Source organism: Actinia tenebrosa, unplaced genomic scaffold (assembly GCF_029948245.1).
Source record: "Actinia tenebrosa isolate PJP-AT-01 unplaced genomic scaffold, QUT_ActTen_1.0 PGA_scaffold5__44_contigs__length_20552954, whole genome shotgun sequence".
NCBI classification, from domain to species: Eukaryota; Metazoa; Cnidaria; class Anthozoa; order Actiniaria; family Actiniidae; genus Actinia; species Actinia tenebrosa.
The window spans coordinates 6,752,694-6,882,040 of NW_028292582.1; the positions used below are offsets into that span (position 1 = coordinate 6,752,694).

Genomic DNA, 129,347 nt, shown 5'->3' on the forward strand with positions numbered 1-129,347 from the left:
GATGGTTGATATTCCTGAAATCTTTGGTAGGTTGTTCTTATTGATGTTTTTATTGGACGGCCTTTTCTTTTGTTGTTGTTTTGTTGTGATTATTATTATTATTATTATTATTAATATTATCATTATTATTATCATAAATATCATTAATGTTATTTTTATTATAATTTAATAAATCATTATTATCATTATCATTATCATTGTCATTGTCATTGTCATCATCATTATCATTATCATCATCTTCATTACAAAAGCAAATTCTTTGGTTATCTACATGAATTCGGAACTAACATTATTTTCAAGGCGATTTTAAAACAGTCAATCAGTACAGGTTGTTTTGACGTGCTCCTCCAAGTCCTCCAATGGATAATGTTCAGCTTCCGCCGCCCCTGTCGCGTACTCACTGAACTAAGATTAAATGCTTACAATGATCTTATGAATTTATATATAGCGCCTTTTCTATATGAATATAATCAAAGGCGCTTTACATTGAGTTGTTAATGACAGATTGCTTTTTGTGCAATTTACAAGCATGAGAGATGGTTAGTATGAAGTGTAGGCACTGAGGGTGGTCACTGCCAGGGTTTCTTTACGTCCTCAGTGGTTCTTTTACGTCCCTCCGATGTTGGTTAGTAATGATGATTGTGAAGGGACGAGACCGCCATTTAAAGTGGTCATCCGAGCCACTTGAAAGCCATTTGCAGATGTAATTACAGAGGCAGCACTTTCTTCTCAGTTATTTTAAGTCCCTGAGTGTTGGTCCGGCTGGGACTCGAGGCACGACCTCCCTCACGAAAGTCCCGATGTTCAACCAACTAGCTGAGCCAACGGGTTTGCGGTATAGCTAGCTAGCACTACTGATTCTACTGCGGAGAACACTTGCATTCCTTAATGACCTCGCCAACCAAACGCACGAGCTCTGCCTTAAGGCCTTTAGATCTAAACTGTACTTTAAAGTGATTAAGTATTTTTTTCAGCATTGCAACATTGAAGGCTGAGATCTTGTTTCTTTGATATAGTAGGCGCAAAGATCGTACGTGACATAATGGGGTGTTGCAGGCCAATATGCTATGCTCATGATCAATTTCTCGTAACAGCAGGGGGGGGGGGGGGGGGAGTGTAATTGAGTTTCTTCCGTCAACACAACGGAAAACATTATAAAAAAGCATCGTTTTTTTCTGCTGAAGGGGGGGCTTCAGCCCCCCTTTGCCCCCCCCCCCCCCCCCCCCGTCCTGGATCCGCCCTTGAACAGATTCATACGTTCTGACTCTGGTATTACATCCTGAATGTCTTCCTCTTCTACCAAAGATCGTACATTTTCCTGAGGACTGGTCACGGTAATATCTCGTACTGTGGATTTTTTTCACGAAGTGGAAGGACGTGAAAAGAATCCTGCAATCTGGGTCTTCGATAGCCATTCTTCTCTTTCAAAGCGCCTTTCATCGTTCTCATTTCTCGCGCACCGCATTTCCGCGGCAACTTGTTCAGGGTCTGCTTTTCTACCAGTCCTCTCACCCAGGTTAAACTTTGCTGTCAAATACGACCGCACATTTTCAGTAAAACGAGCAGCTCGATCCGGTTCTTGGTTTTAGAGCCCAGCTCATGCTAAGTGTTGAAGATGTCTCTTGAACAAGTGATATATAAGAAGCTTCGTCTGGTTGTCGGCGGAGCCCATCGTATATAGTTTCATTTCTCTCTGACTGAATTTCGCTCTTAGATATATATTTTTATTTGTAATAATGGTTATTTGTATTATATTTAAAAGATGTATAAAAAAAAATTATTATGCATTGTTATTTTGTTTTCTTTTTTCTTTTTTTTTTTTTTTTTTTTTTTTTTTTTTTTTTTTTTTGCAAGAGTCTTCAATTTAGACGTCCTAGTCTAACTCACTGGTATTTAGTACAAAGACATAGATTCAGTATTCCAAGTACTACTAATATAAGTATAGAGTTGATCAATAACACAGTGAATAACGCTACTAACGCGGGCAAGTACATCCTTTACTTACAATGATATGAATGATATGTTACCTTCAACTAAAAAAACTAGAAATATTCAGCTCTACAAACAAGAACAGTTCTCAGTTTTGGATCTCTTTAGTATGTTTCGAGATAAAGCGAGAATTTCTTTACTACAATTAAAAAAACAAATAGCGATTGACCTCCCGACCTCGAGATATGCAAATTAAAACAATTACTGTGCGATGAAATTTCAAAACAGCTTATTGAAACACTATTAAATGAAGCCGTAGATCATTGAAATCTTTTATAATGGAACAAATATTGTAAAGTTAAGGTTTTTAATTCATCATATTATATTTTAGGTATTGGTATTGAGGATAATGAGCAAAGAAGTAGCCATCACAGACCCAACGGCCTGTCGTGTCACGCAAGGAAATAACTGAAAATAGAACAATTTGAAACTTAGCTTATTTCGTAGAAACGCAAAGTGCCGCAAATTTTATTGCACACATCTATAAAAGAGCTTCTTATCTCAAGGTTGAATGATATTTTAGGGCTGGATTAGGTGCCACAAATGAGAAATATGCAATATTCGAGGTCTCATAATCTTAGCTTTCCATGTCACGCTTTCAGTAGTCTCGATCAGTTAGGATTATTTTTCAGAATTCGCGCATTCCAAAAAAAACTATTACTGTTTTTATGCAGAAGTTACACTAGACTAAAGTTCTGGATAGAAAAATTAGCTTTTATGTGCAGAGAAACCCGAGAAAACAGACTTTGAAAATAGCCCTCGGCCGACCTCGAAAATCGGCGTCTTTCATTGATTTGGGGTCGATGGACAAAAATTCGCATAGCGGGTGGAAAAAAGAATTTAGAACAATTCTAACTGCAATTTTGTAGTGAGGATAGATAGTACTTTCGATGATAGGAACATAAAAGAAATCTATTTTTCGAGCCTAGATCGAGTGGCACGCTGTTACAGAGACGCCCTCTTAAAGGCTTCATCTGGCTGAAGTTGTTCAGCAATGAATTTGTCAAGACATTCTGGTGGTAGTTCTCTAAAGTCATCTGTAAAAAGAATATGTCGTTTATGATGCATGATGATTATGACCATGATAATCACTATGATAATGATGATGATGATGGTTACAGGCTATGATGATGATTATAGAATCATCAAAAGAAAGCCGTCAATTACCAGCCAAAATATCTGTAATCAATGTATGTACTAAAACTCATCTGTAAACTGATTATTATTATCATCATTATTATCACCATCTTCATGATTATTCAATCATTAAACGAATCAGACACTCATCTACCAATATGTGATCTCTCACTATGTTTACCGTATGTATTTAGAGGAGGAGTGAGTCGGGTATCAAGTGTCATTTTCCCCCCTACCACTAATAATTTATTCATTAGTAGTAAACTGTTTTTTCTTACCATCCGGTGAAGATATGTATCTCGAAGCCTCAACTAAAAAAGAAAATATTTGATTAGAGCTATTCAAAAATAAATCTTAAAAAAGCGATGACACACGTAACTCTGTGTTTTGTCAAAGTTGTTGCTATTTTATGGAAGTTTTATATAATGACTTCAATCGTACGGAAAAACGACTTCTGGGTCCAAAACAAAAATAAGTTATAGTAAAGTTTTAACAATGCTTATTACTTTTTCGTGGTCACAGAATTTGTTGTCTAGAGTTCTACTATATTATTGTTTCAAATGCAAGTCAAATCATTCGCGAGTAAACCATTTATCGCTTTATTTTAGCGGATTTTTTGGTGAGCATTTGGAAGCGGAAATACATCACAACTTAAAAGCTTATTTTATTTTCATTTATTCCAATTTTTTACGGAGTATTTAACTAAATTATTAAAGGATTCTTGTGAAAAAGGTTAGAACATCGTCGACCTCTATATATGAAACGTGATCGTAAAGTTTGTATATGAGCATGTGTAGAGAGGCGTGACTTCCAAGAAAAACTACATGGTTTTCAAGAAACGAGTCCTTTTATCATCCACGAAGAAACTTGGCTAATATTCAAAGTCTTTGGATTTTCTAACAGTAAATTATCGATACGCTTTAGCGAAGTGATATGCAGCTAATTTAAATCAATTTTTAAAGTTTTGTCAGGTCATTTTTAGTTTGGTTCTGTGTTGATACTGACTTGCAACTGTCTACAGAATCAGATACGAAAAACAATTGCAACTGCAAAGGCATCTAAGAAGTTGGCCTGAAATTTAAACTTATAGCTTATCATAGTGTGATTACAAAACACCTCGCTTTCCTTATAGCGGTAGATTCCGCCGTTCAATAGTTTATATATATTTTCACTATATCGTGAATGAAAAATATATCGTATATAGACTTACGTTGTATGGAAGCGTTGGCTGATTGCCCTGTAAAACAAGTACAGAACACAACATTTCGTAAGCTTACAAAATTAATCCATATGAGCCATGCATACAGTATACGAGCAGTGCTCTTCAGTAATCATTATCAGTTAGTATAATTGTCGGTTAGCTAAAATCAATTAATAATAATAATGTATTTATATAGCGCGTGTTTAATCTGGATATGTACATAAGCGCTTTACAAAATCAACTTGATTTTCAATTGAATTTGAATTACCCATTGCAATTTGGCAAGAAATAGACTATGTATCGACCATGGAATACTCTGGCTATTTCACCTACCTAATCCCATTTTTTGAAGGGAAAGAATACACTTTGTCGATCTCGAAAACTTGATTCCAACAATGGGTCCTTGTTCGTTCCTGTTAACATTAGTTTGGCCACAGGGTACCCACCATAAATTTCGTTGGTTCCAACCTCGTCCCCAGGGTCCTGTCGGCCGCCTCCAAATCGTCGACGAGAACTGAGAACTTCAACCACGAATATTTAACAACTTGTCCGTTTAGGAATGGTCCGCGGATTTGCATAACATCCACTCTTTTTCAATCTCACTTCGTTCATCAACACTATCCCTAGCTAGCTAGGAGCCTATTATATACGTACAGTGTTTTGGTTGAGGGCTAACGATACAGACTAACCTTTGCTCAGGATTTCTCTCAGAATTGCTTGATTCTTCATAATTCCCTTGGTTAATCTATGTTTTTAAAGTAATAAACAGTTTCTAAAAGAAAATGTTCATTTACGAGTGAGTTAGAAATTGAAATACGATCAATCTCAAGTGAATGTCAAAAATGCACTTGTTTTAAAAATTTATTTTCATCATTTTATTAGTCTTAATAACAAAATCAAAACTCAAATAAACTTAGGTTGCGTTCATAATGTATGGCAGAGGGTGGGGCAGGTGAAATTGGGGGGGGGGGGGGGGGGGGATTTTGGTATGGAAAAGAGGGGGAATGGGCAAATTTTTATCAGAACAATGGGGGAGATGCACAATGTTTGGAAGAAGCTACAAGCCTTGCTTAGGGGGTTCGTATTTTTTTGTATGACTTTAAGGAGGAGGGGGTGGGGTGGGGTTGTTGAGAATTATTCTGGACATTTCAAATTTTCACCTGCCCCCCCTCCCCCCCACCACCCCCACCCCCTCTCCCTGCCATACATTATTAACGCAGCCTTATATGTAACTGGTATTTGTTTGAAGTAGCTTTCAGAGCCAAAATACCTTAATAACAAAATACCGAAAAATATATCATCAAGTGATCTGAATCGGAACAGCTTGCAAAATAATTTAAAAGCCGAAGCCATTGATCAGGCGCGTAGTTCTTTAACACGACTATAGTTTCTCTCTTAGAACTGATCTTCGATTACAGAAATTGATACTGCTTTCAATGGTCTAGACAGGCGATCATATTCCAGAACACACGCTTCATATTCCTGACTCCTCAAGAGCCATTATGGGAACATGAGCACTTTTGTGTTTTCTTTAGTGGCTTCAACGTACGACCACATAGGTCCAAGGTGAAGAGCTGCCCATGACTGGCCAAACTTGGCATACATTGTTTCCATTCAGCTTTTGTAATCATCCCGGGACTGAAGTGTTCCAGCATTATCCAAACTGCTAAACTTCAAGTTATGTGATATAAGCCCAAATGGCATTTTGTCCACAGGCATCCTGCTGGTTAGGCCATTTTCATCAGTGCTTCCAAAGCACTTTCCCATATGTAGAAACAAGTTTTCCCTGTTGTTTTAATATAGTAAATTAATGCCTTTTCTCATATACATTAATAATTCATGAGGAAACCAGGCAATCAATGAGCTATTTTCGGGTCACATGATGTTACTTGAAACCTGGTAAAGTCATGTGAAAGGACTGAATTCAGTCTGTAGTAACTGGAACAAAATTAATTCAGTAGGACTTAATTAATTTTGTTCCAGTTACTCCAAGTCAAATAAATAATGAGCATGAGAAGTCATTTCAAAGCCAGTCCAATACCGGACTGGACGGGACTCGACTGCGCCGAGGACTGGAACTAATTGCTTCGGACTTGAAATCCCGTCCAGTTCTCATTGTCGGCTTTGAAATATTACTTCCAATCAAAGATGTTAAATCCTTTGAAATGTATTCCATGGGGATCTTTTTATGCCATCTCATCAACCCACTTTTTTAATGTCTTCATATCGAGTGTAGTCGAGTGCACGAAATTCCAAATAACTTGCGAACCGTATGGGGGATCGCCGGGGATCGCAGTTATTTTTGGCTTAAAATGAGTTGATGAATTTGAATATGTAAGAATGATGTAATTTCCATGTTTTTTTAAATATATATTTTATACATATGTATGTGACGTAACTTTTGTATTAACTTTTGATATTATTTGTATTTATTTATTTTTGTAAATATTTGCCAGGGCTCCCATGGATAGCAGAGTTTTAATTAGCTCTGAAGGGACTAACCTGGCTTTATTTACTTAGTTTAATTTTAAATAAAGGCTTCATTCATTCATATCACATACAGTGATAAATTACTCGATGCTGATTGGCTAATGAATGAGGGCTTTTTTCCATAATTCAAAAGATCGAAATACTAGAGTATGATTGGTAGTTCAGATGCCTAGCAACGCTTGCAAATTGTAAGCTTTTCTTTTTTACAAGCCAAATTATGGCTTCATGTTTTGCATTGGCAGACGAAAAAAACTCAAGAAAGCTAAAAAGTTCTTGGTCTGGTAGTGTTGGGAGGGTGTTGTAACTTAGATAACTAGTATTATTCTTTAGAATGATTACACTGTCGGGCTGCTAGGATTATAACTTACCTAGAGATATGAGCTCAGTAGATGTTTCAAAACATGCTAACTGGTTTACCATATTTCACAAATATGAAATAGCTTTAATCAAGTTTTTACATAGGGGACATAATGATATATTACGAAAGACCTCTTTCGATGTTGTACAGAAGCGTGAATCTAATAATTCTCTTCGAGCTTCGAATAATCTAGTTGTGCCACAAGATTCATGAAGAACTCAATTAAATATAGAGGCACTGTATTGTGGAATGCTAGCGGCCCAAGACAAAACACTTGCAGCTTGTAGTTATAAGTCGCTGAGAAGTAAATTAGTGAGGGTTGTCCAAAATAGACGATCTGATACCGACGGCAAAAGTATTTTACCTACGGTACAGATGGTGAAAGTAATTTATATGCAAGAAATGCGCATATAATTAACAAAGTTGGTTGTTACGTAACGTTTATAAATGAATTACGTAGTATTTGAAGTTTTTAAACTTAAAAGTACTTCAAAAAAAACTTAGCAGACTTGGCATGGGGCCCCTTACGAAATGTAATACCGATGGTACCGTTGGTACATTTGGTGAAACATAGATTTGGTCTTCCTGTGGTACGGACTTGGTAAAGGTCCCCTCACCAAATGTAATACCGATGGTACCGTTCGGTGAAATGTAGAATTGGTCTTAACGTGGTTAACTACAAATTCATTATCACCAAGTGTACCATCGGTATGCTTTTGGTGGGGGGACCTTTTCAAGACATGTAACAAACAGAATTGGTCTTCCTGTGGTACGGACTTGGTATAGGTCCCCTCACCAAATGTAATACCGATGGTACCGATGGTACACTTGGTGAAATATAGATTTGGTATTCCTGTGGCATGGACTTGGCAAAGGTCTCCTCACCAAATGTAATAACAGGTGCGGTATTTGTAGATTATCGAAAGGCGTTTGACACTATTGAGCATGCTACCTTACTAGAAAAACTGAAGCTACTTGGTATCTGTGATAAAGAGCAACGTTGGATGGCCGAATATCTTAAAAATCGTACCCAGTCAGTATTTCTTGGTGGTTCATTGTCAGATCCTCAAGTTATGGTTTCTGGAGTACCACAAGGATCCGTATTAGGCCCTTTGTTGTTTTCTCTTTATGTTTCAGATCTTCCGAATTGTTTACAAAACACTAAAATACTGATGTATGCTGATGATACCGTTATTTACTGCTCTGCCCCAAACATGGCTCAGTTAACTCAAAAGCTAAACAACGAGCTTAAAAACCTTGCTGATTGGTCAAAGTTAAATGATCTCTACATCCACCCCAAGAAAACCAAATATGTGGTATTTGGAACTCATATGAAACTTAATCAAATTGACTCTAATTTAAACTTTGATGTTTATTTAGATAACGATATTCTTGAACGTAAGAGCTTTTATAAGTATTTAGGAGTATACCTAGACCAATCGCTATCCTTTAAAGAACATGTCCACAGACTTATAAAGAAAGTTTCAAGTCAGCTTGGCTTACTGAGTAGATTGAGAAATAGTCTCACTACGTATGCAGCTAACAAAATCTATACCACTATGGTTTTACCAAAATTAGATTATTGTGATTTTACATGGAATATCAATTTGGCTGCTTCTATTAATGTCTCTTTAGATCATTTACAAACGAAAGCTGGCCGAATAATTTTAAAGGATTGTAGCTTAGACCATGATAAGGTGATAGATAAATTGGGCTGGAAGAGTCTTCGAAATAGATGTTCAATTCATAAGCTTATTTTTATTTTTAAGTGCTTAAATGGCATTGCACCTGAGATTTTTAATGGTTACTTTAATTATGTCTCACATGGCTATAATACTAGACAAAATGGTTTAAATATTATCATACCAAAAGTTAGGACTGAATCAGCCAAGAAAACGTTTTATTATTCTGGAGCTATCATTTACAATAGTCTACCTAGCTCTCTTAAAGAGATTAATTCTTTATTATTATTTAAGTCTAATCTCAAAGATATTTTTTAAATGTTTTAATGAATTGTATTGATTTTTACTAACATTTTAGTATTTTACAGTATATATATATTTAATTATCTTATTATTTTGTTGATAATTTTTGTTGCCCCCAGGGCGCTCCTTGATAACAGCTGTTTGCTGACGAGCTTACCCTGGTAAAACATGTAATTATTATTATTATTATTATTATTATTATTATTATTATTATTATACCGACGGTACCGTTGGTGCATTTGGTGAAATAAAGAATTGGTTTTCCTGTGTTACGGACTTGGAAAAAGTCCCCTTAGCTTCACCAAATGTAATACCGACGGTACCGATAGTACATTTGCTGAAATATAGATTTGGTATTCCTGTGGCATGTACTTGGTAAAGGTCTCCTCACCAAATGTAATACCGACGGTACCGATAGTACATTTGCTGAAATATAGATTTGGTATTCCTGTGGCATGTACTTGTTAAAGGTCTCCTCACCAAATGTAATACCGACGGTACCGATAGTACATTTGCTGAAATATAGATTTGGTATTCCTGTGGCATGTACTTGTTAAAGGTCTCCTCACCAAATGTAATACCGATGGTACCGATGGTACATTTGGTGAAATATAGATTTGGTATTCCTGTGGCATGGACTTGGCAAAGGTCTCCTCACCAAATGTAATACCGACGGTACCGTTGGTGCATTTGGTGAAATAAAGAATTGGTTTTCCTGTGCTACGGACTTGGAAAAGGTCCCCTTAGCTTCACCAAATGTAATACCGATGGTGCCGTTGGTACATTTGGTGAAATATAGAATTGGTTTTCCTGTGGTAAAGCAAAGCGCGTAAATTTTGGAAAAGAAAATGGCGGATGCTTTAGATATTGGAGCCCTGCCCTAGTCTTGCTGAAATATTTAAGTTTTTACGGATGTGTATGCCGACCACTGCGTGTTTTAACCGTAATTTTTTCATGTGGGTAAAGAAATGAATGTCAAATCTATTTAACTGGTCAAGTTATGGAAAAAGAATTTGATTTTGTTATCGAGTCTTTTCGAAAATATGAGGTGAGAACATCCCAGACAACACACGATATACAACACTCATAAAGTATTACAATGTCATATATAATAATTGCTTATAATTTTTTGCTAGCAAACAAAATATCGAATGAGATTTTATCCTAAGTGTGAGTACTTAGACTCAAGTAATGTTTGTTTCATTTCGTAAGCTGAGTAATGTTTGAAGGGAATTTGAATTACAACGGAACTATAAGGATAAAAGGTGTAACGAAATAGTGTTAAAATTTACTACCTACTTTTACTCTGGGAATGATTTTTATGATTTTGTGAAAGGTTTATAAGTAATATTTTAAGGTTTATTGTTTAACAGATTAAGCAATTTACCAGATAACTTGGGCAGATAATAAAGACATTGGAAAGTTGCCTGATGTCCTTTGTGTTTTAGTTTAAATGCTCGGCACTAATAATAACAATAATAATAATAATAATAATAATAATAATAACTTTATTTATGTGTCTAAATTGTGAACTAATAGAGCTAATAGAGGACACCTATCTTCCTATCTACCTATCTATACATTATAAAACTCCCTCCCATCCCATCTACAATGTACCCTTCATATGTAATTTAAAAATAAGTAAGTAAAAAAAAAAAAAAAAAACCCGCAAAATAAATATCAGATAAAATATAATGTAATAAGAATGTTATCAAAAAAGACAAAACTAAAATATAAATAAATACATCAACTAAAAAAATCACTAAGTATTGCATAAATAACAATTTTTACATCTCTCTGAGATGAGATTATCAATATCTACTTTCCTTACTTTTCTTTTAAATGAGTTAATAAAAGTTACTAATAAAAGTCTTGGAATTTTTGATCAATCATGAAAAAAACCAGACTTATAGAGAGTGACAGTAAATCATATAACAAAAAAGTAAACTATCAATTTATATGACATCTTGATAGCCATTGTACTTTTGATCAATATATAGACCCTTACTAATTAATTACACTATTAAATTGGTATCACAGATTGTCTTTTTGGCCGTCAACAACGGGTTATTTCAAATGGGAATATAGCTGACTGGAAGTGGGTTAATAGGGCTACCACCCAAGGAAGTGTTAGTGGGCCTTACCTGTTCAACTTATTTATTAATGATTTGCATATTAGTGATAACGAACACATGCATCAAAAAATCATAAGACGTGCTGAAGACACAACTATTGTATCACCTGTAAGGCATCACTTGTAATGGCAATATTTTTGACAACTCTGATGTTTACGTCAAAGAGTATCTTAACTGGACAAGTTTAATACATCAAATTGTAAAGAGATTATAATGATAATAATGATGATTACAACTCTATTGAACAGATACCACAATGTAAGGAGCTTAAGTTGCTGGGAATAACATTTCAGTCAAATAACAGATATGACAAGCATGTTAAAGAAATACTATGTGATATTAAATAAGGGCCTGTTTGTGATAAGGAGTCTTAGGAAAGAATAAATTAAAAGAAATAATTTAGTCTTATTAAAAAATTCTGTTTTGCTCAAACACATAACAGATGTTCATTGTTTTTCAATCGCATTCCCTTATCTTTTATTGTGAATTTATATTCTTTTTGTTGTTTGTTTTATCATTACTGTACAATTACTGATCATTTAACTTTCTTATGTCTTTTGGAAGGGAATTAAATGTCTTGGATGCACTATCTTGAAGAGATGATCCTGAAATGTACCTGATATCAATGGCACCTTAAGCTTAAGTTCACTAGATGAGCGGAGAAGCTGGTATTCCAGCACTCTTATCAAGCGAGCTTGGTCGGTCTGTACGGGATAATCTTGACCTCAGTCAAGATTTTCCCGTACAGACCTCCCGCTCGGTTAATAAGATCTAATCCCAGCACTTGTCCATTTACAAATGTCATATGGCATAGCATAGGTGTCATAAGCGTAGGTATATATCACAACGTATAGATATTCATAATGTTCTGCAAACAACATGGGCTCTTTAAGAGAATCAAAGTTTTACCTGAACATCCACTATATATGAATTAAGTTCCTAGATTTAATTGCTGTTATAACATTCTTAGGAATTCCAGAACAAAAAAGTGTGTTATAAACACTGAACGCTATAAGAATTGTTTACCTTTTGAGTATGAATTAGGTTTGTAGATAGTTAATTTGATTTTAGAATTCTAGTTATATATTAAATTATATTTATATGTAGTTTAGGTTTTATTGTAAGTTAAGGGTAAATATGTATTTTATTTATGCAATAAAGGCAGTATTATTATTATTGTTATTATTATTATTATTATTATTATTATTATTATTATCATCGTTATTACACACTTTTTTCAACTTTTACATGGACTATTTAGCAAAAATCCATTGATAATGCTGGAAAAAGCACCTCAAAATTAGTACTTTTATAAAGTTTGGGGATATATTGAAAACAGGGGAAAATATAGACATTCAGCAAGTCACGAAATTTTACAGACGTTTGTATGGTGGGAGCAAAAACTTGTCCCCCACTGTACAAATTGTCTATAAAATTTAAACTTCACAGAGCTATATCATGCCATTTTCTAACCTATCACCCTCAAACTTGGCAAATGTGCTAAATTTGAGGTGCTTTTTCCAGCATTGTAATAGAATTTTGCTATCTCACTCGACATATAAAAAGTTGAAAAAATGTGGAAGGTACTATTATCCAACCCACTATCTATTTACCTTCTGTAATATGTCCTGAAATATAGTCATTCCACATGGGCCTTACTAATCGATGAAATGATAACAGATTATGCGAGTGAAAATCAACATGTGAGTTGAGCGTTGTGTGCATAGAATATTAAATGTAGTGGTAGTGCGTATGAGTGAAAAGTGTCCCCAATTAGTGCGAAAGCGCTAGAACGACTAGACACTTAAATAAAAGTGATTTATTTATTAAGTTATGCTTCCTTTTTCTTTACATACATGTATGATCAGTGTTGTGAGACAATAGGTTGCTATCAATAGACGTCACTTCCTGTAATAGCTCTTTTTTGATGGCTTGTAGAATCCTGGAGGTTGTTTTGATCTCTTGTTTTCTGGTTTGATATCAAATACAATAGTTTGAGGACTTATTTTGACATGTTTTGACTTAACATCCACTAGTTGCCCCTCAGTCAACCACTTGTTTGCTCCCCAGTCAACTCCAAAAAGTCACATGATTGATAGTAAGCAATTTGCTAAGTTATAAATTGCACATTGAACTACAGGGCCATAATCATAATCATAATCATTTTATTACTGTATTATTTTAGTTGTCACTATATTAATTATTATCAAGATTTGGGTGTCTGGGGCTTCAACAAGTTAACTAGCAACAAGAAGGTGCTGGAATAAACAACTTGTGATAATAGACTTCTAGTTATCGTCAGGAGGGGGGGGGTGGTTTTTAGATAAGGGGGTAAGTTTTTCAAAAGAGACTAGAAAGGGGGGGTCATTTTTATATTTTGTAAAATAGTTGGAGGTACAATCCTTGTATTACAAAAAATAATTTAGATGCTGTAAATAGTTATAAAACGTGTGGGGCAAAGTCGTAAGGGATTTTTTATATCATTTATGAGGAGAATGACTACCTATGCATTTGCAATTTATTGTTATATTATGATAGATTATGTTATGATATTATGATTGATTATGATTTATTTTCTCCTATATTTAATATTATTATTCCTAAACTGTAGAATCTTGTACTCCGACCTACTAGTGTAGTATACCTATAGTAATCTGACTTCTGTTTTTTTTTAGCTTGTATAATAGTTATTGCCAGAAGTCAGTGCCCTGTCATTATTTCTCTATTCGAATATTTATTTATTATCATTATCTGTAAATATTGGGTACATTAAACATTAATCATTGATTGTAAGGGACTGCATTCATTAGATTGTCAGGAGGGGGGGGGGGGGGGGGGGGGGGGGGGGTGGAGGAGAAAATGGGAGGCCCTGAAATTTTTTAAGCAAATGCGAGGGGGGTCTTGAAATTTGAAAATGATAGATAGGGGGATCTTGAGAAAAGCTATGAATATTAATTCAAGTTATTTTAAAATTTGCAATAAAAATAAATTGTTTGTTACACCTCATCATGGGTAATATAATTTATAAACCACCATATTGTATGGTATTTTTGACAACGACCTGTTTTAATGCACTTTATGATTTATATACTATTGTTCATGCTAAGTATCATATCTCACTATATAAGAAGAATACATGTATATATTGAATATGAACAAATCTTTTCAGATTTAATTTCATTATATCTTTCAACTTCATCATTGCTACTAGTTTGTTATAGAATGAATGGAATTAATTCTGTAGGATTTTTATCGATCTACAGTTATATCCTGTCTTATTATATCTAAAGTAGTACCTACATTGCAGAAAACATCAACACTCTTTACATTCAAAAGGTTTTTGTGAAACTGTTCGATCAATTTGTACATGGAATGTCTCATTAAAGTAACCCGTAAGTGGAGTGTTTTGACAACTACTGAAACCCCTTCCCTTCATTGGGGCAGAACAAAACATTTTTTAACAAACAGTACTAGAGTCAATGCTCATCACTCTCAGGATCACTGTCTGAATCACTCTTTGAATCATTTCTTGATTCACTATCAGACCTTTCACCAGTTTCTGCTGGTTGTGTATTTGTTGCACCTTTAGAAAGAAAGGCAGACAATGTCATCTGTTTACCCTTTGCTGCTTTTAAAGTATTTGACACTGCAGTCATAAGAGGTACTTCCAAGTTCTTTATTGCTTCTTTAACTTCAGGAAGAACACACTCACTAACATATCCTTGTTGGACTAGGTCTTTGGCAGTGATAGTGATTGAGTGAGGTAATAGTTTTTGTGACATGCCATACAAGCCGTAGTGTAAAATAATAATTTTCGACAGTAGTATAGGGAATGGGGGTTCCAGCGCAATCTCAACACGGGCAAGACCCGTGTCAAAAATCCACCTACGGAAACAACCCACTCCAAGTGTGGTTGGGGGCAACAGCGCAAATATGTTAGTCTATATATGGAGTGCGAAGATTGTAAAGAGTTTGTTTATGATTTCTGTGTAAAGTGCTTGAAACCCAAGTTTGTACCTACTAAACCAAATAAGTATATTTGTTGTGGTAAGAAAATGCAAATAGAAGACGACACGTCAGCACAGTGTTACGAGTGCGGTAAAAATATTCGTAATGCCGTGCCTTGTGCTACCAGGGAACAATATTATTCCAACGGAGGTCGTAAGAAGACGCCATACAAAAGAATAAAATACTTTAGGGACTGGATGAGTCATATCCAAGGTTATCGACCGGTATATTTAGACAACGAAGTAAAGAAGAAAATCATAGGCCATTTAGAAGAGCCAACCCCACAAAGTCTACGGAAAACGTTGAAAAAATTAAAGCTAGGGAAATATTACAAAGCTATTCCCTATCTTTTGTCTGAAATTACCGGTAAGTCTATTCCTGAGGTTTCTGATATGACAAAAGCCGAGTGGATGTTTTGTCGGCTGGATAAGGATATTCCTTATTATCCTGACGTAATTTACGAAATATTTTACAAAATAGACCCCAACCACCCCCTGTTAGGATGGATTCCGAGGCGACAATAACATATTACGCGTAATTCATACGATGAATTTATATTACGCGTAATAATTTGCCAAATAAGGTTATGCAAATAATTCATATTACGCGTAATAATTCGCCAAATAATTCGTATTACGCGTAATAATTCGCCAAATAATTCATATTACGCGTAATAATTCACTGAATTTATATTACGCGTAATTTCTAGACTGACGTTCGATATGTAAATAGAATCCCGTCACGCTCTTTTCAAAGCAGATGTTTACTGAGCAAGCTTTCTTTGAAGCTCTTCTTTCGCTTCTTGGTAGATCTTTTTGCGAGATTCCTCGGAAAGATCTTTTACGACTGTTTTTTTGTTCCTTATGTCCGACTTTAATTTCTCGTATTTGTCTTCTTCGGTCAGAATAAGCGAGAATTCTACGTCGTCTATCTTTCTGTCACGCAAAGCCTTTGAGACAAGGTCGGTAATAGTATTTACTTTAGCCCTAGACAGAGCTATTGTCGTGTCATGCTTGGATATTTTCGTGGATAGCTTTTTCATAATACCCGTAGCAACAGCCGAAATAATACCACAGGCTGCCCCAACGCTGGCCAAAGGAACGCCAACGACTATTCCGGGTCCAGTAAGCGAAGTAGCAACGCCGGAGCCCGTTAACACAACAGATATGGACCCTGAAGTTATCGAAATCTTATGTAGCGTACTCCGGGCTCTGACGTACTTTTTTCTAACTTTTTCATAGTGTTTTGTCTGCCCTTCCAAGTAAGCCAGGATTAAGTTCGCTTTATTCAGACGAAAGTTTTCAGCGTTTAATTCGTTAGGTTCCTTAGGAAGTTCAGGATAAAGTGGAGGCGCTGATGGTATAACATCCATTATATATACTAATGTACGACGCTTTTGGGAATGATATTGAGGAGCAGCCACATCACGACAACCGGGATTACTGGAATTGGAGAGCATTTAGGAAGATGTTTCCACATGCAGACCCCAGTAAGTTCGAAAGAAGACCCGATGGTATTTACTATAACGGCTCTAGGATGTACAGCAACGAGGATTTGAAGCCTACGCTGGTTAATCAAATAGACGATCAACTGAAGCATTTGCCAATGCATAAGCCAACGCCAGCGCCAACGCATGTTGAACCCAGTTGGTCAAAGGAATTATTGCTTGGTACCAGTACTTATCCGATACCCGCAGTTTCATTTGATAAACACCCAAGCTTGGACCTAACGCTGAACATGCGGATTTTTAACAAGCATTCCTTTCCGTTAAAGGTGCGGGATATCTTCAAAGACGTACCCATTATTCATACCACCGCTAAGGAATCTCATGAATGGTTAAGTGGTCCTAACATGCGTTATTGGCCGCAGCAACTAAACTTTGCGGTTTGGTGTGCCACTAGCGGCTGCGGTGTAAGTGCAAACTTGATGAAGAATTCAATATTCATGTTTCACTTCCACTTCACGGTTAGAAGAATACTGCATGAGATGGGCGTTACTGCATTACCGGGGGATGCTGCGTTCTATCCAAGGGATAATAAATACAGCGTGCCGGCTTATGATAGACTTTGTAAGGAGTTTGACGTTGTAGGGAAGGATTTCCGATGCACTGCCGGCGCTAACAATGGTCTGGGACATATTTGGGCTTATTGGGGGATTGGCGGACACGAGCTAAGTGATAAGGAAGTTCATGCGTTGAATCTACGATGGAACACTGGGTATCACAAAGAAACTCACGACAGTAGCACCTTCTTTGAACCAAACGCTAAGACCACTAAGGAAGTTAGAGACGGACCTTTGTTCAAAGACGAGGGCGGTAAGTATGCAGGGGCTAATCCACTGATTATCAAAATTACCAACGACGAGCAAACAAAGCAATATCTTAATTTCATACCCCCAGAAGGTAAAGGACTAACCAAAGCCGGCCTTGCCCGTTTAAACCGCAGCATAGAAGCTTACGTGTATTCTATCCTTGGAGCTCAGGTAAACACCCGATCCAGCATAATCGGAAATACTGGCGCCGCAGAAGAAACGCGAGCCGAAGCCTTGATCTTATTTGAAAGTTCAATCTTGGAGGGCGACATTAGCAAGGGCGTACAGCGTTACCAACTAGCCATACAAAATTCTAAGGCGAGGTTGGACTACGCAGTAGCCCCGGGTTGTTGGTTAATGCCTAGTAATTTATCTATAAATACTGGTTCTGTAGTAGGATACAACAACAAACTGCAGCGAGCTACTAAGGATATGAAGTTTGGGGTGAACGACGTGAACTCTGACACTCTTAGGAACATTCCTCACTTCGTAGAGAAGCCAAAAAAGTCACACGAAACGAAGCTACCCGTAGTTAAGAAACCATCAAAGAAGGTCCTGCCTGCGATACCTGAGGAATATGACCATAACTTACTAAAGGCCGGCCTAGCAGCTGCAAGCATTGGTCTGAGTTATTATATATGGCGATGAACAACCCCTACGTAACTGGAGTAGATTGCGTTTATACGACTTACACAGGCGAGAAAAAATACACCCAAGCATCTTGGGTTGATGTCACGGGGATGTCCGTGGATTTGAACTACTCCGGAAAGAAGTTGATATTATGCAGCATTTCTTTGGGGGCCGTTAGCAGTGCGAATATAGGATTTCGTTTCTGTGACGACAATGGAGTATTACAGCCCATGCGCGCGAAGACGAACAACAGAGAGCCCACGCATTTCTCAGTAGAGCCGCCAACGAATAGCTCTGAGAATCTTTCCGTTTGGACTTTCCACATGGTTGCTGATTGCCACGGGAAGGTAAAGCTACAGATAAGAGTAGATGACACCGGGAGTGTTTGCATAAATAGCATAGAAAATCAAAGGAATACTGTCTATAACCACATGACCATCAGCACTTTGACGGTAATGAGCCTCTAGAAGGGAACTTGTTCCCTGTAATATATGAATCCATACGTGAGGGAAACGCGTTATACCCACCGCTTAGATGAAGAGGGATATGACAACGGCGCTTGGCATGACGTCGGACTGTGGGTTGAGGTTGGGGGCACTGCATTGGTCATTTGCACTATTAGCATTAATGCAAATACGCATGCGAATGTGGGGTTTAGGCTTATCGATGAGAATAATAAGCCCCTGCTTCCTTATCGAACTTCAACGAACACCAGGAAAGTTACCCATTTTTCGATGGAGCCCTACACTGGATCCACTGAAGACCTAACGCCAGTGACTTTTCATATGCTAGCCAATTGTAAATATGCTAAGTTGCAAGTCACTTCTGATGACGGCAAGTTTGGGATAAATCGCATAGGTCGCAGGCCCGCTAATGCAGCCTGGAGTCATAAGCCCATTTCTACCATGAGTGTGTTGCCGTTGGCTCCAAATTACCAGGGCGGTGCTAATACCGTCTTTCATTATCCTCAAAGCAGGACACCGTCCGATGAGAAGGATAAGATCAAGCCTTCATCTTCTTCAGGAGGACCACCCCAATAGCGACGACTAATATCCAAATGTTATTCCCCACGAACTTTAACAATTCTCCGCCGGTCCTAAGTGCCAAGGAAACAACCGAACCCAGCAGCCCAGGCAAGCCGGCTGCCATCTTTTTTCCCAAGTCCGTCAGCCCATTGCCTAATTTCTTTACGCCCGCGCCCGTAGCCTTAAGCGCGGATAGGATAACTCCTACTACGGTGCTAATAGCGACTGCAAATGCCAGCGGAACGCCATACTTCAAAAGGGCTCTTTTTACCTTTTCCTTGGTAGTAAGCCCCAGCTCCTTTTCCAGGTTGTCCTTTTGCGCCTGTAATTCCGCGACTCTTTCCTGAAGGGTTTCTACTTCCTTTTGAGCTGCCTCCCTTTCCTCTTCAGTACGAGTTTGGTCATTGATTATTTCCTGCTTTTCGGATGTTTTTTTCCAGGTCTTCGATGGCCTGATCTCTTTGCTGGATTTGCTCTTCTTTAATGTTGATTTCAGCAACTAACTGCCGCCGCTCCACCAAAGAACCCTCTATGGTGGTACGTAAGTCCTTGGCTTCTTCCTTGCTTATATCCAGGCCTTGCAGGGCGAGATTGAATGCCCTTTGGGCGCTGTCTTTTTCGCGAAGAGAAATGTCTCTTTGTTCTCTAAGTTCTAATATGCGTTGATTCTTGTCGTCAAGTTCTCTCTTTTGAGCATCAAGGAGTAGTCGGTTTTGCCGTATGTAATCTGCTTCCCTTTCCTCCATCGCTTGCTTTAGCTCTTCTACTTCCCTTATCGCCTCGAGACCTTTTTGTTGCCGCTGCATTATGGTCTTAACTCTTTCGACGGCTTCGTCAATATTCTCACTATTTTCTCTCATTCTTTCGGGTAAGTTGGGTTCTCCTAATGTCTTTCTAAGGGTTGGAGGAATATTTTTATCTGCGTAGTATTTACCATTTATGTCCCTGATGACATATGGATGAGCATTAGACCTATTTAACCTTGCTACTATGACTTCCCTACCCCATTCGTTATCCGCGTCGAACATTACTTGGACTTTGTTTGGTTCCCAGTTTGGGAATTCTTCCTTGATCCTATCAAAGTCGTCCGGGGTTTCTTCCATGGATTCATCCATTTGTTCCTGAACCTTACTAAGCCATGCAGCGCTGGGGGCTTCGGGGACAGGCCCCAGATTTGTCATTTCAAAGCGCTGTGGAATGGGTTTGCCTGGATTTTTGGTCTTAAACATACCCCTGAGGGTCCTCATAACGCTACTTGCTCTGCTAACGCCGTAATTCCTTTTGACCCTTTCGCCGGTGGTTAGACCGTCTCTTTCGCTGTCGGCGGTTAGGTAATCATATTGGTCATCGTTAATGTCGACTTGACCTTCTTCGGTAAGGGGATCAAAATCCGTTCCTTCTACTTCCATTATATATGATAAGCTCAAAGTTAAACCCCAACATATTACCTAAGCAGGTCGGCGGACTGAAAGCAGAACGCACCTTTCACCGGGTTACATTCACACCTTCTAGCGCAAAGCCGGGGGAGACGCTGTACGTAGGCGTACCCCGCCTAACGGATAACCTAGTCCTAGTACCCGGTACCTTGGCTTTGAGGTTTGACCTAGCAATACAGCCAGATACCGCAGACGCGCGTCACGTCGTCAATAATGCGGGTAGAAACCTCGTTTCCAAAATGCGTGTAAAGTTCGCCGGGGAATCCTTGCTGGACTTAAACAGGTATGATTTGTATACCACGTACAAAGACTTATGGTTGACTGCATTTGACCGTGCACAAAGGATAGAGCAGGGAATAGCAAGCGTAGCCATACGCAAGGTAAGAAGCGCAACCTCTGGCGCCTCAGGAGAAGACGAAATAAAGACGGCTTATGGTACTAAATATGTTGTTCCATTAGATTTCGAAATTATCACGAACCACGGTGCATACTACCCAAGGCAGCTAAGCGAACTGCAGTTCGAAGTGACCCTAGCAGACACTACGAACATCCTGCAAGGAAAAGATGTAAGTTCATCAGCCGTGGATCCTTATTTCATCAAGAACTTGGAGCTGCAGTACGAAACGGTATACAGCGAAGAGCTGGCTCGTAGCGCTGGCATGGAATACAGCGCCGGGAAGGCTTTCCTTTACGATCACGTCGTGATGTACAAGACGTTCAGCTTTACGAACAACGTCGAAGAGGTCATCAACCAAAGCATTAACCTTCCCAGGCGCAGCCTTACAGGGATAATGTTGCTGTTCGCAAAGACATACACGGCAGGATTGCGTGACTCTGAGGCATTCTTTAATCCTAACATCACTAACGTAGGCGTTAGCATTAACGGAGTGCCTAATAAGGTTTACTCACAAGGGATAAAGCCCGAGGACATGTACCGGGAAGTCGCGCGTAAGTTTGGCGACCAAATTAGCCCAAAGGAATTCTTTAAGGATAAGTATGCGCTGTGGATCGACATGCGCACGACGAACGACGAAGACCTACATGGACAGGGATTACGCCTGGTAAATACCCAGGACGGCATTACGTTGGAGATCAAGCGCACCAAAGACGCCAGCGACACTACTAAGATAAATGCATACATTTTCGTAGTCTCAGACGCGCAGCTAAGCGTGGAAATGAATCAGCTAAAAAGCGTTGCGTACTAGGATGACTGAGGATAAAAATATCCCTTACGTATAATATGCTCCGCGTATTCGAAAACAACGAAACTAAACTGCAATGCCTAGTGCAAAGCGACAAGCTGTACTTTAAGGCGAAAGAGGTAGCAAAGGCATTAGGTTACGCAGACACCAAAGATGCTATTAAAGTCCACGTGCGGGATAAGCATAAGAAGAGGCTTAGTGAATTTAGAATAGAGGTGAATCGCCTCCCTTCTGGTTCACACCCGCAATCCCTGTACGTGACGGAGTCTGGTTTGTATCAGTTAATATTTAGCTCCAAGCTACCGACAGCAGAGGCATTTCAAGATTGGGTCTTCGAGGATGTCCTACCTACGTTAAGGAAGACGGGAAAGTACTCGTTGGATGGCCCAAATAAGTTGGTCTTCAAGATCGAGAATGAGTTTGACTTACATAAGAAGGTCATCGATTACATACGCCGGTTTCACCCTACGCTGTTATTAGCACCTGGACTCGGGGAATTGCAAGATACCACCAGTAAAAGGATAACGTGCTGGCAAAAGGGCTACCAGGCAGGTCAACCCGACATCCTAATTCTTAACTCCCATAAAAAATACAATGGGTTATGTCTGGAACTGAAGACGCCAAAGGGTAACGGCGTATTGTCCGACAAACAAAAAGCGGTATTGACGCAATATGAAATGAATGGTTATCTTACGATGGTTTGCAACGATTACGATCTGATCTGCAGGGAAATCGACCGTTACGTCGACGGCATTCGCATACCTTGTCCTGGCTGCGTTAAGGCTTTCAAGTCACAGGAGACGCTACAAACGCACCGAAAGATATTTCATAAATATAATGATAGTTGAACAAACTCACTGGCGCGAATTAATACAAGGCATTTCATACAAAATAAAAAATTACGTCGTCTTCGAGGACATTAACCGTTTAAGGTTGGTCCTCTTAGACGGCAGCCAAGAGTACAGTTTATGGGCTCCTGACTGCGTACGGTACGTACTGCAAGGCGAAGAGTACACTCACATACGTAGCTATGGTAAAGTCAACGGTCGATGGAAGTTCGACGTTGAAAGAAAGGCGGAGGCTAATCCATTGTGTGATTAGTCGTCCTCATGGGCTTCTAGGTATTGGTCTGCTACGTCGGACCTCATTTTTTCCGACATGAAATCGATCGATATCGTAATCAAGGCTCCTCCTGCGAACGCTGCGACGTAAGGTAACATCATATATTAGACCATTCTTTTCGTATTGCAAGGTAATGGTCTAAAGGCTTGGGACCTTCGTACAGGCAACACCAAATATGTTGACCGCTGCGTTGACAACCACATTTATCGCAGATGCCGTCCCAGTGTTCTCGGTTCTCCCATCTTACTCCTTCGTAGTCGTCAAAGCATACGAAATCTTGGTCTATTTCTTTTTTACGCAGCACTAAAGCCCGGCTGGTTTCAAGGGGGCAACATCGCTCTGCTAAATCGCCGTGGGTTTCACAGACGACTTCTTCGAGGTGGTAACGTCGGCAGCGGTATTTATGCCAGTTCTCTTCAAAGAGGGGTTCATCGCATCGGTGGCAATGGCCTTTAAGGCAGACTCTATGCTCGCGGTGATATCGTAGGGCCTGTACGGTGGACAATTCCTTACCGCAGTCGCCACAAACAGTGCTGATGGTCTTTTGACAGACTTTCTTGGAAAGGTGGTATTGCAGTCGCTGCTTGCTACTAAAGGCTCTATCGCATTGCATGCACTTCATTATATATACCTCATTTTTTATTGTTAAATTGTTAAATGTCAGCAAGAGACAATTACGTAGATCTTATTTTTTTATTGTTAAATTGTTAAAATACGGTAAGAGACGAATGTAGATTTCATTCTTTGTAGGAACTTAACGATGAAAGATATAGACCATTCTTTGACATCATCTGTGCAGCATTTAACAATTTAACAATAAAAAAATAGACTATCCTTCAATGTCATCTTTGCAGCATTTAACAAAATAACAATAAAAAATGAGGTCTATGCTAATTCCTTTGGTGGAAATCAGTAAGACCTTCTTTACGACCTTTTCATCGAGCATCTTCTAAAGTCCTTTGTGCTTTAGTATCCGCAGGACACCAATGTCCAACGAAGTCTCCTTCAGAGAATACCTCATTACAGTGACGGCAGCTGTGTTTCTTACGAGGCTTTGGCGTTGGAGGGGTAGCGACTATGCAGTCATCGGATGGTTCAGTAGGTACTTTAGGCGTAATGCAGTCAGCGGCTAATTCAGATGTAATGCAGTCCATATATATAATCACAGAGGGTATCGCATGAAATCCTTAAGGGAATCCCTAGTCCAGCCTATCATCGTCCAGAGTGCAGCAAGCCTTTCTGTGCGCTTCAGACTACACATTTCGTCGTACAATTCCTGCACGCGCTCTTTTAACCGATTTATTTCCTCTCTTTGCAGATCTATGGTGTCTTTTTTATCTTTTGCGTCGGCTATGATTTTTTGCATTGCTTCCACTGGTTCCATCTATATATGAACCCAGATCACATACCTTGTAACGCTCTGATAGTAGGACCCACCAGCTGTGGAAAGACACAATTTGTCGTGGAGCAGCTATTAGGACCCTTTAGATACCGCTTCGACTACATCGTGCTATTATGTCCCACCTACAGGAATAATGTTACCTGGGAAGGCATAGGAGTGAAAGACGACGACTTCTTTGTGGACATCTTAGACCCCAACGAGTTATCCAGCCATCTTAAGTTCTGGCACAAGCAATTCCCTAAAGATACACAGACTTTATTCATATTGGATGACATTGCCTGTGGGGATGACGTAAAAAAGCGCACCTCCGAATTGGTGAAGCTTGCTTTCAGCGGTAGGCATGACAATATCAGCGTTTGGTTACTCTCGCAGCAGCTTACCAGCGTCTCTAAGCCCTTCAGGGAAAACATAGGCTCCCTGGTCGTATTTTATACTCCGAGCAAGTCAGACCTGGAAACCATCTTAAGCGACTACGGCGGTGAGATAAGCAAGGAACAGTTGCATGAATACATGCGGCATTTAAAGACGCATCAACATTCCAAGATGATCTTTTCTTTGAGGTTTCCTTATGACGTTAATGTATATGGAGATTGAGCAGCTCTTAGATGAAGTCCCCACACAGTTAGACGAAAGTAACCTCAAGGAACAACTCAACATCCTTGTGTCTTCGGGGAAGTGTAAAGAAATGATAGGCAAGGAACTTACCCATGAGCAAGTTAACAAGTTGTCAGAAGAGGAGGTTAAGAAGTTCCATAAGAGGTACGAGGCCGCCCTTGCAAGTAAGACCACGGACGCCGTCGCAGACTCCGCTATCCGACTTGCGACTAAATTGCTTGGACTTGCGCTGCCCATAGACGACGTGGAGCAACTGCGGAAGGACATAAGCGAGGACTATGTCATCGCCCAAGAACTTAAGATAACCTGCGGGTGGTTGTCTTTGAAGTGCGGTAAGTTAATGGCAGTCGCCTCTGCGGCACTTCACGTAGCTCAGCACGTCGACTTGAAGGAGGTACTAGGTTCCTTTGGAACATCTTGGAAGGACTTCAAGAAGGACAGAGAAGTCGAAAAGGTCTTCCAGGCAGCACTTGCTGAGGTACCTGATCAAGTCGCCTCAAGTACTTAGTCAAGTCGTTGTCAAGTCGCCTCAAGTACTTAGTCAAGTCGTTGTCAAGTCACCTCAAGTACTTAGTCAAGTACTTAGTCAAGTCGTTGTCAAGTCATTGTCAAGTCGTCATCAAGTTACTTGTCAAGTCCTTCAAGTCCCTTAATATAAGATGAGTGGCACCGAAGAACAACCAGAAAAGGCTCCCGTAGAAGATACCAAGATTACCAAGGCTAAATCTCCGGGCAGAGTCGCTGCCGGAAAGAAGCTCGCGGAGATGAATAAAAAGAACAAAACCAAAAAAGAAGAAAAGGCGGAGGAAGAGGAATCCTTCATTAATCCTGGGTACGTCATTGGCGCGTTAGGAGTTGCTATAGCAGCAGGCAGCCTTTACTTACAATGGTGGGCTACGAAAAAGGTAGAACCACCAACATATCACACACCTGTGGAACCAGCTGTTAGAAAAAGTAAGATCCCTGAAATGGAGTAGATTTATCACCCGTGGCGACCTAGATTTTCCTTCTCGCTTTGTAATATAATGTCGACCGCGTTGTTGAAAACTGTTGAAGAAGCAGCCATCATTACTTCCATCGTTGCGGGTATTGGTTGGGTAGGTAAGAAAGTGCTCAAAGAAGACTTTACTGAAGACCCAAGCAAGAGCTTCGCTAATTTTGCTAAGATGACCGCTGCCGTTGGCGGGGCTATCATGGTAAAGGATTACCTACGGTAGGAAAAGTACCTGCCAACGACGTAACTCGTGAAAATCCCTGTGATTTTCTAATATATAATGGCTAGCGTGGTCGCAGGTGGAGTTATTGCAGCCTTAGCATTCACTGGAGCTAATTATGGTGGTCAATATTTGGATAGATTAGTTAGAGGTGATCGCAGCGGAGATTTGGCCGCCGAAAGGAAGAGACACGACTTAGCGCTGGAGAAATATCAGCGGGACGTGGCAACTTGGAATGAAAAAAGACAAGCTTACAGGGATTGGTTGGACAAGAACTACCAAGACAAGATACAGGCGGATAAGAACTTCGAAAACACAGACTACGCCTTCAAACTTTATGCGCAAGCACACCCCGCGGCATTAACGGGGTTAAGAAAGCCTCAGTTCAAGAATTACTACCAGCCTTCTAAGAAACAAAAAGACAATGAGTTGGTCTTTGTAGGAGTCGCAGGGCTGGCAGGAGGCGTAGCTTTGGCGTATCTGCTCTAACGAAGGAAACTGTGTTTCCTGAAATATATGATCGTCTTTTTGGAAAGCGACAAGAATAACTTTACCACTTATTTGAATCCCCCTATTAAAGCCCATAAGGTTCGGCTGGTTAGTTGCTCTTTGTACAATTCTTGGTATAATTTAGTCAATGCCTTGATCACTGAGCATAAAGGCGGCGGCAATTATCAAGGCGTATTGCTGCCCGATGGACATTACACACCGATCACCCTTGCTAAGGAATTAGCAAAACACGGTTATACTCTCACCACAGGATTGCCGCACGAAATGACCCTCAAACATAATATGTCAAATTATTCAATGACTTTTGGAAAGTCTGACCCACTGGGATCTTTATTATGTGCCTCGGGCAAGACAATTACCGACACAGCCATACCTGTGAAATGGAAAGTCGCATCCTCTTACGAAGTCTATTGCGATTTAGTCCATAGTTACAACAATGGAGAAAAGTCTTCTCTTATGTCCAAATTCCTACCTAAGGGTAATCCATTTGACCTGGTAGAATACACTCCCATTTCTTTGAGCTATGATTTGTCTAATTTGGTAGAAAGCATAAACATCACCATTAAGGTGGACGGAAAGACGGTGGATTTTAACGGACGTAAGATCAATCTCGTTTTGGAATTCATATAATGGGCCGCGTAGAGGACAAACTCAAAAGGATTTACTATGGGCCTGAAGGCTATTGGAGAGGAGCGTCGGCTATCAAGAAACTCGCGACCGCGGCCAGGGTATCAGAAGAAACGGCTAAGAACTGGCTAAGAAAACAAACCCTCTGGCAGGTTTATCTTCCCGTGCCCAAGTACATTCCCAGGCCCAGCTTTACCGTAAATACCCCTAATGAAGTTCATCAGGCGGACTTGCTTTTCTTGCCGCACGACAAGGTGAGAAAAAAGACCTATAGGTACGCTTTGACTGTAGTCGATATCGCAAGCAGATACAAGGACGCCGAACCCATAACCAGCAAGGATTCTGGGGAAGTCGCAGAAGCCCTAGGTAGGATTTATAAGCGCGCCTTGAAATGGCCCAAGCTGCTGCAAGTGGATGCGGGGACAGAGTTTATGGGCGTGGTTACTAAGACCCTGAAAGACCACAGCACTAAAATTAGAAGAGCTAAAGCAGAGTACCACAGGGGCCAGAGCATCGTCGAAAGATTTAATAAAACCTTGGCCGAGCGTCTCTTTGGGTACCAGTATTGGAAAGAGCTGGAAGATCCGTCCAAACGCAACAGGGAATGGACTCAGAGGCTCCCCCAGGTCATCGCGGCTTTGAACAACGAGGCGGCCAGGGCTACGGGAATGAAACCCAGGGATGCCATAAAAAAGAAACACGTGGAACACAAGTCCTTCATCAGAAGTTCGAGGGCGGTCTTCCCCCAGGAAAAAAGATTAGGCGATGTCACGGTTCGATATCTCTATGAGCCGGGTGAATTAGAAGGAGGATCCAAAAGAGCTACGGATCCTAATTGGTCTTTGGAAACTTACCAGATCCGAAGCGTAATAGCTAAGAAGGGTCAGCCCATCTTGTATTATCTTCACGATGGCCCCACACGTGGGTTCGTCATGGAAGAACTGCTTATCGTGTGATGTCCGAATGCTATCGTATGCACTCCGTCATCACACATCCATCGCTTACCGTCAAATGCAGACAGCGACACCTTCTCCTGCGTGACGTTATGTATCTGATGACCATAGCTGCGCAGGCTGTTCATCTTATGCCGCTGTTCCTTGCGTGTTCGTAATACGTTGAGGTAGGACTCGTGCGTAATGTCCTTCTTAACCACGTACTTTTTTACGCCTTTAGCTTTCTTTTCTACGCCGTCTAACTTTAGCACGCTGTACATCTTTGGTTTCAGACCCACGTACTCTACTATGGGTTTTCCTAACATTTCGTCTTTCATCTTCCCAATTACCTTCTTATTCTTCGCAGAGTAAAGGAAGTGCTCCTTCGGGTAACCGCTGGTGTCGTACTCGTCTATGTCGGGGAGGCAGTCTTTGTAAACGTCTTCCGTTTGCACTTCTAGAATTAGGGAGTCGGTGTCTGTGTACAGGAGGCGACAGCGGTCTCCGTACTTTGGCTTAAGCTTATCGTAGTAGAACTCGTACATAAGCAGCTTCGATAGATCCAGCACCGTAAAGCCTGTGTAAACGGGCTTGTTTAGTAAGAGGTTTGCCCTTTTCATGTGAATCACGTAGAAGTTCAGCATTTCTACGTATCTAACGAAGCCTGGCTGTGACACGTATGCTTCTGCTTCCTCTTTGGTGCTGACTATTTTTACGCTTACGCGCTTGCGGATGTTCTCCATTGTCTTTCCGAACACGCTGTTGTTCATCAGTTTGAAGAGGTTTTTCTCGAAGTCATTTTTCGCTGCGGTACGCTTTTGCGTGTTAAAGTCAATGTAGGGGCGCATCCAGGGTTCCTGCGTGAATTTTAGGACTCTGTGGATCTTCTCTACGCGCATTCCGTGTCGCACGTAGAACTGCAGGTTGCGGTAATGTACCACATACTTCTTCTTATCCATCAGGTTCGTAGTTAGTTTCCTGTACGGTTTGTAACCAGGGCACGTTTGCTTTTGCAGCGGACTTAGCTGCTTAAATGGTATCTCTATCGCTTCTGGTGCTAAGGGGAACTCATTGTGTTCGTCGTGCAGGCGCTCTGGGTACTCCAGATCCACTTCTAAAACGTAACCCTTGTCTTCCTCCTTTCCTACCTGCATGTAGAAGTCTATCGGCTTCACTGGATCCCATTCGAAGTCTCTCACAGGTAGGTACTGTGACATTGCCCAACCATAAAGGTTATTCGCATCCAGGTAGTAAATGTATGTGGTTGGTTTCTCTGGGTCGTGCTCTACTAAGGGGTTGTTTGCGCGGGCGTAACGTCGGCTGGGCCCGCATACGCCGCCACGAATACCGTCTTCCATAAACCGATACATGTCGTACTCCGTTAGGAGATCCAACTGCGCATTTGTCTTCTTTAACAAAGCACTCCAGCTGAGCCCAGGAGCCGTGTAGAAATTAGCGGGATCCAATCCGTAATATTCCATAGCCATCTTTCTGAAGCTTTGGAAAACATCTGCAAGCAGCACTACGTCAGACCTTAGGTAGATGTCGTGGTAGTCCCCCATGTTCTCACAGGAGTACTTTTCCCACACGTCTAACGCATGCTGGTACTCCTCATCCTTTATGCCGGACTCGTTTAGGGTGCTGTAGAAGCGATCTTTGGGTGGTAGGGGTTCTTTGAATCGATCCCAGGAATCCATGTATTCATATGGGTAGACTCCTTTCCTTTCCGCGCCATATTGACTGGAAATGGGAAAGTTGGTGTTATACTTTACGAGGTTTGCTAAGGAGTCCGCCATAAACTGCTGCGAATCTAAGAACTTTAGCTTACCCACAGTTACGGACATGTAGCGCTCTTTGTTGTTGGGTATGCATTTGACGTCGGAGCCGTCTGTTCCTTGTAGTAGCAAATGGGAGTCGTAACCGCGGAGGTTGTGAAAGAACACCGGAATCTCCATGTCTGGATTTACTTTGAAGTTTATATTGCATTTCCAATGAGCCGCTCCTCTGTATTTACCCGTGATGTGGCAGTGATCCCTAACCTTATCCACATAGAAATCCTCAACAAATGCTTTGTGGCAGTGAATGCAGTGCGTGGAGGGCTTTCCCGGCTTCTCACCTTTCTTAGCATACTTCCCGCATTTAAAATGAGCTTCTCCTAGATACTTTCCATCTTCATCCCACGCTTTCTTGGCTCGTCTTCCAAACTGAAGAAGCGTATGTTGACAAATGTGGCATTTTTTTGCCTTGTTAAAAGCCTCCTGGTTCTCTTTGGTAAATTCCATCTTCTTTGGACGTCTTAATTGTTCTCTAATCTCCCCCTCCTCTTCTCGCAATGCTTCTAGAAACTCATTAGCTGCGTTCTTACCTCGGTAAATCACAGGAGGGTTTGCTTTACCGTCTGATCTGACTACTATGTAACCAAAGGAGCAGATCTCGTGTAATCCTACCTTATTCGTGGCACCACGTTTCTGCTCTTCCTTAGTTATCAACGCTTCGAAGTCTGCATATATCACGTAAGGCACTTGCATCTGCTTTTGATGGTCTGCGTATGAAAGCTCTTTGTTGGTGGGTATCTGGATCCGTTGCGCCACTTCTTCGACTCCGCGGCAGATCTCATCGTGTTTCTTTAGGGCATTTAAGGATGTAAATGACAGCAAGCAGCAGTCACAGAAGTACTTTTTGCCTTTGTGCTTAGTATGTCTGTAGAATAGTCTGCTAATGTGTTTAACCCATGAGTAGTGTCCGCCGTGGTAGAATAAATGTACGCGCTCTCCTTTACTTTTTGACAGAACTAACGGTACTATCGTCTGCTCTCTGACTCCGTAAACGTTAATTGCTAGATCGTTTATTTCCTCAAATATGGGGATGTCTATCAACTGCATGGGAAATTCCACACCATCCCACTCTAAATCATCTGTGGGATACTTACTTGTCCTACAGGGATCCTTCTCTGCTGGATACAGTGCAGACCTGATTGCCCACATAAAGCATCGATTGTCTTCATTCTTCACGTTTACAATAGCCTTCTTCCTTTCTACCCACGTTGGTAGCGGTACGTAACTCCCCCCTCGTATGGGTACGTACCTGGCTATACTTATCTCTATTCCTTCAACCTCCTCTACTGTCCAACCCGATCCTTCTTTCGTGTAGTTAGACAGCGACTCCATTATTGCTTCTAAGGCTTCACTGAGTGACCTATCCAGATTCGTGGATTCTAATATCACTAACGACTTTGATCGCAACATTGCTGTCGTCATTACCTCGTCTTTTGACAAACTTACTTCTACCATTATGCTCGCTTTCAGGGCTCCTAATTCTTCTATACCTTTTCGGAGAGTCCTTTTAACCTTCCTTTCTGACTGACGCCAAAACTGTCTAACGTCAATCTCACCGTTACCGGGTATTGACACCGTGCTGAAGTTGCTTTGGGATTCCATCTATATAATAGGAAATATTTTATACCTAATACCAAGCACTTTTTAGGTCGTCGTAGTCGTACTCACAGTCCTGACAATGCCAAAACAATTTAACCTTAGTCTCAAACTTCTTACCACATCCACAATCATAACTGCTCATACACTTCGTCTTCATTTTCAAATGCTTTTTCAAATCCGCTTCTTTCTTAAAAGTTCTCTTACATTCTTCGCACTCCATATATAGACTAACATATTTGCGCTGTTGCCCCCAACCACACTTGGAGTGGGGGTCGTCCGTAGGTGGATTTTTGACACGGGTCTTGCCCGTGTTGAGATTGCGCTGGAACCCCCATTCCCTATACTACTTTCGACAGTTCGTATATTTTATTTCGAGGGGGTTCCTGAAATTTTTCAATCAATCTGGAGGGGGGTCCCGAAAAAATTTGAAGGCTATCAGGGGAGGCTCTCGAATTTTTTTTGGATCACAGGCATTTTCTTCTCCACCCCCCCCCCCCCCCCTCAACTTAAATAATGAGCGGTCCCTTAGATAGGGGGGGTACGTTTTTCAAAACAGACTAGAAATGGGGGGTCATTTTTATTTTTGGCAAAATAGTTTGGGGGTATATACAATTCCATATCCATATTTCCCTAAGTTTAAAAAAGGCAATATATGATATCCTACTGATATTAATAAATGATAAGGATATAGTTTAAAATTTAAAAATTTAAAAATTAAAAAGTGACTATACACCCTTTGCAAAGATGTTACTATTGAATTATGCAAAGAAAACTGTTGATGTCAAAACGAAATATATGGATTTCATTATTAAATTATAGTTTAATTTTACTTTATTGAAGTATTTTTCAATTTTTAACATTTTGACTTACGTAGATCAAATCGAAGTACACGAGATCGATGGATAGATCTGAGCGACTTCAAAACGACGTATCACATAAGAGTCGATCATTCCCGAGGGGGGGGGGGGGGGGTACTCCATATGGACTATACGAGAATGATCCGCTGAACAGGGTACGGATTTTTCGAGCTTCTTGTCATAAACAGGGTATGCAATTTCACTCAAGTTCCAAGTTCTTCCTGAGTTTCTTGTCATATTCAGGGTTTCTACTTTCGTATTGACCGAAACTAGTTATCATGGTCGTAAAAACACGATACGCGAGATGACATGATAATTGAAACAGGAACTCAGTGCTATTAATCATATCTTTTGTCATAAACAGGGTCTACAAATTTGATTTTTTTGGGTCATAAACAGGGTACCCCTTTCAGAATCCCAGCGAAACACCCCTACCCAAATTCTGGCGGAATACCCCCCCCCCCCCCCCCCCCTGGCGATTATTTTACAAAGATTATTTACTTTTCAATGTTTAACATTTTGACTTACGTAGATCAAATCCAAGTACACGAGATCGATGGATAGATCCGTCTGAGCGACTTGAAAACGGCGCATCACATATATATACACACGAAGAAAGGTCTTTTTTCCCACATTTAGACGATTTGGGATACTAGTTTGGCCGCCATTTTGGAACGAAAACCACGTGATCAAATACTCCAAAAATTTTGGAGTATTTTAGATCACGTGACTAGCCTTTACCAGGGTCTTACGACCGCCATTTTGTTTTGGAGTCGGGCCGAGAGGGCCCTGGGAACGAGGTTGGGCGGATGGTCATCAAGAAAGTCCTCATAATCTTATAAACAGTAGCATGCGAAATGCACTTCTTGATGTAATTCGTTGTCTTGAAACATACAGGTTATGATTTCGCCGTTTACAAAATAGAATGGCTTTCCACTTTTATTCTGCGGCTGGGAGGAGAATATGAAGGACTTCTAAAACGAAAAGCATAAAAATTTAGCATCGATATTTGCTTACCAGCTTTCGTGATGATGCACTTGACTTACAGATCTAAGTATTGCCTATTTTGGCTAAGTTTTGACAATTTATATATGTAACTTTTACTAAGATGGCACTTTGAATGCTCGGTGTAATGTGGATAGGCTCGAGAAATTATCGCTATTTCGCTTAGAAAAAAGACACTTTGTTTATCAAGCACAATCATATATTAGTCTGTGGACAAATAAATGAGTCATTGGCATTTGTAAACAGCTTTATTGATAGAGATTTGGTTTTTTCCCTTCTTTAAATTTCCTTTTCGAAGGCAAAAAGTCCCGGGGAGGGGGGGGGGGTACTCCCCTATATTTGCTATACGGGTATGTGCCGCCCTATAGGGTATGGTTTTTCGGCTTTTGGGTCTGGGGTAGGGTATCATTTTTTGACATTTTGTCTGGGATAGGGTGTCATTTTAGTCTGGGATAGGGTTAACGATTTGGTCGTTATTGTCTGGCGAATAGGCTATGCTTTCTGCCGACCAAAAACAATAAAAATGTTAGTAAATATTGATTGCAATCGATTGTAAAACCGTATTTTTCGTCTTTTAGTCTGGGATAGGGTATATATTTCTTAGTTTTAGTCTGGGGTAGGGTATGTAAAATCAAAATTTTAGGTCTGGGATAGGGTCAGGGCTTTGAGGTCCTGGCGGCACAACCCTACCCAAATTGGGGTGGTAGTAACCCCCCCCCCCGGGCAAAAAGTTCATAAAATGTCCGCCGCCATTTTGTGAGTTGTTTTGAGACGCCGCTGACCAGTACAATAGAGCGATCGTAAGCGTATTTCCGCGGTGCCCTATGGTTCCTCCTAAAATTAAGGATTAATTTCACTGGTATAACTAGCTAAAAACTAGTGTGAGCTGCGTCGGTGTTTCTAATGAAACAGTAATGATGAAAAGGTAAATTATACACCTTCGTCCTGAAAAACCTTGTTTTTCAACAATATACTGGACCTAAACCTGAGTTTTTTGGACGGTATATTGATGATTGTATTGGTGCTACTTCTTGTTCTCTTCTTTCATCTCTTTTGTTAACTCTTTTCACCCTGCCTTAGACTTTACGTGGGAGGTTAGTGAAACATCAGTCACTTTCCTTGACATCTTGCTTAGTGTTAATGACGACCGTCTTAGCACTAGTGTCCATTACAAACCTACTGACTCTCATTCTTATTTACTCTACTCGTCTTCTCATCCTAAGCACACTCTTAACGCTATTCCGTTCTCGCAATTTCTTCGTCTTCGTCGTTTGTGTAGTGATGATCTTGATTTTTCTGTTAAATGTTCTGAGATGCGTTCCTTCTTCCTTAAGCGTAATTATCCTGCTCATGTTATTGATCGCGCCATTCGTAAAGTTTCTACTATTGATCGTACCACCGCTCTCACTCCTCACATTCGTCCCTCTAATGATCGCATTCCTTTCACTCTTACGTATCATCCTATTAACATTTCCATTAAACCCATTGTTAACCGCAACTTTTCTCTACTTGACTCTGCTGATACTCGCACTTCTGCTATTTTCAACAACCGCCCTCTTTTTTCCTATAAACGTGATCGTAATCTTCGTTCTTTCTTGGTCAAGGGAGTTCTTCCCTCTAACAAAGAACCTGGTACTTTTCGCTGTTCTCGTAAACGTTGTTATACTTGTCCTCACATAGCCTCTCATACTTCTGTTGTTGGTCCTAAATCTACTGTTAAAATCACTGACCATTTTGTTTGTACCACTTCGAATGTTGTATATTGTATTAAATGTACCCGCTGTAATCTTTTGTATGTGGGCGAGAGACTGGCCGCCGTCTTGGTGATCGCATTTGCAATCATCTTTATGACATTCGCAATAACGATCCCACCAAACCAGTTTCCCGCCATTTTAATCTAGCTAACCATTCTCTTTCTGACTTCATTGTTTTCGGTCTTTCTTTGATTAACGGCAACAATGATTGTCGCAAGACCAAAGAAATGCGGCTTATTCACCTATTGGGCACTCTTAGTCCCAACGGGATTAATGAACGCTTTACTTTCAAGATATAACTAGCTAAAAACTAGTGTGAGCTGCGTCGGTGTTTCTAATGAAACAGTAATGATGAAAAGGTAAATTATACACCGTGAAAAGATGAAAAAACTTACTGACGTTTCGGACGCTAGTCCTTCGTCGGAGTAAAAGAGAAAGAAGTGGTAGAAACATAGTTAGAACAAAAACAAACAATCAAAAGACAAAAGAAAAGGTTAGGTACCTAGTTGTTGTTAGTGGACCCACCTACCCTCAGTCCGCCTAATCTTCACCTCCCCCTGTCTACAGGATATTTTTCCAAAGTTCGTTTTCAGAGGACAAAATGAAAATATCGAAAAGTCATTTCAAATATATTTTTTGATTTTTCATTTTTGAATTCGAAAATTGAAAATTGACATTGATGAGATAATTTTCGAATTTTGACATGATCGTAAAAAATGAAAAGTTCAAAAATCAGGCAAATTTCATATGTCCAATTCACGCTAACTAAATTGAAAAGCTCTTTGTGGAGTGTTACACGGTCCAGAACAGATGAGTAACAGTTTAAACAGTGTCTAACGGCTAAAAAACCACCAATTTTTGCCCTAGCGCCCTTGATCTAATCAGTTAAAAACGTATTATTTCTAACGCTTTGAAAATGCGTGTCATAATTGCGTGACAGAATTATAGTAATAAACGAAGTATAGTAATAAACATTAAAGAAGATAAAATATGCTCGAGATAAGTCACACACAATTTTTATTTGAGGCATGTTCGCCGATTCACTCACACTGACAAAGTACAGCATGACAAACGTCCCACGTTTGAATAAAAAAACCCCTGTTTATTATTACCATACTTCGGGAGTAAGTCGGAAAGCAGCCAAGCGAGATGAGACCGTGCATGGTGCGAAAGAATTTGACGTTATGATCATTGGCAAACAATAGAATTCCCAGAGCTTCAAATCGTTGGGAAACGATCAATATTTTCTGTATTTGTCGTTCGCTTTAGATAGCTTCAAATGAGTTCAATAGTCTTGCAATTTTGTGTAATATTAGTTTAAGTTCTAATTTGTATCCTGACGTAGTTTTGAGACAAATTATCAACGAATTTTAGAATGATGGAAGATCTAGTAAGATTGCCTAGAACACTGCGATGAAAAATGCGCATAAAACATGTGTTTACCCGGTCTTATGCATTATACGTTTTCACAAAATCGCATAAATCGATTACCTTCAAAATGTTCCTTTTAAGACTAGATACAGAGTAAAAGTAAATGAGCAATGACGTTTGTGAATATATAGCTCTGAAATATTAATCTCGGCCGTTTCAAATCCATTGTTTAGTTTTGAAGTAAATCATGCATTATATTTAAATAATCTCAAATATCTCATAATTAGCTAGATAGATTTTTTCAAAAATCCCCACAAATGGAGGCATCTAGTATATAATTATGTGGTACGAAGCATTTTAGTGTTGAATGCTCTGCAAGGCTAAAATTGTTCTCTAAATGAAAACAAATATTTCATCATAATCACGTGTTATGACGTCCGATCTCATTAAAAACTGCATCAAACATTAATTCAATCTTTATGTGACTTAAGTGCAAAAAATATTTGCAATCGGATAAAACACGTGGAAGGTAGCGGTCCAGCCACCAGTAAGCCGCATGTTCAAAGTTCAAAGTTGTTAAATCGAGGACTTTTAAACACACTTGAACAACTCAGAATATATTTCTTACCTTGAGCTTAAAACTTGCATGGCTGATCTTTATCCTTTTTTCTAACCGAGTGTTTGTTTACAGTGTTAAAGATTGTTTAAAAATTTAAAAAATGTATAGATTTTGCTTGATGCCTGACTTCACACAGAATGCTCTCGTGAACCAATGTGTGTCATTGTGATTGGCCATTGTGATTGGCCATTGTGGGTCACGCGAGCGTTGAGCAACCTCGCCTGTACCGACTGCAGTGAACTAAATTCGATCGAACTTTTATAGTTGCCTTACAGTTACTTTTTGCTTAACACCAAAAAGAAAAAAGAAAAAACAGAGGCAAATTGACAATGGGAGACAAAAGTTTGGAACTAGATAAAGTACTGGAAAAGTTGCGTGAAATGACTTCTCTACACCCTGATCAGCAAGAACAGCTGCGAGACATGTATGACGCCTTTGCAGCAGATTACGACAAGGTATCAACTTTATATTGTAGACTGAGGGGTTTTCATTTACCCGTGAAACAAAAGCTTTAAGCAAAAATCAGCAAAAATCAGCAAAATTCATGCTTAAAAAAGAGGGGGGGGGGGGGGGGGGTCAGCAAAAATCAAGCTTAGCATATTTAGTCATACATATTGCACCAGCCCCCCCCCCCCCCCCTCTCGATAAATAATGACTAGCCCCTAACGGAGTAATAAGTAACGAGTAATAGAGTAATGGAAAAACGAGTAATAGCCAAAATTGATCATTGCTCGTTGTTTAATCCTTTCATTAATCGCCTTTGTAAATTTCGAAATTTGGCTATTACTCGATTTTCCATTACTCTATTACTCGATTACTCTGTTGTTGCTTGGTTTAGTAACACCCGAGCGTACGGTACTCGCTTTCGCGGCTTCGTCGTCGCTTTCAGTAAATGCACGAAAAATATCCACAACGAACCACACAATGCAACAATCTTCCTAGTAAGCGAGATCAAACTGTCACACGCAAAATATCAAGTAACCGAACCTCCAATTTTTAATACCTACGATTCATACATTTTTATCAGTATTTTCTTTGAGATGTCCTCATTCGGTGATTATGAGCTGTAATTATTTCTTATACTAAATAAAGATATGAGATTCTGTTTAAAAGTCATAGAATTTATGACTGAATCATTTTCAGCAAAAATGTGTTGTTAATTATTGTTAGACATGCCACGTCTGTCTAAAAAAAATATGTCTCAAATTAAAAAAAACCTATTTGATCATGTCTTTCTTCAAATGTATATAAATCCAATAGATCCCTTGCCAAAATGGCGGCCGAAAATTGAAATGAGTTGCATTGAAAAACCAATAACAGCACTAACTTAACTTTTACAAAGATTCATTATGTCAAATTTACATATAAGTTTGTATGTAATATAATACAGTGTGGGTGGCCATATTGTATACGATATACCAGCACTGAAAAGAGCACCTTTACTTTAGCAACCTTACAAAGATTCATTATGTCAGGTGTGTTATCGGCCGAGAAAACTAATACATAATATATATTGTAGAGTGCAAGCAATTAATCCGTGAAACAGTAATGATAAAGTGCTCACACTAAATCCGTGAAACAAATACTAATTTTTAGCACTAAATAGTGATAATTAAACAATAGAAAACGAAGGATTCTGTATGAAATAGTACTAATTAGTACTATTTGATGTTCACGGTTTTAGTGCGTGCAACTCTAAAAAGGTAAATTATACACCGTGAAAAGATGAAAAAACTTACTGACGTTTAACGTGCTAATCAAACAATAGAAGACAATAGATTTAGCATAATTTAGCAGTATTTATGTTACACACTTCTAGAGTGCTCACACTAAATCCGTGAAACAAATACTAATTTTTAGCACTAAATAGTGATAATTAAACAATAGAAAACGAAGGATTCTGTATGAAATAGTACTAATTAGTACTATATAATGTTCACGGTTTTAGTGCGTGCACTCTAGTGTTCGTACTCTATTGTTTGCACTCTAACATACTTGTAATATATATCGTATACAACACTGACACGAATATTGAACAGTTCGAATATTGTATATTGGTTAAACAAACGTCTATAGGTTAGTTCCTTTGTGTTTCACTAAACTTTCAAGATAAAAGTGATCAATCTGCCCAAGAAAATCCAAGTTACAGTTTATGCAAATGAACATGATTTTATCTCAGAATTATAAAACTCTTCACTGTCATGATTTCTATTGTGTTTACAATCCCTTATTGACTATTAATGAATGAATTAACAGTAATGATAAAATTGTAAATTTTACACTGTGAAAAGATGAAAAAACGTACTGACGTTTTGGACGCTAGTCCTTTCTCGGAGTAAATGAATTTGTCGGTAATAGTATACAGTATGAGTGGCTGTGCTGTATGGGGTTCACAAACGCGAGGTCGCATGCCGATACGGTTACTATCGTCGTGTACGGGTTAACGAAGTACGTCATGGGTTTCCGAACACGCGAGTGGGACTTAGAAAATTTGGTTTTCTTCACTTAGAAAAAAAATTAAGTAAAGACACCAAGAATCGAACTCGGCACCTTCGGCACCAAAGAACTACTACAATGCCAACCCCAACCCTAACCCTAAACCTAACCCCTTAGTTTGCAAAGCCACTGAAACTAAAGCACACAACTTATTTGATTACATATTTAATACAATTTTAAGGTCAGCTTAAAGTTCAAACTTATCTCGCGGATGCGTATCCAGAGTACATAGAGTGACAAAGAAGACAGGCTTTACTGCGTACACTTTGAGTTAAAGTAATATATATAGATTGTTAGATATACTTTAATCGTGCATTTAAACGCTCTTAAATCTCATGCGCCATTTCATCCTTGAGCATTCTTGATTGTTAGTTTCCCTCATAAATCGTTTATAATAAGTTTTAGAAGTATGGAGCTAAAGCTATACACTCAGACATACAAATGTATATTAATTTGTCAAGTTTCAGCTAAAGTTTTCTTGGCCGCGATACAACACTTGACATAATGAATCTTTGTAGGGTTGCTAAAGTGAACTATGCTCTTTTCTGAGTGTTGGTATTGGTTTTTCACTCAGTTTAATTTTAATTCATTCGAATTTACGGTCGCCATTTTAGCAAAGGGTCTACTTCTCAGAAATAGAAAAGAAAAGAAAAACTAATCTGCACGTGCACATGATGGAACAACGCCGCGCTTTGCTGCGAGAAAAAAAGAAGAAAAATTGAAGAAAACAAATTATTGAACTCGGCGACAGAATATTAATGTTCTCTTGAACTCGTTATCACAAAAAAGCCGCCGTGATTTCGGTATCAGCAAATGATTGCTCGCTCGCCACATTCAATTCCCGATATTTTGTCCAAAAACTTGCTTAATAAAGGCATATCGGTCAGAGATTGGCTGTACATAGGCTCTCACAGCCAATTATAAGAGAGATGGCGAGTAAAATGTATAATATTGTTGGCATTAAAAGAGCTTAAATACAAGCTATTATTTTAATTTTTTTGCCTGAAGTGAAAATCTAAGTAACACATATCAAGAATGCATCAATTAAATTTTTGCCCGCTCCGCCCCTCAACACCCACTGAGTTTAGTTTATTCCGACTAATTACATTACATTACTAACTAACATGATTTTAGCATATTCAAATCCTAGGCTCTCTTAATAAGAAAAGTGGTACGAAGAAGCTTGTTGAGTTCCTAGAGAAGCACAAGTTTGGGACAGACTGTAGGATACTTGATGTTGGATCTGGTACTGGATTAGTGGGTGTAGAGCTGAAAAAGTTGAACTACACTAATCTTGATGCTCTGGAGCCTTCAAAGAAGAGCGTCGAGATAGCCAGAAGCAAAGGGCTTTACAAGAATTTTTTCGTGGAACTTCTTGGCCCAGATAAACAGCTTTCCATTCCATCCAACACGTACGACGCAGCCATTTGCATCGCGGTGTTCGTACCGGGTCACGTGAAGGCAGAAGGAGCGATGGATGAAATGGCACGAGTGGTCAAGCCTGGCGGACTGGTTTGCTTCTCAATAAGAGATGATGTCATGTTCGACAAGGAGTATGGCCATGAGGCCAAGATGCAAGAATTGTGTGACAAGAAAGTATGGAAACTCCTATCCAACACTAAAGAACCGTACGGACCACGTGGAGTCTATCATAGTGAATGCTATATGTTTGTGTACCAAGTCTTGTGATACAAAGCTAAAACGATTGATTAAACACAAGTTACTTCCAGTACCGATACTGTGTTATCATTTATTTATCCGATCCAGTCGTTAAAACGAAATGTGGTTTTGAATTTAGCCCGTTTTAAGGATCTTTCCCCACCAAAATTCAAAAAATAACCACACAGAGCGAAAGAAGTGCTATTTCTCAATGATCGGGTAAAATTTCGAGGCTTTATTTCACGTTCCAATGATTTTATTGAAACTTTTGTAGAATCCCCATTACATACATTTCCCTAGCCTGCAAAGCAGGCGTAACATTTCCTTATAACATTACACCACAAAAACTAAGCTTGGGCTAACAGAATACTTCTTGGGTTGAGTTTGATAACTCCCAGTAATGAAACTAAAGTACGTTACCTCCACAGGTAGTCATATTATAAGAAAATATATGGCGATCAATAAAAACGTCAAAATGGACGAATGAAATCTTAGCTGATCTTTGAAAAGTAGTACCTCTTTCGCCCTATGTACTTAGATTTTGGATTTTGAAAAGAACGTTAAAACTGGCTTAATCCAAAATCTAAGTCCACAGGACAAAAGAGGTACTACTTTTCAAAGGTCAGCTAAGATTTCTTAACTTTTTCACATTTTAACGATTTATGTTTTAGCATCGCCATACATTTTCTTATAACATGACACCACAGGAACCTAGCTTGGGCTACCTGTGGTACCTCTTGAGGTCTTTTCAAGGCACATTTTCTTGTATACGTACAATGGTCTGACTTAGTAAAGTTTGATCGATGTTTCAACCAGTCCCAAAATCATGTGACAAAATGAACCCTTATGAAAATTATCGTGGATGCGAGGCAACCACAGCAAAAAAGAAAAAAAGAAAAACACACACACACAAATCAGTTTTTTTCTCGATGGAATTTGAGGAAATAGACCGTTTTCCCAAGGTTGCGTGCGTATCCTACTTGACGGGCCACAAAATTGAAAAAACGCAAATTCAGTAAAATTGAGCAGCCAGTTTCATATTTAAAGAGTAGAATAATCGATTTTGTGAATTCTAATCGAAACATTACATAGAAATGTATGATAATTTTCATAATAAAGCTCCTGTTCTGGCATCGTGCCCCGTCAAGTCCCTTAAATTTGGATGCGCACGGGCGCAAACTAGAGAAAACGGTCTATTCTTTTGTATTATAATGTTAGGACACGTTTTGAGGATAATTTTCAAAAGGGTTCATCACAGCAATACCAAAAGCGCTCCACCTTCCGAGAAGGCTCCAAGTGATTTTCCTCAAGCGCGCAGGCCCAAAGCGGGATAATGAGACATCGTTTATCATTTGGAATTTGTGATCTCTGGCTTTCAGTCTAAGGTGCCTTATTACTACAGTAGAAGACTATTTTCTTGACTAAGTCTTCTTAAGAGTTTTTATCAAAAACCTATCGCAAAATGATGCAGTATAGATGGTGAGTCTCGACGTTTGAAGTGTAGGGTATGAATTGCAACCTCGTAAGAATGAATGAAACCAGTGAAAAAGCACTGCTCCGGACGTTGGCGTATTTTAAAATAAGCCATTATGTATTGGATTCAGACTCGCTTGTTTCAGCTTGCTCAAGAACTTGTTGTAGCAGTTCATCAACAGTTTGGTCCTCAAAGTTCTCCTTTCGATCATCAACCTCCAATTCTGGCACAAGAACTCGTAATAATTTACATACATTTCCTCTTAATTCATAAAGTTGTTGAGTCCGACTTAGAAGAGCCTTGAACTGCTGTTGTGGACTCATTTTTTTGACAGCCTCAACAATACTTATGTCTATGATTGGTATAATATTTTTATCCACATTTGCTATAGTCTTCTGTTTTTGCGAATTGCCATCGTCCATATCATTTGTATCTACTTTTATTGTACTTGTGTTTGCCTCTGTCTTACTGACTGCGATATCCGTACCATCTGGATTATTATCTGTATAAGTATCTTTAGGCGGTGATGGTGGATCAATGACGATAACAGCAGAATCAGCGTTTCGTTTTCTTGGGGTTTCGTCAGCTTCTGCATCATCATCATGGGGTCTCTTCAACTTTGATAGAGGGCTGCGAGACAGTAGATATGATAAGATATAGGAAACTACCAGCTGATCTTATAATGACGTAGAAATGACGTCCCGACAAAATTGAGGTGCCATGAAGCTTGCGAAATCTTGTGAAATGCAGCCACATGCCTAACCTTTACCTACGCCCCGCTTTTATCATATTACACAGGATACCCAACGTAATTAAACTGTCCAGCATAAATGATACTAAATACTTCAATATTTTTTTCTTTATTTGAAAATATTTATCAGTCTATTCAAAAATTGCAAACAGTATGAGTGTCACACGGGTACTCATGGTTAACTTTAAACAAAATTCCCTGACTTTTCCCTGACCCCTGAGCATAAATACCTTGGAGTAGATTGTTGAGGTTCTGTCTTGACTTGCCCTGTCTCAGCAACATCAAGTGGAGTCGGTGTTTCTAGCTTGACCTAACAACAAACGATTCCCATATTCAATAAAATATTCATTTAACAAGCTAATTTTAGTAGAGTACAGTTTCCAAGACATACTAGACTTTTACAGAATATAATATCTTGCTAAAAAAAAAAAAAAAAAAACGTTTCAGATTATAAGTTTAACTGTTGTTTCATCTACGTGTCTGTTAGCCATTCTGAGGTTATGGAAAAACTGGGTCCAGTTGGCACTGCAGTGCATTTTGGGACTGTTGTAGGGGACAATACGGTCATGAAAAGTAAAAGTATCGTGGATGCGTGGCTAACATGGAATTGCAAAAGAAAGCACGCGTTTCTTCGATGGAGTGGCATTTATTTCTGTACGTTAGCCTCGCAACCTAGACAGTTTTAAGAAGGGTGTATTTGATCCTAATGTGATAGAGTGCTAAAGTTCTCATGACAAAGTAGATTGTGGTGGACGTTAACCCTATGTGCCTTGAAAACTTTGTGGAAACACTTTGATTGATGTCAACCAAAACCCTGTTTTGCAGCGACAGCAAATCGTACGACTACGCAAATGCGATTCGTGAAGCACTGAATATGTCTACATTAATGCGTTTTTAAAACGCCCCGTTTGCGTCTCAAAGAAGCGCATCGCGTCCACACTAGCGTTTTAATAACGTCCACACTAAAACGATCAAAAACGCTTATACGATCAAAAATGATGCATTATCATCGGCTGCGCATGCGAAATACAGACGTGTTGGTGTAAATGACGTCAACGTTTTCAAAAGCTTTTGTTTTCGCCTGTCCACCCTAATACGATAGGGCTCCGTATCGAATGTCCACTTTGGAAAGCGTTTTCGATCGTAATAGAGTCGACGCGAGGCCAAAACGCATCAAGGAGTATAAAATAATTGATCCAATCACGTGGAAAAGACTTTCCCGAATTTTCTTGACTGATCACAAAACAATGGATTCAAGTCGAAGTTGAACTTGATGAATAAATGAATCAAGTTTAGTCTCGACTTCAAATCATTGTTTCGCGGTTACCCAAGCGAATTTGGGAAGGCTATAGTATCACTGAAGTTTATAAACCACCACATGGGAATGAGATGATTCAAACAGCGAAGAGGAATAAGGGGTCCCAATACCAGGTGTAGTACAGACTAACCTGTGGTAGTGTCTCTCCCTGCGGTCCAGGAGTATTAGTAGTAGAATGAGAACTAATAGGCGTCTTGCCAGATGGTGCAATATATCGAAACCTGTCGTTAACAGTCACGTCCTTGCGCCCTAAGGTCGGGCTTGTCATAGATGACGATGATGTGTTATTGTCAGGTATTACAGCTGACACTGGTGAGATGGAACTCTCTGCTGCATGTCTATTGACCTCAATCAGTGATTCAAGAGGTTTGTAGTCAGACTGAGGCTTTGCCTCTATTGGTTTCGCCTGTTGTACTACGTCGGACAGAGAGTAATTTTGTTCAGGCGCTGCTAGTGATTGTACAGATACTACTTTAGGCGAGGGGTCAACAACTATAGCAGTTACGGGAACCATTGTTGGCAGATTGGCAACATGTTTAGCAGCTGCATGGCTGTTGACTTTTAACATAACAGGAGGTCCACCTACTTTAGGCACATGAGATTCTTCTACTTTTGTAACTGTTGGTCCTCCTACTTTAGGGACAACTAATGGCTCTACTTTCATTGGTGCTCCTTGAGTCGCCGCAGATGCTGTTACTAGAACGGGCTTGGTATTTGCAAGAACTGGAGAACCTGTTAAAAACATCAAATCTTAATTTTAATGTAAAGCTGTATAAAATCATTTTGCTAAAGGTTTTGTTGCGTGTTGCTGACATTATTCACCTATGATTATGATACATTTTAGCACAAATGAAAATTTTCTCGCTTTCTGATTGGTCGAGAGCCGTGGTAAATAACATGTCATACCGCTGAATTACGTCTACAAATTACGAATTAGCGTGAAACCGTTTTTCCTTTAAACATTGTGTTATTTTTTTTAATAGTAAAAACAATATTCCGATAGTTTAACATGATATGTCCTTATATACCACAATATGACTTCAACAGTCAGTGAAAATTAGTTCAGTTTTTACAACTTACAAATTTCTCGTGCGCTGATTGGTTATTTTTTAAAATCGATAGGAGGACAGACAGATAAATCTGACGTCAACGAGCGCGCGCTCTTTCTATTGGTTGTTTTGATGGCTAAAAATGAGAAGCTTTTATCGTTTTTGTTATTGTAAAAAACAAATACAGACGTAAGTTTTTTGACGATAAATTTCGTCATCACATTGTCAAAGTAGAATGCGGATCCACACCACTTTAACAATGTGATGACGAAATTGATCGTCAATAAGAGGACAGACACATAAAAAACTGATGTCTGTATTTGTTAAATGCACCCACTAAGCTACGCCTCGTGAGCAAATCATTACCATGTGTGACTACTTTAACAACGCGGAGTCCAGGTTGTTGAGCATTCTGGGTGTTTGTTGGGGCAGCTATTGCCTTGACTGTTTGATTAACTGGAGAAACAACTGGTGTCATTTTAACGTTTGTGGCAACTTGAGTCAATGCGTTTTGAGCAGGCTGGCTTGAAACTGGTGTCAAGACGACTTGTTGTCCGTTTGCTTGATGTATAATATACTTCTTCTGGACTTGTGCAGTCTGTTGTCTAGGAATAGGTGGAGCAACTACCTACATGATGAAGGAATATGACGCAGGTTATATAGAGGATCATGGCAGCCAGGACTGAGGAATAACTGAATTGAGTAAGATTTCCAAGGGGAAAATGTTGTGACTCCTGTCATGGATGCCATCACGTGATGTTGCAAAGTCTCTACAATACCAAAATTCATTAAATGACGAAGGAATGTCCCATTGAATATACGAGAAAACCGAAATGGTATTTCGATTAGAAGAATGAACAAAAATAATGATTAAATGCAAAATTTCTTTCCCATAACCCAAAATGCTTTGCTTTCTGGGGGGTAACCAACCAAAAATCTGTCCTAAAATGAAACGTTCACAATACCTGCTCTTAGCTGTACACTATGGGAAATCAGTTCAGGATGGGAAATTAGAGGATAGAAGCAAAAAATTTTTTCCCATTTTAGACCACTTATTTATTTATTTATTTATTTAAATAACTTTATCCATGATAATTATCTAATTTCCTAAGCTATCATGGAAGGGGTAAGAACAACAGAGCTTGGCTCCAAATTAAGTGCACCCTAACAAAAAATTAAATTATAATAACAACAACAAAATACGAATAATGATAAACTCTAAGTGAAAAAATCGAGTGGTGATTTACCAATTATACTTAGATGATAGTACCTAACTAAATTTATTTTTTTGTCATTCCCTTGAGAATTATTTCTCTGTTTAACGATTGCACATGAGAAGACAAATGAATATGGAAATGGTACCATCATGCCCAAGCTGAAATGGTCTATTCAGCTTCAAAAGCGTGCAATCTCTCTAGCAAATTATCGCGTGAATTCATGAGCTATGGTATTAAAGAACACTTATATGACATATATGACATATATAGACCTCTTTAGCTCAGGAGTAATGTTTACCCATTTCAGACCACGTGCCATTCACTTGAGTATCATTTCTTTGTTTAACAGTTGCGCATGAGAAGGCACATGAATATGGATACGACTCAAACAAAGAATCTCATTCTCAAGAGAATGACACATGGTCTGAGATGGGAAAACATTACACCTGAGCTAAACAGGTCTATTATTGGGTATGTCAAAAACTCTTGAAGTAGTAACTAGGAGTATAATAACATCATGTTTTATAGTTCAGTGGATACTAACCCTTACTTGAAGCTTCTGGGGACTTTGTGCTTCAGTTTTAACCGCCTTTCCTTTTTGCTGTCGAAGAAGAAAAATCAATTAATACCCTACTTCAAATATTTGAATATTTTCATTGAGTTATCTCTAACAATAGGAAATAGGCTGTGCCGGGACTAGAGTACAAACACTAGAGTGAAGTCAATAAACCTGTGCAATAGATGTTAGACTAATACATATTTAAAAATCAAACACACCCTAAATCCATTGTTTGATGTAGGTTCTTAAATTATTTGGAAAACCCAGATTCTTAAAGTCGGGGGCAGAATTGATATCAACAGGGGAGACAAGGCTTAATTATAAACCCGGGATAGGTTTTTAATTACACGGATATAATGTAAGCACTCTATTTCTAAAAGAACAAAGCAACAGTAATCTACCTCTCTGAATTCAACATAATTTAGTATTTCGTGTTTTGCATCGAAACAATGGAATTTAGGGCATAGTTGATGTTTTAAACCAATTGCGACCCTCGGTCTAGAATTCTAATGCAAAACCATGCCAGTGCGTTTGAACCTTTATTCATAGAGTCTGACCCTAATGCTATTGTTTTCTTTTGGGCTATTTTAGTAGAGTGGTTTTCATAAAACCCATGACAATGACATGCCTTATACAAATTAGTAGACCCTAATTCCATTGTGATCTTTTGTTGTCATTTCAGTATTACACACTAATTTATAATACCTGTTTCACGGGTTTATGAAAATTTCTCTATTACAAATAGACTAGTATTTGACTATTACAAATTGGATAGAAATTTTTATTTCACGGGTTAAATGTAATTTTTATTTCACTCTTACTAACCCGTAAAATAAAAAAAATACTAGTCAACAGGTAATAGCCAAATAGACACAGAAGAAAACAATAGAATTAGGGTTAACTAAAATATATTATTGCAATATCTATTTCACACGGTCTGGCATTAGTACAATTAGAGTGAAGTCATTAAACCCTTGAAATAGATATCAGACTAATAGACTTTATAGTAGACGCTAAATCCATTGTTTTCTCTTGTGTTTATTCTAACTCCACTTCATTGCTTTCCCAGCTCCTCTACAACGATTGATGGTCATTTTTTTATGCATGACCACTCAATCAGAATATCAGAAGTGGTCGGGTTCAGAAGCATAGAACATAAAAGCTGAGACCGAAATGGCATATGGGAAATGACATAATTATATTATGATTTATTCATTTGCGCCATCCATGCAATAGGATTAAAATGCCAAACGCGTATTAAAAACAGTGGATGATGCCACTGGTCGCCGGCCACAGCATGCATCTAATTAACGTACTTCCCGTGTACCACTTCGGTCTAAGCTTCTATGTTCTATGTTTCTGAACCAGACAACGATTCTTCAATTGAGTGTATAGGTTCAATTAGAATTACGAGCTACAATAAAGGCAAAATCGAACTTATATCATGTGTATAGGAAAGCACACGACCCCGAGTATAATTTGTTAATAGCACAAGCCTTTAGGTGATAAAAATTTAAAATTTTCAAAACATTACGAGTTCTTATTAAATTATGGATTGTACGAGAAGGTCGTGTTTAAAATATATGTTAAAGAAAAGGCAATCATCTACTTTTCTTTGGTCTTTTTCCAACGTTAAGATAAAATGATTCTACTCAAGATCAATTGAAATCCATAAAATAATTTCGTTATCTGCTTGTTCTTTTGAATTTTACACTGATCAAGAACGGCAAACCGACTGTCTGTTATTTTTGTTTGTTTGCAAGTGAATGCCGCTGTTGACCGTGCACACACGTGTTTTACATAGCAAGTAATAATAGATTATCCTACGGAGTACAATTAATAATTAATTGCACTACTCTTGACCATTAAGAATCGTGTAATTTTCCTGAGTGTACTATAAGATTACGAGACCTTTACTCTGAGAAAACAAATATTTCAAAATGTCACGCTATCGTGACAAAGCCCTATTATTATTCAAAATTATTTTTAGTGTTTACAAATAATCCTGAACGATTTATTGAAAGCAATCTCGGGTTCATCATTGTTATTCAAAGAACATGTGGGTTGATCATATTATTGTTATACAACCAGTACCTCAATCACTCAAATCTAACTAAATTTTGCATAAATGGCCGAAACAATAGATTCATATAGAATAATAAAAATATATAAGATACATAGAGCAATGATCGTATTTTTTACCATGCTTTTCCAGGCAGAATAGTTGGTTAATCTTTTTCCAGTAGCAGACACAGAGGTGCTCTCTATTACAGTCTTCATCATCTGGTTTATACTATTAACGCCGAGTCTTTGCTTTTTATACCACACATCTGTCGTAGGCCTGTCAATGATAGCCAAGTAAAAAGGACCGCTTTCGAGTAGTTCAGGAGGACGTCTGCAAAGATACTCTTTCAAAAGTCCAACGGGACATCTAGCACCTCCAGTGGCAAACATTTTGGGTTGACCTAATCTTCGCTTTGTGTTTAATCCACCTTGCCTCGTCTTAGTTGGGTTTTCGCTTAACGTAAAGTACTCGACTCCTCGGTCGTCTCTACATAGCTTCAAATCCTCCACACTCATAGAATAGTGTACTTCCCTTCCACGGAGACCAAAATGCTGAGTTAGAATCCACCACATTGTCTGGCAGAGTGTTCTTGGACTTCCTGAACCCAGTTTTTCGTTCTCCCATAGCTCATCTTCCTCGAGTATCGATCCCGCTTTAGAGACCGGTCTTTTGTCTTTTCTTTCTTTACGAAGTAGCTTGGCTCTTCCCTCAAGGACTTGCTTCGACTGGTGGAATTCACGGTCTTTGGTGATAGAAAATGGGTATCCCTGATCACGCAAATGCCTGTCTAGACTTGCCATCATTACTTTAAGACTTTCTGGTTCATAATGGTCGCCATTTTTGTTTCGTACTTCGGCGTAAAAGCGCTGCAGGATTTCGTCAAGTATTACTGGCGGGTTTTCTTCGAGATTCGGATTTACGTTTCGCTCTTCAGCCCAGCTACGCCAAACTTTCAACCACGTTTGTGTACTCTTTTGAGTGTTTTCATTTTTTGTTTTTTCTTTTAGATTTTGTATCTCGTTTTCATCAAGAACGGCAAAGCGGCTGTAGCTGTCGGCCATTTTTGCTTACGTTTATAAGTTTGCTGCTTATTGGCCGTCTTTTGGTGTGTTTCCCATAGCAACTTAATAGGTACTCCACGAAGTACAATTAAGGATCAGGCTTACTGCACTCGACCAATCAGAATCGAGTAATTTTAATGAATATGCTATTGATGTTTTTTCATTATGTTAAACCGCACGACCTCGGGTTGAATTAATAATTTAGAGTTACAAGTGATCGAGTCGACCCGTGGAATGAAAATTACTAGTCAAATGGACACAAAAGACAACGATGGAATTAGGGTCTACTAAAGTGTATTCTAGTCTAAAATATATTTCACAGGTTTAGTGACTTCACTCTAGTTTGAAAGTTATTGTAATAGAAAGAGGCTTTAGGAGAGGCTTTGCTTATTTTAAACCCAACAAATTACTAAGTTCTAATTGGTCTAGTGACGTACAATTAATCGATTCTTAATTTTTCATTTCTAGTACAGTAAACAAAGCGTGGTTCCGCTACCCCCATAGCGTGGATCCTACAGATCAATAAAGGATCAACTGCACTGCTCTCGACCAATCAAAATCGAGTAATTTTATTGAGTGTACTATAAAAGTACTTTTACTCCGACGAAGGACTAGCGTCCGAAACGTCAGTAAGTTTTTTCATCTTTTCATGGTGTATAATTTACCTTTTTATCGTTACTGTTTCATTAGAAACACAGACACAGCCCACACTAGGTTTTAGCTAGTTACCTCTTCTTTTTATAAAAGTAATAAATGATTTCAAGGAAGACTAACCTGTTGAAGGGCTTCCTTTTGTTGTTTACTTTTTGCCTCTACTGCTTTCGTGAGCCTGTCAATTGACACATAATTATCATAAATTAGATATCCTTAATATGCTATTGATGGTTTTCACGGTGGCCATGTTGGAGGAACTTAACAAAAAAATTGTCAATGAATTCTTTTGTTATATCCTCCAACATGGCCTCTGTATCTTTTGTCATTTAATTCTCTTGGGAATGGTTGAAAACCATCAATATACACTCAATTGTAAATTCATTGTCGGATTCAAAACACAGAACAAACAAGCTAGCAGCAAAAGGTATTCTGGGAAATGACATTATAATCTGATGCATTCATTTGATCATGTTTTAAGAGCCTCCATGTTTCTGTCAGTACGACAATTTATGAACAATCCATGTGTTGTAGAGCACATGCAGTAAAACCATGAAATCAAAACAAGTTGAGTGGCGGATCCAGGGGAGGGGTGCAGGTGGTGTGCACCCCTCCCTGGTTCCACTTTGTGCTCCTACTTCGACGATAACCAATTTTGTTTTTTCCCTTTGATTCTAAGGGGTGCACCCCTCCCTGGGTTAACTTTGCGCGCAGCAACCTCCCCTGAAAACATTCCTGCATTTGCCCCTGCAAGTTGATACTAAGAAATAGCACTATTTAATGAATAATAGTTGCTATCACTCAACCAGAACATTTATTACACAAAGACAGCAATACACAACACACCATTTGAAAGTTAACTGGTTGAGTGATAGCAACTATTATTCACTAAATAGCTACTATTATTGTCAGTCACTAGATACATCTATTTAACATACTATACTTCCCAAGTCCCATTTCAGTCTAAGGCTGTGTTCATAATGTATGCCGGGGGGGGGGGGGGGGGTGGGGGGCAGGGGAAAATTTTTACCATTAAAATGGGTGGGGGGGGGGGGGGGGGGTTTGAAATTTTTTTAAAGAGAATTGGGGGGGATGCAAAATGTTTAGAAGAAGCTACGAGAGATTGCCTGGGGGGATAGTTATATTTTGGGGGACTTCAAGGGGGGTCTTAAGAATGTTTTTGTCATTTAAAGATTTCACCTTTCCCCCTCTCCCATACATTATGAACACAGCCTAAGTAGCTTCTATGTTTTATGTTTTGAACCGGACAAATGATTTTGCAATAAAACACTTATCCATGCACTAACATGAGATACACAATCAAATCAAAAATAAAAACAAAACACATAATCAATTACTGGGTTTCACGTGAGGTCATTTCCTGTCTCATGTCAAATGTTCATCAGTTGAATCACAAGTTTTCAATAGCATTCTTTCTGGTTGACAGCACATGGTGGTCAGTGTTTGACCACCATTCGGAGCAGATAATGAGATTCAAAGACTTTTATCAGCTGATTGAAACCCAGCAATACAAAACAAAAGATTATAACCAAAAAAGCTGATTCAAACATTACAGTACATGATTCTATGTTACAATTATCTTAATGATATTATCTTAACGACATTATCTTAACAATATTATCTTAACAATATTATCTTAACAATATTATCTTAACAGTGTGTGTAATAAACATCTCATTTTTGACCTTCATCTAAAATAGTAACTGATCTCATTAACTTTTTTTGATTGAAAGAAGTCAAAATAAATGACTTTCAGAATGACGTGTATTCATCAATCATTATCTTGCATCTCATTGGATATATTTATAAATGTATACTACAACCTTTTTGCAATCAAATGTATATCTCATTTCATATATATCAATAATTAAACATACTTTTGAAGCTCTGCTTCTTTTTTCTGAATTTCTTTTTCTTTGACTTGGAGTTCTAACTCTTTGACTGCTTTAGCTTCCTGGGAAAAAGAATAAGAATATATTAAATGATTTGTAATATTGTTATGAGCCAGCACTCTTACGAATGAACAGAACAAGTGGTTATACTTTCAGCACCATAAAAAAGTGGTAAAAAGAGGAAAAGAATATATTATATGCAAATGGAAAACTGTCAATACAACAGTTTGACATTTGATCCATATTGCTGTTGTTGAAGACCACAGACTCATTTGCACAGACTTAGAATTGTTTTTATAAGTTGCTATTCACATACAGTCGATCCCAAAAACGTTGTCCAAGTGAAAAGAGGTTTATAGGACAATAAATGTCACGTGTCTCATTAAATATTCAGTTTTACGCGCGTGTGGAAATAGGAATCTGAACGTGCTGCATCACATGCGTGGCAGAAAATGTCGACGGCGGGTAATTCAAAACAAGTTCTTTCGACTTTAGAATTTCGGGTTTTGGACTCCAAGAAGAAGTCTAGCTACGTTGTAAGAAGTTTACCCATTTTATCAGTGTTAGAGACCGTTTCAGAGCTACGTTCTGAGCTAGTGAAAGCCTTACCAGACTTAAAGAACGTTCTGCAAGACTGAGTAATGAGTAATGAGCAAACCAATCTGCACGTACCATACCTTCTTGCGCGTGAATCCAAGCCTGTGGACCGTTCTGCATAATGTTTGGGCACTAAAAGCAGAGCCAGTTGTATTGAATATTTTCGACGCTATTTCATTCAATTGCATTTCAGGATGTTCTAGAAGACACTCCATGACGATATACTCTTCATGCGGAAAAAGTGTTCCTGTTTGAAGAGGTCGACCGACGGGCCAAGGATTAATGTCTCCACTAGTGTACACGTCCGTTTGACCGTTTTAGGACTTACAAACAGATTAGAAGCTATCTCCTGGTATGTTTTTGCATAAAACAAATGTCGGTATACCATTCTCCAACTTAAATCATCCGAGAAAGCCCGCGGCATCTTTCAGATTCAGTTTTCAATACTGTAATTTACTTTTGCATCAGTATGCTAATTAAAAAAATCCACGCGCATAAAACTGAATATTTAATGAACACGTGACATTTATTGTCCTATAAACCTCTTTTCACTTGGACAACGTTTTTGGGATCGACTGTATAACATTAACAGTGACTACACACCAACCAAGGCCATCCCCTAAAAAATTTCATACAAATTAGCAAAATCACGATTGAGAATTTAAACAATATAATCTGTACACAAAGAGTGCTCACACTAAATCCGTGAAACAAATACTAATTTTTAGCACTAAATAGTGACAATCAAACAATAGAAAACAAAGGATTCTGCATGAAATAGTACTATTTAATGTTCACGGTTTTAGTGCGTGCACTCTATATATTTTTCCTTAAAACCATATATTTTACTTTATACGAGTACATGTGTACGATCAGGAGAACACAATTAATTTGGTAACTATGATTACACAGAGTAATTTTCATCTAGGCCCTTCTAGATCGAATGTCTGTATTTAGAAGTGTTTCCATAACATTTCCAGAAAGCAAAAAGTTTTGAAGGTCATGTGCCTATGGAATGTCATGGAAATGCAGTGATTGACATTAATCGCAACTGACTTTGTTACGACGGCAAATTGTACAATTTAGGGTTGCAATTGCAAAGTTTACTATCAATGAAATCAGACTGTCAGATCATAATGACCTATATTTACCTTTTCTCTTCTCTTTTTTTCTTCAAGTTCTTTTTCTCTAAAAGTTCAAATACAGTTTTTTGCTGGTGAGATGGAATAATCCAAATTACACAGGCTTTGGAATTTACTCATTTATTTTTATTTGTTATTCTTATTTGTTATTTATTTGAAGCAACCCTTCAATTTAATAAATCAATAACTAGATTAATTAATAATACATGAACACAATTTATTTATTTATTTATAATCAAAAAGAGAGAAAGGAAAAGAAAAAGAAAGAAAATAACTTAATGAGCATTCATTCAACGGAGGCTTTGCAATTGTTGCAAGACCCTGGAGACTAGTTTAAGGCTTATGATTGGTCGAATCTTGAGCAATAGACCTCTTCGGCTTGAGGTAATGTTTTCCTATTTCAGATCATGTGTCATTCCCTTGAGAATAAAATTCTTTGTTTGAGTGCATCCATATTCATGTGTCTTCTCATGTGCTACCCAGCGCAAACCTTAAACAAAGAAATGATACTCTAGGGAATGACACGTGGTCTGAAATGGTCAGAAAACGTCAGAGCCGAAGAGGCCTATTCAGTAATCAATAAGAAATTAATCCAGTGTTCTTACCAGGCCGTGCCATTGCGGGATTCGCGCATAAAAAACAGTAATGGCGCACAAATGTCAACTCTGTGCGCCCCCAAGGGCGCATTAATTATCCATAGAATTTTTCCTGATAGTTTTAAAAGATTTATAGTACTTTTGAAATAATAAAAGTCGCATCATACTGTCAATAAACAAGGTGAAAGTCCACATGAAACGCCACGAATCGAAACATAGCCGCCATCTTGTATTCCCTTGCCAAGAGGTCTGGGACTATTCTGTGTTAACTGACCTTGTTTATTGAAGTCTCAAATTCTATTGTGTTGTCATTACTAATAAAACTGTCTTACATTGTTGTAGATTTGCAACAGTTACTGGCTAAAAACATTATTATTCTTTGTTTTAAGATTTTGGAAATGGCCCATCCAGTTTTCTAAATGGTCCCTAAATTTTGGATTGGTGGGTCCTTTGACCCCCTGAAAGAAATTCCTGGTCAGAACAATGAGAATCAGGATTTTTTTTTGTCAGAAATAACAATTAAAATCTGCATTTCAAATAAATTCAACTCGCTAGGATATGCTAATTAATATATCTGCACTATTCCACTATATACCATTGCACTATAATATTTTAAATCATTTGATCTTACACTGTACTTACAATCTTTTCTTTTGTTTTTTGACATAAGGTTGTACTGCTTCCTCCTTTTCCTCCTCCAGCTCCTCCGGCACATCACATGACCTCCACTGTTTCTCAGGATGGTCATAACAGTACCATTTTTCTGGAAGATCTTCAGACTTGACAGAAGCAGGTAGCTTTCTCCATTTCAGACATTCTGGATTATCACACTGAACCCACAACTGATCAGGCACAGACCTTAAGGGTATATATATATGTTATTTACCGGCCAGGAGATCCGGATAGGGGAAAACTATGCCCGAGGTCTTGAATATACGGACCGAGGCCCGTTTTGAAGACCAAGGGCACAGTTTTTCCCTATCTGGACCGACTATAGGACAATAAATAACTTTTTTTTTTTTTTCCATATTTTTTTAACTTGTTTTTGTAATTATTTTGTGTTGCCGTTTAGCGGCAAAGGATACCGGACCGTGTGCGCAGGCAGATACTGACAAAATACAGCCCACTCAAACAGCCAATCAGAATGCAAGATTTTTTAGGATACTGGACCGGAAAAAATAATCTTATTTGCGTTTTGGTCTGACTGTTTGGTCTGGTTTATGATATTCCATGATTTCGGGAAACTAGTGATGCAATATTTTTAATACTTATAATAATTCTACCTAAAGTGAATAGTTGAATGGTGAAATCTTTCTTTATGTCCAGTGATTTGTAATTTTAGAAATAAATATTAAAGGGGCACTTGCATGAAAACTCGGACCCCAATTTTTGAAAGTCTGAATAATTGAAGTATTTGAGGATAATATGACTCAATTATGACTATGTAAACATGATTAGTGAAGATTTTAGCCTGGGAGTCACTTGCAGATGAGAAATTTTGGTTTAAAAGCAAAAACAACAATAGGGTTGAGTAAATGACGTCATCTACTCACGATTTAGATGCTGAATAAAATTGATCATTTATATCCCCCACTTTTTACTGTGAAGAAAATATGTTGCTTGACTACTATCTGGGCCATATAGATAAGTTTAACCAAGTTTCAAGTCATTTCCAATTTTCATCGATTTTCATCCAAGTGCCCCTTTAAATACAGAGTTCTGCACTACTTACTCAACCTCCTTTGGTTCTGGAATAAGTGCATTGCTGTTGGTCTGTGCTTTTCCTTTCTTCTCATTCCTAATAACACAAAAATATATAAATCAGGGATCTTTAGTAGCACTTACAATGTAGACTCCTGTACGTGTACTGCCATCTTTCATTCTGTCTATCCTTTTCTGTGAGTCCTTTCCATAGTGTCTGGAGAGGGAGACATTCCCCATTGCTCTAATTAAATGGTTTTTTTTTCCTTTTGTTAAACTAACAAACAAAAAACAACACTTTTTTAAGTGCTCCAACCTCCGGCTTTGAATTCTCTGTTCTGCTGCAGGGTTAGTCTCAATTTTGTATGCAAATACTTTGAATATATGTCCCACGAAGGTCTGTGAAATTGCAAAGTGTTTGTATTATTGAAGTTGTTTAATTTACTGTAATTGGCATTTAGATACTGAAATAAGGCTGACCTTGTATGAATGATCAAGGAGCACAGAATTATTTGAGGAATTCAAAACAGTTTATTTTTTGATGCTAACATCACTTACACTTCCTGCAGTGTACTTTATTTCTGAATGGAGCAAAGAAAAAAAGCTGGATTTTCCCCTAGTTTAATTTAATGCGTGTGCACACATGCCATATGGTTTGATTGCATTTTTCTTTGTGAATTGTAACATTTTTCATTTCCCTGAGGATGGCCCAGTATAGTAGGCCAAAAGCTCGGATCATATTTATTAAATTTATGGTTGATAAGACAAACTATTATCAATGGTTTTTTTTGTTTAGTTAAAAACCAATAAATTCCACAATATATCTATTCTCATCCTCACCAGTAATCATTTAGCTTTGATCCAAGGGCACTCATACTTGATCTATAAACAAATAAAGAGGTTCACATTTATCAGAGATCAATTTATTTTCCAAATATACAATGTAAATAACCATTCACATACTACATGTAAGCATCCATCCAATCTAACCATCCAGGATTTCCACAGAGAGTTGAATACCAAGAACAGAGGCAACAAGCCATATAGATTTTTTTTAAAAGACATAACTAGGTAAAAACTAGTCACAGGAAAAAAACCGGATTCCCAAATTAGGAATTCGTTGAGAATTTCCTTGAATTCCCACGAATTCCCATCCAATTCCCAGAGAGAACGAAATTGAGAACGTGGCACTGATTCCCAATGTTAGTTTGTTGGGAATGTTGTTTTTCTATTGGGTATTAGAAGGAAATTCCCAACAATAAATCCCAACGTTGGTGTTCGAATTGGGAATTCAAGGAAATTCCCAACAATTCCCAACTTGTGAATCCGGTTTTTTCCCTGTGGTGAGCTGCATCGGTGTTTCTAATGTAAAAGTATAATGATAAAAAGGTAAATTATGCACCGTGAAAAGATGAAAAAATTTACTGATGTTTCGGACGCTACTCCTTCATTGGAGTAAAAGAGTAATTTAATTTACCTTTTTTTCATTACTGATACATTTTTTTAGGGAAGAACTGGGTGGAGTTGATATTGCCTCTAATTCTGGGAGCATTTTAGTGGGCATATTTTCAAGATGGCATTTATTTTGCCTTTAAAACATTCCAACAATTTACTGCAATTACAGCTCAACCAAGTTTTTTTCTTAACCTTGTAATGTCTAAACCAGCTGAGTGGTGAACCCGGCACGCAAAGCATGAATGGACAGAATGACCGGCCTTAAAGCATTTTTGGAGCTTGAAAGAATGAAGGAAATGTGGCTCTAAAAAGTGAATTTCTTTTATTCTTCCTTTCCATATTTCTGCTACTTGTAGCACTTATATATCAAGTCAATTTTCAGTGAAAAATCAAAAAAAAAAAAAAAAAAAAAAAAAAAAAAAGAGAAGAACATGCAAAAGTTGGGTTACAGTAGCCTGTTAATGAGAACTGGCAGCAAAACATCTAAACACACTGTGATTGGCTGAAACAAAATTCACAGCTCAGCTGGAATAAGCACAACAACCGCACACATTCATACCTGTAAGCTTTGGTATAATCAAAGTCTTGTTTATTATGTGTTGGCTTAAGGTAATCACATTGAATTACTCCTATCACTCCAACACCAAAATTATTAGCCTACAAAAATAGACAAAATACAATAGTTCAAAGCATTATTTTCAATCATATAAGAACCAGCTGATGTGAGAAAAAATGGAAAAAAATGTTTTATATTTTTATTTCAATGGTAGGCATGTTGTTATTTTTTCGGTGGTCAAGTAGTAAGGGTTCATGACACCTCAGCAGTCATATCAATTCTACATCACTATTTCAGATCATCTGAACTAGTTTAAAAAAATAAAATACTGGATGTACATGTCATTTGACATTGGGTCACAGCTGAACAAAATGAAAAATGGTGGGCTTAAAGTAATAAAAACACATTATGCAAAATGCACAAAATGCATTAGGAGAATTCAAAACTACTCTAACAAAATGGGGGAGGGCTGAGCCCCTACAGACTCTTAAAGTGGGGGCTCTAGTGCCCCACAGTCTCCACTGCCTATGCCATAGAGATAATAGAGGTTTTGCACCATCAGGTGACGGCAGCCATGTTAGATGGCAGGAACAATACAATTATTTAACATGAGAAAGAACTCAATTCCCGAGAGCAAAGGGATTTTATTGTTCTGCCATCCAACCACAGGCAGTCCAAGCAGTATTATGGGATTGGCATGTGATGCTGCAAAACCTCTATTACCAGCTGTGAATCACATTATAAAAGGGCATAAAAAGTGATATAAATTTTGAAACTACAAAAGTGTTTATAATTTGTTTACTTACACGTAACTGGTATCCCACACGAACATATGGTTTGATTAAACGATTGCGATGATACATCATGATGCCATAGTGGTTTTTGTTTTGACTAAATCCAAAGGTTACTTTTATTGGTTTGGACTGTATGGTATGAGTTAAGGCAACTAGACCTCAAATACTGTAGCTATATCATTGGGCTGCCTTCTACAAGCTTGCTAATGAGTGTGTGTCTTCATCATCTTCCAGAATATGAAATTGGTTACTATCAACAGAAGTCACTTGCTGTAATATCTGCGTTTTGACTGGGGGGGGGGGGGGGGGGGGGGCAACTAACATTTGGAAGCTTTGAGGATCTTGGAGGTTGTACAAGTTTTTTGATTTCTGGTTTCAGGCTAGCTTTAGAAATAGTCAGATAGTCAGAATACCTTGAGAACTTATGTTGGTATATAAGCTGCTAGTTGCATTTATTTGCCTCCCCCCAGTTAATTCAAAAAAGTCATGTGACTGACAGTAAGCAGTAGAGCGTTTTCACATGACGTCAGTGGCCATTATGGGGTACCAAAACAATACATTTCTATCCTTCAAGAATTTAACTCTGTTTTTATGCAAATACTGTGCAGAAAGTTTCTATCGTTTATGGCTGTCTTCTCACGTGAGTGAAAACACTCTATATAGCTGGAGGAACTTAACAAACCATATCTCTAGCCCGGCAATACAATAGTCCAGAAACAATGTTCTGGGTGCTATGAATTAAGAATAACAAAAGGAAATAAAGGATACAGTTCCTTGTGGTTTATAGGTGTCCACTTCTGTTTTACTAAGACTTTTAGCAATCACTGTGGTTCTTACTTTCTTGCCCCTCAAGATGATTTGCATGCGTGGTCTAAGGTACAATATTGAGCAGTATGCCTGTGAAGAAAATATAGTTGTGTTATTCAAGTATGTTTTCCTCTTCACAACAATTATAGATAATTATAATGAGAATGTACACTCTTATGGTATATGCTTGGGTTTATACACTGGTGAGGACCAAGTTTTAGCTTTAATCAATATTTATAGTTTTTCTCTCTCACGGCTTTAGTTATGCAAATTACTGAAAATTATAATCTTTCTTTTAGTTATATACAGTACAATAGTCTCCTTCACAGTTCCCTGCGCCATCTTGAAAGGTAGTCGTGCCTTTGCATCGAATCAAGATGGTGAGCTTGCAATGATAGACACATATGAATAATATTGTCCAAGGTGTTAGAAAAGGTCTCTATCATTGCAAGCTCACCGTTCGTCTCGCTTCGAAGCATAGGCACGGCTACCTTTCAAGATGGCGCAGGGAACTGTAAAGGGGACTATTACTGGGAATCCAGTAGTTTACATCGAGTTCCAAGATCGATCTGCGAACTGTCATCCCATGTGATGATTGAAATTTTAAAAGTAATCCTAGTCCTAGTAGCCATACATTCTCTGTAAATTTTCTACTCTCAATAAAAATTTACTTAACATCAAGATGCTTTCTTATAAAATTACAAACATTTTTTTTGCTAATTAGCCTTGGTGAATATTCCATACATAACATTTAAGGTACTACCCATGCATGCTTAGTGCTACTACGACGAAAATCGCTCAAACTTGGATTCAGCTGAAACTTCCTAAGAATACTCTTTAAAGGTCCAATAATCACTGCATGAAGTGTTTTCTTGATATTCAGGACGAAAGTATGATATTTTTACGATTATGTTTTGGAGTCTGTGACGTCATACACTCAACATCGAACATCGCTCCATACATTTCTTTGTAGTTTATGATCAAAATATCAGTAGTAAAGGGATAAAGAAATACCCAAACACCCCAAAATATAAATTATAGTCACAAGTAATATGAAATTAGCACATTAGCCACTCTTTGGGCTTCATAGGAATAAAATAAATTAAGGATTTATATACAAAGAAATATATGTAGCAATGTTTGATGTTGAGTGTATGACGTCACAGACTCCAAAAAATAATCGTAAAAATATCATACTTTCGTACTGAATATCGAGAAAACACTTCATACAGTGATTATTGGACCTTTAAAGAGTATTTTTAGGAAGTTTCAGCTGAATCCAAGTTTGAGCGATTTTCGTCGTAGTAGCACTTTAAGTATTAAAGTAATAGGACATAAATGATAAAATCTACTGGATTATACTGGAGATCAAGTGAACATTTTACAAAAATTTTACTAAGCTATTAATGGATAGTTTAAGCCACATAATTTTGCTAAGTTACAGACTCTTAAATCCCAGACTCTTAAATTAAAAAAAAAAAAAAAAAAAAAAAGCAAACAAAGAGGGAAAAAAAAAACAACAAACAAAAAACAAAACAAAACAAAACAAAAAAACAAAACAACCACCAAAAGCAAACAAAATAATTAAAAAGAAAAAAAAAAAAAAAAACCAGAACAAAACACAAAGTGTTTCACTGCATTAACAGATTCACAGATTCACTCTCTACATTGCAGGGCTTACAATAATGGCTAGTCAGTTGCCATCAATGATCACTGGACAAGTTAGTTTTAGCTTTTAGTCATAGCTTAACGTTACTGGTCAAAATGACTGGACAAGTTCCTATTCTGGTCAGACATTGTCCATTGGCTGGCCCGCATTTCAAGCCCTGAATGGTCACCCTTCTATACATACCCTTAATGAGTAGTCTGATTCAGGAATATGATTCTGTCTCTCTTGTCTCCTGTATTTGTTACTCTCTGATTCTACATCATCTGGGATTCTAATATCATGAATATCTGAGCGGAAATCAAACTCTGGATTGCCATCTTGAGTCTTACGCATGCCACTAATGACAATTCTAGTTCCACTTTCACTTGGGATGTTGTTAAACTGCTCTTGTAGTTCTGCTTCAGTTTTGAATAGACTATATTTTAATATGTCTCGCAAGGCCTTGTCGCCATCAGCTCTTTCAACCATATGTACGAGGGAGTTAAGAATAAATATTTGATCAGACTTTGTGTTTCTCCTTTTACAATTTGTATCTCAATGAAATATGTATGCTATGATTGGTCAAATAGTTACTTAGCCTGCAAAGGGGCCAAGAAGGCTCTCCCCACCTTTTGGGCCACTATGCAAGCAATTTGCATTATAATTAGATTAATGATACTAGCATATTAGTCAAATCCAACTAGTGGTCTAGCATCACTGTGCCGACACACTAGCCGGGACCAATCACCACATACAGTGAAAACAAAAGAATCAAACTTACTCGAACCAATCAGGAATAAGCAACAAAGTCTAGATATCTGAGAAAAATACTTAGATGTTATCAACAACTGTGGGAATAAGAGATTGTGATTGGCTGAGGCTAATATGATACTGATGTTGCTCTTTCCTGATTGGCTAAAAAAAAAATAATCTTAAATTTTATTCAAGTGGTAGTGTGTATGCAGTAATGCTGCATTCTGATTGGATAAGCTGTTACTAGCCTATAATTTATATCCTACTGGTAGCAAAAAGTGCCAGCTTGAAAACCAAAGCATAAAAGCATAACTTTATTGCCATTTTCATAAATATGTGAACTCCGTAGCTGAGGGCTGCATGCTAAAATTTATTTTTTCGCTGTGCTGCCAGTCAAAAATATGAAAGATACAGACTAATATTAGTCTTGATTGACGGCAGCCAAAAGCCTAATTTCAGCATGCAGCTCACAATTACAGAATTTGCATGTTGATGAACATGGAAGTAATTCATAACTTGTTTGCATCTATATATATTTGTATGACTAGTTGAATTTGCCTAAGACAATTATTAGTCCTCTCACCCTCATGGCCTATGTGTCAATTAACTCATAGCCCATGGGCTCAAGAGCTAATTGTTGTGATAAATGGGTAAGTTATACACCGTGATAAGATGAAAAAACTTACTGACGCTTCAGACGCTAGTCCTTCGTCGGAGTAAAAGAGGAATTGTTAATTAGCTGAATTGGATGTGCTTTTACCTATTGTTTATTAAATGGGTCTCAGGCATAAAAGCAAAAAAAAATCTTGGATTTTGGATCAATGTGAAATCATCCCAGGGTAATTAAACATAAACAAAAAAATATGGCCATCTTACAATTTCCTAGAAATTACATGATATGAGTGCTTAAAAAGGAATTTTTTTGTTTTCATTAAAAATAAATTCCATTTCCGATAAAGTTAAAAATAAAAATTAGAGATAAATGATTTGATTTTCTGGCGGTAACATTGAGTTTAAACTGTTTGGCGCGAAATAGAAAAGGGAGCGGAAATACATGTACCGAGTAGTAAAACTTAAAGGGCCACTTGGACGAAAATTGTTCCAAAATTAAAACTCTTTCATTCGAGCTGGAACTTTGCTGAAATAATCTTGAACACATTAAGAACCTCTCACTGAAATATCTTTCTGATATTCGAAAGGAAAGGGCCAAAATTTTACGATTTATTTTCGTCCGCCATTAATTTCTTTGTGTCACGGCCAACGAGTCATTATGTACAGCAGTTTTACGCTGTGACGTCATTTACTCAACGCTGTCATGTTAGCGTCGTTTTGACTATACATTTCTTGTTAAATTACCTGAAGTTTATTTGATGTTTTAAACGCGTTATCGTGAAAAGAATCTCTAAACAGACTTTTTTTAAACCTTTGATACCTCTTCAAATATGATGGAAACTCCTTTGGACGCTCGCTTTGTCAATCCTGAAGAGTTAGAACCATAAATTATAATGTATGAAGATGAAGCCGAACTAGAAGAAGAAGCAATGCTTGGGAAGAGGTTTTCATAAAAATTCCTTACGTTCATTTCATTATTTGTATTTGCTACCTACTGTCCATGATATAAAGATCTTAAATTTGAAGTTTCAATGTAATCTAATAGTGATTGATGTTATGAAAACAACCGATTGCCTTTTGAATTCTGCGTTGTGATATAAAGATTTGTGACAATATACTTAGATCTATGTGCCGAATAATTTAGAATGTGATCTCGTAATTCTCCTAGCTGATTTACTACAGAACGGTTATTATTTGCTTCAAAATGTTTATTATGCATTGAATAGGTACAAACATACGATTATCTAATATCATCTTTGTAATAGAACATGTCAAAGGTTTCTTATTTATTACTCGCGCGACAGCGGCGTCTGTCACTCAGCTCGTAGATTTTTCTTTCATTGTGTCGGATGTCTCGCGGACCCAAATTGTGGGGTTGTTCTTTGCCCTTGTATGTAAATATACCTTGAAAAATTGTTATCCTTAAAATGATTCGAATCCCGAATATCTCAGTCACTTCGCGCGATGGAACCGCTAGAATCTCGTCCATGCGTCCTACTTTGTTGTGATTCTTGGCTTGCCGAGATGTATTGAAATTTTCGAATTATGATCGTCAGTATTATTGAAACTGAAAAATTTCAGCGCCTAGACATTGTTTGGTCATATAGTAGTTAGGAAACCGAATGAAACATTAAATATTTTCTGGATAAACCAAATAAACCGAGTTTTACGAACATGGCACATACATTACCCACCAATGTTTTGGTTTGGGTTGAGTAAATGACGTCATAAGTACTCGTGCCAGTCTTCTTGAGTCGAATTCTGTGATTCAAAGAAATTAATGGCGGACGAAAATAAATCGTAAAATTTTGGCCCTTCCCTTTCGAATATTAGAAAGATATTTCAGTGAGAGGTTCTTAATGTGTTCAAGATTATTTCAGCAAAGTTCCAGCTCGAATGAAAGAGTTTTAATTTTGGAGCGATTTTCGTCCAAGTGGCCCTTTAAAAGAAGTTCATTTAAAAGGATATCTCCATTTGAATCCCACGAAACAATAGGAACAAGAATGGTCTGGGCTTTAATTTCTTCCAGGTAAGTTTGAGACAAGAGACCAACACTTCTTGAATCTTGTTGTTTAGTGAATACGATTGCATCTTTTCCAAGACGCATGGAACCCGATTTGAAACCATTGCCGTAATGTCCGACAGGAAGATGGTCGTTCTTCGCTACCTACACAGCAAAATGAAACCATTTGACATCAAATAAGTTATTCTCGTATATATTACACCTAAGAGAATAATAAACATGGTTTAAAAAAACACCATGAAGGTAAGTTTTATTATTCAAATCAAGTTGGACTGCAAAACAAAGCGACTGTACCTTTTCACAAAATCCAAAACTGAAACAAAAACAAAAATACAGTTATTAAAACGGGCTTTCTAGCACTGCAAAGATTTTTAGGGTTTCTTCTTTATTTACCTCAACATTTTGTGGAGTTTCAGGGAATCCATCCCTTCGCCGTTGTCAGTAAAGGTGAGACAGTGATCGCTTCTCGTACCGTATCGTTTGATGTCGATCCAAAGCTGACTTGCATCCACATCAGGATCATATGCATTATCTGCAAATATCCATCATACAAATGAATTAAACCAAGTCTCTGGATAAAATCAGGCTAGGATATTCCACTGTTTGAACCCTAATGATCAAATAATTTACCTATCAGTTCTGCAATGGCGCTAAATGGCCAGGTATGACTTGTCGAGTTTGTGTGCAAATATTTTGGACTCAGCTGAAGGGAAAAAACACACGATTAAATACAAGATAGATAGATCTGCAACTGCTGAAGGCTAATCGTTACTCACTGTGCTTAACCGGATTCCTTGTTCGCCTGGGATAAGGTTAATATGCGACATATTTTGGATGAGTTTTTGTGTGACTGAACGTCACGATCGTAAAAATCCTTCACTTCACTGTTTTCGATCGAGAAGACTGAGCGCGAGCTCGAATTTTGTTTTTACGAACACTCTCAAGGGTGGAACGTCTGGAATGACTGACACATGTCACTTTTTCCAAGACACCATCCAATCAAATCCCTAAGTTAACTTGATTGACAGTTACATGTAAAACTGCAACTACCAATCAAACAAGAGGTACATGTCGTTAACTTTAAGAACATTCTTGGTGTTTCCGGTTTTTGAATTTTTTCGTTTTTGTCGTCAAAAATAATTGTCTAAATATCTCAATAAATTTTCAGGGTTTTTTTTTAATATCACAAGCAAAAATGAGTTTTTTTACCCAAATAGTGGGCGTAGTAATATGTTGAATAACACGACACGACACTCATCACTGCCGCGCGCACCGTTGTTTTATATTCTCCACTTTAAAAACGAGTTGGAAAACTGGGTCCGACTCTTCCCGAAAAGGCTTATGGGATGCCTTGAAGGGACAACAAGATCGAATCGCCATGCCGAAATATCACTGTTGTGTTCCTAAGTGTCACGTTTCTCACAGGAATAAACCCCCTGAAGTCCAATTCTATCGGATCCCATCTGATCCTGGACAAAGGAAGATATACAAGGTGATCCTGAAGAACGATAGCCTTAAATTGGACTCTCAAAACACTCGTATTTGCTCGTTGCATTGGGAAGGCGGCAAGAAACTAAGTCGAACACATCTTCCAACACTTTTTCCGTGGACTACCCCACGAAATGAAAGAAGAAAGCTCGTCAGAAGAGAATATTTCAACGCACGAAGATTAATTTCAGTTGAAAATGTAGGAGTGATAGACGAAGGGCAAGAAGGATCGGCAACAAAGTTTGTTGACGACAAACATATCTGCAGTTTTATCTACAAAGGCCACTGTCGTAAGTCTGATAAAGTGAGCCTGGATGACGAACGGCAAGCTATTTGCGAGAAGCTTAGTAAATTTGAAAGAGAAACTAAGGAATTAAAGGATGAATTGAAGCAAAAAATACAAGTAATCGATGAAATGAAGGAAAAATTAATGGATGCTGACCATACAATCAAAAGACTAGAGTACCAAATATCAAATACAAGGTTTGACATTGATAAGTATCAACAAAATGATAAGGATATTGAATTCTATACAGGTTTACCAGACTATTCAACACTTTTGCTGTGCTTTAATCTGGTGGAAGATTCTGCCCAGAGAATGAGCTACATAAATCATGATAAAAAACAATCTGTTAACAAGTTGGGGAGACTAAGAATTCTAACACTGTTCCAGGAATTTGTCATGGTTTTAATGAGGATAAGACTTGGTCTTTTTGAGAAAGATCTAGCTCATCGTTTTCTCATTTCAGACTCATCAGTATCTCTGATTGTAAGGACATGGCTGAGACTTTTACGTTCAGAGTTTGAGCCACTTATCAACCTACCTCCAAGAGATGTAATTACTCTTCACAGTCCAAAGCAATTTAAAGAACTGTTTCCTAAAGTTGCAATTATTGTTGACTGTACCGAGATTGAAATGGAGAAACCCAGTGCTTTAGATTTACAGTCAGCATGTTACTCATCTTATAAGAGTAAGCCAACTATGAAATGTCTAATTGGTATCACACCCAGTGGCGTGACAGCATTTGTTAGCGAGCTGTTCCCAGGCAGCACCTCTGATAAAGAGATCACTGTTATGAGTGGTTTTCTTGACATTTTGCAACATGGAGATGAAGTAATGGCCGATAAAGGCTTTAATGTCAAGGATGAGCTTGCATCAGTTGGGGTATCACTGGCAATGCCTGAATATTTGAAGAAAGATACCCAGTTTACCATAGATCAAAGCATCAAAAACAAAACTATAGCTAGTTTAAGGGTTCATGTAGAGAGGCTCATGGAGAGGATAAAGAACTGGCACATTATCGATAAAAGAATCCCTATTTCCATGGCACCATATGCAAGTGACATAGTCATAGTTATTTGCACATTGTCAAATTTCCTACCCCCTTTGATCAAATAAATTCAAAACTAAATTCAAAGGTGGAGACAGTTATCATAAAATACAATTATTTTTGAGTACAAGTATGGTGTCTTTATTCTCTTGTTCTCTTTAGTGAAGAGTGGTTTACAAAATCCTGTTAAATAATATAAAACAAGAATTAAGTGCTCCCTATTGAACTGGTATTATTTCACAGCATTTTGCCAAAAAGATCTGCACTATTTGCTCACTAAAGACTGCTCTTTGCATATGTAAAATGATCAAAGATCAACACATTGATCAATCTCTTGCCTTGGTTTTATAGCTTTGCAATGTTTTATAATAAATCAATTTTCAATTAAAATGATTAGCAATAGTGATTAATAAATATATTTCTTAAAATCAATTTTAAAATTTTTCAATTAAAATAATTTACAATTGTGATTAATGCATAAATTTCTAAAGAAGTAATTAAACATTTCAATTTTCATCGCAAATAATTTACATTAGTGATCAATAAATAGATTTCTTAATAAACTCAAATATCGATAAGAGTTAAAACTTTTGTACACTGAGTATTGCCTCAAAGATACATGCATTTTACTAGAGTACAAACACGAAAAATGTGCAATATAAATACCACTAAATTATGCAAATTTTATTGTAATGGTGCAAAGTTGTTGCACACTAAGTGTTTGTACTCTATGAAAACACACTGCAGATAACAAGAACATTGGTCATTGCTGTCTTATATAAATAAGAAGTGTAAACTTTTGCTATATTTGCAAGCAACAAAAAGCGCTCGCCTCAAGTCATGTTTTCTTATCAAGTATAAAGCAGAAACAGTCAATTTCAGTGTTATGGTTTCATTCCATTCTTGCACATTGCAAGCCAAACTTTATTCTGGGATATGCCAGTTCAGTTAGAATATGGTCTTCATAGAATTTCTCAATCTTTGTAAGAACTTCTTTCCAATGATCACAGTTAAATCTGACTCGCTCAATGTAGATTCCAGAAGAATGTGATGCTTTAACCACGAAATCAGTCCATGCTCTTTCACAGACATACATAGCATGCTGAATCTGGTAGTAATAGGCATGCTTCTTGTTTATTGTTATTGCTTGTGTCTTAGTGCATATTCTCTTCCTAACTAATGCATCTTCTAATGTCTCACCTTCATTTGTTTGTATGTATTTCATTTCAAGCAAACCCTCAGAATCTGCACAAGAGGGATCACAAACATTCCCATCTGGGCTTGCTCCTAGGAATCCTGATTTTAAGCTAACAATAAAACCAGACTTTTTTACAGTAAGATTGTTATGTCCATTTCTGTTTTGTTCTGCTATATATTCTTCTTGAATGATTCCTTCTTTTGACAGGCCTTCTCTCATCTGCCAAGTTGGCCTAACTTGAGTGTATAGTATGTCTCTTATGGCCTTTGATGGGGATGTTGTAGCCTTTAGTGATGCAATTCTGTGACATTTAGAGGCAGTTAGTCTTGCTGCACGGTGTACATACCACTGAGGACTTTCACTCTGACCTCTTGTTTCTACTTCAATTTTGTTTGATTGCTCTTCGGTTACGAACAATTTTCTCTTAATCCTTTGAGCACGTTCTTTTATTTCCTTGCAAGAAACTGGAAGTTCCTTGATTGGTGAAATAATTTTAAGAGGATCTTTAAGTAGAATACTTTCATGTGCTGATGTTGCATTTTCTGTAGTAGTATCTTGCATTCTGATCTCTGTTGAATTGTCATTTCCCTCTACAGTTTGTGGCAATATGTGAGACCACCCCATAATTCTTCCAGTTTTCTTTTGCAAGGCAAGAACCTGTGTTAACATGTGCTGTTTCTTTTCAAGTGACCATTCTACTTGGTCCACTTGAGCTCTGACATCTTTATCAGGTGTTATTAGAGACTTGCGTGGCTTTTTGATCTTGCTGTAGTCATGTTTCTTAAAATCTATTTTTGAAATGGCTACAACTTTTCCTTTGCGTTTAGGAGGCACACTCCAGCGACATGGCTTAGACGTACATGATTGTTCAATTTCTGTTCTCTTCTTGGTAAAATCAACAAGACCAAATAGAGTGGCTGTTACATGGTTGCAGCGGCCATCCTTTCCAGCTGGACATCCGCAAATACCACGAAGCACATAGGAAAAAGATGACAGCAAAATAAAACATGTGTATAGTTTTCCTTTTTTCATTGAAGGTAACACTTGGCTCTTAAGATAGTGCTTGCCATCTTTTACTTGATAATATATAGTCACAACATGGTTGGATTTAAAAAAGTTATAACCTTTCACTAGAGGTTTAGCTGTGGCAATTTGCTTTTTCCATTTTACTGTTTCAATCATGAATTTCCAGATAACTCCAAAATTGATTTTGGGCAGTTTAGAAAGGTCTGGGTTATATCCATCTTTGGGGAAATTGTTTGATTCTTGTGGTAGAGACTCTGGAAGAAGTCCTGCCTTTGCTTTCTTCTTCAACAGATGAATACCCCCGTCAGAATCTTGTAAATACTTTTTATCCAATCCATTTTTGACATAATTCTTTACCCTTAGAGAAAAAAGAGAAAGAGTTAAGTTTTCTAAAAGAAAATTCTAGGTTACAATGTAGACAGACACCAAGCTGTGTATTACAAGGTACATGTACATGTATGCAAGATTCTGAAGAATTTTGGTCACCGATTTGCTCATGACAAGCACAAGTAGAAACCTCAAACTTTCTGAATATATTAATGTTCAAAATATATACATTAAAAAGTAAAATAGCATGAATAAACCTGGCAAGATTTGCTATGATAAACTAAGTCGATACACGGCCGGCCATACTCCGATAAACGGACTCACCTTTCTCTGAGTTCTTGCAATTTTCCCGTGACTTTGGCTCCTCTACAGGCTAGCCAACGCTTGAGAATAGTTAAGCTACAATTGTCTACATGTTTAAGGAGCTTAGCACCTGGTATATCTTCTTCTTTTAGAGAAAGATCACTTGATTGTAGCTGTAACTCATTTCCCGCCATAATATCGTAAAGAACACGTCCCTTCAAGGCATCCCATAAGCCTTTTCGGGAAGAGACTCGGACCCAGTTTCTAACTCGTTTTTAAAGTGGAGAATTCAACCACTACAGAAAGCATCTGATTATGGTAATTTTCTTCAATGTTAGGGATTTTGATTGATGTTTCCATAGTAATGAGAGTGACCTGCCATATGGCATAAACAAGGCACACGGATCACCAATAATTCATTGAGAGTCTCGATCCAATCCAATCTCGTACCCAGAGTCCTCCAGCGCTTTCCTACCCGGCGACAGCCCGCTGACTAAAAAGCTGGAAGATTGTGGGCTCGAGACAGGAAATATATGACTGAGTCGGTTGGATCTGTTAAGAACATTTACTCCAATGACTATATATCTAGAAATGAAACGTTCGAAAGAAGACAAATGAAACTACTAGTGCCAGTTTCACATTATACACTTAATGTCTGGTCGCGAGGGAAATAGTTGGCTTTGTTTTCCCGAGAGTCTCGATGCTTCACGAGACGAAGCCGCAGGGCTCGGGGAAGGGGAGGGGGAGGGGGGGGGGGGGGGATACTCCCCTATATTCGCTATACGGGTACGTGCCGCCATGCAATAAGGTTATGGTTTTCAGCGATTCTACTCTGGAACTGGGTATATTAAATCGCACTCGCTCTGGGACAGAACTTTATTTAGAATAAAAAATGCATAAAGACTGTGACAAATGATTTTACAAATACAACTCAAATACGGTTTTGTATTTCGCTACCAAAAGAGAGGAGAGTAGCAGTAGTATTTTTAGATAGCCGCTTATTTCTTATTTTTCAAATCCTTTTTCTCGACGAAAGTCTGTAGTTCTTGCTTCTCTACAAACACTGGAATATCTCTGCTTTTTTCCTTTAACCTCCATTGCGTCACGTGCAACTTATTTCCCGGTCGGGATACGTATACATTTAGATTTAGCTAGTGTCACGTGGTCATCTTTCAACCAATGAGAGTGTTCGTTATATCGGTACTTTTGCCCCAAAGTTTTGAAACACTCGTGAAATTAATCCTTAATTTTACTCGGCCCCATACGATTACCTATACAAACAGTTTGTATCGGTATTTTAAGTTGTACTTCCATTAGTAATCAAAGGAATTCTAATAATATGTGGTTCAGTCATTTCAGTGGAGAATTTTCCAACAACTATGATGATGATGATGATGATGATGTTTGATGATAATAATACTTCATTTATATATAACTGCTGACAGTGCATTATATGCTTTTTTGACTCTAATAAACATTACCGTTGATGTAGACTTTTTTACGAATGCAATACACGTGCACTGACCGTGAACTAATAGTTATAGTTTTACATTTAGTATATTATCTTTAGTCTATCATGACAAACAACTATAATTTTAGAAGTAAATAATAACACAAACTGATCAAAAAAATCATTGTGCTATCTAGGCTTCAGGTTCACACTCCTCACTCCAACTTCCACCAGATTTTCCTTTCTTCGACACAACTGCAGAAAAAAAGGTTTCTAAAAATCAACCGATTGAAGAAACCGTTGCAGCAGCATTGAGCTGCAAGCTACTTCTGTTGCTCAAGGACAGTCTTTACAATTGTGCATTGAAGTCGTTATCAAAAGGGTTATATATTCAAAAATAAAAATATCGTTCAATACTCTATTTTGCTTTTAGATTGAAAGCAGAAGTGAGCTGATGAAACAGTTAAAGGATGTCAAAGACCTCCTGAATAGTGGAGCAATTGACAAGGACGATTATTTTGCACAAAGAAGTACCATTATGAACGAACTCAAAGCATTATAAAACATACACGTTGATATTATTTTGTTACTGTTCGAAATCGTTTTCTATACGATAATGGATATTGTTTTGACAGCTACTTCCAAAAAGGTTGAATACTGAATAGTGCATTCCAAGACCAAAGGGCATTGTGGGTCTCGTTAATTTGAAATAAAAAATAAATATACTACAGGTATTAACCCTATACATGTAGTTAGTATATTGTTTCAGATGGAATACACTAAAAATAGAATAAATAATAATTATTAATCCTACTTTAGACAATGTCACTATGACCCACATTTCACTTCGGTCTTGGAAGTAGTTAATGCAGTATTCAGTATTCAACCTTTCTTAAAATAGCTGTATGAATTGTAAACAGACCGAAATAAGGTACTAATATACAGAGACACTGACTAGACTATTTTCGTTATAGTACAAATATAATACTGCGAATAAAGGAACATTCTCTCTTTAGTTAATTTATGTAGGCTTTCTTTTCGTTTTATGTCTTTATTATTCTTTCTTTCTTTCTTTCTTTCTTTCTTTCTTTCTTTCTTTCTTCAGCTCAGTAATCACGTGCTGATGAATTCACTGATAACTCCAACAATAACTCCACAGCGGGAATACTTCTATAAACGTGATAACATTTGGAAGTTCAGTTTTTTTACCCATTATAACTACTACGCTCGGTGAACTAAGGAATGCGAATTAAATTCCATTAAATGGATTGATCACAGGAAAAAGGTGTCTTTGGATAAAAAAGGCATAGTCATGTCCATTGACTATGATCCTTTCACAATTTGTAGACAACGCAAGCCGGACATTCCGATGGCTGCAATAGATGCGTGCCTTTCGCCTCTTACTTCAGTCCTTGTAACTTCTGCTCTTTTCACCTTAAAGCTGTAGCCATAGTTTCTTACGAGGCGTCTGTCCTGGTTATAATAAAATTATGCTTATTGGGACATTCAGAGCTAACAATCTTAAAATATTATACCAAAAATAAAGCCAAATGATGTTCGCGTGATATTAAGGCTAAGGCGTGAATGATACAATAGGGACCTTAAGCTGCAGGACGGCAACGTGGGCGACAACGTCGGCGAAATTGCGGCGCTTCAACCTTCTATTGTATTATTATTCCGTGTTTACCTAGTATTTTACTCAATAAGAATCCCCGTTTTAGGGTAAAATGACGTGTTTTGGGAGCGCTTTACTTATAACGAAAATCAGCAAGGATAAGCTTTTGGCGTAGCCGTTCTCTTTAGTACGTAAAAATAGGACATTTCACGTCTTACTTTAAGCATAAGACGGTAATGATGCACAGTATTTCGTACATTCCAACGTGTATTTATTGAATAGCGCAATTAGTGCTATTGTATGTTTGCCGTCGTCGTCTTCGTTGCCGTCCTGTCCCTATTAGGCCTTTTGCAACAACTGGTCACGTGACCCTACCCGTACACCTAAAGTTTGAAAAATTGAAGCGGTATTTGAAGATAATATGACTCAATAATGATTATGAAAACCAGATTAGTGAAAACTGAATTTTAGCCTGGGAGCCACTCAGTTAATGACTTGTAACGCTATTAAAGAATAATATTGCGTAAAACAGGTGGTTTTTTTTTTAATTTCCTTATTTTTGTGCTGTGATATTATTGACATAAAACATTAAACAATTCCTTTTTGAATGACTTGATTAAATATCAATCTACTGACGTCAGATATTTGGCACCAACCATAAACTACCTGTCTCCTCATGAGTGGATTTAATGGGGTGGTTTCTTACTATATTACACATTTAATCGAGCAGTTGATCGTTCAGGTTGTCCTAACCTTTGCATTCAAGTCAACTACAAGGGCGAGTCTTATAGATCAAGGTAACTATTAACTAACACTAGTATACACATTTCTTTTTTCTCCAATTTCACTTCCCACAGTGCTTTGCGCATTGGAATCAAAAAAAAAAAAGAAAAAGAAAGAAAAAAAAAAAAAAAAAAAGAAAAAGAAAAAAAAAGAAAAAAGGAAAAAGAGACTAACACTCTAGATTGAAAAACAGTGTAAGGCTAAACAATACTAAAAATCTCTTTAAGAACCTAAATAGCCAAGTTTTCCAGTAAACGCCAACTATATAAGAACCTTTTTTTTTTTTTTTTTTTTTTTTTTTTTTGTTTTTAACTTGGTTAAATTGGTTAACTGTAATCCAGGACGTTACTCCAGAGTTTTTTCTCAGTCAAGATTGCGCATTTATCAAGGCCCCGTCCACACGTATCCGGAAATTTTTGTATCCGCAAATTTTTTTTTTGTGTATACGAAAATGTTTGCGTCCACACGCAGCGTATTCGAATCGTTTTCACCGTCCACACGTATCCGTTTTCGTAAAATTTGCGGATACGGACACAAAAATTTGCGGACACGTGTGGACGCAACCCGTATCCGCAAAAAATAATTTGCGGATACAAAAATTTCCGGATACGTGTGGACGGGGCCTAAATGTATGGAATAAGCCTGAACCGAGATGACGTTTTACCCCTGTCTCTAGACCATAATCTTTTTCACACTGCTTTTGTTCTTTAATTATAACTATTGTTCCTATATTCTCTAAGGAATCAAAAATTTTAATATGAAAGAATTTTAAAAACTATTATGGTATAGAGTCGGGGGTAAAACGTCATCTCGCTTCAGGCTTATTGAATTTGACGGGCCACGAAATTAAAACAGGAATTTTGGAATGATAATTACATTAAATTTCTTTTGTTGTTAATTAAACGAAAAGAGGAGAGAAATTCGGAAAAAAATTGCAAGCTCACTAACAACGATTCGCGGCTACGCATCGTGGATCCACACTACTTTGACAATGTGATGACGCAATTTATCGTCAATAAGAGGACAGACACATAAAACACTGGTGTCTATTTGTTAATTTTATTCTATGAAGTTCTTAAATGTTTATGGAATTTTATAAATCAAATAAGAACCTGATTCAAATTTTAGATTAAAACAGGTTGTTATATAAGGAGATCTCAATGGAAAATCTTATCCTAACAGGTTCTTAATTAAACTTTCTTATATGTGGGGTTTTACTCTTGTGGTAATTGTTTTTCTATAAAGGACGGAAACTGAAGCCGTTCATTAACATTCTCATGTTCTAATATTGTTGGTTTTCATTTTACAAGAAGTCTAAAACTGAAAAAGCCTCAGTATTGCCACTTTCACACTCCAGACCTTTTCCAGTTTGAAGAACAAATGGTTAAAGACCCATTGCCACTTACCGTGATGCACCGCGGTCACAGATGAATTTCGTGGTCCATGAAATTCAAAGATTCAAATATTGAAAAATAGCTTCATATTAAATCCTTTTCCGACATAGCACTAAGGCTCAAAAATTATTCTTTTACATTCTTTTACGGCTTTAGGGACTATTTAAGAGTTTATTCAAAATGTTGGAATTGTTTTTTCAGTGGTGACACGATTCAAAATGTAAACAAATTGTGATGCATCACTATAAGTGGCAATGGGTCTTTAAAAACCTGATGTGAAATTGAAAGCTATCGAGTGGGTGTTATTTTATACCCTTTTTCGCCTTCATAACAATATAAACATTAAGAACTTTATCTTGTTTTATTTGATTTAGGAATTCTTAAGTGTTAATTGGATTTTGTTAAATAAGAACTCGTTTCTTATTTTAAGCTAAAACAGATTCCTATGTAAAGCGGTGGCGTTTCCAGGGATCATAAATAATAACAATAAGTAGCTTATATTGCGCAATAATCAATACTGAGTGGCTAGCCTATCCCCTTTTCCTCGCATTCAGTCTGGTTAAATCGCCTTGGTGATAATCAACCTCCTTCTAAAATTCCTGAATCCGCCACTGCCGAAGGGGATCTAAACGAAAATTCCTAGCGTAACATATTTTCTTATGTCAAAGTTTTTATTGTACACGCTAATAAATAAAGATTAAAGAAATTTCAAAAAAAAAAAAAAAAAAAAAAAGTAATATAATTGTGTGCGGAAAAACAAGAGAAATTGTCAGGGTTTTGAATTGATTGGTTTTATGTTTGTTTAGTGTTCTCCTTATTACTATAAAATATATATTTAACATTTACCCAATTAGTTCATAACTTTTACTGGTTATATTTTTTATTCAGGCATTGTTATCCATTTGTTAATTTTCATTCTTTTTTTCTCTCCAAGACATGGCGTCTTTTCACAAAATCAGCGCCGTGTTGATATGTTCTATGGTACTTCTAACGGTCCAAGGCCGCGTGCGCAAGAAAAAAGATGCAAGCGTCGACACAGGTTGTTGTTACACTTCTCATGTTCATATTTAGCATACAACAACTTGTGTACTTCCTAAGAACGCGCGCGCTCATTGGTTAATTGGAGGTTAATATTGTACGATATTCACCTCTGAATCTCGGAATATTGAGTCGGCAACAAAATGGCATCTGCCGGCAATCGTTTTGCTACAATTTCCGATGAGGAAATTGAAAAAATGAAAGTAAATGCCATTCCTATCAATACTAAAAAGGCAATGAAGTATGTCCTAAAAGGTTTGCTAAAAGTTTTGCTAAACGTTTTGCTTGAATTTGTCACGCAAATTGCAAGTTTCTGTTTGTTTGTTATTAATGAATCATTGTATATAAGAATAAGTTACTCTGTACACAAGTTGGTATATGCTAAAACAATTATTCGCCGAAGACGAAGTGAATATCGGGGAATATTAATTACCTCGCCGCTCGAAGCCGACTCGCGTCTCGGTAAATATTCCCCAATATTCACTTCGTCTACGGCGAATAATAGCTAAATATATACATTGAAATACCTAGGGACCGTTCGTTTCGAGTTTCAAATTACCGCTGGGTTGCTTGATTACAAACGGATCTACACAGGGTTTGCCTCATTTAGGGAGATTTTTAAAGAAAAGCCGTTGCATGACTGAATTGCAATACTAATACGTATATTGTTTATTAATTTGTTCTTTTAGCCCCACCTATTAAAAAAGAGGGAGCGTGCATGGTTGGCGAGTGGCAAGGCCAGGAGAGTTCGTCCATTCCCAATATCCCGACCCTAATGTGGTTCCATACACCATCAATAATTGAAATCGAACCAGGTAAAATAGAATATGTGCTTTAGCAGGACATTAATTACGTAAGAACAATTTATCACTGTGACTGTGACTGTGACTGTGACTGTGACTGTGACTGTGACTGTGACTGTGACTGTGACTGTGACTGTGACTGTGACTGTGACTGTGACTGTGACTGTGACTGTGACTGTGACTGTGACTGTGACTGTGACTGTGACTGTGACTGTGACTGTGACTGTGACTGTGACTGTGACTGTGACTGTGACTGTGACTGTGACTGTGACTGTGACTGTGACTGTGACTGTGACTGTGACTGTGACTGTGACTGTGACGATGCTTTTCTTATCGTCATCATTTTTTTCATCCCTCCATTTTCTAACGAAGTTCATTTTCCGATTCCAATGATTTAAGGTCACTATCAAGCTACTGGTCGAATAATTAAGGCAAATTACCTGAAAGAGCGGCTGACCTTGAAGGACATAAACTTCAATACTGCTGAAAGAACAAATATGGACTCACTTCTGAAACTGGATATCCTGGCAGACACCTTCCACATTGAGGTATATTTAACGATTTGACCCAGAATGCTTCACGAGTCAATAGGGATCTTAATATGCAGTATAGCAACGACGACGACGAGGGCAAGCATACGATAGCACTATTTTCGATATTCAATAGACTCCTGTACGAAACACTGTGCATCATTGCCGCCTCATACTGAAAGTACGTTTTACGAAAAAAAGAGAATAGATACGCCTAAACCTCATCAAATTGCTGACTTTCTTCTTAAGTAAAGAGCTCCCAAAAAAACGTCATTTCACTCAACAGGGATGCTTATTGAATAAGATACTTGACAAACACAAAATAACAACACATTAAAAAATTTAAGCACCTTAGGCCCTTTGCAGCTCAGTAATCACGTGCTGATTAATTCACTAACAGCAAATGAATGAATATTTTGATTCCTATGGGTGAAATTTACTGGAGAGTAAACAAACTTTCTACGACCTGTTTCAAGAGATCGTAATAAGACTGCATTTCGTAACCACTAGTTGGATTTGACTAATTCTCAATATAACACTTCTTCCCCTATAGTCTTTTAAATGGCTTTCTTTATACAAAATGATGAATTTTCTGTCTAATTCATGCACGTCTTTTACTTATAGGGTGAAGTTACTTTTTATGCCCTTCAAAGTGTTAAAATATATGCGAGGAAGATTGTCGCTGCTGAAGGAAGTCGGATCGTTTTTGCTACACCAGACTGGATACAAGATTTTGCTACTCCAGTAGGAGTTCAGAGTAACGGAGTTGGAACCAACGGAGAAAATGGAAAAGACGGCAAAGATGGACCTCAGGGTGAGTAATGATATGCAATGATTCACTTGGTAAAATACATATCAAAAGAGATGAAGAATATCCTGCAAAGCCATATTAATATAATTGCGCGTATGTATAAATTAGTAGTAAACTAGAAAATCGGTTATTAGTTAGCATTATGTGAAAATTAAAACCTGCTTCACACTGGCGTCGTAATCGTAAGCAACATACGCAGACTCAGTAGTGTACTTCTCCCTTGTCTTTTAACGCCTGGGTGATAAATGTGATACTGAGTTTGCATGTGTTGACTAAGATTCTGATTTCGACGTTAATGTAAAGCAGGCCCAAACCAGGGAATCAACTCCCTTTACCTCCCCCTACTCTCTCTCTCTCTTTCTCTCTCTCCTCTCCCTCTCCATATCCCTGACCCTCCCTCCCTCCCTTCCTGTCCTTTTCCCTCCTCCTAATCTCGCCCTCTCTTTCTCTTTCCTCTCCCTATCCCTATCCATGACCCTCCATTCCTGTCCCTGTCCCTCTCCATATCTCTAACATTTACCTGTTTTCAGTCGACGTATTCAGTGACACTATACATGGCGAACTTGATATCAAATCTAAAGGAGGAAACGGACACAAAGGACAAGATGGTGGCAATGGTCGTCCCGGTTCTAGTGCCGCTAATGTAAGTTCTTTACTAAATTCGTTGCTCAATTACCACACGTGATGATAATATATACAAAGATTAAATCAAGGAAAGTGCGCGCAAACGAGTTTTTTATGAAAACGAAAGACCAAGTCTTATATCGCACATGTCGCTTGACGATAACAAATAGCCGTACCACCATATATTTATTTTCATGTTGACCTAGATTTACCTTTGAATGAATAAAAAAAAAGTACGTTGCAGCAAAAAATAGGACAGAATACTAATTGTTTCGGATTTAGTCTATAAGCCGACATTCGAAATCAGGAACTGAATCCGAAATCCGAAATCATTGAATAATGATTGTAAAATTTAATTTTTTGGTGATAGCCCGGGTTTTAATATTTCGTGTATTTATTCCGGATTCCCGATTCTAAATTGCGGCTTATATAGACAAACCTGTGATTGTTCATTTTACGTCTTCCGTTTTCGATATCATCAATCAAACTTACGACGGGTCAAGTTTATTCCAATCGCGAGCGAGTATGAAATTCCTGCGACTAGACAGCCATTTTCCATGTTGCGGTATAATGGCTATACGGAATGCCAATAGTTTTTCCTGATTAGGATGAAACTCTTAAGATCAAGCAAACAAACAAAATAAACAACATTTTCTTCAACAATTTGATAATTTCACTGCAATTGTACTTTTACTATCGAAATAAAATACCTTGTCCTTTTCATTATAATTAAGGCGTGCGAGCGTCAAACAAAACCAAAGATGCATTGTCTAGGTGCAACTATTTTGCTGCTATTTTACAACTAAATAGTTTATAACTAAATAGAGTACAAACACTAGAGTGAAGGCAACTAACCCGTGAAATGAAAAAATACTGATCAACGTGTTATAGTCAAATAGACACAAAAGAAAACAATGGAATTAAGGTCTACTAATGTGTATATTAGTCTAATATCTATTTCACGGGTTTAATGACTTCACTCTAAATGTGTGCAATAGTTATCACTGTTTAGCAGTAAATAGCACTTATTAAACAAAAGAAAACAATATAATTAGCATAAGATAACACTATTTAGTGATATTTATGTTGCACACTTTTAGTGTTTGTACTCTACCTTTAAGCGCACATGGATGGTAATTGTTGCACTCTAATAAATTGCGGCGCAATCCGTAATTACAAGTAACAGCAAAAAATTTTTTACAGAAAGGTGACAAGTATGGGCATTGGCGTTGGTGTGGGTACGGAAGCTATGTTTCGAGGAACTATGTTGATACTGATGAATCTGCAGAAGCAAGAAAAAAATGTAAGGCTAGAAATAGAAATTCAGAAACTGGTAACAGAGGAGGAAACGGAGCAAGAGGAGGAAATGCTGGAACCCCAGGTACAAAAACATAATTCAGATTTTAATCAATAAGTACAAATTTTAACACAGTATCTTTCTTGCTAATCATATAATGCTTCATGTACTCAGGCAGCCCAAACAATGTATCTGTGATGTCTTATTTCGAAAACAAAATCGTAAAAGATTAGAATTGAAAAAATTAACAAAAAATAACTTCTTCTTAGCTTTTAGCTGCTTTCAGCCGTTTTTTTTTCTTTTTTTCTCCCATCCCCACCTAAACGTGGCACTTCTTACATATCTCTTTTTTGAATTCACAAATCCATAACGTCATCAAAGGTTACTTAGTGAAGAGGACAATCATGAAATAACGAATATCTTTCTAAATATCGAACCAAAAAAACTGGAAATTCTCTTAATTATAGTGACATGCAATCCAACCATTTTGGTATGAACGTTTAAATTATTATCAAACTCATTAATAATTCATGAGGGAAACACAACAGAAATCACGACCGTGAAGAGTGTTGTAAATCTGAGGCCCCGTCCACACGTATACGAAAATTTTTGTATCCTCAAATTATTTTTTGCGGATACGAAAATGTTTGCGTCCACACGCAGCGTATTCGAATCGTTTTCACCGTCCACACGTATCCGTTTTCGTAAAATTTGCGGATACGGACACAAAAATTTGCGGACACGTGTGGACGCAACCCGTATCCGTAAAAAAAAAATTGCGGATACAAAAGTTTGCGGATACGTGTGGACGGGGGCCTGATACAAAACTGTGTTCATTTGCATAAACTTTAAGTTGGATTTTCTTGGCCAGATTTACTTTAATTTTGAAAATTTTAGTGAAACTCAAAGAAACTAACCTAGACGTTTGATAAGTCATATACAGTATTCGTGTCCATGTTGTATCAGATACACAATCACTCGGCTACGCCTCGTGGTTGTATATCTGATACAACACGGCCACTCAAACTGTATATATTCCTTAATTGTAAGACAAACAGTAACAATAAAAAATATGATTTTATGCTCGAAAAATCAAGAAGAGGATAAACTACAGTAAATTGGACTTAAATCAAGCTAAGTAGATCTCAGTGGTTCTCTTTAATAAATAATTCAGAACTGTCATATCTATACTTTAGTATATGTAATTTAACTTTCACTACTAGTCAAAATGTCTACTACAAAATCCAAATGCAAATTTTACCAATCATTTAGTAAAAGGATCTATTCCAATTGTAAGAAAGGTATTCAATGCTCGCATTGCATTGGAGTTTCACACCTTAAGTGTGTGCAAAACACTAACGAACAGGATACTAACGACTTCATGTGTCCCGAGTGTATTGCCCAAGCTTTACCTTTTATGTCTTTAACTCATGATGGATTTCAATTAGCACCTTTCGAGTTACAAAATGGATCGAGTCGCTAATATGACCTACATCGTCTTAATTCCTTATCATTTCACCCAAGAGAATATGAACTAAGAAAAGGAATCCCCCCTTGATGCTATTTTTAGCTTGGAGATATTTTGAACGAAGAACCTGATTGGTTGATTTCTTGAGGGTTGGCGGCTTCCAGTCTTGCAGTATTAAACAAAGCCTGTGTTTTTGTCGTGGACGTAGCAAAATATGGCGCTTTTCGTGTCCTAAAACGAGGCATTAAAGGGCAGCATGATTATCGCGCGGGCATGGTAACAAGTTAAAAATAGCATCAATGATTCTAAAAATAGCATCAAAGTATGCACATGATGGGGCACGGGGATTCTTTCTCTTCGTTCATTTTCTCTTGTTTCACCCCTTTAGAAATGATAATTCTAATATATCGAAAGCCAACTTTATCATTGACAATTTTTGTGATCCAGACAAATGTGTTTTTACTAGAATATACAAAATATGGAAGAAGGTTTCAATAGACCTTTTCTGAGATAGCGAACATGCTGCATAGTTCTTTTACTCCGACGAAGGACTAGCGTCCGAAACGTCAGTTTTTTCATCTTTTCACGGTGTGAAATGGAAGACGAATCAGATGGGGGTCTGTATTGTTCGTCTTCTTTTCTCCAAATATACTGCAGCGATTGTTTTTATCCAAAACAACCTGACTTTCATCTGAGAATATCACTTTTTTCCAATACTCGTTACACCTGATTTCAGAATAGTGCGAACTCTCGGGATTTTCAGTTTCGGTCGATCTACGGCACTCGACCGACATCACTCGACGGCTTGGTAACCTGGCTAACCAGGCGGGTTACATAGCTATCAATGGCAGCCATGACGAAAACCACACTCGGGAACTGATCATGAAAGACACAAGCAAATCAGGTTTTGACAAGACCATAGACTTCAATATGCCATTTCCATTGTCTGGAATGAAATTTAGAATTTACAATATTTTATTGGCTGTGTTCCCGATTAAAATTTTGAAGTAAACTAACGTAACCTTACGTATAATGAGCTTATACTTACATGTTAGCAGTCGGTACCTTCCTCGTCTTCCAAGTGCTTTGACATCTCGCTGCTGTTTATAGAGCTTTCTTATTTTACCCACGAATGTCTTGCCAACGAAAAGAGCCCTGCATGTTTCTTGAATTGTGGAGCCATAAATTATCTAATGATAGATTACCCTCCATCGCAGATCAGTTGATATGGCTTTCATGATCAGTTCCCGAATGTAGCTTTCGTCATGACTGCCATTGATAGCTATATAACCCTCCTGGTTAGCCTGGTTTCCAGCCGTCGCGTGATGTCGGTCGAGTGCCGAAGATCGACCGAAACTGAAAATCCCGAGAGTTCGCATTATTTTGAAATCAGGTGTAACTGTTGGTTTTTTTCTTTCTTTGCACCATTTGACTCGCTTCGTCTGACTTTTCGAACAACCACTTTCGTCTTTATCACTCGCCTTCTCAGCCCTTCAGAATGTAAGACCCTCTGAATTGTTTCCTGACAAAAAGTCGTATTTTTTTCTTTATCAAACTTCTTAGTGATTTCTCTTAAACTGAGTCGCCTGTTTGCTTTTGCTAGACGTATTAAAACTGTTTGATCTCTGTTCGTGAACTTGTATTTGCGACCATTTCTCTTCAGGTTTTCAACTGATCCACTACGTTCCTTCTTCTTTAGAATGGTTGTTATGGTTGTTCTTGGAATGTCGAGCAATCTTGATAGTTCAGCTTTTGTTTTGATGGTTTCTGACAAAGACACAATCAATCATTTCGCTTCTGTTGACAGTTCGGCGCCTTACGAACCATGGCCGTAAACAAACGGAGTGTTCTCAAAAACTAGTCCTCAAACCAAGTATTATTGCAGACCAAATTCAAGTTCCTTATATCGATGAAACGGCAAAGAGCTGGTAAAAGCTCAAGTGAAGTTTTTTTGTTTCTACGACGTCTTTTAAATCAAAAACTTTCTTTAGTGATTGTTTATCTGTTGTCTCTTTTAGTAGTAACGATTTTCCCGCCTAAAATGACGGCACGCGTCGTATTTTCGTACATTTTCGCTATCTTTTTCAAAGCTTGGGAAAGAAACTTTGTCACGCAACGTAAAAAGTGACGAATATAGTTGTAGTTACCAATGAATGTTCATTTGTGGTGAATATTTTTTCTCAGGAAGGGGTGGAAATTCTGGAAGTGTTACTCTACGCTACAGAAATTTAAAAGGGTGTGTAAAAGCTAACGTCTGCGCGGGAACTGGAGCCGATGCAGCCAATAATGGACAAGGTGGAAATGGTAAGTCGAGTCCATCAGTTTAATAAAACTGGTATTGCCTTGAAGAAAAAAAGGAGTTATGCGAGTCTATGAAACAGCTTCCTTTGTTTTGCAAATTGATGGCTTGCTCTTGTGCCGCGGAAATTTTTAAAAGAGGTGTAAACGAGAATGGATATGCCAGGCCGGAATATGATTCTTGTTCCCAGACCTTGCCCGCTTGGCCGACTTTGCCAAGAAACGAAAATCTCTGGTAGAATCCGGCTACCATTGTTTTCTGGTTGGCTAATACAACTATGCAGAAAAAGCTGGTTCCCGTTTTGGAATTACCCGGTTTCCTTCGTTTTTTCTTGGTGGAAACCAAAAGGGATGAAGCTGTGGATACCACAGGTTGCCCAAGATTGATTTTTGTGTTGCTATCTTTTAAAAGAGATGTAACCGAGTATGTATGTTTCAGGATCCCTTTGACTTTGCCAAGAAACGAAGGATACTGGGAGAATTCAACTACGATTTTTTTCCGACTAGCTAATGCAGAAAAAGCTGTTACCCGTTCGTGAATTCGACCAGATTCATACATTTTATGGCAGAAACCAAAAGGACTAAAGTTTTGGAAACCACAGGTGGCCCAATATCGGTTTCTGCGTTGCTATCGTATACAATGAAACGTTTAACTCTCCCTAGAAACTCCGATAAAATTGTCAATTGTCTTGAAAGTAAGGAAACTTTACCTGACTCTTTAAAAATCGTGTTTTTTTTTTTGTCTGTGCAGTTAATCCTCAATCCAGATACGCAGAGCAAGACTTAATCCAGCTAAAATTAATTAATGGATTGACTTTTAGCTTTGCAATCAATGAGTTAAAAAATGCAAATAAAAATCTTGTCGCACTCAAGACAAGAGGCTATTTATTCCATAATTTGGGACCAAGAAAGAGAAAAGTCCCAACCACCATAAGTATTAATAAGTATTAACTCGAATTGACAATGAGTTTAAATTACAGGTGGCAGCGGTGGTACAGGAGTACAAGGAATACGGTGCTACGCATACGATATGAGCGAGACCTCAGAAATAATAGTATATGATTGCCGCAAAAGCCAAAGACTACACGCAAAAAAAGGTAGTGAAATTGCAAGAGCGTTATGCGATGATGTGAAAAATCGATTGGGTGAAGATAACCTCGGCGCCGTACTTGGCTACAGTTTTTCTTTTGGAGACGAGAACGATAAAAATTTTGTTCAGGAAAGTCTTTCCATTGCCTTGTCTATCGTTGCCAAGAAGTGTGGCTTCAGGAAAGCCTTTAAAGAAATGCTCAGCCAGCCAGTGTATAGTGCCTTTATAGACACTATGAAAGTCCCTGATTGGGTTCAACTGCTTGTCAAGCTCAGTATCAAGATGCCTGACCAATCTTGGCAAACGATGCTGAACCTCTTAAACCTTGGTAGAAGTGGGGTAAGGAATGATTTGACTTTTGCTTATAATGTGCTATCAATTACAATATTGCTAATAGTATAATGTAACTGTTCACATTCTAATCCTTTTTAATGAAGAATAATATTTGTGATATTCGATATAGTCACGAATGTTGAGACAAGCATAATCAGACAAGTGTAAACAAAAACTTAGGTACCCTGCGAGCAGAGTCTCTTAAATTAAAAGAGACTCTGCTCGCAGGGAAAAACTTAGGTACATTCACAAAAAAAAAACCCAAAGATGTGTGGGGCATTACAAGGGGGTTTGCAAGGCAAAACTGTCCCAAGGGCAAATAGTGAAGATTGTTTCTAGTATTTTAGAAATCCCCCTGGTTGGCCTAGAGAAGGCCGCTGATAGGCACATTAATCATATGAATTATTTTTGTAGAAAGCCACAGATGCAGGAATTTTGCTATCAAGCAATGCCATTAGAGCCAAGAAGTCCCTTGTGTTTGACATAACAAGGGAGATGTTTGACATATCCCAGCTGCCTGCAGATCTTAGAGGTTACAGTGTAAGCCTGCCAATGGTTTTGGTATGGGCTATTAGAGAGAGTAGGTTGCACCAGTGTGCACCAGAACACATGGAGTTCAACCTGAAACTTGATGGTAGACCACTTGGAGGTCAGTACTTAAAAAGAAATTTCAAACTTTAATCATTCTTATTGGTGTCACTCTACGTTTTTCCAAACTGAGTTTCAAAATTATAACTGATTGAGTATTAATCAATATCATTAAATACAGTGTTATGTGAAAAAGCATCTAAGTAACAGATGATAATGATTAATTCAACTCTTTACCTTTTTGTTATAATAGTTGCCTGTACAAAAATATTTAAGTTAAGGTACGCAAATATATTGTTATATTCCTTCTTTTTGCAGGACGTGATCAAATTTCAGTAGGCATTGTACCTATTAGCCTTGCTTCTGCTACGAAGGGGAGCCAGAGCTCTTTGTCTGTGCATCCACTTGCTATTGCAAATTGTAGAGAAGAGAGGTACGACTGAGTATTACATTAAGTAAGCTGTATTAAGACCTAAAAAACTTTTATTGAGTATTATAAAATTTGGTCATTATATACAATGTAATATCAATGTTCAATAAACATTGGGGAAAAGTTTGTAACTCTTTGTTTTCAAAATTATTCCCAAATTAAATAAGAAAAGCATGAACTATACCAGAATCTTATACACACCAAGATAATAAACTCATCTTATTTCAACAGAGAAAAGATCAAGACATTGCTGTTAAGACTTAACAATGAAAAGAGAGAAATTAAGAACAATGGTCTTCTAGTGGATGGCAAACTTTACAAAGTTAAATTCAAAGGTTCGAAAAAATACCTTTTCTCAAAAGGTTATAATAAATTATGTATTGTACATATAAACTTTTTAACAAATTAATTTATATTAAAAAAAAGTTTATAAAGCATTGAAAAGTTAAGTAAAATCTTTTGTTTCCTAAAGTAACCCTTGACCTAAAGGCACTCCTGATGTTAATGGTAGACCCAGAGGATGAAAGCTTTATACTTGGAGATAGAGGACTTGAGGTGCAATTTTGTGCTTTCTGTGAAGCTTTAAGGGTAAGTGTTACCTTCTCCAGTAACAGAAAAATAATCTAGTAATTACAAAGAACAAACACTGAAGCCAAGTAGCATATTGTGCCTTAATGTTTTAACACACACTTATAAGAAGTGGTTACGACATTCACAGCCATGTTGTATCAGATTTACGAACACAAGCTGCAGGAAAGTGATTGAAAATCTGATACAACACTTATGAGTTATATTGTGAGTTGTGATATTACTGAATTTGTATCTATATATAGGCATGCAAAGAACACTGGAATGGTGCTTATGATGAGGTCTGCCTCACATGTCTTGCATCAAAAGCTAACATTGGAAAGTAAGAAAATTATATTGATTCATAACTTTATTAAGCCAGGACTCGATAATAGTTCTCATATAGGTCTACTTATCACAGACTCAAGTGAATGTGAAAAGCATTGAACTGAAGGACAGCAGTTAAAAATTGTCTAGAATATTGGACTACCATTATGTTCAAATCATTTATTTATTGATTCATCCATTATTTGTTTGTGGTTTTTAGATGGACAGGTTTTCGTGACGATTTGACATTTCTGTTTGATGAAGAGTTGGCAAACATTCCACTCTGCTCTTTGCATTGTGAAATGCGAAATACTGAGCAGTTGCTGGGAAGTCTGGGGCTATTTGCCCACAGATGTGGTACTCTTGAAGAATGCAATGAAGCACTGGCAGACTATGGTCCTGAAGCATCCAGGGGAAAGGACCGAATAATGATTAAAAAAAAGGAAGGTCAAACGACTGCTGTTTCAAAAAGTAATGTAGTCGTAAAATCCTTTTCAGGTAAATCTAGTATTTTTTAAGTTGCTCATCCACACAAAATATTGAATAATAATTTTCAAAAGTGTATTTTCAATTTTTGATACAGGATCAACAGCCAAAGCATACCTTGATAATTATGAAGATATTGTTTCTCAATCTTTGCCTGTGGAGAAGGTAGCACTACATTACAGTGAAGTCAGTGGCTCTGCAAAATATGTCATCCTCAAGTTTGTTTCATTTGCAGATTCAGTTGTGAAGGTAATTGAAAAGTCTTGTACTAAATACCATTAAATAAATTAATTTAATAAATTGTCATTAAGTCATCCTCATCAGATCATTATCATGATTACGATATTATATTATTAAATATAAGAAATTATGTTAATGCTTAATCTTATCTTTACCAGTATTTAGAAGAAATTGCTGAAAAGGGGACATTCAGAAGAGATTATGGTACCAGACAAGAGGAAATTCTGCTGAAGGAGAACATCGGTATGTGCCACATATTTAGATTGTGTTGTGTTGTATAAAACCAAACTATCCCAAACTTGTATCCTTTTTGTACTTTGCAGGTAACCAATTTCCCTTGATATTCTTAAGATCCAATAACATGATTGAAGACATCATAAGGTTTATTTTCTAATCAGAGATAACAATTTTGAATGAAAAAGGCTATTTTTTCTTTTTTGTAGTATTTGAAGCATTCATAGAAACAGAGATGCTTTCTTGGAAGGCATGGTTGAAAGATGTGGAAGATCGTTTTCTTGAGATGGAAAATAATGTGCCTTTAAGTTCACCTCCCAAAAAGAAGCTAAAGAAGAGACAGCAAAGGAAAACAGAAAACAAAGTGTCCTCAGTGGCTGAATTTGCTGCAGAATTACAAATTGACTGTTTCAAAAAGGTGACATACTCAAAAATAATTGTTTATTGAAATTGTCCCCAATTTATCTACTTGATTTCCTTGAAACTTAAAAAAATACTAGAATGCACACCATAAAACTGTTAAACTAAAGTAATTAATATGCATCGTCTAATTGCACTATTTTGTACAAACTAATACTATCATTGAAGCAGAACTGCAGTGCAAACAGCAATAGCAGCCTATCTAGCTTTCTTTGTGTTTTTTTGTTTTGTTCCTGCCTGTGAAAGCTTAGTTTGTCATTGACTAAAAATGGTTGATAACTATATTATTATTGCACTGAATTATAAGTTAGTAGTTGTTTCAGAGTTTCATAACCGTGCACTCTATTAAAGTCTTCCTTAGGAATTTCCTCTAGCTTCTCAAACATCCAAACTACTGTATGAACTTAAATACTCAACCCAATGTATGTACTAGAAGTAATTAGCTAATGGCTATATTACTTCGAATTAATATTTTAACACTTTCATTTGATTTCTCTTGAGGTCTTTGAAGGTTGGCAAATTATTGACCTTGTCATGAGGAAAAATGTGTATGAGGATGATGAAGATGAGAAGATAGATATTTTTGATGTTAAGGTATAAAGAGTATAAATTTTATTTAAACAATAGAAATTCATGACTCTGAAGAGTGCTGTAAATTCTGATTCAATTCCCGTAAACTTTAACTTGGATTTTCTCCGCAAAACCTAAATTTTTAACATTTTTAATGTGAATAAAATCATTTACTTAGACATTGTCAAACAAGTTCAAAACATTTAGGTCATGTTGTAAATCTCATACAACATGGCTGCTCATGTTGTAAATGTTACTGTTATTTCCCCCACAGTCTAAGTTATTATATAATTGCCCTTATCCTATGCAATGATAGGTCCACACTCACACATATGGTTATTTGATAAAGAAAAATTTAATAAGGACCTTCTATCTTATCTCATCTCAATATTTCAGTGCAACATTTGGGGGAGACAGCTGAGACACTTATTTGGAGTCTCTCTTGGTGCAGGGGACTACATCCATTACACAGTTGACCACAGCGCAATGTTACTTCGACAGCATCGGTCACTTGTCAACTATTCAAATCAAGGATTTGAAGCAGCACACAAAGTACACCGTGCTTTATATTCACGGGCCACGAACCATGACCAAGCTGGAGGGAGTCAATCAGGTATTTGTTTAACTTCTACATTGTTATCAATTTTTTAAAAATTATTATCATTACTTTTAATAGTAGTGGTGGTGTTGACGGTTAAGTACTTAATGGTCCTTATTGATTATGATCAAGAAAATAGTAATCTGAGTCTCAAAATCTTGTGAATTTTATTTTCTAGTAAACCAGATATTGACACATGTGCTCGCAGAGAATATGCTGTCTTTACGATTACAGTTTGTTAAAGCTAAGGAGTGCATTGCTGGAGGTAACAATGATGGGCTTCAGCTGCCCATTAAATGATGACATAAATCTGTTTTCAAAACCTTTGTCCCACATGAAGTTTGTAATTGTTGAAATAGAAATTAATTAACAGCAGAATCTGAATTTCATGAATCTTGATTAAATGAGCAAACAAACAGTGCAATGATGCTAAAGTTATTTTTAGAAATGCTGAAGATCTTCTAAATGCCTTGAGCATCGTGTTCACATGGGTTTAATTATTTAATACAATTATTTTCAGATTATTCTTTTAGTTACAGTAATTCCTATCTCACTATTTACTATGTTCATAAGGGACAAAGTTTTTGAAGACAATGATTAATAATTATTAGACACAGAATGCTATAATTCAGTTATCGATAGTGAAATGTCAATTTTCAAATTAAATTTTATAGGAAAGACAAATTTTTACTATCGAGGATGTGGGTGGAGGAATAAGACTGCTGGTTGGTCAAAAGATGACCAAATCTGGATTCTAACAATGGATGAACTTTTTGAAAAAATATTTGGCAAAGATTACCTAGAATATAATTATGACAAGGACCATGGGACAAAGGTGGCTAGTGACCCCAGAGAAAGCTACAAATACTGTCACCCTGATTGGGAAGATGACCTTGAGGATTCTGCCAACTACAGCAGCGAGAAAGTTTGGAATAAAAAACCAAAGGCTAAGAAATCCCTCATATTCGAGATCGAGAAAACCTCATGCCCAAAGACAAGACAAGGCCCTCAAGCCTCCAGCCCAACGGGTAGTCCTCAAGCCTCCAGCTCAACGGCTAGTCCTCAAGCCTCAAGCCCAAAGGCTAGTCCTCAAGCCTCAAGCCCTACGACTAGTCCTCAAGGTCCTCAAGCCTCCAGCCCAACGGGTAGTCCTCAAGCCTCCAGCCCAACGGGTAGTCCTCAAGGTCCTCAAGCCTCCAGCAGCCCAAAGGCTAGTCCTCAAGGTCCTCAAGCCTCCAGCAGCCCAACGACTAGTCCTCAAGGTCCTCAAGCCTCCAGCCCAACGGGTAGTCCTCAAGCCTCCAGCCCAACGGGTAGTCCTCAAGGTCCTCAAGCCTCCAGCAGCCCAAAGGCTAGTCCTCAAGGTTCTACTAATACTACAGGTCAATGTAAAAATGACACATGTCCAGTTGTTGATCTTACTTACCCATGCAGGGCTAAACCATTACAGTCACATCCTCGTGCCGTTTGCTTGTCATTATCTTTAACACGCCAACAGTTTGCTGATATTGATATCTCTGAATTAATTACATCCTCTATAAGCAAAAAGGATGTCAAAGGAATCTATGGTGATTGCAAAGATCTAACCAATCCATTCAATCTGACCCAAAGACCTCCAGAATGTGCAGTTATTTGGGCTGAAGAAATCGCGAGGAAAGCACGTAGAGGAAAGAGACCCACATCAGTTAAAATAGGAAGCACTGGAATGTTCACTTCTACTGACATTGAGGTCCTCCACAAGTACTGCCAAATTGCTAAAACTAGGCATATGATCAATGAAGAAAGGAATTGGTTGGAAAACGTGGATGATCTTTCTTGTCCTGAAATTGAAAGCATCAAGAAAATTTTATGGGAGAGGAACATGACAGCTACCATTTTGACTGTTGGTGCAAAGTCGATCGATGTGCAATCATTTGCAACACTAGTAAATGAAAGATATCTGGATAATTTTTTAATAAACTGTGTAATTCTGAGATACGTAAAAGATCAGGCTAACAAGCAAGTAATTTACCTTCCATCAGAAGCATTCACCTGGCTGAGTAGTAACAATGACAAATTTGTGCTAGATCAGGTAGTTAAGTCCATCACTGAAAGTACAATCCATCCAAATGATAGCGTACGCCTTGTGCTTGTTCCTGTTCACATGAATGAATGCCACTGGGGACTTGTGGTTGTTGATCTCATGAATGATAGACTTTTGTTTGATGATGGGATGAAATGGCAGCCTAGAAGAAGTCTTTTGCCAGAAGTACAGCAGCTTCTTGATTTCACATACAGGGTCAGACCTAATGACAAAAAGCTTTCTACAAAGTTTTGGAACCAGAAAACTAATTTTGAAAGATTTGGCATGCCTTTGCAGATGACAGGCACCACACAAGGCACTGGAAGTTGTGGTGTGGGAGTGATACTGTCCGCAAGAGACTTTATCATGAGTACAGAAGTTTCAAAATTTAGCTGGACCTTTAACAACATTAGGAGTGAGCGCAAGAACCTTTGCCTTAAAATTGTTCATTGGAGTAAGACTTAGCTTAGATCCTTGACTGTGGGCTGTTATTCAGTGAGATTTTCTTTTGGGTTTAATCACTGATTTTGTCCCCCTTTATTTCAATTTCAGTGCCTTGAGACAGCAGAGTAGCTTGGCCTATCACAAGGCTGTTATTCTGTGAGAGTTTCTCTCCGGGTGTCTCATTGGGCATCTAGTTTGTATATAACTGATTGTATATAATATTGCCCATAAAAATAATGCACTAATTGTTTTCTTTATTTCAATTTCAGTGCCTTGAGACAGCAGGATAGCTTGGCCTATCACAAGGCTGTTATTCTGTGAGAGTTTCTCTCCGGGTGTCTCATTGGGCATCTAGTTTGTATATAACTGACTATATATAATATTGCTCATAAAAATAATGCACTAATTGTTTTCTTTATTTCAATTTCAGTGCCTTGAGACAGCAGAGTAGCTTGGCCTATCACAAGGCTGTTATTCTGTGAGAGTTTCTCTCCGGGTGTCTCATTGGGCATCTAGTTTGTATATAACTGATTGTATATAATATTGCTCATAAACATAATCACAATTCTTTTCTCCATATTTTAATTTCAGTATCAAGAGTAATCAAAAGCTAAATATGAATCTTCCCTATGAAGAGTCTCACAGTCAAATTTCCATTTCTTGAATTGTCATATAATGGCCACCATATTAATTCACATTCTCTTGTAAGTCTTCCTTTTCCTTCATCAATAATGATCTCTGTTTTCATGGTAACATTCTGTGCTAGCCTTCCCATTTTAGCAGCCTCTAAAGCCTCGCGTCCAAATAGTTCTTCTCTTTCTGCAATTTCCCTTGTACCATTAAATAATTTCGATAATTTCAATGGCACTCTATGTTGTTCATTGAAGGCCCTTTGAACATCTCCTAGAGAGTAGGTCTTGTAGGACACTTTTTGTACTCTTTCTTTCCACATGGGAGGCTTCATGTGTTTCACTTCTTTAACACTGTTTACTGTGGCACTTTGAATGTTGTGAAGCAAGTGCTCAAGATATGTAAGAGGTACACTTGTCATGGTAACTTGGTACCATTTGGCTGAAATAAAATGCATTGTAAGTAAAGAAAAATATGATGATGCAGTGCCAGTTTGGCTTCCTGTTGAAGAATATGGTCGGCTAGTACACTAAATAAAATAGTAATAAAATGAACACAGGAGAAAGTTTTTTAGTATAATACTGACAAAAAATATATACTGAGCACTTATTCTTTCAAAGCTAGAGATTCATTTTTTTAGGAAGGGGTGGTCGGGCTGGAGGAATCCAAGAGTGGTCATTAAATTTCTACTCGGTCAAAAGGGAGTGAAATATTTTATACTACAATAAAGAGGAACAGGAATTCTACAATTTTCAAGAGGAGGTTCATTTTTTATGCAGTCAAGAAAAGAGCACTAAAGATTTAACATTTGCTCTTCATAGGGATTCCTCCGTGATAATAAATACCTGACCTTAGCCGACATTAGTATTTAAATATTTTATTGACTAATGAAAATTGATCTCAAAGTTACTGACCAGGAGCTTTCGGGATATGCGCTGAATTTAATCCTTCCACTAAATCTCCTAACCATTCCAGGTAATGTTGATATCTTATGTTGTTTTTGATACGTTGTTGGCTTGGCAACAATGCCTCCTTATCATCGAGCCTAAATGATAACAGTAGTGGCAGATCTTCACCCGGGTGACGCTGTACGACATGCGTCTCTGCAGATCTTCTTGAACGGAATGATTTAGGGCAGAATGAACATCGGACAAGGAAAGTTGATGCCATCTTGAGACGTGGAGAATTTCTGTTTGGACAGTCACGAATAACACTTTACGGAAACAACAATAAGTGTTGAGAATATCGCCGAACTTGAAAATATATATGCCACGTAAATGTGGTTGAATTAGAAAAATTGTTAGGTTAACTTGGACAAGTCTTACTGAATTCTTTAAAGGTCAAAGTTCGGTTTTTATATACTTTTACCAAAGCAAAATAAGTTAGTTTAGGAGAAAATAATTAATCAAAGCTATTACATCCTGATTGAAAAATGTTTTCTCCCTTAACAAATCCAAAGCTCCCATTACTCTAGTAGCTGAAACGGATGTTGAGTCATTCGCCAACGTGCGTCGGTCTAACTCTAGGCCATACTGTTTTGGATTTGAGTGAAAGACGACGATGAACCATAAAAATAGAAGAAAGGCAAAACGACAAAGATGGCTGCAGAGAAAGAGAGAAAAAGAGGCAGAGGAGAGAAGGAAAGATAGAGAGAGAAGAATTGAGGAAAGAGCAGAACAGTTGATAGCCATGCGAGCTAATGATTCCAAAGTTCTAGAGGAACAGGGAGAGGAACCACATGCGCCAGAACCGCCGAAGAAGAAACTCCGACTTCCTACTAAAGACGTTGCAGTTAAAGAGATAAATTCCAACCACATTGTGCGTACCAAGAAGCATTTGGGCAGCGGCAGTTATGGTTCGTGTTTTCTGGCGTTTTACAGAGGCATAACTGTCGTGGTCAAGGAACTTCAAATCCACAGCAGCGATCAAGAAACGAAAGAAGACGCAAAAAAACGCACGCACAATGAGCTTCTGAATGAGGCGAACATCATCACTAAGCTTGGTGATCATCCAGGTCTGCCACTGCTGTTTGGTATTTGTAGCAAAAGCACTCCATACAGACTGGTGCTACAGTTCCATGGTAATGGATGTGATAGCCTCACACTCCTTCGAGCTCTGCACTCCAAACTGGTAGCGAAGAAACGCGAATGGGATGCGATCATGATTAAGACAGCCGAGGCTTTGCAACATATACACAGTGTTGGATTTCTACATAACGATCTAAAATCGAACAATGTGTTGTTGGACAAACGGGGTACCGTTCTCACACCGGTAATAATCGACTTTGGCAAAAGCCGACCAATTTCGAATCCAATGGGACCCAAGACCTTATCTCTTGAAGAACAAGTTAGATACAAGAAAAAGTATCCGCACATCGCTCCCGAAATCGTTGAGGGACGCGCGGGACAGTCCGTCGCGAGTGACATTTTTAGCTTCGCTAAAATCGTCGAGCAAATATATCTAAAATGTAAGTTTGAGGAGCTTCCTCATTTAGTCACACTATGTCTTTCGCCTTCCGTTGAAGCAAGGCAACGTTGCGCTGAGCTTTATTAAACCGATTTTGGGAAGGGTAGTTATTAATAGAGGCTGTATTTTACATTATTGCTACATGGGCGATGAATATAAGACTTTTATAAATGCGATTCACGGTGGTACCAAATAGGGCAAAAATGACGGAATTTGACTGAATGTATGAGCTTTTTAGAATTTAGTTTTTCCATCGTGTATATGACACGAAAATATTTCATCGTCCAAAATGTATAGTTTGTAAGTAATAATCAATATATCGTAATGAAATTAGTTTCAAAAGCATATTTCTATATCTATTCTACGTTCAAACATATTTCGTGTATTTGCAACTAAAACTGGAGACTTGTAAACAAAATGACGTCACCACTTGTGCTAAATTTTCTTGAATTTCTAGAGAAATATTTTTTTAATAACAAATTTAACCGTGATATTCTTATTAATGCCAATAAACTACACATTAAGATTAAAATTTTTCCGTTTCATATGCACTTTAAAAGCTTTTCTGAGTTGTCCATATCTAAGATATTCTAGCTCTCGTGACCGAACTAGAGAGTAAATCGTCGATGCAAACGGATTATTTTGCTTTCAACTTTGACGAAGGACTGATGCCCGAATTCATTAGAAAACTAAGCACGCAAATACTTTACTCGCTAATGTTCAGTCACAACAGAGGTCCTCTCTATTAACTATGGTCACAATAATGTTTTAAGTTACACCATGTAACAAAAAGCTGAGAAATAACTTTTCAAAATACTTCAAACACCATACGTTTAAAATAACATTCCTACACGAGTCGAGAACAATGTTTAGAATATTCAAAACTGTTCACAGAAAAATTGTAAACTTAACAAATCGCACATAGATTTCCATTGTCTGTCCTCTTATTGATCATAGATGACGTCTTAAAATGTTCAAAACTAAAGTGGAACCACGAGCGCAGCGAGTGGTTTCACTGTAAAGTTTTGAACATTTTAAGACGTCATCTATGATCAATAAGAGGACAGACAATGGAAATCTATGTGCGATCTGTTTTTTACAACAAACTGCGAAATGTTTACAAAATAAAATAAGCGAAAAGTTTTTCGAAAATTTGTCATTCAAGGAAAGCAAGGCGATAGACCAAACAGCTCCGATTATTGTGAGCTTTTGAATATTTTCGCTAAGATAGTTAGTTTTCATGATCATTAGAGGACAGAGTACAGAAGTAAGACGAAGGTTTTTCGGTTATTTACTTTTGAAAACTTCAAAGGTTATTTTATGACTTACAAAAGTTTTTTCATAAAACACGTCAACATTTCACAACCAAACTTCCTACGCTGTGATTGGCTAATTTTGACAGTTCTTTGACAGCCACTGTGAAAGAATGCTTGCTATTGGTCAAAACTTTTGACATTTACTTATAAATGGCTTTTTTAGCTAAGTCGAAAAGAGTTTGAGTCAGAACTCAAAGGTTCTAAAAAACGAAGCTTACTAATAAGTTCAGCTAAGAAAAGCAATGTCAATTTCGCTTGACAACATAGACATTCACGTTCTGGATGGAGCAGCCATTGAAGATCGACTCTGGAATGGAGTTAATGGCCATCTCAGACTGTACAAGCTCATTCAAGTCTTTTTCTTCGCAAGTTGCAAAGCGAGATGAATTTTTCACGTCTTCCTCTATCTTTTCTGCCTCCAGAACTAAATATTCGTCGGCAAGACTATCAGCAAGATTAAATTCAAAGTTTGGTTCCTCTTCTAGTTCCATTGTCGACTTTTATTAGCAAAATAAATTCGCAAAATCACAGTCCTTACGATAAAATCCTACCGGCGAGTCTTGTTTTCAAAAACATTACGTCATCCATGTGTCTGTCCTCTTAGTGATCATAGCTCTCAGCCAATCAGAATGTGTTATTTACGTGAGTTGTTGTAAAAAAGCTAATTGCAAGGAGACTTTATAAACTTTGTGTTGCCATAATGTTTTGAATAAAAACATTGATAAGATTTAATCGTATTTGCTGACATTCAATACTCAAAAGGTTACGCTCGAAGTGCAAAAACCAACACCTACGCCCTAATTCATGAAACGCACTTTCTGTTTGACCCCTGCCGATGTTGGTCCTCTCAGGAAACGGACATCAGCAGGAGGTCTGTTTTTCAAAGTACTATGAAGCTCGTTATGATTGTATCTGTTTAGTTGTGCCTAGTGTTTATAGAACTGACCTTTTGCTGGCGAGCTAGCAGTGTTTATAAGTTGAAGAAGGCTTTTTATGCCTTGATATTTTCAAAATTGGGAACTTATTAAACTATTGAATAACAGTAATAACTACATTGTTTCTGAAGACATATACATTTAATTGGTTGATAGTCGCCATTTATATCACTAGCGGGAACAATGAATCCAGAACGAATATTTAACCCCTTCAGTAATTTTCATCCATATTATATTCCCTTAAGGTGCAGTCGCGTAGGCCGGAGCCGAAAAACGTCAACGTGTTTGAATTGACTGTATTAAAAATATTACATGCTCATAAATAAAAGGAAAAAAGCAACAAGCAACTTGTAAGATAACCAGTGCGTTAGTTATCTAAGCTTATCTTGGCTTTTAACAAAATATATCTTCTGCTTTTCTTTAGATGCCCGAAGAAAACTTGCTTTCGTGGATAAAGACGGCTTTGACATTTTTGGAAAGAACAGTCTCTTTGCCCCTCTCGTAAAGTGGGAAGAACTTCAAAATGACGTAAACAGAATAAAAGATACAGCAAAAATATATGAAGACACCTTCACGAAAGTTATGAATCAAGTAAATGACGAAGAAAACTTCCAGCAGGTAAGTTATACAAATGCTTTCTTTTAATTTGGTTTAGGGCCACAGACCCTCTTCGATAAACTTCAGTCGTCTGCCCACCACGTTTGCTTTGCTATGTTGTTGTCCCTGACCCACGTTGATTCTTGTGTTAGGCACAAGTTTTCTTTTTTCGGGGGACTCAAGAAACAAGTCAAAAGAGTTAGCCCTGGCAGTAGGATCCCCTGCTCATGTTAGATCTTGTTCTTGATTGATATAAGCTCGACATTTCTTCAAAACTGAGTGATACATCGCCAAGTGAAAAATCAATCAATACAGCGTTTTCACGTGAGGCCACAGCGGCCATCGTGGTGTTCCAATAATAATAATAATAATAATAATAATAATAATAATAATAATAATAATATATTATCTACTGAAAGCAAGATGGCAGGATGATCAATTAAGTCATGAAGGCTGCTTTGCATGGCTTAACATGTGGGTAAGCGCTCCTACCCATTGTGTTGCAGGCATTATGGAATTGTACGAACAGCTAACCCCAACGAGAGTCTACTCCGCCTACAAGACGGGAACAACAGACAAGAATAATGTCACAAGCAGAATGTGCGGCGAGGGTTCCGAATGTCTGGCACATGTACTGGCTGGATGTCCGTCTCTTGCACAGTCCAAGTACCTGGATAGACACAACGCTGCTTTGAAAGTGTTTTTCTTTGAGATGCTAAGAGATCTCAAACTGGCTGATAGTACACCCCCATGGTTTTCTGATGTCAAACCCAAACCACTCTACAAATCAACTGACGCTGAAGCATACTGGGATGTACCTGTATATGCTGACCACATGTATGTACGATCTAACCGTGTGGACGCGCGTTTCATCGACCACAATAACAAGAAAGTACTCATGGTGGAAATGAGCTGTCCGTGGGTTAACAACCGAGAAAAGAAAGACAAAGAGAAGACGAAGAAGTATGGAGCACTTAGACTTGAGCTCACAAAACAACACCCAGGATACACGATCTTGCAAGTGAACCTCATTTTGGACGCTCTTGGAGGATGGTCTAAAGAGATGGAGCCTGAGATGAAGAATATCTTTGGAGCAAGATACAAAGATGTATTACTCAGAATGCAGAAAGCGGTATTAAGCTGCACAGTGAACATTGCAAGAACATTCAAATTAATCACATCTTAAGGACATTTCAAACATTCCAAGTATTTAAACTGCATCTTAAGAACATTAATAATTGGTTTTAAGTGATTGTATATATTATTAATCCTGTCATGCTGGTAGGTTACGAAATTACGCCCTATCTAGCTTACCTAATTAGCATTCAAACGTGTTTACTGCTCATAATAATAATAATAATAATAATAATAATAATAATAATAATAAATAAATAACAGGGCCTACGGTTTTAAGTCCTTGTCCGAGAAGACTTGAAGATCTAACCAATTGCTTACTATCAATCACGTGACTTTTTGGAGTTGACTGGGGGGCAACTAGCGGATGCTAAGTCAAAACATATCAAAATAAGTCCTCAAACTATTGTATTTGACTATTTTCACGACATCAAACCAGAAAACAAGAGATCAAAACAACCTCCAGGATTCTACAAGCCATCAAAAAAGAGCTATTACCGGAAGTGACGTCTATTGATAGCAACCTATTGCAGATGTAATTACGAAGACAGCACCTTCTCCGCGGTTATTTTAAGACCCTGAGTGTTGGTCCGGCCGAGGCTTGAACCACGACCTCCCGCACAACAGACCGACGCTCTGACCAACTGAGCTATCCGGGCGGCCAAAACAATACATTTTCTATCCTAGTGGATTTGAACTCTATTTTTATGCAAAAACTGTGCAGAAAGTTTTTATTGTTGGTACACCAATATGGCTGGCTTGTGAAGTGAGTGAAAACACTCTATTAGTAATTGTGATGGGCAGTGGGTATCATTTTAGCTATTACAATCACATCCATTTGAAAAGATTAGTTGTAATTTTACCTTCAATTGTGGCTTCTTTGCAGATAGCGACTGTTATGACCCCGCAGCGTCTCAACAAGTTAATGCACAGAAACGACGACTTATTGCAGCTAGAGGCATAGACGAAAGTGAAAAAAATGATGTTTTTACGGTACAGTATTTAAGTATATTACTTTGTGTATTTACCACTTTTTATGTGTCCCAAAAACGAAGGTCCTATTCTTGGAGTGCAACCACGTGACCGAAAAATCCTTTGAGATATAGATAACAAAAAAAAAACAAAAAAAACAAAAAAACAAACAAAACAAAAAAAAAAACCGCAGCCATCTTGGTTGATCTAATAATAGAAGCTTAATGAGGAATGATTTTTTATCGTCAACCAATATGGCGGCTATGACGTAGCATGCTCTGCCTCCATATATGCCGTGTATAATGGGGTCGGACAACAAGAACGAAGCGGTAAAATATGGCAACAAAAGGATGGCCAACTTTTTCTCTCGTTATAGATATTTTACTTAACCTTAACACTTATTTTTTTGTTTCTGCAGGCCATCAAAGAATCAGAAACACAGATGGAAAATACCATAGTAAAAATATCCTCATCATTGAAGGAGGCTCAACAAACAGCGGCAAATAGATTATCCAAACAGCAGTTTTTTGCAGTGCTTACGGGTATTACAGGTTTTCTTTCCGCTAAAGGTCCATACGACGTCATTGACAAAGCTGTTGCAATTGCAAAGTACGATGGAAACAAAGCTTGTCTTACGTCTCTTGATTCCGTTATTGGAAGTGTCAATAAATGGCTGACTTTTGGGAAATACTTGATTCTGAACGATTCCAGTCAATTGGACTTTTACAAAGTGGACGTTAACTCAGTACCTGATATGATGAAGGTACCATACAATGCTTGTTGTTTTAATCCGCCTCTATCTTAGGTCCGCCATTTCGAATTTCCTTCTCGTTAGAAAACACAAAATTATATGCAAACCTAGCCTCCTTTGCAGCCGTTCTTAGGGTCGTCACGCAACGTTTCGTTGCGTGACGACCCTAAGAACGGCTGCAAAGGAGGCTAATGCAAACCATATTTCTGTTTTTTTCATTTTCATTTCAATAATACTATTTAAATACTTTTAAAATTTTTTTCACATTCTTACATATTCTTGTTCTATTTTGTTGGCATTAAGGCCAAACTAGAGATGAATAAAGAACAGTTGGCTGCTGACTTGGTATGCCTGTTGGAGGAGGCTACTAAACCTCGTGACGTTGCTCGTCTTAAAGCGGAAATTGAGTCCTTTTTCGTTTTGGGCGCAGCTCGCATCGACATGATAGCGAAAATTATGGACCTTGACAACACTATTGGGGGACACAATTTTGATATCCCACTTCTGGAAAAGACCGAGAAAGCAATTACTGAACTAGGCAAACCAACAGGTATGAAAGCTATTGTTTTAAGTGACTGCCTACTTTTGAACGTTCGAATTGAGCCCACGATGTGCGCGCGTTCAAAAACCGCTGAAAAATCTACAAGATTTTATTGAAGAACCATACGCGTTTTGAGCTTCAACAGGGCAAAACCCTCAAGTTTTGCACAAGACTCTCTATTTTGTAATAGCTTATTTGAATAAACTCCTAAAAATCTAGGTTATATCAACATTAAAAAAAAAGTTCAATATTCTAACACATGAAAAAAAATATTTTTGTAGGGAAATTTGTTCGACTTTATGAGATTTTTTAAAAGCATATGATTGCACGAATGAAGGCTAGTCAATCATTTTTCAACTACGTGGATATTTTCGACAAAAAGACAAAGAGATACATTGATTTGTTTTGTTTTTTGTTTTTTGTTTTTTGTTTTTTGTTTTTTGTTTTTTGTTTTTTGTTTTTTGTTTTTTGTTTTTTTTTTTGTTTTTTGTTTTTTGTTTTTGTTTTTTGTTTTTTGTTTTTTGTTTTTTGTTTTTGGTTTTTGGTTTTTGGTTTTTGGTTTTTGGTTTTTGGTTTTTGGTTTTTGGTTTTGGTTTTTGGTTTTTGGTTTTTGGTTTTTGGTTTTTGGTTTTTGGTTTTTGGTTTTTGGTTTTTGGTTTTTGGTTTTTGGTTTTTGGTTTTTGGTTTTTGGTTTTTGGTTTTTGGTTTTTGGTTTTTGGTTTTTGGTTTTTGGTTTTGTGTTTTTGGTTTTTGGTTTTTGGTTTTGGTTTTTGGTTTTGGTTTTTGGTTTTTGGTTTTTGGTTTTTGGTTTTTGGTTTTTGGTTTTTGGTTTTTGGTTTTTGGTTTTTGGTTTTTGGTTTTTGGTTTTTGGTTTTTGGTTTTTGGTTTTTGGTTTTTGGTTTTTGGTTTTTGGTTTTTGGTTTTTGGTTTTTGGTTTTTGGTTTTTGGTTTTTGGTTTTTGGTTTTTGGTTTTTTGTTTTTGGTTTTTGTTTAGGTTCGGTTAGAGTCTGAAAATAACTATTATCTTATGAACCGTAATCTTTTTCTATTCACTTCCGGTGGCGCAATTTGTGCTCCAAAAGCTCGCGCGTAGGCTTCCATTAAATGCTTATTATCTCAAAAACAAGCCCGGAACACCCAATTTTTCTTTCCAGATATGGAATCAGCATTAAATTTGAATTCGGAAAATCGAAGTTTAAAAAAAGTTTAATATTTTTTCCAAAAGTAGACAGTCACCTTAAGTAAGAGATTATGAAATGACAAGAGCTCAGCTGTCAGGGTTTATCTTTTATATGAGCTTACGTTATCCAACGTAAAACAAATAAAAAAACAATTGAATTCGTTGGTATTTGGAGTGTAATGTAAAACATGAATATTTCTACGTTTACTCTCTGGGCATCCCATAATTTAAGATATCTGTCGTATGGGTAACAAGGTCTATTGCAAGTCAGCCAGTCTCTTGATGGATTGAGAGTCTGGGTATTCTAATTAATCATACTCTGCCTGAATGAATATTGTCTAACGTATAGTAATTTTATTGCACAGTGTTTGCTATCATCAAATTGAGCTGATCCTCAATGAAGCAACTTATGCAGCTGCAAATTGAAAGACTCAGAAAAAATTCTGAGTGATCTTGAACGGGATTTGAGCACGTGCCCTGGCGATTCCGGTGCCATGCTCTAACCACTGAGCTACCACAAACTAAGCTAGTACAAACTAAACACGATAACAAAGAAATTAAATCATAAATTACATCATTAAGCCATTTCGGTTGAGCCTATTTAATTATTTTGTATCTTATGTTCAGCACATTTAATTCTTATGAAAATTATTGCGATTGCATTTTTTCTTCGCTATTACACAATCTAGATGCTTCTATAACCAAAGAACTTCGGCAAACCTTCCTGGAACATCTGCTTGGTACTTACAAAGAACTGGAACGGTCGTTTATGGAAAATATCTATGAGCTCCAGAAAGCCCTTGGTTTCCGTACCCTCTGGAACTTGGATGATGTCATGAGCTCGTTCCAACGCATCGCCTCAGAAAGTGCGCTGGGCACCGGGCAACTTAATGGTGCAGTGGAACTCTCTCAAGTATCTGAACAGTTGGACGAAATTACAACGAAGGCCACACGCTGTTTCTCTACGCTGAGATACAGAACTAACGTTCAAAAATGGAGTTTTGATAATGTTACAAACAAACAGGTAAATGTCAAGTATATCGTTGATTGTTATGAGATACCAGTGCATTATGGGATCTAGCGTTATATCATCATTATTGTGTTATCATTATAATCATTATTATTATTATCATCATCATTATCATCATCACCACATCATCGTCACCATCACCACCACCACCACCATCACCACCAAAAATATCACTATGTTCAAATAAATTACTTAGGAATAGGTAAACTTTTTGAACATGTTCAAAAAGTTTGCTATGTATAAGTAAGAATTTTGAACATGTTCAAAAAACTTACCTACGAACTAGGTAAACTTTTTAAACTTAGGAAAGAATGCATATGAACACCACCATCACCACCACCATCATTGCCATCATCATCATCATCATCATCATCATCATCATCATCATCATCATCATCATATCATCATATGCATCATTATCAACATTATCATCACCGTTATCATCATCAACGTCATCATAACCATCATCATCGTCATCATCATCATCATCATATCATCATATGCATCATTATCAACATTATCATCGCCGTTATCATCATCAACGTCATCATCATAACCATCATCATCGTCATCATCGTTATCATCACCATCATCATCATAATGAATATTTTCGTCACTCATCATCATTATCATCACCATCATAACCGTCATCATCATTATCATCACCATCACCATCATCATCATCATCTTATCATTATTTTATTTATTACTAAAGAATACTTGAATTTATTCACCCACTGTTTTAAGGAATACGTGTATTTTCTGATTTGTGGGTTTAATCGAGCTTTCTTATGTGGCGTAAATTTCATCCTCCATGTGCCAAACGTGATATGATCAGGAACTAGGCAAAAAACAAAGGACAGATGGTCTTGTGGACAGATGGAGTTGTTTTACTGACTAAACAAAATCTTGAGATATTTCTTTGTCAGCGATGTCAAAAATGCTTTTTTTTTCTAAACTAGGGAATAGTAGAGCTTTGAAATAAAAACGTCATTTTCAAATGAGCATGATCCGAGTTTACTTTGCAATTTGGGGCTGTATTAGGGGACGAAATAGAAACCATCATTGAGTGCGGCATCGATGTCGGTTGTAACAATAAATTCAACCACCCATAGTCTTTTGTTCAAGTACTTGAGAATAAATTTCTGCGGGTTAAACAAAGTTTTTAAATCTCCATACCTCCGACCGTGTATACTACGCCTCTTTCTCAGACAAATAGACATTTTTAGCTTCGTTGTTTGTCGTGCACATTTTAGACCATGTAATGCCACTCTTGGGAGTTGATTCTTTCATGTGTAAATATTTTAACATGTTCGTCATAAAAGAACAATTCTGAAAGGAATGTCATGTGATCTGAAATGGGCAATTTGCATACAAAGCTAACGTCTATAGATTGTTTTCACGTGACGTCACAGCGGCCATTATGGGGTACCAAAACAATACCTTTTCTATCCTCGGGGAATTGAAATCTATTTTTATGCAATAGCGTTAGTCGTTGCAAAAAGTTTCTATTGCTTGGTACACCAATATAGCTGCCTTCTCACGTGAGTGAAAACGCTCTATATCCTAAAATAAAGAGTGGTCTTGCCTTCTTTTTGTTTTAATGGATCCTTCTTAAAAATATCGTGAATGAGGGGCTAACATGGAAATACCAGAGAAATCACACTTTTCCTCGATGGAGTTTGTGGCTTTTTTTTTTTTTTTTTTTTTTTTTTTTGTATTTCCACATCAACCTGGCATTCAAAACAATTATAGGAAGAATACAATACAATAACTTTATGATTTCATTCATAAATCCTGTAACTTTGTTGATTTTCCAGATCTTTGAGGAAATTAAAACGGGTTCAACGACATTCAGTATAGGAGAGGATCAAATTTGTAGCACATGTTACAATGCTCGGCTTATAAAAGTACGTATGTATGAAAGCTATATGATAAACATTTCCTTTGACAAAAGAAATTATTTAACAAAACCGAAGGCCGAATGGGCTATTGACCACTAGACCATAGGCCTTTTCTGAGTTTGAAACACCATATAAGGCATGGTGAACAAAAGGTGTTTGTACCTAAGCTAGACCACAATGCACCATGTTCGCTATTTCAGAAAAGGGCTATGTGGGAGAGAGATCTAATTGTTTTATAAATGTCAAATAAATGAATACAAATTATTTAGGAAATTAGGTTGAAATATATTTTTTTGCTTTGCTTTGTTTTGTTTTGGTATTCAAAAGCAGGACTATCTAGTGGTCTATCACTATTCTCATTGCATGCATAATTAGCGTGTCACGTAGGAATTTAGCAACCCCCTCATTTATGGACATTGGAGTTTACGCAGTACGGGTGTAATGCTTTGCGACCCATCCATATATACCCAGATCCTTGAATCATTCCGTTGGAAGCTGCCTAAGGATAGAGTAGAAGATTCACCCCACCCACCTCCCCTGGTGGCGGTTGACGACGCATCGCATGCTTTTCGCAGACTCATTGCCAGCAGTCGCGGTCACCTTCCATATCTTAATTCCCGTGACACGGTAATGAGTATGCAGTGAGGGTAAAATACTAATAGACAACCAGTAGTTGAGCCAATCATGACTAAAATCTATACCCCTTGCACATTACGTCACTTAAATCCTTGAGGTCAATGCAATGGCAAATCTTTACATCAAAAGAAAACAAAAAACAAAAAAACAACCATTTTGTTTCTACCATTATGAAGACAGAAATCTATATATAATACGACAAATTCATAGCTATACTGTAGATGTACCGTCTTTTACCGTATTCATAACTACGTGTTGTGATTTGATTATTCACACAAAAAATATGTGTTAAGCCATTTCAGTGTTACTGCACACCGTAGCCTGCACCTCTTGCTGTAAGTCATACAAAAACCACTCTATTTATTGATTTGCTTTGATTGGCTCGACCGATGTTACGCATTCCGTACCGTGACAACACCACGTGCAATGGCTTTTTTAGTCGTACAAAAACTACCCTATGCCAAAGTAGTTTTCGTTGTCGATTTAATATTTGATTTATATATAAGATAAAGCCGGTAATCATTTCATTATTACATTCGTTTATGATAGATGTATGTTGAGTTCTATGGCACTGAGGCACAACCTGAAAGTGTTTGGGATAAGGTGAGACTCAATGTCCGCCATCTAAGCAGAGCTTATTTCCGCGCTGGTGATGGCAAAATAAAGCAATACCTTACGCCAATAACAAGCTTCAGGGACCTTACGTTTGACCGTTTTAGAATCAGTGATGAGGATGAGTGCCGGGAACGTAAACAAGATCCTGACAAAAATGGTTAGTAAACCTCTATACCCAAATAAGTAAAGTAAAACGTACTTTTAAATCATAAGTATTTATACTCGGGATGTAAAATTAATAACGGATTTAACAGTTTCATTTCCACATTGTGGCTATTTGAAAATTTGAAGTTCTAGCGAAGCTCCCGCGCAAGTGGAGCAGCATACTTAAGAAAATATAACCCATCGACTTGATTTTTCATGGCTTGATTACTATGTCACTTCCGTTCGTACGTCCGTCCGTGTACATAACTCAGGGACCCCGCTTGATGCCAAAGAAAAGCTACTCGCAGACCCAGATTTCATATGCACAGAAAAACATTGCTTTGTGACAAATTTAAATCCAACATGTGGTCAAAAAATGGTTTTACACTGAATATTTATTTGTCGTTTCGGCGTACGTAGAAAAGGTAATTCAATCGTACGAATAAAAAAAACTTTCATGTAGTCAAAGATGGATCATAATATGTTTCTTTAAGAATTCAGGTGTGTAATATTTAGCAAACAGTGGTGTATTTTTTTTTATATGAAAAGCAGTTTCGTTGAACAAAGCAAATCAAAGACTTTCTCTCAAACGTTTTAATTGATTCCTATTAATAATTTATATTAATGCCGTATGAAATATATGAAATAATTATATTTGCCCTTTATATAGCTCATAAGTCTTCAAAAAATCGGTTTTAGGATTAGGGTTATGTTATGACTTGCTCATTGTCAAGTTTAACTGAAATCGAATGTAGCTATATTTTCTGAAAACTTTTGTCGTTCTTGATTTCCACATATTTTTCACACATGAAACGCAGATGAAAACTGGTAAAACGAAATTCCAAATCTAGTAAGCTTATTTTTTAAGCTTCTCTTCCACTTTTTGCGTATTTTTCCAATCCTTTTTCTCGATAAAAGTCTGTAATTTCTCTGTAGAAACACAGGAAAATTTCTGCTTCGAGCTTCATTTGTATTGAAAATTCCAACAAAGCATCTTCTCCCGCTTTGTTTTTTTGTAATTTCCGCATAACATAACGCCACCAGCGTTTTTCACGTTCTGATAACGTCAGAGTGCACTTGTTTATTTTCACCATTCTTGTCACGTCCAACTTAATTCTCGAACTTATATTTCCCGATCGAGATTTAGAATTAGCTATTGTCACAGGGTTATCTTTCAGCCAATGAGATTGTTCGTTATTTCGGAAAATGTCGTAGCTATATAACAATTTTTATTATGTATCAATGATTGCATCGCAAGTGTGGTATTCTGCACATCTTGGTCTAAATAGCAAGTAGCGTATATATATCCATATTATTGTCATATACTTTTTATATACTTTTCATGGACATTTCAAATTTAAAAAATCTCTCTTCAGTGAAGCATTTCTGCGTGGAAGAGGACGATCCTCGCCTGGAACCAATGTGCAGTCACTCATTAAACGGTGGCGCGGTCAATGGTTTGATGATGGGAAAGGACGAATGTACAAGCCCGTCTGGCTTTTACGAGCTCAAGGTCCCTGTTAACAAAACATTATCCTGCTCGGATACACAGATGAAAGACAACAATTGCAAAGATATTGATGTAAGTAAAATAATTACGTTTAAACACTGCTGGCCCGGTTGTACCATCATTGGATAGCGCTATCCGATGGAAAAATCGATGCTGTTATCCAATAAATCTATCCACTAGACAACATTTATCCTTCGAATAGCGCTATCAAACTTTCGCACAACCGGGCTATAGACTACTTTTATGTGAAAAATAATTGATAAATGTCTAACGCTATTGTCATATCTATCTAAAGTACTTCAGATCAGATGTGGCTTTTGTAGTCTTCAATTCACTGTAACCTCTTTCTTTTTTTCTTCCAGCTCACAAAGTTCACTAAAATGAACGTTTGGATGTATTACATTTACTGGTCAAATAAGTACCCTAAGGATCCGAATGACACTGTATGTAACATCCAAAAGGATTCAACTAAGAGGCATTGATTGAAAACATCGAAAAGTTAACGCCATGATGTCCGAGATGATGAACCGAAACGTCGATCCCCTTTGTTTGTAATGAACCTTTTTCAAAATCATCTGTGATAAGAGATTACATGAAAATACCAAAGAAATCTCACTTTTGCTCAATGGAAATTGTGTGGTATTTCTTTTGTATTTCCGTGTAACCTTGGCGACAATTCCATGCATGTAACAAAGTTGTATAATTACCTATCACGCGATACAAATAAAAATAGCATTGCAGCAGAGAAGTCATATGGTGTCTTGCCTCTGGTGTCTATATTACAGCAGGTAAAGACCCCTTGCAGATCATATAGAGTTTTTGTCTGCGCATTAGCGAAATTTGAGCTGTAAACTGTTTTGCCGCCATGTCGGTAGTGTTTTGAGCCGTCGTAGAAGATTCATGAGCGATCTACGTCTATTTTAAAGATGTGCGAGAAAGGGCATCAAAGAGATTCGACAGTGTATATGCATTTCTTATACTGTGAACGGTCATCTCGTAGATCATTATAATATTTTTAGTGTATGGGGTAGTATAAATGTCTTGTCGTACCACCGCAAGGCCCCATCCAAACCAAGTTCAGGTTTCGAGCTGGTGCCACTTTGTCTTAGTCTATTCTACCCGTACTTTCATCGCCGCGCCATGTCTCAAGTGCCTGTTCCTGCACCGCCTGCCAGGTTCAAGAAGCGGCTAGCAAGTTCACGCAGTCTCGACGCAGCCCAAGGACCTGCCAACAAATTAGCAATTTCCTTCAACAACCAGCAGTTACCGCCAACAACCTTCCGCCGCAGGCCCATCGAATGGGGAAGAGAACATTAATACGGCGAGCATTATCATGGGTTCCTTGTTAGCACTGTGCATTGCTTTCTTGGCGAGTTAGCGTGGCGTGTTCGCAGCTGAATTGTTTAAAATTATTTTTCTTGGTGCAAATGTGTTTCGTAAAATAGTCGAAGAGCGAATGTGGATTCCAGGGTATTTGTGTTGAGGTAGCTAAAATCGACTTAGTGCGGGTGGGTTAGTGAGCTTTTGTATTCGCCGAATGAAGTGCGAAATTCTTCGTAATGAAAACTCTTATCATGTTTTGGTTATTCTCTAACAACAATACAATTGTTTTATTGGCTAAAAACAAAGATAAACAAGCGTAAATTTACCTTTAAAAGATCTTCTTGTCAGCCGAACTTCCTCCACAAACGGTTCGCCATTGTTGACAGTCAGAGTAATGCCCAGTCCTACTCTCCGCATCACGGATCGGCCAATAGATGTGTGCTCGTTTGAACGCCCTCCCCTCTCCCGCCGTGCTTAATCACTTGGCTAATAGCTGTTATCGTAGTTGAGAACGCCACCCAAACAAACCAGCGGTATTGTGATGAGTGTAGCATCAAAACGAAGCTATCGGGTCGAGCCTCGAAGAGTTTGCTAAGAAATTTACTACAAATCTTACTTCGAGAGATCACTACATTTTGATAGATATCTTTGTTATACGAAGTATATTTTCGTCTTTCTAACCGTGGTCAAACACTATATAGCTTTTGGATGTATGAACAGAGGTTTGAAGGCTATAAGACTATAAAGCCCTCGTATTTATATTACATATTGCCTCCATTTTCATTAATTAACGGATATATTGCTTTAAACATAAAAGTACCTATAGCCTTTGCACAATTTTTTAAATTGATTTATTTGATAGTGCATAGTTGATAGATTCCTATAGTTAGTTTATACTTCCAATATGTTAATGATTATGACGTAAAATAAATCGCCACCGTTTTACTTGTGACTTATATAGGTTGCAAAGGTTTCGCATATTTGGTGTCCAGCTCTCAGTATAAAACGATAACACCAAATAACTAAAATCCCTTATGAAATATAAAACATATTGGAAATATAAACTTTCGTCTCGACACTCAAATGACGAAATATAAATATAAATTTCGCAATCAACTATTCACTATCTCAGTAAAAAATCAATCCTAAAAATATTGTGCAAAGCATTTGGCAAGTTTTTCAAGTCAATAAAATCTCTTAGTAAATGCCATTTAAACTAATACTGTTATTTTAAGGAAGAGCGCAAATCTGAGAAATACTCCTAATCTTTAAACCTTTATTGAAATATGGAATTTCCCTCCATATAATGGATTCCTAAATTGGACGTAAAGGTTTGGTTTGCTTAAAGTTTTTGAAAATTTTTGATGTAAAAAAGGATCAAATGATTTTTGTTACATATTGAATGCTGCATTGCTAGACAATAGTATTTTATAGAAAGTTTATTTTTTTTAGCGGTTTTATCTCAAGGGAAATTCTTGATTTGGCGGGTGTTTGCATTCTTGCCTGTTTCTTAAAATACATAATTAAACGACTTTATCAGCAGCCTAAAGAGTTCTCAAAAGAACCTTCAGCAACTTTACGCCAAGAAACAAATTGCGCAAATCTGTTTTGTTGTTGTTGTCGTTGTTGTTGTTTTATGCTGTGCTGTGATATTATTGACATAAGATGTTAAAGTATTCCATTTTGAATAACTTCATTAAATATCAATCTACTGACGTCAGATATTTGGTACCAGCCATAACTACCTGTCTCCTTATTGAGTGGATTTAATGGGGTGGTTTCTAACTACAATGCACATTTATTCGAGCAGTTGATCGTTCAGGTTATCCTAACCTTTGCATTCAAGTCAAATACAAGGCAGAGTCTAAAAGACCAAGGTAACTATATACACTCAGAAAAATAGAACATAAAAGCTGAGACCGAAATGACACATGGGAAATGACATAATTATATTATAATTTATTCATTTGCACCATCCATGCAGTCGGTTTACAATGCCAAACGCGTATTAAAAACAGTGGATGATGCCACGGGTCGCCGGTCACATCATGCATCTAATTAACGTACTTCCCATGTGCCATTTCGGTCTCAGCTTGTATGTTCTATGGTTCTGAATCCGACAACGATCCTTCAGGTGAGTGTAAACTAACTTACATCACTGCAAGCATTCCTTTATCCTCCAATTTCACTTCCCATAATGTTTATACATTAAAAGCAAAAGACGAGGTTTTAACATAAATTTGAAAACAGGTTCTTATTTTCTAAAATTCCGGTTTGTATTTGATAAGATTGCAGACATAATTATATGCATATTTTATAAGTTATGATTAAACGTTTAAAAATGAATTCGCTACACATGTTTCACGCTTCTGTGTTCTTTAATCTAAGAAATTAGTTTAACAATATTCAAAGGTTAGAATACGACTGGAAAAAAAAAAAAAAAAAAAAAAAAAAAAAAAAAACGTTTTGAAGAATAAGAAAAAAGAAAGGAAGAACATAAAAAATGAAATATAAGAGGATACTTAGGGCTAGGGCAAACGTCGAACTTTCCATGCACCGAACTGAATTACATCAAAGAATGCCGCCTCATTACCACCTGATATCCATTGTTTTTAATGAGTTCGGTGCATGTAAAGTTCGACGTTTGCCCTAGGCCTTACAAAACTGTGTGTACCTATACGCTGATGATCAACGTTTGATATTCTCTACATAAATTTAACACCTACTCAATAGCTTTTAATATCCTGACAGTCATTTTACCATTTGTTCTTCAAACTGGAGATTATTTTGGGAGTGTGAAAGTGGCAATTGCTTTTTTTTAAGTTTTAGACTTCTTGTAAAATGAAAATCTACGATATTAGGAGGACATGAGGAAATCAATGAACGACATTGCCCTGCTGTATGGAGAAACATATATCGCTAGGTTAAAAACCCACACATAAGAACCTGTTTTAACCTAAAATATAAAAAAGGTTCTTATTTTCTAAAATTCCGTTAACACTTAATAATTCATAAATCGAATATAAGACGTTATTGATGTTTATAGGTATAAAAATCTTTACATAAGGATCTGTTTTTGCTTAGAATTTTAAACGGCTTCTTTTTTATAAAATTCAGTTTACTGTTAATCATAAAAAACATAAGATAACCTAGATTAGGGATTTGTATTTGATAAGATGGCAGACATAATTATATGCATATTTTATAAGTTATGATTAAACGTTTTAAAAATAATTCGCTGCACATGTTTTACGCTCCTGTGTTTTTTATTCGGTAACATAAGGGGAATATAGTTTTTTTTAAATAATAACAAATTGTTATCAAATATCAAATCATAACCTCTTTAAGAACCTAAATAGCCTAGTTTTCCAGCAAACACCAACTATACATAACAACCGTTTTAGGCTAACTTAGTTAACTGTAATTGAGGACGTCCATAGAGTTTTTTTCTCAAGGTTGCGTGCATTCATCTAAATCCAAAAAACTTAATTTGACTGGTAACAAAATTAGATCAGAAGTTTTGAAATGAGAATTAGTTCTCGGAGATTTTAATAAAAATTATTATACAATTCAAATTTTTTAACAATAAAAATTTAAGGGTATACAATCTCTACGAAGAAACTAAAACAGCTAAAAAATGACGACGTTTGAACGTCAATATAACGTTATCATCAAGTAAGTGAAAATAGTAGTATAGGGAATGGGGGTTCCAGCGCAATCTCAACACGGGCAAGACCCGTGTCAAAAATCCACCTACGGACGACCCCCACTCCAAGTGTGGTTGGGGGCAACAGCGCAAATATGTTAGTCTATATATGGAGTGCGAAGAATGTAAGAAGTTCGTTAACGACTTTTGCATAATTTGTCTAAGACCTAAAGTTATCGTACCTAAGCCAGAACCCTTTTGGTGTTGTGGTAAGAAAATGCAAATAGAAGACGACACGTCAGCACAGTGTTACGAATGTGGTAAGAATATTCGTAATGCCGTACCAAATGCTACCAAAGAGCAATATTACGCCAATGGAGGTCGTAAGAAGACCCCATACAAGAGAATAAAATACTTTAGGGACTGGATGAGTCATATCCAAGGTTATCGACCGGTATATTTAGACAACGAAGTAAAGAAGAAAATCATAGACCACTTGGAAGAGCCAACCCCACAAAGTCTACGGAAAGCGTTGAAAAAATTAAAACTAGGAAAATATTACAAAGCTATCCCCTATCTTTTGTCTGAAATTACCGGTAAGTCTATTCCTGAGGTTTATGATATGACAAAAGCCGAGTGGATGTTTTGTCGGCTGGATAAGGATATTCCTTATTATCCTGACGTAATTTACGAAATATTTTACAAAATAGACCCCAACCACCCCCTGTTAGGATGGATTCCGAGAAAATAAAAATGCAAAACTGGCGTTTATTTTGCCAGAAACCCCACTGGGGAATGCATCGCGCAGAACACCAAGCTATCCCCAGTGGGGTTTTTTGCATTTTGGGCTTACGGGGCTTATTTCATCCCGCGCCAGAGGCCCTCTAGTACATACACATATATCTTTCTTACGACCCACCAGAGGGTGAACTCCGGACAGCGTCCCGAGACACCCCCTGACTTTTCCAACTTTTCCAATTGCGAAACCCCCCATCGCGGGGTTGAATCGCACTTTCTACCCCTCCCCCCACGGTTGCTGTGAGTGGGGGAGGCTTTTTTTCACTCACAGCAACCGGTCCAAATGCGTCTACAGCGAGGCTCGAACTCGGGACTTTAGGCCTCCCCAGCTCCAAAGTCCCACGATCACGAGCGAACGCCAGACACATCTGGACGCTTATGTATGTGAAAAATATTATATTTAATCTGCATAATTTCTAGACTGACGTTCGATATGTAAATAGAATCCCGTCACGATATTTACTGAGCAAGCTTTCTTTGAAGCTCTTCTTTTGCCTCCTGGTAGATCTTTTTGCGAGATTCCTCGGAAAGATCTCTTACGACTGTTTTTTTATTCCTTATGTCCGACTTTAATTTCTCGTACTTTTCCTCTTCGGCTAAGATAAGCGAGAATTCTACGTCGTCTATCTTTCTGTCACGCAAAGCCTTTGAGACAAGGTCAGTGATCGTATTTACTTTAGCCCTTGACAGAGCTATTGTCGTGTCGTGTTTTGATATTTTGCTTGACAACTGTTTCATAATACCCGTAGCAACAGCCGAAATAATACCACAGGCTGCCCCAACGCTGGCCAAAGGAACGCCAACGACTATTCCGGGTCCAGTAAGCGAAGTAGCAACGCCGGAGCCCGTTAACACAACAGATATGGACCCTGAAGTTATCGAAATCTTATGTAGCGTACTCCGGGCTCTGACGTACTTTTTTCTAACTTTTTCATAGTGTTTTGTCTGCCCTTCCAAGTAAGCCAGGATTAAGTTCGCTTTATTCAGACGAAAGTTTTCAGTGTTTAATTCGTTAGGTTCCTTAGGAAGTTCAGGATAAAGTGGAGGCGCTGATGGTATAACATCCATTATATATACTAATGTACGACGCTTTTGGGAATGATATTGAGGAGCAGCCACATCACGACAACCGGGATTACTGGAATTGGAGAGCATTTAGGAAGATGTTTCCACATGCAGACCCTAGTAAGTTCGACAGAAGACCCGATGGGATTTACTATAACGGCTCTAGGATGTACAGCAACGAGGATTTGAAGCCTACGCTGGTTAATCAAATAGACGATCAACTGAAGCATTCGCCAATGCATAAGCCAACGCCAGCGCCAACGCATGTTGAACCCAGTTGGTCAAAGGAATTATTGCTGGGTACCAGTACTTATCCGATACCCGCAGTTTCATTTGATAAACACCCAAGCTTGGACCTAACGCTGAACATGCGGATCTTTAACAAGCATTCTTTTCCGTTAAAGGTGCGAGATATCTTCAAAGACGTACCCATTATTCATACCACCGCTAAGGAATCTCATGAATGGTTAAGCGGTCCTAACATGCGTTATTGGCCGCAGCAACTAAACTTTGCAGTTTGGTGTGCCACTAGCGGCTGCGGTGTAAGTGCAAACTTGATGAAGAATTCGATATTTATGTTTCATTTTTACTTCACGGTTAGAAGAATACTGCATGAAATGGGTGTTATTGCGCTGCCGGGAGATGCTGCGTTTTATCCTAGAGATAACAAATACGACGTTCCAGCCTATGACAGGCTTTGTAAGGAGTTTGGGGTTGTGGGAAAAGACTTTAGATGCACTGCCGGCGCTAACAATGGTTTGGGACATATTTGGGCTTATTGGGGGATTGGTGGACACGAGCTAAGTGATAAGGAAGTTCATGCGTTGAATCTACGATGGAACACTGGGTATCACAAAGAAACTCACGACAGTAGCACCTTCTTTGAACCAAACGCTAAGACCACTAAGGAAGTCAGAGACGGACCTTTGTTCAAAGACGAGGGTGGTAAGTATGCAGGGGCCAATCCACTGATTATCAAAATTACCAACGACGAGCAAACAAAGCAATATCTTAATTTCATACCCCCAGAAGGTAAAGGACTAACCAAAGCCGGCCTTGCCCGTTTGAACCGCAGCATAGAAGCTTACGTGTATTCCATCCTTGGAGCTCAGGTAAACACCCGATCGAGTATAGTGGGGAATACCGGCGCCGCAGAAGAGACGCGAGCCGAAGCTTTGATTCTATTCGAAAGTTCGATTTTGGAGGGCGACATTAGCAAGGGCGTACAGCGTTACCAACTAGCTATACAAAATTCTAAGGCGAGGTTGGACTATGCAGTAGCCCCGGGTTGTTGGTTAATGCCTAGTAATTTATCTATAAATACTGGTTCTGTAGTAGGATACAACAACAAACTTCAACGAGCTACCAAGGACATGAAGTTTGGGGTGAACGACGTGAACTCTGACACTCTTAGAAGCATCCCCCATTTCGTGGAGAAGCCAAAAAGGAACACGCAGAAAAACCCGAACCAAAGAAGAAGCCCCAAAAGAAGGTCCTGCCTACGATACCCGAGGAATATGACCATAACTTACTAAAGGCCGGCCGTAGCAGCTGCAAGCATTGGTCTGAGCTATTATATATGGCGATGAACAACCCCTACGTAACTGGAGTAGATTGCGTTTATACGACTTACACAGGCGAGAAAAAATACACCCAAGCATCTTGGGTTGATGTCACGGGGATGTCCGTGGATTTGAACTACTCCGGAAAGAAGTTGATATTATGCAGCATTTCTTTGGGGGCCGTTAGCAGTGCGAATATAGGATTTCGTTTCTGTGACGACAATGGAGTATTACAGCCCATGCGCGCGAAGACGAACAACAGAGAGCCCACGCATTTCTCAGTAGAGCCGCCAACGAATAGCTCTGAGAATCTTTCCGTTTGGACTTTCCACATGGTTGCTGATTGCCACGGGAAGGTAAAGCTACAGATAAGAGTAGATGACACCGGGAGTGTTTGCATAAATAGCATAGAAAATCAAAGGAATACTGTCTATAACCACATGACCATCAGCACTTTGACGGTAATGAGCCTCTAGAAGGGAACTTGTTCCCTGTAATATATGAATCCATACGTGAGGGAAACGCGTTATACCCACCGCTTAGATGAAGAGGGATATGACAACGGCGCTTGGCATGACGTTGGACTGTGGGTTGGGGTTGGGGGGCACTGCATTGGTCATTTGCACTATTAGCATTAATGCAAATACGCATGCGAATGTGGGGTTTAGGCTTATCGATGAGAATAATAAGCCCCTGCTTCCTTATCGAACTTCAACGAACACCAGGAAAGTTACCCATTTTTCGATGGAGCCCTACACTGGATCCACTGAAGACTTAACGCCAGTGACTTTTCATATGCTAGCCAATTGTAAATATGCTAAGTTGCAAGTCACTTCTGATGACGGCAAGTTTGGGATAAATCGCATAGGTCGCAGGCCCGCTAATGCAGCCTGGAGTCATAAGCCCATTTCTACCATGAGTGTGTTGCCGCTGGTTCCAAATTACCAGGGCGGTGCTAATACCGTCTTTCATTATCCTCAAAGCAGGACACCGTCCGATGAGAAGGATAAGATCAAGCCTTCATCTTCTTCAGGAGGACCACCCCAATAGCGACGACTAATATCCAAATGTTATTCCCCACGAACTTTAACAATTCTCCGCCAGTCCTAAGTGCCAAGGAAACAACCGAACCCAGCAGCCCAGGCAAGCCGGCTGCCATCTTTTTTCCCAAGTCCGTCAGCCCATTGCCTAATTTCTTTACGCCCGCGCCCGTAGCCTTAAGCGCGGATAGGATAACTCCTACTACGGTGCTAATAGCGACTGCAAATGCCAGCGGAACGCCATACTTCACCAGAGCTCTTTTTACCTTTTCCTTGGTAGTAAGCCCCAGCTCCTTTTCCAGGTTGTCCTTTTGCGCCTGTAATTCCGCGACTCTTTCCTGAAGGGTTTCTACTTCCTTTTGAGCTGCCTCCCTTTCCTCTTCAGTACGAGTTTGGTCATTGATTATTTCCTGCTGCCGCTCTATTTGCCCCTCCAGGTCTTCAATGGCCTGATCTCTTTGTCGGATTTGCTCCTCTTTAGTGTTGATTTCGGCAACCAACTGCCGCCGTTCCTCCAAAGAGCCGGTTATGGTGATATGCAAGTTTTTAGCTTCTTCCTTGCTCATGTCTAGGTCTTGCAGGGCGAGCTCGAAAGCCTTTTGGGCTTGATCTCTTTCACGTAAGGCATTTTCTTTTTGTTCTCTCATTTCTGTTATTCTTTGGTTTTTATCGTTAAGTTCTCTCTTTTGAGCATCAAGGAGTAGTTGGTTTTGTCGCATGTATTCTGCTTCCCTTTCCTCCAACGTTTCTTGCAGCCCCTCAGCGCGTTTTTCTAACGCAACCCTTTCATTTATGTTTTCCAATCTTTCTAACATGCTTCTAGTGGCACGCTGGAAGCCTTTTAATCTTGCTACGTCACCCCTAACTTCGCCATTTTCGTCAAAGAGGGGCTGCGGTTTTGTCCAGCGGTCTTTATCAGGAAATCTCAGGTCTTGAACGCTTATGAGGACTTTGTTTCCGCGTTCTGTGAGCCTTACGTCGTCAGCATCGAAGTGGGAATAGCGCTCATTTAGCTCTTCCATTGCCCACTCTACGGTTTCCCGCGCGGCTGCCTCAGGCTGCTCTATGTTTTGAAGCTCCAAGTACTCAGGGACGGGGCTGCCGTGGTTTTTTGATTGCCACATGCGATTCAAGGCTGCCTTGAAGCTTTTCCATCTATTACCATACTTGTTTTCTAGAGCCATGTCGTAGATTAGGGGGTCGGTATCCGCGCCTTTAGTCCATGCGTCGTATTCTTCGTCATTGATATCAACTTGACCGTCTTCGGTAAGGGGATCAAAATCCGTTCCTTCTACTTCCATTATATATGATAAGCTCAAAGTTAAACCCCAACATATTACCTAAGCAGGTCGGCGGACTGAAAGCAGAACGCACCTTTCACCGGGTTACATTCACACCTTCTAGCGCAAAGCCGGGGGAGACGCTGTACGTAGGCGTACCCCGCCTAACGGATAACCTAGTCCTAGTACCCGGTACCTTGGCTTTGAGGTTTGACCTAGCAATACAGCCAGATACCGCAGACGCGCGTCACGTCGTCAATAATGCGGGTAGAAACCTCGTTTCCAAAATGCGTGTAAAGTTCGCCGGGGAATCCTTGCTGGACTTAAACAGGTATGATTTGTATACCACGTACAAAGACTTATGGTTGACTGCATTTGACCGTGCACAAAGGATAGAGCAGGGAATAGCAAGCGTAGCCATACGCAAGGTAAGAAGCGCAACCTCTGGCGCCTCAGGAGAAGACGAAATAAAGACGGCTTATGGTACTAAATATGTCGTTCCATTAGATTTCGAAATTATCACGAACCACGGTGCATACTACCCAAGGCAGCTACGCGAACTGCAGTTCGAAGTGACCCTAGCAGACACTACGAACATCCTGCAAGGAAAAGATGTAAGTTCATCAGCCGTGGATCCTTATTTCATCAAGAACTTGGAGCTGCAGTACGAAACGGTATACAGCGAAGAGCTGGCTCGTAGCGCTGGCATGGAATACAGCGCCGGGAAGGCTTTCCTTTACGATCACGTCGTGATGTACAAGACGTTCAGCTTTACGAACAACGTCGAAGAGGTCATCAACCAAAGCATTAACCTTCCCAGGCGCAGCCTTACAGGGATAATGTTGCTGTTCGCAAAGACATACACGGCAGGATTGCGTGACTCTGAGGCATTCTTTAATCCTAACATCACTAACGTAGGCGTTAGCATTAACGGAGTGCCTAATAAGGTTTACTCACAAGGGATATAAAGCCCGAGGACATGTACCGGGAAGTCGCGCGTAAGTTTGGCGACCAAATTAGCCCAAAGGAATTCTTTAAGGATACGTATGCGCTGTGGATCGACATGCGCACGACGAACGACGAAGACCTACATGGACAGGGATTACGCCTGGTAAATACCCAGGACGGCATTACGTTGGAGATCAAGCGCACCAAAGACGCCAGCGACACTACTAAGATAAATGCATACATTTTCGTAGTCTCAGACGCGCAGCTAAGCGTGGAAATGAATCAGCTAAAGAGCGTTGCGTACTAGGATGACTGAGGATAAAAATATCCCTTACGTATAATATGCTCCGCGTATTCGAAAACAACGAAACTAAACTGCAATGCCTAGTGCAAAGCGACAAGCTGTACTTTAAGGCGAAAGAGGTAGCAAAGGCATTAGGTTACGCAGACACCAAAGATGCTATTAAAGTCCACGTGCGGGATAAGCATAAGAAGAGGCTTAGTGAATTTAGAATAGAGGTGAATCGCCTCCCTTCTGGTTCACACCCACAATCCCTGTACGTGACGGAATCTGGTTTGTATCAGTTAATATTTAGCTCCAAGCTACCGACAGCAGAGGCATTTCAAGATTGGGTCTTCGAGGATGTCCTACCTACGTTAAGGAAGACGGGAAAGTACTCGTTGGATGGTCCAAATAAGTTGGTCTTCAAGATCGAGAATGAGTTTGACTTACATAAGAAGGTCATCGATTACATACGCCGGTTTCACCCTACGCTGTTATTAGCACCTGGACTCGGGGAATTGCAAGATACCACCAGTAAAAGGATAACGTGCTGGCAAAAGGGCTACCAGGCAGGTCAACCCGACATCCTAATTCTTAACTCCCATAAAAAATACAATGGGTTATGTCTGGAACTGAAGACGCCAAAGGGTAACGGCGTATTGTCCGACAAACAAAAAGCGGTATTGACGCAATATGAAATGAATGGTTATCTTACGATGGTTTGCAACGATTACGATCTGATCTGCAGGGAAATCGACCGTTACGTCGACGGCATTCGCATACCTTGTCCTGGCTGCGTTAAGGCTTTCAAGTCACAGGAGACGCTACAAACGCACCGAAAGATATTTCATAAATATAATGATAGTTGAACAAACTCACTGGCGCGAATTAATACAAGGCATTTCATACAAAATAAAAAATTACGTCGTCTTCGAGGACATTAACCGTTTAAGGTTGGTCCTCTTAGACGGCAGCCAAGAGTACAGTTTATGGGCTCCTGACTGCGTACGGTACGTACTGCAAGGCGAAGAGTGCACTCACGTACGTAGCTATGGTAAAGTCAACGGTCGATGGAAGTTCGACGTTGAAAGAAAGGCGGAGGCTAATCCATTGTGTGATTAGTCGTCCTCATGGGCTTCTAGGTATTGGTCTGCTACGTCGGACCTCATTTTTTTCCGACATGAAATCGATCGATATCGTAATCAAGGCTCCTCCTGCGAACGCTGCGACGTAAGGTAACATCATATATTAGACCATTCTTTTCGTATTGCAAGGTAATGGTCTAAAGGCTTGGGACCTTCGTACAGGCAACACCAAATATGTGACCGCTGCGTGACAACCACATTATCGCAGATGCCGTCCCAGTGTTCTCGGTTCTCCCATCTTACTCCTTCGTAGTCGTCAAAGCATACGAAATCTTGGTCTATTTCTTTTTTACGCAGCACTAAAGCCCGGCTGGTTTCAAGGGGGCAACATCGCCTCTGCTAAATCGCCGTGGGTTTCACAGACGACTTCTTCGAGGTGGGTAACGTCGGCAGCGGTATTTATGCCAGTTCTCTTCAAAGAGGGGTTCATCGCATCGGTGGGCAATGGCCTTTAAGGCAGACTCTATGCTCGCGGTGATATCATAGGGCCTGTACGGTGGACAATTCCTTACCGCAGTCGCCACAAACAGTGCTGATGGTCTTTTGACAGACTTTCTTGGAAAGATGGTTATTGCAGTCGCTGCTTGCTACTAAAAGCTCTATCACATTGCACGCACTTCATTATATATACCCTCATTTTTTATTGTTAAATTGTTACATGTCAGCAAGAGGACAATTACGTAGATCTTATTTTTTTATTGCTAAATTGTTTAAAATACGGTAAGAGACGAATGTAGATTTCATTCTTTGTAGGAACTTAACGATGAAAGATATAGACCATTCTTTGACATCATCTGTGCAGCATTTAACAAAATAACAATAAAAAAATAGACTATCCTTCAATGTCATCTTTGCAGCATTTAACAAAATAACAATAAAAAATGAGGTCTATGCTAATTCCTTTGGTGGAAATCAGTAAGACCTTCTTTACGACCTTTTCATCGAGCATCTTCTAAAGTCCTTTGTGCTTTAGTATCCGCAGGACACCAATGTCCAACGAAGTCTCCTTCAAGAGAATACCTCATTACAGTGACGGCAGCTGTGTTTCTTACGAGGCTTGGCGTTGGAGGGGGTAGCGACTATGCAGTCATCGGATGGTTCAGTAGGTTACTTTGAGGCGTAATGCAGTCAGCAGGTAGTTCAGATGTAATGCAGTCCATATATATAATCACAGAGGGTATCGCATGAAATCCTTAAGGGAATCCCTAGTCCAGCCTATCATCGTCCAGAGTGCAGCAAGCCTTTCTGTGCGCTTCAGACTACACATTTCGTCGTACAATTCCTAGCACGCGCTCTTTTAACCGATTTATTTCCTCTCTTTGCAGATCTATGGTGTCTTTTTTATCTTTTGGCGTCGGCTATGATTTTTTGCATTGCTTCCACTGGTTCCATCTATATATGAACCCAGATCACATACCTTGTAACGCTCTGATAGTAGGACCCACCAGCTGTGGAAAGACACAATTTGTCGTGGAGCAGCTATTAGGACCCTTTAGATACCGCTTCGACTACCTCGTGCTATTATGTCCCACCTACAGGAATAATGTTACCTGGGAAGGCATAGGAGTGAAAGACGACGACTTCTTTGTGGACATCTTTAGACCCCAACGAGTTATCCAGCCATCCTTAAGTTCTGGCACAAGCAATTCCCTAAAGATACACAGACTTTATTCATATTGGATGACATTGCCTGTGGGGATGACGTAACGTAAAAAGCGCACCTCCGAATTGGTGATGAAGCTTGCTTTCAGCGGTAGGCATGACAATATCAGCGTTTTGGTTACTCTCGCAGCAGCTTACCAGCGTCCTCTAAACCCTTTAGGGAAACAATAGGCTCCCTGCGTCGTATTTTATACTCCGAGCAAGTCAGACCTGGAAAACCCATCTTAAGCGACTACGGCGGTGAGATAGCAAGGAACAGTTGCATGAATACATGCGGCTCTATAAAGACGCACCAACATTCCAAGATGATCTTCTCTTTGAGGTTTCCTTATGACGTTTAATGTATATGGAGATTGAGCAGTTGATAGATGAAGTCCCCACGCAGTTAAGTGAACAACTCAACATCCTTGTGTCTTCTGGGAAGGTAAAGAAATGATAGGTAAGGAACTTACCCATGAGCAAGTTAATAAGCTGTCAGAAGAGGAGGTTAAGAAGTTCCATAAGAGGTACGAGGCTGCCCTCGCAAGTAAGACCACGGAACGCGTAGCAGACTCCGCTATCCGACTTGCAACTAAATTGCTTGGACTTGCACTGCCTATAGACGACGTGGAGCAACTGCGGAAGGACATAAGCGAGGACTATGTCATCGCCCAAGAACTTAAGATAACCTGCGGGTGGTTGTCTTTGAAGTGTGGTAAGTTAATGGCAGTCGCCTCTGCGGCACTTCACGTAGCTCAGCACGTCGACTTGAAGGAGGTGGTACTAGGTTCCTTAGGAACATCTTGGAAGGACTTCAAGAAGGACAGAGAGTTGAAAAGGTCTTCCAGGCAGCACTTGCTGATGATCAAGTCGCCTCAAGTACTTAGTCAAGTCATTCGCGGGAATTACCCAGACCGCCTCCAAGTACCTAGTTAAGTCATCCTTAAGTACTTAGTCAAGTCGTCTTAAGTTACTTATCAATTCCTTCAAGTCCTTAGATATAAATGAGTGAAGTCTGAATCGAGGTAGAGCAGCCCCAAGAGGAGCAACGAATCACCAAGGCTAAATCTCCAGGCAGAGTTGCTGCCGGAAGAAAGCTCGCGGAGATGAACAGGAAGAACAAAGCAAAGAAAGAAGAAAAGGTGGAGGAAGAGGAATCCTTCATTAATCCTGGGTACGTCATTGGCGCGTTAGGAGTCGCTATAGCAGCAGGCAGCCTTTACTTACAATGGCGGGCAGCAAAGCCAAAGTAAAGTTGGAGCCAGCGCATTACGCACCTGGGAGGTTAGAAAAAGCAAAATCCCTGAAATGGAGTAATAACCTTCTCGCTTTGTAATATATGTCGACCGCGTTGTTGAAAACCTGTTGAAGAAGCAGACTATCATAGAAGGTATTCATTTGCGTGGTATTGCGTTTTGGTAGGTTAGAAAAGTGCTCAAAGAAGACTTTATGAAGACCCAAGCACGAAGCTTCGCTAATTTTGCTAAGATGAACGCTGCCGTTGCGCGGGGGGCTCTCAGGTAAAGGATTATCTACGGAAGGAAAAGTACCTCCTAATGTATAATGGTTAGCTTACGTAGCAGGTGGAAGTCATGCAGCTTAGCTTACAGGAGCTATAATTATTGGCGGTCAATATTTGGATAGACGGAGGCGACCACAAAAGCGGTGCCGCCCGAAAGAAAGCGACACGACCTTAGCGCTTGGAGAAATATCACAAGGGACGTGTGGCTGGAATGAAAAAAGACAAGCTTACAGGGATGTTGATATCAGAACTACCAAGACAAAATCGCAGGCAGACAAGAACTTCGAAAACACGATGCTTTCAAATTATGGCCAAGCAAGACACCCGAACTTTAGAATGAAAAGCCTCATTCAGAATTACTACCAGCACCTAAGCTAAGAAACAAAAAGACAATAATGGTCTTTTAGGGAGGAGAGCAGGGCTGGCAGGCGGAGGAGGCGTGGCTTATGGCACGTCGTCGTATCTAATATAATGATTCGTCTTTTGGAAAGCGACACGAATGACTTTACACGTCTTTGAATCCTCCCATATCCAAAAGCCTGTAAGGTTCGGTTTTAGTGCTCTTTGTATAATTTCTTGGTATAATTATTCAGGGGCTTTGCATTCGGATACTCAGGCACCACCAAACACAAATACCAGATTCCCCATACACACCCAATAACACTGGCTAAGGACGCTAGCGAAATGGATACAATCTTTACCACGGATTGCACCATGAATGAAATTCAAGAAAAAATAATGGGAGCGCAATCTAAAGGAGTTCTTGGGAAATCCTGGGCCTAGTACCATAGTCGAAATAGCCAGTACTATGATGTGAAATGGAAAGTCGCATCCCTCTTATGAAACGTCTATTGCGACTTAGTCCTAGTTACAACAAGGAGAAGAAAAGTTTCTCTTATGTCAAAGTTTCTGCCAAAAGGTAATCCATTTGACCGTAGATCCATTCCATTTCTTGAGCTAATGATTGTCTAATGTGGTAGAAGTATACACATCACCATAAAGTGGACGGAAAGACGGTGGATTTTACGCCGCAAGATCAATCTTGTTTTGGAATTCATATAATGGGCCGCGCGTAGAGGAACAAACTCAAAAGGATTTTACTATGAGCCCGAAGGCCTATTGGAGAGGAGCGTCGGCATCAAGAACTCGCGACCGCCGGCCAGGGTATCAGGAAGAAAAGAAAGGTAAGAACTGGTTTAAAAAACAAACCCTCTGGCGGTTTATCTTCCCGTGCCCAAGTACATCCCAGGCCAAGCTTTACCGTTAAATCCCCCTAATAAGTTCATAAGGCGGGACTTCTGTTCTTGCGCACACGACAAAGGTGAGAAAAAAGGACCTTAGGTTACGCTTGGATGTAGCGATATCGCAAGCAGATACAAGGACGCCGAACCTAACCAGCAGGATTCTGGGGAAGTCGCAGAAGCCTCGGTAGGTAGGATTAGAAGGCGCTTGAAATGGCCCAAGCTGCTGCAAGTGGATGCGGGGACAGAGTTATGGGCTCAGGGGTTACTAAGACCTGAAAGACACCGCACTAAAATTAGCAGAGCTAAAGCTGGTAAACACAGCGGGTCCAGAGAAGGTCGAAGATTTAATAAAACCTTGGCCGGGTCTCTTTGGGTACCAGTATTGGAAGAGCCTGAAGATCAGTCCAAATCCGCAACAGGGAATGGACCCAGAGGCTAACCAAGGTCGCTCGCGGCTTTGAAACAACGAGGCGGCCAGGGTACGGGATAAAACCAAGGATGCCATAAAAAAAGAAACGTGGAACAAAACTGAGTCTTCGGCAGAGTTCGAGGGGCGCGTCTTCCCCATGAAATAAAATTACGGTAATGTCACGGTGCGATATTCTATGAGCCGGGTGAAAATTAGAAGGAGGATCCAAAAGAGATTACGGATCCTAATTGTCTTTGGAAAACTTACCAGATCCGAAGCGTATAGCTAAGAAGCGGACAGCCCATCTTGTATTATCTTCATGATGTCCCACCGTGGGTTCGTCAAAGAAGAAACTGACCTTAATCGGTGATGTCGAATGCTATTCGATGCACTCCGTCAATCACACATCATCGTTACCGTCAAATGCAGACGTGACACCTATCCGCGTGACAGTTAATGTATCTGATGGAACATAATAGCTGCGCAGGTGTTTGTGTTCATCTTATGCGCTGTTAATTTGCGTGGTCGTTAGTTATAGTGTTTGTCGGATATAATAAGTGAGGGTATGATCATGCGCCGTTATAAGGTCCTTCTTAACCACGTTAATTTTTTTTACCCGCCTTTAGCTTTCTTTTTATACGC

The 129,347-nt window shown here is 38.4% G+C and overlaps 9 protein-coding genes and 2 long non-coding RNA genes across 12 annotated transcripts; 8 read left to right on the forward strand and 3 right to left on the reverse strand.

The window, feature by feature from the left end:
• Positions 1 to 1,227: 1,227 nt before the first annotated feature.
• Positions 1,228 to 4,747, reverse strand: LOC148906420 (uncharacterized). The gene is made up of 4 exons (XR_016121360.1): positions 4,661 to 4,747; positions 4,337 to 4,363; positions 3,405 to 3,437; positions 1,228 to 3,026 (listed from the first exon to the last, which is right to left on the reverse strand). It is a non-coding gene; the product is annotated as an uncharacterized LOC148906420 (long non-coding RNA).
• A 5,084-nt stretch (positions 4,748 to 9,831) lies between these two features.
• On the forward strand, positions 9,832 to 12,473 carry LOC148906421 (uncharacterized). The gene is made up of 2 exons (XR_016121361.1): positions 9,832 to 10,208; positions 11,860 to 12,473. It is a non-coding gene; the product is annotated as an uncharacterized LOC148906421 (long non-coding RNA).
• Positions 12,474 to 37,515: 25,042 nt separating this feature from the next.
• LOC116295698 (methyltransferase-like protein 27) lies at positions 37,516 to 41,598 on the forward strand. 2 transcript variants are annotated; one of them, XM_089038194.1, is made up of 2 exons: positions 37,516 to 37,823; positions 40,999 to 41,598. In XM_089038194.1, the coding sequence occupies exons 1-2, from the start codon at positions 37,698 to 37,700 to the stop codon at positions 41,551 to 41,553; spliced, it is 681 nt and encodes a 226-aa protein (XP_088894320.1). In that variant the 5' UTR covers positions 37,516 to 37,697; the 3' UTR covers positions 41,554 to 41,598. The 2 variants fall into 2 exon arrangements, with proteins under 2 accessions (XP_088894320.1, XP_088894321.1); XM_089038195.1 differs by lacking the exon at positions 37,516 to 37,823 and adding an exon at positions 38,801 to 38,843 and having other exon boundaries at positions 41,015 to 41,598.
• Positions 41,599 to 41,757: 159 nt separating this feature from the next.
• On the reverse strand, positions 41,758 to 67,158 carry LOC116307277 (uncharacterized). Its single transcript, XM_089038029.1, has 22 exons — positions 67,042 to 67,158; positions 66,896 to 66,968; positions 66,659 to 66,797; positions 66,560 to 66,578; positions 66,211 to 66,409; positions 63,082 to 63,368; positions 61,191 to 61,319; positions 60,435 to 60,551; positions 59,632 to 59,729; positions 58,458 to 58,499; positions 57,649 to 57,714; positions 56,559 to 56,774; positions 55,330 to 55,366; positions 53,567 to 53,643; positions 51,792 to 51,846; positions 51,489 to 51,529; positions 50,094 to 51,006; positions 47,877 to 47,933; positions 46,482 to 46,743; positions 45,197 to 45,798; positions 43,979 to 44,058; positions 41,758 to 43,627 (listed from the first exon to the last, which is right to left on the reverse strand). Exons 1-22 carry the CDS (start codon positions 67,090 to 67,092, stop codon positions 43,111 to 43,113), a joined length of 4,077 nt encoding a protein of 1,358 aa, XP_088894155.1. The 5' UTR covers positions 67,093 to 67,158; the 3' UTR covers positions 41,758 to 43,110.
• Positions 67,159 to 67,601: 443 nt separating this feature from the next.
• On the forward strand, positions 67,602 to 69,214 carry LOC148906422 (uncharacterized). Its single transcript, XM_089038190.1, has one exon. The coding sequence runs from the start codon at positions 67,644 to 67,646 to the stop codon at positions 69,150 to 69,152; it is 1,509 nt and encodes a 502-aa protein (XP_088894316.1). The 5' UTR covers positions 67,602 to 67,643; the 3' UTR covers positions 69,153 to 69,214.
• A 391-nt stretch (positions 69,215 to 69,605) lies between these two features.
• LOC148906423 (uncharacterized) lies at positions 69,606 to 72,171 on the reverse strand. Its single transcript, XM_089038189.1, has 2 exons — positions 71,960 to 72,171; positions 69,606 to 71,666 (listed from the first exon to the last, which is right to left on the reverse strand). Exons 1-2 carry the CDS (start codon positions 72,130 to 72,132, stop codon positions 69,977 to 69,979), a joined length of 1,863 nt encoding a protein of 620 aa, XP_088894315.1. The 5' UTR covers positions 72,133 to 72,171; the 3' UTR covers positions 69,606 to 69,976.
• A 5,922-nt stretch (positions 72,172 to 78,093) lies between these two features.
• LOC148906424 (uncharacterized) lies at positions 78,094 to 86,320 on the forward strand. The gene is made up of 8 exons (XM_089038030.1): positions 78,094 to 78,219; positions 78,908 to 79,033; positions 79,421 to 79,569; positions 80,176 to 80,365; positions 80,893 to 81,005; positions 82,190 to 82,367; positions 85,936 to 86,055; positions 86,241 to 86,320. Exons 1-8 carry the CDS (start codon positions 78,117 to 78,119, stop codon positions 86,318 to 86,320), a joined length of 1,059 nt encoding a protein of 352 aa, XP_088894156.1. The 5' UTR covers positions 78,094 to 78,116.
• Positions 82,196 to 103,006, forward strand: LOC116290545 (uncharacterized). Its single transcript, XM_089038188.1, has 18 exons — positions 82,196 to 82,367; positions 85,936 to 86,055; positions 87,030 to 87,478; positions 87,887 to 88,121; positions 88,379 to 88,493; positions 88,722 to 88,825; positions 88,963 to 89,078; positions 89,324 to 89,400; positions 89,605 to 89,882; positions 89,968 to 90,119; positions 90,269 to 90,353; positions 90,554 to 90,762; positions 91,266 to 91,358; positions 91,731 to 91,947; positions 92,111 to 92,197; positions 100,210 to 100,403; positions 102,403 to 102,509; positions 102,907 to 103,006. The coding sequence occupies exons 3-17, from the start codon at positions 87,080 to 87,082 to the stop codon at positions 102,478 to 102,480; spliced, it is 2,439 nt and encodes an 812-aa protein (XP_088894314.1). The 5' UTR covers positions 82,196 to 82,367; positions 85,936 to 86,055; positions 87,030 to 87,079; the 3' UTR covers positions 102,481 to 102,509; positions 102,907 to 103,006.
• LOC148906425 (uncharacterized) lies at positions 92,693 to 95,622 on the forward strand. The gene has a single exon (XM_089037615.1). The coding sequence runs from the start codon at positions 92,693 to 92,695 to the stop codon at positions 94,457 to 94,459; it is 1,767 nt and encodes a 588-aa protein (XP_088893741.1). The 3' UTR covers positions 94,460 to 95,622.
• On the forward strand, positions 95,970 to 97,710 carry LOC116290546 (serine/threonine-protein kinase 3). The gene has a single exon (XM_031697602.2). It carries the CDS (start codon positions 96,629 to 96,631, stop codon positions 97,619 to 97,621), a length of 993 nt encoding a protein of 330 aa, XP_031553462.2. The 5' UTR covers positions 95,970 to 96,628; the 3' UTR covers positions 97,622 to 97,710.
• LOC148906426 (uncharacterized) lies at positions 100,863 to 101,718 on the forward strand. The gene has a single exon (XM_089038196.1). It carries the CDS (start codon positions 100,894 to 100,896, stop codon positions 101,566 to 101,568), a length of 675 nt encoding a protein of 224 aa, XP_088894322.1. The 5' UTR covers positions 100,863 to 100,893; the 3' UTR covers positions 101,569 to 101,718.
• Positions 103,007 to 129,347: the final 26,341 nt, after the last annotated feature.

What these genes read in the sequence shown, in the direction of transcription:
- LOC116295698 (XM_089038194.1), top strand. Translation starts at nt 37,698, where the DNA reads ATGGGAGACAAAAGTTTGGAACTAGATAAAGTACTGGAAAAGTTGCGT. An exon ending in TTGCAGCAGATTACGACAAG is followed by an intron (nt 37,824 to 40,998) that starts GTATCAACTTTA and finishes ACATGATTTTAG; the next exon opens with CATATTCAAATCCTAGGCTC.
- LOC116307277 (XM_089038029.1), bottom strand. Translation starts at nt 67,092, where the DNA reads ATGTCGCATATTAACCTTATCCCAGGCGAACAAGGAATCCGGTTAAGC. An exon ending in GGAACCACGCTTTGTTTACT is followed by an intron (nt 51,007 to 51,488) that starts GTACTAGAAATG and finishes AATGGCCGACAG; the next exon opens with CTACAGCCGCTTTGCCGTTC. An exon ending in CCTCAACAATCTACTCCAAG is followed by an intron (nt 43,628 to 43,978) that starts GTATTTATGCTC and finishes ACTGTCTCGCAG; the next exon opens with CCCTCTATCAAAGTTGAAGA.
- LOC148906422 (XM_089038190.1), top strand. Translation starts at nt 67,644, where the DNA reads ATGCCGAAATATCACTGTTGTGTTCCTAAGTGTCACGTTTCTCACAGG.
- LOC148906423 (XM_089038189.1), bottom strand. Translation starts at nt 72,132, where the DNA reads ATGGCGGGAAATGAGTTACAGCTACAATCAAGTGATCTTTCTCTAAAA. An exon ending in TTGCAAGAACTCAGAGAAAG is followed by an intron (nt 71,667 to 71,959) that starts GTGAGTCCGTTT and finishes TTTTTCTCTAAG; the next exon opens with GGTAAAGAATTATGTCAAAA.
- LOC148906424 (XM_089038030.1), top strand. Translation starts at nt 78,117, where the DNA reads ATGGCGTCTTTTCACAAAATCAGCGCCGTGTTGATATGTTCTATGGTA. An exon ending in AATAATTGAAATCGAACCAG is followed by an intron (nt 79,034 to 79,420) that starts GTAAAATAGAAT and finishes CAATGATTTAAG; the next exon opens with GTCACTATCAAGCTACTGGT. An exon ending in CGGCAAAGATGGACCTCAGG is followed by an intron (nt 80,366 to 80,892) that starts GTGAGTAATGAT and finishes ACCTGTTTTCAG; the next exon opens with TCGACGTATTCAGTGACACT.
- LOC116290545 (XM_089038188.1), top strand. Translation starts at nt 87,080, where the DNA reads ATGAGCGAGACCTCAGAAATAATAGTATATGATTGCCGCAAAAGCCAA. An exon ending in TAAACCTTGGTAGAAGTGGG is followed by an intron (nt 87,479 to 87,886) that starts GTAAGGAATGAT and finishes TTATTTTTGTAG; the next exon opens with AAAGCCACAGATGCAGGAAT. An exon ending in AAATTGACTGTTTCAAAAAG is followed by an intron (nt 90,763 to 91,265) that starts GTGACATACTCA and finishes ATTTCTCTTGAG; the next exon opens with GTCTTTGAAGGTTGGCAAAT.
- LOC148906425 (XM_089037615.1), top strand. Translation starts at nt 92,693, where the DNA reads ATGGATGAACTTTTTGAAAAAATATTTGGCAAAGATTACCTAGAATAT.
- LOC116290546 (XM_031697602.2), top strand. Translation starts at nt 96,629, where the DNA reads ATGAACCATAAAAATAGAAGAAAGGCAAAACGACAAAGATGGCTGCAG.
- LOC148906426 (XM_089038196.1), top strand. Translation starts at nt 100,894, where the DNA reads ATGGAATTGTACGAACAGCTAACCCCAACGAGAGTCTACTCCGCCTAC.